At 44.6% G+C, this 144,179-nt stretch overlaps 1 protein-coding gene across 1 annotated transcript; it reads right to left on the reverse strand.

Annotated features, from left to right (window-relative positions):
* Positions 1-1,682: 1,682 nt before the first annotated feature.
* WDFY2 (WD repeat and FYVE domain containing 2) lies at positions 1,683-88,211 on the reverse strand. Its single transcript, XM_073662637.1, has 12 exons — positions 87,923-88,211; positions 63,939-64,006; positions 57,261-57,334; positions 40,597-40,651; positions 38,143-38,293; positions 33,571-33,683; positions 28,888-29,014; positions 22,802-22,907; positions 14,339-14,440; positions 7,661-7,791; positions 5,039-5,147; positions 1,683-2,423 (listed from the first exon to the last, which is right to left on the reverse strand). Exons 1-12 carry the CDS (start codon positions 88,057-88,059, stop codon positions 2,394-2,396), a joined length of 1,203 nt encoding a protein of 400 aa, XP_073518738.1. The 5' UTR covers positions 88,060-88,211; the 3' UTR covers positions 1,683-2,393.
* Positions 88,212-144,179: the final 55,968 nt, after the last annotated feature.

The raw sequence follows: 144,179 nt of genomic DNA on the forward strand, positions 1-144,179 counted from the left end.
TTGGGGGTGGCATATTTTATCATAGGTTAAGGGGCACCTCATGACCAAAATGCAGTGGACATTTCTGTGCAAAGTGCAGGAGAGCACTGTACCAGCCCAGAAAATACGGCCTTTTTACAGCAGGATATTATTCTGAATATTGCTTTTTTTGCTCTTACATGAAGATTTGCATTAAACCTATTGAGCTCTTCATTATAGGATCTTATTCAATGCAAGGCATAAATAACTTTCTTGAAAGAAGTAATTTCACACATTATATGTACTGGTTTACTGGAAATGGTCGCTGATTATGTATCTTTAATGGGCCTAATCTAGACAAAAACAGATTTTCTCAATGTGATCTATTTTTTTTTTTTTGGGGGGCTACAGCATCCCATTAAGAAATGGTTGGATATAAATCTGCAAATAGCAGAAATATAGACAGAATATGTTGGAATACAGATGTTGCTAACATGGTACATATTGCACATGATTACATGTAGAACAGGATTAGAAGATTTTCGTCCATGTTCAGCTGTGATCGGCCTGCCAGAAACACTACACTGGATACGAACCAGAAGCTGAAGAACATTAAAGTAATATGTGAATAAATCGCATTACCCCATACATTATATACGAGGATAACTCTGGTTACTGAATATTTGATAATTATCACAACCTTATTCATAGTCTCCATTATACTGGATGGATTATCTTGGTAAATACATATGCAGAAATCTTTACTCCAGTATTAGAATTACTATGTATCTTACAATAATACTACAGCCGGTCATTCATTCTGCTGGGTATCTCCAGTGCAGGCTTAGGCAGCTCGTAGCCCCGGAAAATCTCAGCAGACCAATTTATGGATACTCTGCCAAAAAAGCGCTGGGACCTCTAGCTTTACTGCGGCTTTCTATCGCTCTACAGCAATTTACCAGTCACTTCAGACCGCTCTCCACTTTATTACAGTAAATGTAATCGAGCATCTGCCCAAGTACCTTGACAAGTCTCCAAATCAGCGATCCTCAATTCCCCACCTGAAATTGGGTCACACGTCCCAATACTATTACGGATTGATTGGAATGATCAGATCAGCTTTTATTTATTTCCTAATTTACAATATGAAATTACTGACATTTCCATCATTCCAGTTTTAGCCAATACAATAAATAATACTGCTATTTAGTAAAATCAAGAAAGGATTGCTAGCTGTACAGCCGGGGTCACATATTGCCTAAAAGGTATCTCTGGCTTGGAAAGTGATCACATATACTGTGCACAGCGGATAGGTGGGGATCTCTACTGCACAGGACTCTTAAAAGAATCTGCAATTTCATGATTGGAGAAGGTCCATTCCTCAAAAAAATCAGCAAGTCGTGGCATAGTACTCGGAATGTACTCACATAATAAACTTCTTAAAATTCATCTTAAAAATTGCAACAAAGTTCACAATCATTTTCAGTTTTAGGTTTGCTATGTATTGAACACACCTACTAAGCCGTAATTGAATTTCAAAGCGTGACACCATCCAAAAAAACGCATGAGGGGCCACCACAGCAGATGGGAAGAGTCCCGACTGCGGTCATCAGGCAAGTAGCAGCTTCCCTAAACAATGAGTTAGTATCCCTCCGCTGATCGCGAACCTGAAATGCCTCCTGGTGAACGGCAGCTTAAACCCTTTTCTCGGTGATAAAAAAAAAAAAAAAAAAAAAAAAAAAAAAAAAGAATGGATGATATCTCCCTTACAAGTGCCATCCCAAGCCTCAGCCTTGTCCACTTTCAATATTCATATAATTACTTTATTACTTTGATTAATATATACATATTCAAATACTAATTTTTTCCTATAAAAAAAAAAGTTGAATTTTGGTTTAGATGGAAAAAAAACATAACTTTAAATGACATTTACTAATATTTGAGCATATTATTGGGTGAAATGTTATTCTTCTTGAAAGTATTCATGGAGACCAGAGAAAGGAGGGACGGCCACACTGCATGTATAGTATTAGATTGTATATGTCGGGTGTTCATCCAGACATGGTCACATCAATACTGCAGCAGGAATGTATAATTCAAAGAAAGCATGATGGAAAGGGTTAATTTAGAAGGGTCCTCATGATAAAATATTATATACAAACGCCAGTAGATAGCACAGATAACCTCTGCATAGTAAACTCCAAACAATACAAACCCAAAAGCAGGTTCATACAAGAAGATGGAGCAGCCATAGACCCAGGCTCAGATTAGTCAATATCGTTTATCATTCCACAAAGCAATTATAAAGAGGATCTCCTCTCCAAGAAAACCTTAACGTCTAGATACTCCGCCTACTGCGCCCCCCGTGGAGTCTGCACCGAATCTTCTACCTCTTCTGTTCCCAGATTCTCAGATCGATTCCTAGAATATTATCATCAAGAGACGACCGGCGTCATATCCCAAAGCTGCGGGAAAAGAAGTACAAAATGACCATCGCTCGGAGTTACAGAAAGGAAGTTTGGAAATATTAGCATTTTCCATTTTTGAGAAACAGAGCCCTTACTAAACGTTCCCTGGGGCCTGAAAATATCAGAAATCTGGTATATAAACATTACAGCTGGAAAGACGACCATACAGTGCCCAGAACGTATAACCTGTGCACACATTTATCAGAGCCTCACAATGACGACAGTGGATGTATCGTTACATGTGGCTACAGACTTTTCCCCATTTTGGTATATTAGGTACAACTAGTATTCTCAAAAACCATGTCTTAATATTAGACAATTATTCCTGTAGTACCCAGTAACAATGCTATGTGTGCCCTCGACCCCTCCCCTCCCACCTCATCCCTAACCTCACCACTGTCCTCATCCCCACCCTAACCCATCTTTTCAACCTATCACTTAAATCCAGCACTTTCCCATCATCCTTCAAGCCTGCCACAATCACACCCATCCTCAAAAAACCCTCCCTTGACCCTGCAATAGTCTCCAACTACCGCCCGATATCTCTCCTCCCTTTTGCCTCAAAATTACTTGAGCAGCACGTTCATGCCGAGCTGTCCTCCCACCTCTCCTCCTCCTCTCTCTTCGACCGCCTTCAATCCGGTTTCCGACCCCACCACTCCACCGAAACAGCCCTAACTAAAGTCACCAACGACCTACTGACCGCCAAGAACAAGCGACACTACTCCGTCCTCCTTCTCGACCTCTCCGCCGCCTTCGACACAGTCGACCACCCCCTCCTACTCCACATCCTAGAATCCCTTGGCATCACTGACCTAGCCTTCTCATGGATCTCCTCCTACCTAACGGACCGGACTTTCAGCGTCACCCACTCCCACACCTCATCCTCACCCCACCCCCTTTCTGTTGGAGTTCCCCAAGGCTCAGTCCTGGGACCACTACTCTTCTCCGCATACACACTCGGCCTGGGGAAACTCATCGAATCCCACGGCCTCCAATACCACCTCTACGCTGACGACACCCAGCTCTACCTGTCTGGCCCCGACATTTCCGCCCTATTATCCAAAATTCCCCAATGCCTATCCGCCATCTCATCCTTCTTCTCCGCCCGATTCCTCAAACTCAACATGGACAAGACTGAGATAATAGTCTTCGCCCCCCAACCGCTCTCCCCAGCTCCACAACTTATCCATCACAATCAACGACTGCACCCTCTCACAAGTCTCCCACGCCAAGTGCCTAGGGGTAATCCTCGACTCCTCCCTCTCCTTCAAGCCCCACATCGAAGCCCTCACCACCGCTTGCCGACTCCAACTGAGGAACATTGCCCGAATCCGCTCGTTAATTGACCAGGACTCGGCAAAAACGCTTATCCACGCCCTCATCATCTCCCGTCTCGACTACTGCAACCCCCTGCTCACTGGCCTCCCCGCTTCCTCCTCAATTCCGCTGCCCGACTCATCCACCTATCTCCCCGTTTCACCCCCGCCTCCCCCCTCTGCCAAGCCCTTCACTGGCTCCCCATTGCCCTGAGATCACGGTTCAAAACCCTAACCCTAACAAGGCGATACGTAACCTGTCCCCTCCCTACATCTCCGACCTGGTTTCCAGATATGTCCCCCCGCGCGATCTTCGCTCATCTTAAGAACTTCTCCTCTTCTCCCCTCTCATTTCCTCCTCCCACAACCACCTACAAGACTTCTCTCGTGCATAGGCCATACTCTGGAACTCTCTCCCCCATCACATCCGACACTCCCCTACCCTGGGAACCTTCAAGAAAAACCTAAAGACCCACCTCTTCCTTCAGGCCTACAGCCCACACTGAGACCCATCCGCTACACCATCTCACCCTCTCCTCTCCCCTTCCTCCTGTCTCCCCACCCACCCCCTATAGACTGAGCCCTCGTGGACAGGAACCCCTGCCCTACTGTACCAGTGCGCCTCGTTTGATGTTTCATGTTCGTGTCCCTGTCTGCCCCTACACTTGTAAAGTGCCATGGAACCTAATGGCGCTATATAAATATTTAATAATAATAACAACAACAACAACAACATATTCCCGCAGCGGCCAATCTTCGTTTTATACTTTTGCATTCCTCCCTTTATACTTTGATCGGAATGTGCGGACGTGGCAATACCAAATACGTTTACTATTTTATTTATTTTTAACTAGGGAAAAAAGGGGAATGATTAAAAAAAAAAAATATTAAATAACTCACACAGTTGGACCTTGCTCAGTATTATCATTTTCTAATACATCTGAATTGCTCCAGCGCCTACAGATGTGATTAGCATTAACAGGTTTCCATCAGATATTCTGATATATTTGATATGAGGAATAGTGCAGTCTGCAGTGCTAATGTTCATGTAAAAAATTCCAGAACCCCCATTCTCCCACTAGAAGTCAATGTGATCAGTTAAGATTCAATTGAAAAAGTAAAAATCGGCAGAGCCATCATAGCTGCAGTATGAACACAAGCCAATGTGCTAGTGTGAACAGACCTTAACGTTGCCTTACGTGCAAAGACTGAACCGGGGCCCAGACAACATGCAGGTATGCTACGTGTGCGAGCCTGTGTAAATAGCAGCCGTAATCCGGCCTCATTACTAACCTTAATGACCTTGTCTGTTCCTGAAGTCAACAACCAGACTCTCGTCGGGTCAAAATGTACATGGACTATATTGTGCTTACTATTGTGGAAAGTCGCAGTCGGTGCACGTCTGAAGAGAAAAAAGAAAGAAAAGCCATCAGCGCATTAAACAAACGGTAAAGCGTGAGCAGAGGTTTCATTTTTCAGGCTTTCTTCAAACAGCAAGACCAACAAATGCCCAAGGAAAAATAAAAGACCTGCTCAAAACATACAGTAGTGTGATATAGAGATATATATATATATATATATATATATATATATATATATATATATATATATATATATATATATATATATATACATATATACATATATACACACAGTGCTGGCCAAAAGTATTGGCACCCCTGCAATTCTGTCAGATAATACTCAGTTTCTTCCTGAAAATGATTGCAATCACAAATTCTTTGGTATCATTCTCTTCATTTAATTTGTCTTCAATGAAAAAAACACAGAAAGAATTGTCCTAAAGCCAAATTGGATATAATTCCACACCAAACCTAAAAAAGGGGGTGGACAAAAGTATTGGCACCCTTTGAAAAATCATGTGATGCTTCTCTAATTTGTGTAATTAACAGCACCTGTAACTTACCTGTGGCACCTAACAGGTGTTGGCAACAACTAAATCACACTTGCAGCCAGTTAACATGGATTAAAGTTGACTCAACCTCTGTCCTGTGTCCTTGTGTGTACCACATTGCGCATGGAGAAAAGAAAGAAGACCAAAGAACTGTCTGAGGACTTGAGAAACCAAATTGTGAGGAAGTATGAGCAATCTCAAGGCTACAAGTCCATCTCCAAAGACCTGAATGTTCCTGTGTCTTCCGTGTGCAGTGTCATCAAGAAGTTTAAAGCCCATGGCACTGTGGCTAACCTCCCTAGATGTGGACGGAAAAGAAAAATTGACGAGAGATTTCAATGCAAGATTGTGCGGATGGTGGATAAAGAACCTCGACTAACATCCAAACAAGTTCAAGCGGCCCTGCAGTCCGAGGGTACAACAGTGTCAACCCGTACTATCCGTCGGCGTCTGAATGAAAAGGGACTGTATGGTAGGATAACCAGGAAGACCCCACTTCTTACCCCGAGACATAAAAAAGTCAGGCTGGAGTTTGCCAAAACTTACCTGAGAAAGCCTAAAACGTTTTGGAAGAATGTTCTCTGGTCAGATGAGACAAAAGTAGAGCTTTTTGGGAAAAAGCATCAACATAGAGTGTACAGGAAAAAAAAAGAGGCATTCAATGAAAAGAACACGGTCCCTACAGTCAAACATGGCGGAGGTTCCCTGATGTTTTGGGGTTACTTTGCTGCCTCTGGCACTGGACTGCTTGACCGTGTGCATGGCATTATGAAGTCTGAAGACTACCAACAAATTTTGCAGCATAATGTAGGGCCCAGTGTGAGAAAGCTGGGTCTCCCTCAGAGGTCATGGGTCTTCCAGCAGGACAATGACCCAAAACACACTTAAAATGGTTTGAGAGAAAGCACAGGAGACTTCTAAGGTGGCCAGCAATGAGTCCAGACCTGAATCCCATAGAACACCTGTGGAGAGATCTCAAAATGGCAGTTTGGAGAAGGCACCCTTCAAATATCAGGGACCTGGAGCAGTTTGCCAAAGAAGAATGGTCTACAATTCCAGCAGAGCATTGCAAGAAACTCATTGATGGTTACCGGAAGCGGTTGTTCGCAGTTATTTTGGATAAAGGTTGTGCAACCTAGGATTAGGCTGAGGGTGCCAATACTTTTGTCCGGCCCTTTTTTGGAGTTTTGTGCGAAATGATCAATGATTTGATTTTTGCTTCATTCTCTTTTGTGTTTTTTCCTTGCAAGCAAATTAAATGAAGAGAATAATACCAAAGAATTTGTGATTGCAATCATTTTCAGGAAGAAACTGAGTATTATCTGACAGAATTGCAGGGGTGCCAATACTTTTGGCCAGCACTGTATATATATATATATATATAAAAATAATCAGTGTAACTAAATTAAGTCATTAGGTATAAACAGTGTAAAGTCATCATGAAAATAGATATTAGTACCTTGCTGTAAATAGCTGCTGCTGTAAATGTAGGTTAGGTCCCGTGTCCCTTCACCCCGACGCGCGTTTCACCTGCTTCCTCAGGGGGGGTGTCGGGGAGGGGGACAGTTGCATGGTTAAATACTGTGGGCCATCCCATCATGTGATGCAGAGATAAGAATGATCGAATAAATGAAATGTGCGCAACGCATGTTCAGCATATGACGCTTCAGGGTCACCGCAGACTGGAAAGTGCGATTTCCAGTTTCAGTCAGTGGAATGCAATCCAGCAATGCCACTTCTAAATGTGAGGTGACTGTGTGCATCATGGTCACGTGGTGCCATAAACTTGGAAGTCAGTGGAGAAAGCAAACAGCGCATGTGCATCACAAGGTGCAGTAGTAAAGGACAAAAAAATAAAGAATATTTCAAGGGCTAGCGTCAATATGCTACAGCATGTGTGTGTATATATATATGTAGCATATACATGCAGTTAAAACTGCAAAGTGATATAGAAATTTCCTTTGCTCCGTAACATTTTATTCCATATTCAGAAATGCACTCACTGTTCATCTGTGATGGACTCGTAACAGCTATCACACACACGTACATCAAACTCAAAGCCCATGAGGGGAATCGTGGACCTCTTGGAGCTGCATTTTCCACAAACGGCTTTTCCACATTTTCTGCAGTGATGCTGAAATAACAAAGAGAGGCGTTTTAAAAGACTCGCATATCAGAAGTCACAGAGGAATAGTGGTCTTCTTGCCCAAACACAAAGAGCCCAAGTTTCATCATCTCAGTACATCTGTATATTCAGGCTACTACTAAATAGAGACATTTTGTTGCGCTACCGCTTGATTTTAATTATCAAGTAACTGCTGCAGCCCAAAAATACATGATGCTGCATGCAGTTTTGTGGACTGCAGTGGTCATTGATTGATTTTTACCAACTGCTGTAGAATTATTGATAATGCAAAAAAGTCTGTGTAACTCCTAAAGAGGGCTATGAGATTTGAAAATTAAAAGACAACACCGCTCTCAGCTTATGGCCACGTTCACACGTTCCGTATTTAACCTCAGTATTTGTAAGCCAAAATCAGGAGTGGGCGAGAAATACAGAAGTGGTGACGTGTTTCTATTACATTTTCCTCTGATTGTTCCTCACTTGGTTTTGGCTTACAAATTCAGTATTTGGTCAGTATTTTACATTTCCTTTTGACCTGTACTCCATTCAAACTCCTTTTCGCTGGGGTTGTAAAACTGGAGGAACAAGGGACTGGGTTGTCTATTCTTAAGCAGCCGGACCCTCACCAATATAAAATTTGTAATGGGCAGACAATAAAATATCTTTGGTTGAAATACTCCTTTATTCATCTTTGCCAACACGCTCAAGATGTCCAAAATAAATAATAATTTAATAACATTATTATTAATTATTTTTATTTATATAGTGCCAACATATTCCGCAGCGCTATACAATTAAGCGGGGACATATACAGACAATAAATTCAATACAAGGCAAGACAGTTTAAACAGTTACATTAGGAGGGAGGTCCCTGCTCGCAAGCTTACAATCTACAAGGAAATGGGGGGACACAATAGGTGAAAAGTGATTGTTATTTCAGGTCTAGCAATTATAATAAATAGGGATTTTCATATAAGGCTGCATGATACGGTCATCAGCCCATATGTTTAAGTGCAATACTCAAGTACCGAGTGCAGTTATCGTGTGCATGGAGGGTGTGGAGACAGATGAATAGTAGGGAACAGATTCTGAATAATATTTAGAAAGAAGGAACAGGGGAAAGTTAATTTACTGAGTAGTTAAGGTGGTAGGCTTGTTTAAAGAGATGGGTTTTTAAAGCTCGCTTGAAGACGTGGTGGCTAGCCATCAGTCGGATCGCCTGGGGTAGAGCATTCCAGAGAACTGGCGCAGTACGAGAGAAGTCTTGGAGACGGATGTGCGAGGTTCGGATTATGAAGGATGTTAGTCTTAGGTCATTTGTAGAACAGACGGCACGTGTAGGACGATAGATTGAGATGAGAGAGGAGATATAAGGCGGTGCAGAACTGTGGAGAGCTTTGTGGGTGAGAGTGATGAGTTTATATTGGACCCTGTAGCGAATGGGTAACTAGTGTAATGACTGACACAAGATGGAGGCATCGGTGAAGCGGCTGGACAGAGAAATATGACCCTGGCTGCCGCATTCAGGAAGGATTGGAGAGGAGAAAGTTTGGTAAGGGAGACCGATCAGAAGAGAGTTGCAGTAGTCCAGACGAGAGTGAATAAGAGCGACAGTAATGGTTTTAGCAGTTTCAAAGCTGAGAAAAGGTCGGATTCTGGAGATGTTTTTAAGATGCAGGTGACAAGAGCGGGTGAGTGATCTGATATAGGGAGTAAAGGAAAGGTTAGTGTTCAATATGACCCCAAGGCAGCGGGCGTGCTGCTTGGGAGTTATGGTTGAACCCTCCAAGGTAATTTCAATGTTAGGTAGAGTTAGGTTAGTAGAGGGGAGAAACACAAGAATTTCAGTTTTGGAGAGATTCAGTTTAAGATAGAGGGAGGACATGATGTTAGAGACAGCAGACAGACAATCCCTGTTATTTTTTTTAAATAAAAGAAAAAGAAGAGAAGAGATAGGAAATCTCCAGCACACCTCAGCAGTTATAAAAAATGTATCCTCCCCTCGACACCTCTTCACTCCCGAACACCAGTTCAAGTGATGGGAGCAGACTATTGCCTGCATCGGCACCTAGGGGTCAGGAGGCACGCAGAAACGAAGAAAGGCGAAAGTCTGTACGTCCGGCCTGAGAAGGCTCTGTAAGTGGGGAGTCCTTTCTGGGATCTGTATAAATCAGAGGGACTGGTCTAGGCTCTGTTTGGATGGGGGTCTGGTATGGGGTCAGTGGCCTGGTGTCTACATCTACTTAGAAAATCTGTATTAATTTTAGAGGTTTGGTATGTGGTTTGCATTCGTCTAGTGGGTCAGGTCTGTGGTCTTATTTATTCAGGGTGTGTGGTTTGTCTTTTTTTCCTAAAAATGTTTTGGTACTGGAGACCCATAGGCAGAAACATGATCAGGAGTTCTGCTCATGTTCATTTCCCTCCTATGTAGAATGCTACATATCCACCAATACAGTGTCATACTTAACTCTCTGGCTCCCTCTATGGAGAGCAGTGGCTATGACATGCATAGGGCAAGAACAAGCTTTGTATATTTAAAGGCTATATATAGTACACCCCTTAACACAAAATTGTTTTACATTGTTTATTTGCTTCCTAAATGCAAAATTAGACAACTTTCTGACTTGCCTTCATTATAAATGCTTCACTATTTAGCTATTGTAAAAGCAGTCATCTAGATAAAGGACTTGGAGTCATTCTGCATCAGAGTGCCTTCCCCTTGTTCTGATGGCTTTCTGCTCAGCTCTCCTATTCTCTTAATGTTAGGCTGTGTGCCCACTATGCGTTTTTTTCAAGCGTTTTTTGCCACGAAATTTCCGCAGCGAAAACGCTTAAAAACGCTTGGTAAAACGTACCCCATGGTCCCCAATGATAATCTGCATGTGCTGTGCACATGCTGCGGAAATTTCCGCTGCGGATTATCATTGCGGAAAAATACGCAGCATGTCCATTAATTTTGCGGACACGCAGCGTAATTGCTGCCATTGACTTGCATTGAATCGCTTAATATCCGCATGGGCACATTTGTACACACGGATACTATGCGTTTCTATGTGTGGATGGTACCTGGGTTTGGAGAAGAGAAGACTCTCCTCCAGACCCAGGTACAATAGAACCTGTTAAAAAAAGAATTTAAAATAAAAAATAAAGATTATACTCGCCTTCTGATGGCCTCCGGTATCCTCAGCAATGCGTCCAGTCTGTTGTATGGGTCGCGGTGGTGTGAGGACCTGCCATGACGTTATTTAGTCATGTGACAGGTCACGCAACCGCTGACGTCAGCAGTCGAGTGACCTGTCACATGACTCAATGAAGTCATTGCAGGTCCTTCACACCACCACAAACCATACAACACACCAGCCAGAGCCGAGAAAATACCGGGGGACATTGGAAGGTAAATATAATCTTTATTTTTTACCATTCTTATTCTTTTTTTTAACTATTACTTGGTCACACTATTTAAATCCGTGCCGGTTGCATAGATTTATATAGTGTGACCAAGTTTTCAAGCACTTTTCCAAGTGATGCTAAAATCGTTTGGAAAAGCGCTTGATAACCCACATACAAAAACGCTTGACAAACACTTCTACCTGGCAGGAAAAACGCATATAAAATCCGCATGCGTTTTTTCCTGCCAGGGAAAAGCGGAAAAAATATGCAGCATTTCTGCATCGTGGGCACATAGCCTTAGAGATAGCTGCAGGGAGGAGAATGTACATATAAGTCTGTGGAGAGGTGAGAATGCATGTACAGTATCATGGAAGGCAAAGGCTATCGAAAAGTAGGAAAGCATGTGAAGAGGAAATACGTTCTGGATGATATATGAGCAGTGAACACAGGATACACACAGATCTCACAACAAGTCTGTTTTAGTGGACACTCCCACAATAGAAAAATCGGAAACTTGGATCAGACTGCAAGCTGCATATGAGTGGGTCTGAATATGAATGCCGTAGCTGTGGAGAGAACACCTACAAATGAGAAGCTACATCTCCATCACTGTCCGATGCTTTTTCTCTACAGAAAATAGCACTTTAGTCATCTGCCAATTAGTCTGAATTCACACATCCATGTGACACACCCTAGTGCTTCTCGGACTGGACACGGCCCATAGAGTTCCATTGAGTCCAAAATGCATCAGTTTTAAAATCGGATTAGTGTCTCTGGTCGGTGTGACTCAGAATGTCCTATTCTCACAAGTTTTGAGGGTCAAACTCGGCCAAGTCTATGGGGATCCGTGTAAAACAGAAGACGCTCTGAAGTACAATGTACGTCTATGTGTCATCATAGTTTCGTCTGTTTTTAATTAATTTATTGTTAGGAGGCAATGGATATAAAAAAAAAAAAAAATAAAAAAAAAAAAATAAAATAATAGACGAAAAAAAAAAAATTATGTAATTAGAAATGGACCTATTATTTTTTTTTCTCAGCAGTCGTCCTATCGGATGGTAACGCACAGATGTGTGACTTCAGCCTCATCAAACATGCCTCTTCCCGGGCTAAAAAAGCACAGGTTATAAGTACGCCTTTATCGTGGCTGGTGGAGTACAAATTGTCCAATTCATACTTAATTTTATACGTATATTCTACATAGCAGTAATGCAGTCAAATGTCATTGTTTCCACACATCTTAGCACTTCGAGTGCTGCTGTATTCTCCTGTCTATAACCTGGACCTATAAAATAACATGCACTCCGCATCAAAGAAAAAAATTATATACTGTACAGTGGAGGGAGACACAAATCTTCCATATTCTGGAGAGCTTGTTCTTTTGTAAGTCTATATGCTTGAGATTGCCAGTCTTGGGTTCAAGTGGTTTTGTCTCCTTTGAGGCACTAGGAGCACCTGTGTGAGCGCTTCACCACATGCACAGAAGTGAATAGCCTGCACTGTGCCGATGGTCAATGGGTTCAGCAATGTTACAAGTTCTAAACCTTGGTTGGATTTTTGTGTACACTGATGTAAAGCAACTGAGACAACCTGTATTAAAGTGTACCTCGGGTCAGTAAAAAAAAAAAAAAAAAAAAAAAAAGATACAACACAAACGTGCACAATAATTTCTTTCTGGTCACACATCAGTTTGAGAATCAGCAATGCAAGTGATTAAGAGAAGAGGTTGTAGAGCACACTTCATATTACACATGGGTGCAAGTTGTGTTGGCTTCAGAGGTAATTGGTGAAATCAATAGATCTAAGCTGTCACACTGGACGTCAGATGCAAAAACAGGCTTCCAAGGCTGGCCACACACATTACATACCTGTCACATGTTTGGCCAAGCCGTCCCCTCCTGATGTCCCATTAAAAGGAGGCCAGGGCAGGACATCAATATCAGATCAGTGGGGGGGCTGACATCCGGCACCCTCACCAACTCCAGCAGTGGCTCGGCGTCAATGTATATGAGTTAATCTGCACTATATGTGAGCGGCCACTAAACAGTGTGACCGAGCCGTGCCGTTCTGCTCAGTACATGGTTTACATCCAGTCACAAGTGGGAACTGAAATCGGCGAAGGAGCAGATTGCCGCACACCCACTGATCTGACATTTTAGGACGTATCAATTTAGTAAAAAACCCTTTCATTACCAAATCCTACTCAGCCAAGTGTGCAAGTGTTTTATATGGAGAGAAGGGTGTAATCTGCTGCCTGTCACCTCTTGTGGAACACAAAAAAATGTTCACGTAGAAACCCAAGTGCCCAATCCTTCCCTTCCTTGACATTCCGAGCCCTTTCCACTTCCTGCCAACTCCAACTCAAAAATATTTCCCGTATCCGCACATTCATTAATCATGAATCTGCAAAAACCCTAGTGCATGCCCTCATCATCTCCAGCTCCGACTACTGCAACCTCCTGCTCTGTGGCCTTGCCCCTAACACCTTTGCACCCCTTCAATTTATCCTAAACTCTGCTGCCCGACTAATCCACCTGACCCCCCGCTATTCCCCGGCCTCTCCTCTCTGCCAATCCCTTCACTGTGTCCCCACTGCCCAGAGATTCCAGTTCAAAATCCTAACTATGGCATCCACAAGAGGTCTCCTCTATACATCTGTGACTTAATTTCTCGGTACTTACCTGCACGCCACCTCCGATCCTCACAAGATCTCCTTCTCTACTCCCCTCTTATCTCCTCCTCCCACAACCGTATACAAGACTTCACCCCTGCATCCCCCCTACTCTGGAACTCTCTACCCCAACATATCAGACTCTCGCCTACCGTGGAAACCTTCAAAAGGAACCTGAACACCCACCTCTTCTAACAAGCCTACAACCTGCAGTAACCCTCGATCCACCAGTCAGCTCTATCTTCACCCACTGTATCCTCACCCATCCCTTGTAGATTGTGAGCCATCGCGGTCAGGGTCCTCTCTCCTCCTGCACCAGTCGGTGACTTGTATTGTTTAAGATGATCATACCTGTTTATTATGTATACCCCTTTTCACATGTAAAACGCCTTGGAATAAATGGCACATTACACATTAGGGAGTGCAGCTCCGGATCTCATACTTGCGGCTGATCTTTAGCGTTACTTAGAAGCAGCCATAAGAAGTTATACACACCTGTCGGAGACCTATCTTTTTGCTGTCCCACATCTGTTTGAAGTTCCAGAAGAAAGGCTGGTCACACTTCTGACAAGAGTCACTGTCCAGCCATTCTGGAGTCTGGAGAAGAGACAAAGCAGGATTGACTTTCATATAAGAGAGGTCTACAATGGAGGTGCGGCTTACGTATCTGTGGACTGAAGAATTCAAATTTAGTCAGAGGATATTCTAAGACTCATGGGGATTCAACAGTTTCTTGTACTCTCTTACTTTTATGCAGATGTGTGTTAGATGGCCAGTTTTATTAATTTCATTAAATCACAAGTAAAAAAGGAGAAGCTAGCTACTTCCTGCCCTGTCACTGAGCTCACAGTTTAGTTACAATTCACATTATACTTTTGTATTGTGTATATTTGTACTGCAATTGTATCTTCCAGACATTCACCCCAGAATTGAGAACTGAGAAGCAAAACAGTTTCCAGTGCAAGTAAGGATTCAGGAGCCCTGGAATGGGGAATTTTTTCAGATGAATTGTTGCCTATTCTAAAAACAACTTACCAAAAAGTACATAAAAATAAAAAAAAAAAACATCACAGAAAAAAAGGCAGCCATATTTGCCAACACCAGGTAACAATACTAATGCATTATAGGATGCAGCAGCCTCCATGATCAAGGCGGTCACCGTACAAGTGCATAATACTGATGAAACGACCACTCACACACACCCCAACTATCCATGGAGGCGGTGGCTTCCCAGTATTATAAATGCACACAGATGAGGCTTGTATAGGGCATCAGTCATACAGATACGTGTAGTGCACAATGTCAGCCTATTGGTCACACCCATACTATCAGATCAGGTGGGGCGCCCAGCACTATGTAAGTGCACCCCAAGTTCCCTCTGTGTAGGGACACGCAAGACAATGAGCACACTTGAGGGAAAAAAAAAAAAATATATACAAAAACATGAAAAGCCTCACCGTGTCTTGTTGCTGCATCAGTAATAAGTACCTCAGTCCATGCTGCCAACCAGCAGTAAGCAATGAGCAAAATGGGGAAAAAGGATCAGTACTTGAATAAAACTTACATTTATTTCATCCGTTAAAAACAGGGATATCCATGATTAAAAAAAAGAAAAAAAAAAGTGTGACTCCTATTAGTTTTTGGCATAATGCTCTTAGTCATAGAATATTCTATCACTACGGGTGTGCCAGAAACACGTAAGAATCACTATTTTTTTAATCATTGATATCTCTTTTTTTAAAGGATGAAATAAATGGAAGTTTTATTCAAGTACCGATCCTTTTTCCCATTTTGCACAATGAGCACACTTGACGTGGATTGCGAGCTTGCATATTTTGGCCTAAACTATAGGTCAATACCTCAGGCATTATTTACCGCTTTCTCTTGCACATTGTTTCATATTTTTTAGGGCGCAGCCAGGCCCTTTTGTATTGGCTACAGAAATTTGGGTTTCCTGTCCCTGTGGGGTGCACTTACATAGTGCTGGGCAGCCCACCCCATCTAATAGTATGGGTGTCACATATAGATGTAGAGCACAGTGTCTGGCTTACAGCCTGTGTGACTGGCACCCTATACAAACCTCATCCGTGTGCATTTATATTACTAGGCAGCCCCCACCACCATGGATGACTGGTGTGAGTGGTTGTTTCATCAGTATTTTGCATCTATGCTGTCTCTGCCAGTAAGGACACTGCTGCATCCTGCAGTGCATTAATATTGTGACTTGGTGTTGGTAATAAGGCTGCATTTTATCTATTCTAAAAACATCATCAGCCATAAACCACCAATCATACCAAGATAAATTAGTTGATAGTTAAGGCTGGCATCTCATGGAGCAGTCGACAGCTATGCCCATGAGCAGCACCGAATGAGTACACAAGTTTACTGTAACACGTAGGCGCCATCTACAAAATTGTTCTCTCGTTTGCTCCAGATAGTGAACATGCCTCGCAACGTGTAAATGGAGCCTTACAATCTCATTTTCTAACGATTGATCATCTATGGTGAACTGAGGATTCCTCTGTAGCTGATCAATGGATATCTCAAGAAGTTGTATGTATCCAAGAGGCCTGATCCTACTAAGCATTGGTTAGAAACAAAGGTTCAAAGAGAACCTGTCGCATTGATCATGCAGCCTGATCTTATAGCAGATTGATAAAAGAGCAGGAGGAGCAGAATTTATAAAATATTTTGTTCATGGACATCTGATTATTCTGGGCTTAGGAGGAGTCCAGTGGGCGGTCCTAATCAGACATGGACAGCCATCAGTTACATAGGAAAGGACATCAATGACTAGTATCTCCCACTTGGCTTCTAAGCCAAGTATTATCAGGGTTTTCAATTGATACAAGTACAAGTCTCCTCTTGCTCTATAACATGCTGCCCTTAGGTTGCACAGCGTCCCAAGCCGACAGGTTAACACTTGAGTTGCATCTACTGGACACAATACACATGAGATACACAAAACGTTACTGAACACTGATTATCGTCACCCGACTTAACCTTTCCTCCATGTTACAACATAACACATGCCTAAAGCAGAACAGCCCTCCCAATCACAATGGCCATGCTGTTATTATAATTACCATTATTGTCAGTATAAATGTACGGTGAAGTAACCTGCACTGTAGGAGGGCAATTGGGAAAAGCAATCACAATCTGCTTTGTCTCATCTTTTTACTGCAGGCTGAAGGACAGGGTTCATTACTTTTTAGTAATACCCCATTATCATTCCTTATTTACATGATTCAGTCGGTAATGAGATGTGCAGCCCATCAGCTCATGGGGGAATCGCCAGACAACAATTAGGGGCTGGCCTTGATAAATTAAGGTTCCAATAAAAACAAAAAAAGCAATTTGGGTGAGCTGTAATATTTTGGGTAATGCGGACAGAGAGGTCGTGCTTAGATCTTAAGTTTAGAAATAGATTTGATGCAAGTACAACACTAGATCTTTTGTCGGAAGCGACATGCAGAATTATTTTTAAAAAGAATTATATTTTTCATTTGTAGTAACATGTCCGCTTATGGCTAATGCTACAGACTGCTGAGATTTTACTGAGGATTCATAGTTTGCAAAACTTCTAGAGTCAAGTCCCCAGAGACAAATGAAATGCCAAACATCTGCACGTATAGCAGCAAATACATAAAGGAAAAGGAATAAATCAGACAGATGAAGTCTGTATTGTGCACAATCTACAACCAAATCTGCAATTGTTCTGTATCTATAAGTCTCAGATTACTGCTATATAGTGTTCTATATCTATTTTACTCACTTATTTAGCACTATTAATTCCACAATGCTTTACATACATTATCATCACTGTCCCCATTGGGGCGCAATCAAAATTCCCTATCAGTAAGTTTTTGGAGTGTGGGAGGAAACTGGAGAAAACCCTGGCAAACAAGGGGAGATCATACAAACTCCTTGCAGATATTGTCCTTGGTGGGATCTGAAACCAGGACCCCAGTGCTGCAACGCTAACCACTGAGCCACTGTGCTGCCCAATATTACTCCTATGTCTGCTATATTAGTCCATGGTGTTCAATATTACCCTTATATTTGATTACATTAGTTCATGGTGTCCTATATTACACCTATATTCTGCAATATTGCTCTATGATGTCTTATCATATCCACCACTATCTGATGTCACATAACGATGAAAACAGTAGAGGAGGAGCCGTTGGCTTATGCAACTGAGCACAGCAGGCGCAATGGCGTCACTAGATCGCACCTGCTGTGGAGCCTCATTCTGCACAGAACATAGACCAGAGCAGACTGCCAAGGGAACATGATGAGGTGAGTAGTGTTTTTTGTTTTATTGTCATTTACATGTGAGGCCATCATTCTGTGTTGGGGTGCTGTGGGAGATCATATTTTCTATTGGGGGGCTGTCGTGGCCAACATACTTTGTTGGGGGTTATTGATCTGTGTTGCAGGCTGCAAAGGATCATACTGGGGGGGGGGGGGGGGGGTCATCATTTTGTGATTGGGTACTGTGAGTAATTATACCGTGGAGGCCATCACACATTGTTGAAGGGCTGTGGGGGATCATACTATGTTGGGGGGGGGGGCTGTAGAGGCCATAACACTGCGTGGGAGGTCATCCTACTGTGTATTGGGGGCTATGGAAGCCATTATACTGTGTGCAGAGCTGTAGGGGTAATCATACTTTATGGAGGCCATCATACTGTGTAGAGGAACCATGGGGCTATCATACTGTGTTGAGAGGCTGTGGGAGCCAGTAGGCATGATCATACAATGTGGGGGACCATCATAAAGTGTATAGGGGCTGAGGGGGTCATCACTCTGAATATAGGGAGCTGTAAAGGATTATGCTGTGTGTGGGTAATCATTCTCTGTGTGGGATCATACTTTTTGGGAAGTTATGGAGGGCCATCATACTGTGTAGGGAGCTGTGGGGTCAATCATATTTTGTGTGGGTCATCATATCGTGTGTAGGATCATAATTTTTGGTGGATTGTGGGTGATCATACTATGTGGGAGGCTTTAAAGGGCCATCATACTGTGTTTGGGGACTTTGGGGCATAATATTGTGTGATACGCTGTGGGGTCCAGAATAATGTGTGGGAAGATGTGGAATCATCTGTGTGGGGACTGTGTGGACATCATACTGTGTGGGGGAAGATGTGAAATCATCTGTGTGGGGGAAGATGTTGATCATGGTACAAGGACTGACTAACAGAAGCAGTAGGATTTATAAAAAAAAAAAAAAAAAAATGTAAATTCTAATTATATGGTTTTGAGATGCTCCATAATAAGCAATAACAGGAATATAAATTAATTTAATACGTTAATATTAACACTGAACTGAATTAATTGCAGCGTTTTGTTCCAGCTCTCCGCAACTGTCACGGTCTCTCATGGGCCTTTTGGGAAAATTAAATGCCCACCACTGGGTCCATGGTGTCTTGTATTAATCCTATACAATGCTATATTAGTCCATGGCATTGTATACTCCGACATTCTGCTACATAGTATTCTACATTACTCCTATGTGGGCTATATTAGTCCACGGTGACAATACTGTCATTAGTTCTTACCATTGCAAGCTCTATATTGACCAAAATAAAAGCACATGTGTGTGAACAGGTCACTGCCTTAGGCTAAGGGTGAGGTTTTTTTAAACACTTCAGTCTATGCAAAAGAGATGAATTTCATAAGAAACAGATCCGCTGTTTGCTTACTGGATACATTTCAAAACAGATGACTACTGGAGATGAGAACTTGGCCTAACACAAGATCAGTGCAATGAAATACAATGTATCTATTAACATGTACGACGTGCCAGACCAATGCAACCGAGTAAAACAACATACAAAAAAAAAATACGGTGGGGAAAATAAGCATTTGATACAATGTGATTTTCGTTTTTTTTCCTTTTTAGGTTCTGTCTCTCACAGGTGAAGTGTACCTATGATAAAAATTACAGCCCGCTCCATTATATGAAGGTGGGAAAACTTGCAAAGTCGGCAATGTATCAAATACTTATTTACCCCATTGTAAATAAGTACAATGGGGTAAATAACACATCACACATCAAGACTTCAACATTTAATTACCTAAAGTACACCTTATCCCTTCCCCCCCTCATTCACAAGTCTCTCCTGAACATAAGGATCATTGGACCGGTTAGCAAACACAGATAAGAAAGAGTTAAAGACAAACTGAATATGATAATTTGATAATGGTCAAATTGACCTTGAAGACAAAACCCTTTTAGCAGAGAAGAAAGGCTGCAAAATATTGACAGTATACACATCAGGTTGTATTTCATCACAGCCCTGCAGTGGAGGAGATGATGGCACCAAGCATGGCAATGCCTCCTTACCCTCCAGCAAGAGAGAAGCAAAAGCCCTTAAAAGGGACCAATCAGCAGGCACTATGTTATAGAGCCGGGGGAGCCGAGAAGATTGATATATAGTTTTGTGAGAAGAGATTCAGTATAACCTGTGATTTAATCATTTAAACCTCTGTTCTTTCTGGGCTTTCCGGTCCAGTGGGCGGTCCTATCAGTGATTGACAGTTAGCTCTGCATGCACACTTGTACAAAGAAAGCAGTCAGTCACTGATAGGACTGTCCACTGGACCCAAAAAATAATAAAAAGGATTAAAGTAATCAAATCCCAGGTTATACCAAATCTTTCCTCACAAATCTATATATCAATCTGCTTTGGTAATTTTTTTATACCATGTTACAAAGTGGGAAAGAAAAAAAAAAGAAAAAAAAGGACAGAATGTGGAAAGAAGTGGATAAAGTGTCTGACCCAAATGGACTCTTTGTTAATAGGTCATATATGATGTTCTATAGAAATAATGGGGAATAACCTCCTCATTTAGCCATGCCACTCCAGGTCTGGAGGACTTCACATGACCTTATATTACATGCTCACCCAGTGATTTGATTAGGGCTACGCAACAATTTTTTTTTTTTTTATCATTTCATACAGCAGCCATTTGCAATGAGTAGAATAGCTAAAACGTTAGCAAGATTGTGGGCCATTGTTTAACCCTTTCACCCCAGGGTGATTTTTATTTTTTCCTCCCTTCAAATAGTCCGGTCAGTACAAGTACGCAGATACCAAAACATGTATAAGTTGTTGTTTTTTATTTAAGTGGTGAAAGAAAATTCAGACATTTGTAAGAAAAAAAAATAATTTTTGCTTTTGTCACCATTTTCAAGACCCGGAACGTTTTAATTTTTTGAGATAGGAGGCTGGGTGACTGCTTATTTTTTGCGTCCTGAGCTGACATTTTTATTGATACCATTTTGGGGTAGATATGATGTTTTAACTTCCCCATATTTCATCTTATTGCAATGTTACGGAGGTAAAAAAAAAACAAAAAAAACCTCAATTCTAGCATTTTTTTCGTTACGATGTTTACATATTGGATTCATTTACTTTATATTTTCATAGATCGGACTTTTCCAAACGCAGTGTTACAAAAATGTGTATTTTTTTGATTTTTTTTTTTAATGGGACAAAAGGGGAAGATTTGCATTTTTTTTTTCATATTTTTAAAAACCTTTTTTTCTTCATTTATTACTGTATTTAATAGTCCCCTTAGGGGACTTGAAGCTGTGATCACCTGATCACTTGTGCTATGTGTAGCTAAAATCACGGGCTAGCTTTCACAGGAGGATCGTAATGACAGGCACAGGGGTAATCCGCAGACAACTGGCTGTCGTGATAACCCATCGGTGCCCCACGATCATGTCATTGGCGCGTGAATCACGACCCCAACTGGCGCGTGTTAAATGCCGATGTCAGACCCACACTTAGTGCAGATGATATGCACTAAGGCCATGGTAGCATGTTCAGGCCATATCGGCTGCTCACAGTAGCAAGAGTAATATGCAATCTAGCATAGTCGTGTTGAAAGATGGCTCCTGGGACATTTTCACGTTCTCTCATGACTGCCTCTTCATTGTGTTGCCTATATGGTTTCTAGATCAATCTCTTGCATCCGAGACAAAAGCAGGACTCCTCACTGAAAAGAAAAGACCTCCATTGCCATGATGGCCTTTGAGAGCGGTCATGTGAGCTCAATGGAACACCTGTAGTCGGACATCTGGCTCGTAGCCCAATGTCATGCAAAAGTCTTCTGATGGGTTGTATAGACATTGATTGATACCTTAGACTTAATATGTGATGGGATATTTCACTTGCAGTACAGAATGGATAACTACACACCATTCTTCAAATCTGATGAGACCATGTGCGCAACGTCATGATCAGGCCTAGAGAGCATGTCAAATCGATCCTATTCTCACGATAATGGTGGGGGGGGGGGGGGGTGCCATAATATACAGTAGCTGAACCCCTCCTTTCTTCATTTTATATACACCAACAGCTCGGTGTTATGTTGATTTGGTGGTAGGACCAATGATACAGCCATTTCTTCTGTGTTTCAGTAGCCATTTTTAAACACAACAGTGCCATGCGGCATGTTGCTTTTTCTACTGTGAATAGCAAAAACAAGCTACCATGGCCTGCAGTGACTCCAGACTTGTCTTCCAGCAAGCACATCTAAGACATCATTGGTCGGCAAACGCAAAGGCAGCTGCCAGCAGCAGATCTTGATGATTTACAAGCCCAAGTGCATTCAATGAGGCAGAACATTCCTCATACAATCAATAATATCCTCATTGATAGCAGCCAAGGCATGTGGATGCGTGTATTTCTGCACGTGGCGCTCATCCTTAATACTGAATAAAGAGACGTTTTGAAAATTTTTATTTTTCAATCATTTGCAAATCATTAACATGTCTATCCATCCTGTGATTTCCATAATTCCAGAATGTTTCCTTCTTGGTGTTACAATTTCATTGTTGATGAGTGCATTTATTGCATCAATTGTCATTTATGGAGACAGTTGCCTCATAAGAATCAGACCACAATTAAGCAAACATATAATATATCTAAAACCAACCTCCTGTCTCTCGACATCCATGTTCCAGACTACAATCCCCCCATCAGCACTGCAGGAAATGAGCTGCCGGGAATGGTGTGCGTAGGCGATGGACTGGATCTTATCACTGGAAGACATAAATAAATATACTGGAATAACACGATTACATATTGCTGAACATAGGGCGCTAATATTTATATAATCACCCTCTATAGCAGAATAGAACTAATCACTAGATCTAAGGATTTAGTGCAGCGAGCCCAGGAAATGACACAAGAAAAATGCTCCGCTCACTTGTGGACGCAGCACAAGGGGGATTAAAACTTGATTTTCCAAGTCATGCAGCTAGCACAACCAGCTCTCTGATAAAAAATAAATAAATAAATAAAAAAATTAAGGGAATACTTAAAGTACACATCATGTCTTGACAAGTAAGAAATTCAAGTTGAAAATATTTAATGATATAAATAGCAATAATGGTCAATGAAAACCCAAATAATTAACCAACCTTTCCCTTCAACCAGAAAAAATGTAAAACCTGTCCATTTATAATGACCACAGACAAGATAAAGATCCTCAACTCACATCAGGACTACAATATCCCAGGTACTTTCAGCTGCATCATATCTAATGTGGTGTACTTAATTATATGTACCAAATGTCCAGCTGGGGGTCTTTATGTAGGGGAGACAGGGCAAAAACTTAGAACAAGGATTAATTCTCATAGCCACACAAGAAAAAAAACACATTTTTGTATCCCTGATCACAGCACTATGGACATGAAATTACTGGTATTAATCATAGAATCATAGAATGGTAGAGTTGGAAGGGACCTCCTGGGTCATCTGGTCCAACCCCCTGCTCAAAGCAGGATTCACTAAATCATCTCAGACAGATGTCTGTCCAGCCTCTGTTTGAAGACGTCCATTGAAGGGGAACTCACCACCTCTCGTGGCAGCCTATTCCACTCATTGATCACCCTGTCAAAAAGTTTTTTCTAATATCTAGTCTGTGTTTCCTCCCATTCAGTTTCATCCCATTGCTTCTAGTCTTTCCTTGTGCAAATGAGAATAAAGATGATCCTTCTACAATGTGACAACCCTTGAGATATTTGTAGACAGCTATTAGGTCTCCTCTCAGTCTTCTTTTTTGCAAGCTAAACATTCCCAAATCCTGTAACCGTTCCTCATAGGACATGGTTTGCAGACTGGTCACCATTCTGGTCGCTCTTCTCTGAACTTGCTCCAGTTTGTCGATGTCTTTTAAAATGTGGTGCCCAAAACTGGATGCAGTATTCCAGATGAGGTCTGACCAAAGAGGAGTAAAGTCCGATAATGACTTCACGTGATCTAGACTGTATGCTTCTGTTAATACATCCCAGAATTGTATTTGCCTTATTTGCTGCTGCATCACACTGTTGACTCATGTTCAGTCTATGATCTATTAGTATACCTAAGTCTTTTTCACATGTACTGTTGCTTGGCTCTATTCCTCCCATTTTGTATATGCTTTTTTCATTTTTATTGCCCAGATGTAGTACTTTGCATTTTTCCCTGTTAAAAACCATTCTGTTAGTTACTGCCCACTGCTCCAGTTTATTTAGGTCTTTTTGAATCCTCTCTCTCTCTTCTCTAGTATAAGCTATCCCTCCTAAAAAGGTAACTTCAAATCTCAGAGAGACAGGAGAGTCTGGGAATACAAACTAATGACAACCTTTGACATACTCAGTGCAGGAATGAATGTGTCGCATGGATTTATGTCCTTCTATATAAAACTAAAGAATGTGATCCTCAGACCTTGTGGGGGCATCACAACCATGGACCAGACTTCAATCACAGGACAATGAAACTTTCACACTCATCTATGAACGGTTTCAATATTTACAGCCACAAATGTTTATCCCTCTCCCATAATGATAGTTCTGTTTTACGTCACTTGTTTCATCTATTGCATTACTTCTGTGTCTTGTTGTGATAAATATGTGACTCTTTAGACTTAGTGTTATTCTATACCTGATAGAGACCTGAGTAGTCTCGAAAGTTTGCAATTTGTTAACTTTTTAATAGCGAACTGAAAAGATGGTATCAACCACTGAGGACTCTCAAATTTAAATATTTTTCTAATCTACTGGCCAACACAGTACAAAGATATCATTTTTCCTGTACCAACTGATGGATGAATTCCAAAAATCAAGAAAAATGTGCAAATTTCATCCCAATATTTTAGAATGTGACTCAGTAATATTTACGGCCCCCACATGACTATATGCACTCCTGACAATGTCTGGCCATTCTCCCTCTCAGACAGAAGGTGCTGTCTTGTGGGACGATCTTCTCCCAGACCTGTGTATCCGTTCGCTCCTTGACAGTCTATGGCACTTTTGGCATTGTTGAATGCACGGACAGATAATATCCCAGAAGTACACAATTGGATTTAGGTTTGGGGAATGTGAGCGCTGGTCAATGGTATCAATGTCTTAATCATCCAGGAACTGCCTACACAATCTGGGCATTATCCTGCAGCAGGAGGAACCCAGGGCTAAATGCACCAGCGCAAGGTCTGTCTAACTCTGAGGGTATCTGACAGCAGTTATTGTCCCGCTGGCTATCCCATGGAGGCTTGTACGACCCACCAAGATTATGCCTCCCTAGAGCATAACTGGCCTAACACCAAAACGGTCATCGTGGATGATGCTGCAAGCAGCATACATGTTCACCACGACATCTCCAGAATCTTCCAGATCCGTGCTCAGCATGAAACTGCCCTTAACTGTGAAGACGACAGGGCACCATTGGCAGAGCTGCCAATTTTGGTGATCACTGGTGAATATTAGTCGAGCTGCATGGTGCTTTGGGGAGTCTTTGGGCCTGATGCATCAAAGCTTTCACGCCAAAATTCTGGCATAAAAGCTTTGAAAGGCCAGAAAATTTAGGCGCAACTCGGAGATGTGCCTAAATTTTGCCACTTTTGGTGTCTTCACACCAGTTTCTCCCAGTTCCGACAAAATAGGTGGAGCTAGTGAGGAACGAATGGCGGTGTTCGCTACGCCACAAATCTTACTCCAAAAGGGTCTGGAGTAGGATTTGTGACGAGGCGCGCACTGTGTCAGACTCCGGCATACCCCCTCATGACCAGTGTGAACAACACCAGTCTTGATGAAACAGGCCCTTGGTCTCTGAACAAACGGTCAGAAACATACACCAGTAGCAACTGCAGGTCAATTTGTAGGGGGCTTGGCAGTGGCCGTCCTGTTCCTCCTCACACAAAGCAGCAGATAGGTGTTCCTGTTGCTCGGTTGATACCGTTATGGTCATGTACCATTATATGCTCCTCAAACTGAACTGGGAAACACGGCAAACCTTCTTGTGATGATACGTATGGATGAGCCACCCTGGAGGAGTTGGACTACCTGTGCACCGTGAATGGGCTGCAGGTACTGCCTAATGCTACCAATCGTGATGGGGACAAAAGCAAAACCACTTTCTTATCCAAAAAATGTGTAGAGGGGAATTGTCTGTGGCCACCACTAGTAAAACTATTCCCTTTTTAAGGCTGGTCTTGGTCTCTACAGCACCAGTTGTCACTTTTATTTGCACCAAAGCAGGTGAAATCGAATCACAATTGCTTCTGCTTCATAACTGGACAGATTGATATCATCGAAGTTCAACTAACTTGGGGTAATATAAAAACGAGTCAACAAGCTGCCTTTAATCATTCCATGGATTCCCAATATTCTGTGCTGGTCAGACCATTTCTTGTTTTCCCCCTTTAAATGCGGTGATTGCTATTCAGCCCCCTCCATGACAGCACCATACTACAAGGGCTGTGAGATACTGCAGCATAAATGCGGCTCCAGCACTCGAGCGGTCGTGTGAAATAAAAGAAGAATTCTCCCAGTATATAAAAAAAAAGAAGTGTCTAAAGTCAAAGATATTAAATCATTCCTCGGCAGAGATTAGTTTCCAGAAGCGGCTGTTATGTCTCATGACCAGTTTCTAGGCGACAGCCATTAGATGGCCTCCCCGGGTGCAACCGAGATCCTCCGTGGGATTGTGAGCAAAGAAAAACAAAAAACTCACTGATCATTGGACACAAAAGAAAAACAGCAGCAACCGTTGTCATGGGTTCAACGGTAAATCGTGACTATTACATGTATGGAAATTTAGATTGTAAGATCTGTGTGATAGCACTGAAAAAAAAAAAAAGATCTACATAGAAAGCTGAAAATGTAAAGCTGCATACTACTACAGATTCCCAGGATGAATGCGCGGAAGAAATTGCTGCAGCTATAGTATCTCTCATGCAATGCAAATTAAGTTTCTTGCATAAAACTTTGTCTAGTTTGGGAGTATGCTATAGGGCTTATTACAAGGGAAAGACATTTACCACCTATCCAAATGGCAGGGATCAAATCTTTATCCTCTAAGGACCCCTATAGATCGTAAGAACAAGGATTCTGACCCCCCCTTTCAAGATCTAATTGGATTGCAGCAGCACAGTCACACACCGTTTCTAAATCATTCCTGGTCCTATAAGAGAAGCAGAGTACAATTTCCATCAGACCTGGATGGAGCAGCAGGAGGACTCTATTCAATACCAACTTTGGTAAGGAACCCCTGTTCCTGTGATCAGTGGGGTCCCCAGCTGCCAAACATTTATCACCGATGCAAATGTCTTGCGAAAAAAGGTGGGAAACTTCTCTCCACAGAAAAAGATACACGAAAAATTTTCACATATTCACAAATACTAATTTTTTTCTTCTTTAGGGGAGAAAAAAAAAAAAAAAAAAAAAAAAAAAAGAGGACATGCAGGCTTAAAAGGGAACCTATCATCAGAAAATGATCTCGTCAGATTTTTGTTATTTTCCTTAACATGGCTCGATCTGTATTTAAAATAAATATCTTGCTGTTTTCACACTGGCCACCGACCTTTTTTAGACTAACTTCCTTTTGTTTCAGGAAATAACACATGTACATTATCTGTAATAGTTAAACCGCAACTTTTGTACTGATGTGTCTAATGAGTGTGTGCTGAGGTCATTGTGAAGGTGAGCAGGGCAACTGTGACATCGCCTATTGTGATTGGTGGAGTTTTATAAAGGCGTTACCTGTTATTGTAATCCTGCCTCTGATAAGAAAACTTCTGTAAACTCTTCCTGAAAGGGTAGGATCTAAAAGAAGCTCAATGGCCAGTGTGAAAATTGCAAAATTACTAATTTTGTATTTTTTTTTAATAAAGCTTGTGATATGAATAAAACATTGCTAAAAGTAAAAAAGAAATAAAAATAATACAAATAATATAAAGAAGAAAAATAGTCAGCTCACCCTAGGAGGATTCCAATGGACGGAGAACCCGCAGAGCCGGCAGCAATAATTAAAGTCTGGACGGTCTGAAACGCGTCTGCCCGGGTTGTCTCCCCACCTGGGGCTGTGACAATTATGCTTATCGTGTACCTTTTTTAATACTTTCTAATAAATGTAGTCATTTTATGGGATTTCCGAAGCCGGATTCTTTTTTTTCCAGATCAAATACATGTAACACAAAAACCCGATTTCGACAAGGAGTCAATTTCTGACAATAGCTTCCCTTTAAGGATATTTGTGTATCTGTGTTGTGTCTTCCATGTGTAAGGGTCCATTTAAATGATTCAAAAATGACACTAAAGAATCGCCAATCCTTAAATATATGCAAAGTCGTTTAAAAGCCGGTTTACACAGGCAGACCATGCTAAATGACACGCACTGAGCGGTCTGTAGTAGATCTGTAATAGATTGCTCAGTGCGCATAAGCTGCCATTGTTCTTTACAGTATGTTGCAAGCTTAAAAATCATTTCACCCGACAAACAAGTGTTTTTCTTATTCATCAGCTGCTTGTTTACACTGCAAGATTGTCGAGAGATGAGCATTGCTAGGAACGTGCTGCGTTAACGCATCCTATCCGATCCCAACGAAGCGATATTCCAGTTTTCAAACCCGACAAGCTAGCCAACAAAGCCTGCAACGCAGATGTTTAGCGAGCCTAAGAGAATCTGTAAGTCTTCAGGAAATAAAATTTTTCAATAGAATGTAAGTAAATGTGCCCTACTGTGTGGTGAACGGTTTCTTACTGATGTCCTTGCAGTTCTAGTGCGGTTCCTTTTCGGCCCCCGATGTCCCATATGATAATGGAATGGTCAGAACTGCCCGAAAATAAATGTCTCTGTACCGGGTCCCAACACAAGGACGTCACACCAGCTGGGAATGAAGAACAGGTTAATAGTGACGGAGGATTACAGGTTACTACAACACATCGTAAGTCACTGGACACTTCTGGGAGCTTATGTGAACAAGTTCTGCTCTAGAAGTAATAATAAAGTGCACTTCAGAAGATGGACGGTCAGAGGAGTGCACGGTATAGGGAATATTAAAGAAAACCCGTCAACAGGAATATCCAAATCAAACTAAAAAAGTATGGGCAGTATGGTGATGTCATACTGAATTAATACATACCTTTAGTGTAAAAATCTGCAGCCTGGTTTTCGTTAAATCATAATGATAAATTTCGGTTTCCTCAGTGCGGGACTGTGGGTAGGGTCTTCGGCTCAGAGGGCTCAGCCACGACCCCTCTGCTGCCTTTGTTGAATTTATTTATATTTTGGGCTGGCGCCATCTTAGCTGTGGGCGGCGAACTCGCTGGTGCAGTCTTCAGAAAAATGGCGCTGGTGGTGGCGCATGCGCAGAATGAGATCTCGGCTCAATGTCAAGCAGAGATCTCATTCTGCGCATGCTCCACCACCAGCACCTGAAGACCACCGGAGGTCGACCTGCACATGTGCCGGTGCCATTTTCAAGAAAACCGCACCAGTGAGTGCTCCGCCCACAGCTAAGACACCGCCAGCCCAAAATTTAAATCAACACAACAGAGGCAGCGGAGGGGCCATGGCTGAGCCCTATGAGCCGAAGACCCTACGCACACAATCCCGCCCCAAAGCACAGAGGAACCCGAAATTTATCATTAAGATTTAACAAAAACCAGGCTGCAGATTTTAACACTAAAGGTATGTATTATATTCAGTATGACAGCACCATACTGCCCATACCTTTAGTTTAACATGGATATTCCTGCTGACAGGTTTCCGTTAAGGAAATGAGAACAGGGCGGTCAACATTCATGAGCACAATTCTGTCAAGTCCTTAACAAATTTATAACAAGCGTGTATAAATACAGAGAGACATGCGGTAGAATAAGAGGTCTGTGTATGTGTAATATATATCATAAAATACATACATATACAACACATCTCAACATTGAAATGTTGGATGGAAAAGTCAAAATTATGGAAATCATGGGGTTGATAGATATGTTAATGATAGGCTACTGATGAAAAAATGGAAACAAAATTTTCAAAACTTATTTATTCAGTATCGAGTATGAGCACCAGGTGCAGAAATCTTTTCACTTGTTCTGTCGCACTGAATCCACATGAGCAAATCATCAAGATCCGCTGCTGGCAGCTCCCTGTACAATGGCAGACCAATGACATCCTCGATGTGCTGAATGACAGACAAGTCCGGAGACGCTGCAGACCATGGTAGCAGATTTTGGCCACACAGGCTGCTCACAGTAGTAAGAGCAACATGTGGTGTGAAGTCTTGTTGAATAACAGTTTCTGGGACACTTTCATGCCACATTGTGAAGGCCTCTTCAGGCACTGTCCACATTATCAGCAGACCAGTTTATAAGCTTTACGAGGAAACCTCACATCAGTACTACTACCGGGAATATGGTGTAGGGTTACATTAATTTGGTCATGGAAACAGAGCTGCAGACATTTCTCCAAAGTGTCCCAGGAACAGTTTTTCAAAGAACAACGTGAGCATGTTACTCATGCTACTGTGCGCAGACTGTGTGGCCTAAACGTCCTACCATGGCCTGCAGCATCTCTGGACTGGTCTGCCATCGAGTACATCATTGGTCGACAATTGAAAAGGGAGCTGCCAGCAGCGGATCTTGAGGATTTCCATGCCCAAATGCATTCAGCATGGCAGAACCTCTCTCAGACAACTATAAACCTCACTGATAGCAGCCAAGACATGCAAGTGCAGGGATTTGTGCATGTGGTTCTCATACCAGACACTGAATAAATTTAGATGTTTTGACAATTTTGTTTCTATTTTTTCCAACAGCTGACTATCACTAACACGTCTATCCATCCTATGAATTCCATAGCTTTTCCTTCCAACATTTCAATGTTGAGGAGTGTAGGCATCTATACACACACACACACAATCTATGCTGATAAAACCCCGATTTTATAGAAACAGCTACAAGTAGCCTAGTATGTGACACATCACTGGAATCAGGGTCTGACTCTGTATCATGCTGTTCTCAGATTACATAGCAAAAACCTGCTAACAGATTCCCTTTAAGAGGTAAACTGCAAAGTTACTTGCTTTTACAAGCACTTTGTCTCCTCTTATTAATTGGATAAAATTGCATCCACTTTAAGGCTGTGTGCCCACGTAGCATTTTTCAAGCGTATATGCTGCGGAATTTCCGCAGCGTAAACGCTTGAAAAACGCATGGTAATCCGCACCCCATGGTCCCCAATGGGATTCCGCAACTTCTATGCACATGCTGCGGATTTTTCCGCAGCGTTTATGCCGCGTTCAAAAATCCGCAGCATGTCATTTAATTTTGCGTTTCCGCAAGCGGAATTGCCTTAGTCCAATGCATAAAAAACGCAAGGCAATTCCGCATGTGGAAAACGCGTGATAAACGCGCGAAAAATGCGTGCGGAATTCCGCATGCGTTTTTCCGGGAGAGGACTTGCATTTATGCAGCAGAAATTTTCTGCTTCATAAATGCAACGTGGGCACATAGCCTAAAGCTCAGACTCAGATTTTAAAACAAGCCACAATCTGTCATACGAGAGCACACATCACTGTAACTTGCCATCCACTTTTTAGTGGGTGCTTCCACTTGATCAGTATTTTACCAGTCCTATATTTGCTGGAACTTCCCTCACTTCCCAGCATGCACTGTTCTTGCCCGTTTCCAATGTATTTCCTGCCCCAAACAGAAAGTTTGCCTCTCTGTAAAGACAGGACGAACTTTAAACAAAAAAAAAAAAAAAAGATAGCAGTAGCAAAGACAAATGCCGCCCCCATTTCACATCAGTCTCTTCTGCTGGGGATGGATTATTCTTGACAACAGGCAGTAGACAGTGAGCTAAACAGAAAAGAGACACTTAGCGGCCGGCACTTTGTAGTGATTTTTCAGGAATAAAAAATGTTAATACAGTGATTTGCAGTAACTTTGGATGCATATATATCATCTAAGTTCCTACCATATGTGAGGGCTAATATAAATGTTATTAATAGAATGGAGCCGTTAAATAGGGTCTATACAGACAGGTAGTAATAGTGCATGTATCAATCAGCACGGAGGGTAAAATGCAGGGGAGGCTATGATCTGGCCACCCAGGTATTTGGATCTCTTGGACATATATTCGGCCTCTCTGACCTCAGTATGTGGCAGGATCGGCCGGTGTATAGCCGGCACTGGTGCTGACAAGTGACAACACAGTTGCACAGATTAAAAGCAAAGTCAAAAACACAATACAAAAGGCAGTAGAAGCCAGCTCCGTCACACCAGTCATGGAAAAAGCCCACAGCTAAAAACACCGGGGGATTAAAGAGAAAGTCTGTACTTGTAAATTGCTGTAATTAGAGGTTGATGCTAATTCCTAGATGATTAGCGCAATCTAAACCCAATGATGAACGCGATGTGGAAAAAACAAAACGCACATTCTAGAATAATGTAGTGTGAGCCAATACTGCCAAAATTGGAACTATAGGCATCTCTCTACGTGATGTCTATATAGGATTCATTCATCAAAGAAAATGATAACGAAAGACACAACATGGCTATTCTCCCCGTGGGAAGAGTCCTATAGTAAAGCCAATAGTCTGCATTAGGGCGCCAACATAAATGCAGACTTCATAGACATTCATCTTTATCGTTAGTGCAGGGTAATCAATATTACAGTCACTGTAATGATGTATCTAAATCCTCTACTAGATATCAGATGTCACAGGGACATGAACCACAATTTATATTTAAGCCCATGTTATAACATTAGTTATGCATAACAAATCATTAGAAATTTGGTTTCAGATTTTGGATCAGTGGTGACTAGGAACAACAGATTTTTTTCTTATAATGAGGGCAGAATACCGATATAACAAGCTGATCAGAGCTTGTTTAAGAGGTCCTTTTTCATACTCTATGTGGGAGGAGGGAAACAATCGCTAATCTAGTCAATCATTTAGTCCCCATTTGGTTTGCAAATTGTCACCAGCAGATCCCCTACTTACATGGGAAGAAGTCACATAAAAAAGTTAGATCAACCTATGTGATGAAACAAATGAACGTTTGATTGCGGCGATGGTGATATAGTTCAATGACCAGGTATGGGCAGCCATTCCGACAAATATTGGACAATTGTCGGACAAATAATTAAAACATATGGAGTCCCCCCCCCCCTCACAACTATCTGTAAAGGGAAAAGGAGGATTGGGCATGTTACATTTTATAATACCAGATAATTTACTCCTGCAGGAAATAAGCCACTAACAGAGGGGTCTGGCAGCAGCTTATTTTCCTCTCCCCATTAAAATATGCAGGAACACTCAGTCAAGACAACATGGATGAAGCTAGCATTGCAAATCGATAATTGGTCCTCTGAAGTTGGTAAATTGTTCCATCACCAAAACAGAGCAATACCTAGTAACTGATAATCACTCACCTGTATGTCCCTTAAAAGAAGTAATGAGGCTACAGTTGTCTTGTTCAACTTTTAGAATAGTGACCTGCCCTGAATGGTCGCCTACAAACACATGCCTCGTCTCCACATCAAATCTGGTACATCACAGTCAAGGAACAGACACACAAAGAAAAAGTTCTTTAAAGGAGAGCTAGCTAGTGTAAAATAGAATTGTATACAGTGCACATAAATAATGTAGAAGAACAGTGTTCATCAAAGCATGAAACAGGCCTGTAGCCCACTGAGTATTCGCTTTTGTGGCCCTCTGAGAACAATTTCTGTTTCGAGTCATCATGGAACATTGCACTGCTCCCCCCACCCCAAAAAAAACCCCCAGAAAATGTGTGTATGTGTGGATATTGATATAGATAGTATTATGATCAGTAGGACCAAATCACCAAGTAAAGCCAGCCATACACATTAGACAGCTGTCAGCCCAGCCGAACGATGCGGAGACCAGTTGTACGGCCAACGTATATCTCAGCTGTCTCCCATACAAAAGAGCTGAGCGCTCCTGTGTCCTCTATAAGAAAGTCACTGACCGACATCTTATCTCCAGAAGAACAAAGTGATTGGCAGTCCAAAATTGGTCATGCCCGATCAACATCTTCCTTGATGATAACTGGTAGTGCTGCGGATTTTTCCGCAATGATAAATCGGCAGTGGAAATTTCTGCAGCATGTGCACAGCATGCGGATTATCATTGGGGAACATAGCAGACCTTCTACCAAGCGTTTTTTAAGCGTTTCTGCAGCGGAATTGCCGCTGCGGAAACGCTTAAAAAACGCATAGTGGGTACACAGCCATTGACACACTGGGATTCTGGACAGCAGAGATGAGACATCTGGGCCAGAGAGGTAGATCTGGGTGTCATCAGTGTACAGATGGTACTGGAAGCCATGGGATTTTATGAGCTGTCCCAGGCCAAGGGTATAGATTGAGAAGAGTAGGGGTCCTAGGACAGAGCCTTGGTCATAAGTAAAAAGGAAATGCTGCATGCTTTGGGACTATAAATCGGTATTAGGAACTATAGCAGTATACCCTGGAGGAGGTTTCTGAGATATGAGAGAGAGAGCTTTGAGGAGAAAAGGAAAAAAGAAAAGGTATTTTGTAGAGCATGCATGTAGGGATGGGGGGAGGAGAACACCCACTGAGGTCTGAACCTGCAGCTCCACAAGCAAATGTTGCAGAAAGTGCCGCTCTTAAAAACAAAATTAGTTGACAACCTGCTATGACTAGAATCTCTCCAAGTACCCAAAAACACATCTACTAAGTTCCCATACAAAAAAAGTAAACATTCCCTTTAAGCATTATATTTCTTTATACCTCAAGAGCTTCTAGACTTTATTGTGTAACCGGAAGATGAAATGAAGGCAGTAAAGCCATCTTATTTACAGAGCACTGAATAGTTAATAATGCATTGTTCATCATCTTGGCAGAACACAAGACTCTGCTCAATTATAGCTGCTGTAATTGGAGTCACTGAGCTGTAGGCAATAGGAAGTGGTTCCCGTGGTAAGCAGGTAACTCGCACCGCCACAGCTGCTGCTCAGAATACAGTGGGTGAAATAAGTATTGGACACATCATCAATTTTCTAAGTAAATATATTTCTAAAGGTGCTATTGACATGAAATTCTCACCGGATGTTGGTAACAACTCATCCAATCCACACAGCCAAAGAACTCAAACCATAGAAGTCCATAAATTATTTATTGGTGACGTGTTCAATACTTTTTTCACCTGCTGTATGCATCTCAGCATATAATGTGCAAGTCCCTCTACTAGGAACGCTCTATAAATCCTCTCTAAGAGGTCAAATAAATGGCAAATCAGACTACAAGGCTTCATAACCTGATGCCCTATTACATGGGACGCTGTGAACCCCTCTGTTCCGGATATCAGCTGTTGTACCCAAGTCACCCTTCACCATATTTCTATATTCAATTGGTACTCCAAAACAGATACTCATATATGGCAACAGCCAATAATCTGCCTAACAAGCATTAGTAAGACACCTGCTTATGTATGGCAGCGACCAGCTGCTGATCACATTGTTTTTGTGGGTCTAAAAATCATCACTGCACATGTCCTTGTGTAAAGAGACGACGTGCTGCCGACAAACAAGCTGTATGGCAAGTGAACAACTGTATTAACTATTATTTATCCCCATACTGTCTGCATCACCATCTGTAAAAATAGATATTTTAAAAAAAAAAAAAAACTTCTATACCCAGACTTACTTATTAATTGGTGGGGGTCCGAGAAGATCGCATAAAAATGTACTCAGTGCAACAATGAGAAGCACTGAGCTCCTGTGTGGGCAGAGTATACGCTCAGTAGAAACTATGAGCCGCTCTGAGCTCCTGCACCAGCTGACATTTTCAGCCTACTGAACAGAGTGCTACAAAGCATGTTTTTAAACAAATCGGTGGGGTCTCAGGGTCCGGACCTCCACTGAACTGAAGGACATGTAAATTAGGGTGCAGCTGTTATAACATAATATAATAATTGACTTGCTATACTGTTGGATCGGTGCTCGTTTGGCAGTTGTAAATCACCTCTTATATCATCCCACTGGTGAACTAAACCCCAACTCCTTGCTTTTCCCACTCTGCTCTGTTTTGCTTTGTCCTTTCTTTCTCTATAGTTTACTTTTTCCTGTTGTTGATTAGTTACTGTTATAAAAGCAAGATGGTCTATTTCGGGCACAATTATCCATGCTAACCAAGATGGTGTACAGTGGGGTAAATAAGTATTTGATACACTGACGATTTTGCAGGTTTTCCCACCTACAGAGGATGAAGGGGTCTGTAATTTTTTATTATAGGTACACTTCACCTGTAAGAGACAGAATCTAAAAAAAAAAAAAAATCCAGAAAAGTCACACTGCATGATTTTTACATCATTTGCATTTTATTGCATGAAACAAGTATTTGATACAATAGAAAAACAGACCTAAATATTTGGTACAGAAAACTTTGTTTGCAATTACAGAGGTCAGACATTTCTCTGCAGCAGGGATTTTGGCCCACTCCTCGATACAGATCTTCTCCAGATCTTTCAGGTTTCGGGGCTGTCGCTGGGCAACATTGAGTTTCAGCCCCCTCCAAAGAATTTCTATTAGATTCAGGTCTGGAGACTGGCTAGGACCCTGAAATGCTTCTTAGGGAGCCATTCCTTAGTTGCCCTGGCTGTGTGTTTAGGGGCATTGTCTTGTTGGAAGACCCAGCTAAGACCCATCTTCAATGCGCTTACCGAGGGAAGGAGGTTGTTGACCAAAATCTCACCATACATGACCTCATCCATCCTTCCTTCAATACGGTGCAGTCTTCCTCTCCCCTTTGTAGAAAAGCGCCCCCAAAGTATGATGTTTCCTCCACAATGCTTCACGGTTGGGATGGTATTCTTGGGGTTGTACTCATCCTTCTTCCTCCAAACATGGCGAGTGGAGTTGATACCAAAAGGCTCTATTTAGGTCTCATCTGACCACATGACCTTCTCCCATGCCTCCTCTGGATCATCCAGATGGTCATTGGCGAACTTCAAAACAGGCCTGCACATTTGCTGGCGTTAGCAGGGGCACCTTGCGTGCCCTGCAAGATTTTAATCCATGATGGCGTAGTGTGTTACTAACGGTAATGTTTGGGGCTGTGGTCCCCAGCTCTCTTCAGATCATTGACCAGGTCCCTCCAGATTCCGGACCCTTCTCAGAATCATCCTTACCCCATAAGTTGAGATGTTGCTTGGAGCCCCAGACCAAGGAAGATTGACAGTCATCTTGTGTTTGTTCCAATTTTTAATAATTGTGACAACAGTTGATGCTTTCTCATCAAGCTGCTTGCCTATTGTATTGTAGCCCATCCCAGCCTTGTGCAGGTCTACATTTTTTGTCCCTGGTGTCCTTAGACAGCTCTTTGGTCTTCGCCATGGTGGAGAGGATGGCGTGTGAGGACAGGTGTCTTTTATACAGGAAAAAAGTTCAAACAGGTGCAATTAATACAGGTAATGAGTGCAGAGTAGGCTTCTTAAACAAAAACTAACAGGTCTGTGACAGCCAGAATTCTTGCTGCTGGCTGATAGGTGATCAAGTACTTATTTCATGCGATAAAATGAAATTTAATTATGTAAAAATCATACAATGTTATTTTCTGTTTTTTCTTTAGATTCTGTCTCTCACAGGTGAAATGTACCTATGATAAAAATTACAGACCTCTCCATTCTTTGTAGGTAGGAAAACTTGCAAAATCGTCAGTGTATCAAATACTTATTTACCCCACTGTATGTCCCTTGCCTTCTACAACATGCTTATTTTTGGATCTAATATGTAAGTGGAGATTAGTGTTGTTGGAACAGTTTAGATTTTTTTTTTTTTTACTTTTTATTACTATTTTACATGTGTGACCGGTTCAGTTGACCAAAATCCACTGTGTCAGACACGAAAGATGAAACTTCTCGTGATGGAGTTAGAATGTAGAAGAATCAAGAATGATAAGAGATTGTGCACTTACCACAATGAAGTCCCACTTTTATGGACTTGGACTCTAAAAGGATACTGTAGACATGACGCACAGGCTGCTGTGCGGTAGTTTCCTAGGCGTTCCCCAGTCTCTGAGCAATGCCAGGTAAAGAGCTTGTCCTGACCAGTGCTCAGCATCCACTCCATCTCCAGAATGAAGAGGACCCTGGTTACTCTGCTCTGGTGCGCTGTATGGCAATAATAAGACGTAGTCACTGTCAGTACTGTACTGCGCTCCACAGACACAATAACATTAAAATCAGTATTGCCATACAAGGAGTATCACATTTGAGGGAAAATGGCAGTGAGGACTTTTCATATCTGAAGAATGACAATTTCATGTTTTCTCTGGAGAACTGGGCGTTCCGAAAACTTCAACGTGACCCCAAACCAAAATTTGTAATACCTCCTCAGTCTTTTTTTCAGGACTAGAATTTAATCTGAATTGTGATAATTTTGGCAATTTTTCTTTTTAAAAAGCACAGATATTTTAGTGTCTTCAATACAGACCCTTACAGGGGTTTTCCCAAGAACAAAAGTTGATTTTAAATGAATAGGTCTTGGAATAATAATTTCCACAATTGAATGTATTTAAATAAAATGTTCCTGTGCTGAGAAAATCTTATAAATGTGCCCCTGCTGTGTACTGTGTAATGGCTGTGTCTGACCGTACAGGAACATGGTCTGATCATACCACAGCTCCTGGGCAGGGGAGGAAGCAAAAGAGACTATACAGACATTACAGCAGGGGATCACAGCTGATTCTTTCTCTGAAGTAAAACATTGTATAAAATCTGGCAGGGAAATGTTTTACCTCACAGAAAGCAGCAGCTGTGATCCTTGTAATGTCTGTATACTCTTTTGCTTCCTCCCCTGCCCAGGAGATGTGGTATGATCAGACCATGTTCCTGTACGGTCAGACACAGCCATTACACAGTACACAGCAGGGGAACATTTATAAGATTATCTCAGCACAGGAACATTATATTTAAACACATCCAACTGTGGAAATTATTATTTCAAGATCTATTGATTAAAATTAACTTTCATTTGTGGGAATATCCTTTAAGATTTCTGTAAACAAACCAACCAGCAGTAATAAAACTACCACCGATCAGGCGGCTCTTAATGATGCATAGGCTGGCAATAGTCTCACCAGAGCAAATCCTGTTTATAGAGGACAATGTGCTGCCAAGAACTATGATCTTATCTGAAGCAGAAAAGATCATTTCTCCCGACAAACGAGCATTTTGCTGGGTGACCGGCAGCCTGATTACACTGCAAAAGAATCGTAAAACAAGTGTTCGTATGAGCGCTCGTTCACGATAATCTTGCAGTGTAAATGACAACCCTGATTAAAAGAAAAAAAAAAAAAAAAAAAAAAAAAAAAAAAAAAGCTAATTTTTCCAATAAAGCCTCGTCTGTGGCCAGATGTCTCCTCTGCAGCGGACATCGGTAAATTTAATATAACATGGTGGTCATTCAAATAAATGACTAATTAAGTAAGTAATACATGGACGCCTGGAGTTCACTGAAGTGATAACTGGTCTCAAGTGTATACCATATAAAGAGAGGCAGCCTACATGAGAGAACCCCTTTAAGTAACTAAGTAACTTAGCTGTTGGGCTCAAAGCTGGAATAGCTTTAAGCCATACATGTCAAACTCTGGCCAGTGGGTAAAATCTGGCCCCGCAGGGTGATATTTGCCCCACAACACCAGAACCGCCACCCCAATGTCAGGCCCATTATTCTGTATGGAGGCCTACGCGGGGCCCATTATTCTGTATGGAGGCCTACGCGGGGCCCATTATTCTGTATGGAGGCCTACGCGGGGCCCATTATCCTGTATACTGGTTGGCCTGCGACTTTGTCCAAGTTTTTCATTTCGGCCCTCTGTGTTCGAGTTTGACATCCCTGCTTTAAGCTGATGGCAAATGAACAGGCTAAGTAGTTTACAATGCATGCCATTACTTTAGAAAAACACTTGAAGGGTAACTGCACTCACTCAGAATAGTATGTATACATCCAAACAATACATATCCACTGCAGAAAAATCAACGGAGGCAAAATCAATACCAAATGACACTTTTTTGCTACAAATTTTAAGGAGATTTTGTGCTCTACATTGCAGGACGTAAAATCTTTGGTGAACAAAAAATAAATTCAAGAAGAATTGACAGGCTGTACTTTAAATTGTACAGCGCCACTCATTTTATGCTACATACGGAGGAGACACTGTAAAATTTTCCGCTGCAAATACGTCCCATGTAAACATGTCCTGTTTGTGCTGTAGAAAATGCTTTTGCAGCACCACGGATAGAATGATAAAAAAAAAGTGAAACTAAATGTGTCTTATTTGCTGAGGTCTTACTGAAATTACTGTTCTAAAATCGGGAAATTGGTCCTAGAATTATTTCTATGAAAAACATATCGGGTACTACAATCGAAAAAGTAATAAAAGTTTTGGCGATTATTATACTGACGCTCTTACCAGAGTACGTTCTTGTGGAGTTCATTTTGTTGTAATCTTCAGCTAAAATAAATTCCTGAAAAAAAAGAAATAACTTACATAAATCTACATGGAAAACACAAACTTTGTACAGAGTTAATTAAAACTTAACTGCATCAGTTGTTTTCATCACTTATGCGATGTTCCTATCCCACTTCTGTACTATGGGTTATAATTGTATACACAGGCAGAAAAAAAAATCTTAAGTCACGATGCTCATATGAACCAGGTATTAAAAGTAATACACGACAGTGAAATATTTTTTTACATATTGGAGATACCAGTGACCGTCTTTCTACTGTCTCCAACAAGATCTCCTCTTTTTGAAACGGAATCTTTCCAAATCTGAACTTCTTGTGTTTCCTCCCTCTACTAACCTACCTATACCAGATATTGCCATTTCCATGGATGATTCTACCTCAACTCCCAAGCAGTACGCTCGCTGTCTCAGGGTTATATTTGACTCACATCTTTCCTTTGGTCCCTATATCCAATCACTCATTTACCTCAAAACATCTGTAAAATCTAACCTTTCCATACCTTTGGCTGTGCAAAAAAAAGCTTACTGTCACGCTTATTCATGCTCATCTGAACTAATGCAACTCTCTTCTTATCGGTCTCCCTCATACTAAACTCTCCCTGCTCCATACTATCCTGAAAGCAAGTAGCCAGGATCATATTTCTGTCCAGCCATTACACAGATACCTCCACCCTGTGACAGTCATTGCACTCGTTGCCCTTCCGCTAAAGAGTACAATATAACTCATCACTCTTACACACAAAGCTCTCCACGGTTCTTCACCAAGCTACATCTCCTCTCTCATCTCTGTGTACAAACCTACCCATACTCTCCATTCCACTAATGACCCAAGAATAACATCTGTTATAATCCAAACCTCACACTCCCGTCTCCAAGACTTCTCTTGTGTTGCGCCAGTTTTCTGGAATGCTCCATCCCAGAAAATGAATTTCTTCTTTACAGTTTTAAGCATTTAAAAACAATTTTTTTTTTTAGGACTGTCCCATCACCTTAATATAACTGTTCCTTGTTCTCCCTTCCTAAGTTTTCCTCAGAATCTAGTCTTCTCCATCCCCTCCGTAACACTCTGTGTGGCGCCCCTGAGGGTTCAGTCGCCACAGGGGTACTGCACCTCAGAACGAGTTGTGGCATCTCCTCTCCAAGGTAAGGATGGAGTACCACACAGGACACTCAACACTACACCACTCCAGTTCTGAAGGGGGCCAAAAGCACCATAGTGCTGCCCAGGGCCTGAATGGAGGAGTTGGGGGGAACCAAAGTTAGGGGGAACCATGTAGTGAGTGAGGGTGGAGGAAGCACTTTACCTTAGCACTTAATAGAATCATATATAGCTGGAGGCCATTTTATGAACCGGGTCTTTGGTCGTGGGTCTTTGGGACGGCAAGTCAGCACAAAGCTGCAGCCGGCTGAGGGGTCCACGGTTCCCGGTCTCAGGCCTCGAGACGGGGGATTGGGGCAGAGTATAACCGGCTCTGTCCCCGGTCTTAGTCCAACCAAGAAGGCCCAGGAGGGGAGCAGAGGAGATAGGCTCCACAGGCGAAAGGATCTCAGGGGGTGCGGACGGAGTGGAGTTGCTACCTGCATACCTTATTCTGGCCCAGCTAGAGAGACACTGCCACAAGAGGGGGACAGGTCCCCGATTATCTGACACTGCACTTCACGTCTCTGTCGGAAAAGTCCGGAGGCTTATGTGGATCCCAGGGGGATACGGACGGAGTGGAGTCGCCACCTGTATACCCTATTCTGAGTTTATCCAGAGGGACCCGGCCTAACGCCACGTTCTCACCACCAGTCACCAATAAGGGCACCCAGTCTGTCCGGGAACTACACGTTACCCATAAAGGACATCGCAGTACCCGTACGGGACTCAGTGGGGGACACAAGGCGGGAGAAGTTCAACTAGAGAGGAACACACTAGAGCGGGGGTCCTGTCAAGTGCTCCTGAACTACCTGGAGTGTGCTGAACCCCACCCTGCCGGCCGCAGCTCACCGTGTGACAGCAGAGAGAAGCTCTGAGCTGAGAAAACACTACCGTGAGTAAAAGTCTTGGATAACTTCAACTACTGCCTCTGTTCTTTCCTCCGCGGCTCTGCACCCGCCACCGCTCTACTCTGCATCCCTCTCTACACTGCCCTGAGACCCCGCTCCACCTGTGGGGAGCAGCATCAACTAAGCTGCCTGAACACCGGCCTCAGAGAACTGTAGCAACGCTGGTGATCCTCACCAGACACCACGGGTGGTGTCACGAACATTCCCCTTTCCCATACACCTTTCCCCCCATTCCCTTGCTTTTAAAAGTGACCCCAGGGTACGGGCCCGGGAGCCGGCCACCGCGACATTCCCCAAGGACAACAACAAGGCCCGGGCTCCGAGTCGTTCCCCCCCATCATCCCCTGGGCGCGTCATTTGTGCATGTGCGTTTTTTTTGCTGCGGATTTTCCGCACCTAATGCAAGTCAATGGGTAAAATGCACACAGAAAACTCAGAGTACCCGCAAGAGAAATGGACATCCTGCGGATTTGAAAAATGCACCGCAGGTCAGTTTACGCAGTGTTAAAAAGAAAAGAACAGTGAGCATGATATTTATAGAAATCCCATCCACTTTGCTAGAACTGTAAGACGCTGCATTTTTGACGCAGGGAAAACACACAGCGTCAAAAACGTGATAAAAGCTCATTGTGGGAACGTAGCCTTAAATTAAGCATTCATCACGATTGTATGTTAAAAGGTTTGTTTGGTAAAAAAAAAACGAGTTTTATATATTGAAATCTGTATGAAAAATAAAAAAATAGAAATCTTGCAATTTTCACAGTGGCCACAGGTTTTTCTGTTTGTATTTTTTTTTTTTTACACTAACTTCCTATTTCAGAAAACACCACATGCACAATAGCCACAATGAACAGATCCAGACCCCAATTTTTTCAATTGGAAGATCTTATGAGCGTGTGGAAAGATCACAATGAAGGGAGGGGGTGCAGAGGAGCTGTGCCAGCACTTATTGTAATTGGTGGATTCTGGGTCATCAGCTGAGTATAGAGGGGTTACCAGCCATTGTAATCTTGCCTCTGATAACGAGCCTGATGAAAACTGTTCCTGAGGGGACAGAAAGTAAAAAGCTCCAGTGGCCAATTGTAATATTCGGAGAAAAAAAAAAGAAACCCACACAAAAACATTGGCAAATTTTTTAATTGATTTAACTTCACAAATGGGAGTTTAAATAAAAGGTCAAATCTAAACTTATAGATTTGCTGCAGCTGTCAAGTGACAAGAGCCGAAGAGGAGTCTGGCAACCATATGTAAATTTAAAGAAAAGGGCAGAGATCCCTTTAAGAAGGACTGCATCATTAATGGCTACAATTTTCAATGTGTATTTTATATTTTGACCATTATAACAATGCTAAACTGAACTGACAGGAGCCCGGCATGCTGGAAACCGGTCTTTCCTTCTGCTCAGGTCAGCTATAATTGTCTTAAGCCAATGAGGACAAGAGTACGGGAGAAAGCCGAAAATGGCTAAAGAAAGGCACAAATCAGAGCGAGGTATTTTGAGGACACAGATCTGATATTCAGGGCAGGTTAGGAATAGGACTGACAGACACATAAGCGGTGAAATGTGAGGCGGGTTAAAAATACCATCTGTGCAGCACCAAGTATAGTATATAGGTAACCTCCAGGCCAATGCTGGCGAGCCTGTGCAGCCCATACTAGGAATGCATGGAGCATGGGAAGGCTGTAAATGTGAGAGCTGGACACGCACCAGCTGTAAGGGAAGATTATGGTCTGCACCACCGTTATCACTACCACCAAGTCTTGATTATTCACCACCTTCCTTATAGCTGCCGCCTACAGCTTGTGAATTGCAAGGCAGAAGATCAGGTGCTGGTTTGAATATTTTAATAGTTTCATTCCTTCCAGCAAAATCATCCACAATCTATATGCTTTTACAAGACATGAGGTTTGTTCACATAGAAGATTAAGCCATGCACGTGTAAGTACACACGGACGGTACAGTGAAACTGCGAATGGCTCATTAAATCATACAACAATGCAGATTATCCAGCGGAAAAAACTGTACATATTACATTGATTGGGCATATTAATTTATGCTACAGATGTGGCTGTAAATACTCAGCAATTTCACTATCACCCCCACAATGAAAATGTCCTGTCTCATTAATGGAAATTGGACAGCTATCCTATCTGAGAACACCATGATGTAAGGACAGAGACCCTGATTCCAATGAGGTGTCATTTACTGGGCTGTATTTTTGCTTCAATAAAATCAGTATTTTATCAGTAGGATATTATCACTAAAAGACTAGGTGTCTTGTGCCTACTGGTCCAACTCTGCCCCACCACTGATTAGCAGCTGTCAAAAAAACCCTATACACTGCCAAATCAGTGATATAGACAGGATTACATGGGGCTCAACATTGTGAGCTCTGCTAGATCTGCAGCAGAGGAAACGGATTCTAATCAATACTGCTGCACCCAGTAAACTAAGTGATACTTCGCTAGAATCTTGTCTCTGCTCCTACCTACAGCATCCTCCTGTCAGATTACATAGCAAAAACCTGCTGACGGATTCACTTAAAGGGAGTGTCTCTTCGGGACCCCCTCTATGAACCAGAGCAGAACACTGATAGAACTGCTCTTATAATAACGAGCCTAAAGTTACAGGAGTCTTTTTTGCTGCTAGAAAGGGCGATGTCGGGGGTAGAGGCATCTTCCTGCTAATAGCCGATTGCGATGAGTTAGAGAAGTTGTGCCCATGGAGATCAGCTGATTGCCAATTCGGGTTCCATTTAAAAACGGTCTAGCCTCATAAAAAAAACCTCAGTCTATGGGAGGGGGGAGCGGGACTTGCTTTTACGCTATAGAATATGACGGTTCAAGGGAGCCTGTTCGGTGCACCCTTGGTGTGGCCGAATAATTCACTGCACCTTCCCACATCTATCTCTGCCCTCATGGGCCTCTAGTAAGGCCAGATTTGTCAATGAAGGAGACTACAGATGGGAAACAAGTATGTGGGAAGGAAGGTGCACGGAACGGTTTGGCCAAGGGTGCACCGAGCGCCTGTGCTTGGTTTGAACAGTTATTTAGTGCTGACAGACACCATGCCTTGAAGACACTGATGACCCACACATGGAGAGCAATCTGAGGAACACAATGGATGAAAGCAAGTATCTGACACATATCTACAATTGGAATGGCCGCCATTATGAGTGGGGACAATCCTATAAAAAGCTCTAAGTTCTGCCACTGTTCCCTGCCAAAGAGAAATGACCGTATGCTTCCTAAGCAAGGTTATAGTGATAGATCAGTATGAGGGATGGCACTTTATCTACTGTACAGAAAATCATGTACGGGAGGTGAAATCTTGTAAAACAATAAATGGTGACTGTCTCTTTATCGAGTCCATACCCTTCTCCACCGAAACATTGCTCATAATGTCAGGAATACAAGCCCGAGCGGGAACAAATGCAGCATTGTGGAGCTGAAGTCTGTGGTACAAGGGCATCTAGTTACACTGTGTAATGAGAGAGTTGTTTCTAGGTCAAGTGGAAGCTGACACATTGCAGTGAAATGTAATAGATGAGACTTTGCCCTTTATCGTTATGCAACAGTAAATTGTCACGGAGCAAATGTGGCCAATCCAGCACGTCGCTGATCCCCGGCCTTATTATTTCTAACATTGTGACATATGAAGACAAAAACTGATCAGCCTTAAAAAAAAAAAAAAAAAAAAAAGGGACTGACCCTCTTTTGCGGGTAATTTTTTCTTAGTTAAATGCATATATTTTTGGCTAAAAATAATTTTTGTAATTGGATTTCATGAACAATTTGGCACAGTTTGTTTTCAATAGCAATTGAATTGCACAGTTTATTACTGGCTGCAGAAGGAGTAAACTGAGAATCCGTTAGGGAGCTCAGTTTGTCAAAAGTGGCTATAGCATGTAAAGCACATCGGCGTGGTAGAAGTTTTAATTTGTGGAGGTTCTCGTGTTTAGGCTCCTGCTTATCACTAAAAGGCAGTGCTAGAAGCGCTCACGTCAGCACTGCTCCTTACAAAGGCTGAAAACAAACTCAATAGAAAAATGATAATTACTTACCGGTAATTTGATTTTCCTGAAACCCATGACAGCACCATACAAGAGAGTAGGATCCGCCCCTATTACCAGACAGGAAACCCTGAGCACAAACTAAAAAGACAACTCTCACTTCCTCCTTCAATGTGGTTTCCAGGAGTCAAGCAAGTTACCCAATTCATCATCATTCTTATTTATACATTCACTCAAGCCCATTCTTCATTGTGAGATGAGAAGACTAAAAACCATCATCAACCAAAAGCCAGAGGGAGGGAAAATTAGGGTGGTGTTATGGTTTCAGGAAAATCAAATTACAAGCAATTAATTATTTTTCCCCTCACCCATGACAGCACCATATGAGAGACGATAACAACGGAATCCTTCAATAGGGAGGGAGCACCCTTACAGGATCTTATACCTGAAGAAAGATCCCAGGAATATCCTCCTTCAACGGATAGTGCTTCAAGAAGCAAGATTGTGAAAGTTTTAGACATTTTGTTGATTGAATGATATCTATCGATTTGGAGCTTTAACCTAAAGTGCCAACAAGAGTAAAAAGGATTTTTACAAACACGGTTTCCCCTTTAAATATAGACCCTTCTCTGGGATATAGAGACTTCACTTATATGCAAGGTTGAAGGCCACACTTAACGCCAAGATCTGGGCCGTAAGAAACCTTTCTAGGGCCAATGATCACAATTGTTCAAAACTACCCAACTCTATGCTATCAATATTAGATAGAGCATCCCAGATTGACAAAATGGGGATTCCAAAACCAGCAAAAATATTTAGTACTTTATATCTCTTAGGATGTAATGTTAAGTCCCCCCAAGAAATGTATTTAAGAAGAATGTACACTTATAGTTCGAGATTTCCATCCTGGGGAGTTTCTAGCTACCACAATCTAGCCAAGTTCCAAGAGCTAATACAACTAGAAAGAGCAAAACACAGATATGAGCTACTCCAAAAGAAAAGTCACATCCACCGTTCATGCAAGGATGATCGTATTTACGCTATCCCCCTATAATAGCATCAATTCTGCAATTTAAATGGATGTTAATATAATCCAACCACGGAGATTGTTAGATGAAAATAGTTCAAATGCAAAATAGATTAGTTTTCAAGCAAAGAAACTAAGTAAATCGAGTGATAACCATCACCTCTGATACACTTTTTTTCCCCGAAGAAACTCATTCAGAAAGATATAGATCTCTTATGGTATTGGTCAAATCTCAGATTGTCTTAAGCTAAGGCATTAGCATCCCGTCCCGTTAAACATGTACCTCAAGTACGTATCATCCTGTGCTTGAGTAATTATCAGAACGGTCTTACCTCAGTGTGAAGGCATTTGTCTTAACTAGCAAAGATGTTTCTCCTTCGACACAGGAGTCTCATGGGTACATTTTAACTCATCCACTGATTCCTCCTTTTATAGGTTTATTGCAGAGTTGCCATCTTATCACTCCAAGAGCGCACTGACTGGACATTTAACCAACTCGCCACTTAGTTGGAGTCTACCAGTTTATGACTTCAATCCCAAGAATATACATATTGTGTAATATGGCTCCATTGACTTAATTTCCAATTAGTCCATCTGCCCCACTTCTAACTGGGAGGATACACTGGTCTTGAAATAATTTTACCAAATCATGTCTGTCGGGCAACTCCATTAGGAGGATGGACTGGGATATTTACTGGTTCGTCAGTCCCATACCGGCGAGTTCAACTCGTACCTCCCTTAGGAGAGCAGACAGGTAGTGCTGCCTGACTCATTACAATCAAGTTTATCTTACCATTCCGAATCAGGAAGGTAAATTGAGGCAATTCGTGGTTTATCAACCATCTATACCGGCAAGTCCAGCTCACTCTTCCCTTTGGAAGGGCGATCGGTAGTGCTGCCTTACTTGGCACAATGAAGTTTATCTTACCATTCCATACCAGGAGGGTAGATTGAGAACACAAATTGCCCCAGCCCCCCAACCGGTAAGTACAACTCACAGCTCCTCTTACCATTACCTTTCAGGGTGATATGGGGTAGAGAGAGTTTAAATCACTTAACGTCCAAAAGGTCATTTGAAGACTCCAGGTAGGAGTTTTAACTGGACTTACACTGGTTTCTTTAAGCTTTTAGCGCAGTCATGTCCCTCTTGCACCTTCAACCAGGAAAGGGAGGGGGGGGGGGGCTGAGCTGTAGCCGTTTATCAGCCAGTTCATCTAAAAGGATGGAGGCCTTATATGATGAGAGGTTGAAAAAGTTGAGCTTGTTTAGCTTAGAAAAACAGCGCCTCAGAGGAGATCTCATTTACATGTATAAATATGTATGTGGTCAGTACAAAGGACTAGCACATGACATATTCCCTCCAAAAGACCATACTAAAGGACCAGGGGGCACTCCTTACAGATGGAAGAAAGGCGATTCCGGCACCTAAATAGGAAAGGGTTCTCTACAGTCAGACTGTGGAATTCTTTACAAGAGGTAGTAATGGCAGACACTAACAGCTTTCACAAAAAAAAAAAATAAAGGGCTGGATGATTTCCTCGATACACATAACATTGTGGGTTAAATTAGACAAAATGTTACACCTATGGTAATACATTTGATCCAGGGTTCTGGTACTGATCGCCTTTTCTCGGGGTCAAGAGGGAATTTTTTTTTTTTTTTCCTTGATGCAAACTGGCTGAAATGGGTCCTGGATTTTGCCTTCTTCTGCATCAACAGTTTTTAAGTGTAGGGATTTTAGTAATACAGTTATTAGAAATACCAAAAAAAATAAAACTAATTAAAAAATTATAAACTGGTTCATTATAATTATAATAGTGCAGTTATAATAAAAATGGTAAGAATTGTGAGGCCTAGTCCCAGTAAGTTAGTACCGGAGTACAATTTGGGGGAGAAAGGTTGAACTTGATGGACCTAGGTCTTTATTCAACCTGTGTTACGTTACTAATGATCCTAGATTGTGAAGATCAACTGGACTTAAATTGGCATTATTATTTTTAGCGCCCCCATTCACACCTTTACCAAGAAGATCACTGGGACATAGAAGTTAAATGCAGACTAGTTCAATATGCTATCCAAGTATAAGGGATTGACTGGACCTGTTACTCAGCAGCTATCCTTTGGACTGTATCTAACAGAATCACCCCAGACCGAGGGCATTGTCCAGAAAACCTCCTTACCAATATAAGTAATATTGCTAGTAAAGGGTAGTGAAGCTTTGAGACCTTAGTGAAAACAGAACTACAAGCCCCAAGTTGCCTGGCTAACCGGGCGACTCACCGTGAGGCAGACAGCGGAGGAAAATCCTAGACCTAACGTGGCAGGGTTTTCCGCAACTATGAAGCAGTCTGAAAAAACCTTCAGACAGGTCAACATGAGACATAAGCCCAGACCTGAATTGGCATAAGGCCCAGCCATGCGGCTCAATGCGCTAGCCATGAGGCCCAGCCATGCGGCTCAATGCGCTAGCCATGAGGCCCAGCCATGCGGCTCAATGCGCTAGCCATGAGGCCCAGCCATGCGGCTCAATACGCTAGCCATGCGGCTCAATGCGCGGGCCATGAGGCCCAGCCATGAGGCCTAGGCCAAACAAACGCAGGTAGGTACGAATCATTAAATGTAGATTCTTCCAGACTGATGTTAGCATTTCAGAGCCCAACTGGGCCCCTGCTCACTGCCATTTACAAGCGGTTGCTATAGAACACAGCATGGTGTTCCATGACTCACTGGTGTTCCATGACTCACTGGTGTTCCATGACTCACTGGTGTTCCAGGCTTCTACATCTTTGAGGACAGGAAACCACATTGAAGGAGGAAGTAAGAGTTGCCTTTTTATTTTTTGCTCAGGGTTTCCTGTCCAGTAATAGGGGCGGATCCTACTCGCTTGTATGGTGCTGTCATGGGTGAGGGGAAAATTTGGGATTGAGTCTTCATTCTCAGAGATCAACTATATACATATGCCACCTCCTTTTACCGATTGGAGAGTTGTGTCACACCCGGACTGATGTAAAAATGCAGTTACACTTTAAGCGTCAGGACGGCCCATTGACTTTAAATGTCCGACCGGTCCCACGCCTACTCTTCAGTGATGTTTTTTGGAGTTGTGGAAGCACAGATCAGCCGTCAGAGACAGCCGAAGTTCCCATAGAGAAGTCAGAACACGTTAATTACTGCCTGTGCTTTTTCTGGATACACAGCGCTAAAGAAGCACTGTATATGCAGTAATTGTCAGTGCTTCCTCAGTGCCTCCTCCTCCATACTCCGTGATCATGTGAAACCCAGACAGCTCTGCTATTTCCGTTGTAATTGGGGCTAATATACCAGCCATAGTTACAGGGGAAATAAGATGAAAATAAAAATATTTAAAAATTTAAAAAGTGTCCCCTAAAAAGGTCTTTTATGATCTGAGGGTGGGGGGCATAATGTGTAAAATAAGTGAAACATAAAAACAGGTAAAAAAAAATGCCACCAATCAATCTCAATGACTGTTATTATATATATATTTTATATTATAATAAAGAGATATATATATATATATATATATATATATATATATAAGTCCAATATACAGAAATATTTGTTACAGAATGGGGAACAAATTTTTAAAGTGTATCTTAGTCATTTTTTATGGTCATAAAAAATGGGGAAAAAAAAAATACTCGTTATTTTTCCACTGATATGGCCCAATAACAGCGAGAAAAAAATTACTTGAATTTTTGTGTTAAATATCTTGTAAAAATTCCTGAGCCCCCTGATTCTGCAGCTCATTTTTGAGCTGTGGCGCTACACTGCAGGGATATTCACATCTGTTGCTTTTGGAGCGCAGTATGTGAAATCTGTGCTTGTAGTGCAATTGGGCGTTTCTGCAGTGGCTTCTCCATGAGCTTTCAACTCCCCCCCCCCCCCCCCCCCCCCGACACCAACGAGCTGTGATTGGAAGCGTCTGGGAGCAACGTAGCGCAAAATGGAAAAGAAATCAGGGGAGCCGAGGGACTTTTACAAGGTATTTAACTAATTTTTATGAGCAAATGACAGATCCTCTTTAAAGCCTAGTGGAAGCTTGAAGGCCTCTTAGCTCTATAGGCAGATATCAGTTCCATACATGGCGTATCATAGTTAGGAGCTCTGTTGCAGTTCTTCTTTAAAACCCAGGAGCTTTCCCTCTGTATTCTATATGGTCTAATATACCTGAGTGGCCGGGTCTGTATACGGACCGCAATGCACGGACTGAATAAGTGGCTCAGAAAACAAAATTTACAGCCCAATATATGCGTTCGTGGATGTAAGTTTGACTCACATGACCAGTGTTCAGTTCACACATTGTGGTCTGTATACAGACAGTGAAATACAGCTGTTTGAACCCAAACTGTGACCGATTACCTCAATACCCCCTTCCAGAAATGGCAATATGCATTTTTTTTGAGCTTTTGTTTTTCTCTCTTCCCCCGACTTGCGCTCAGTGTCTGCGCTGTTATGACGATACCAAATATATATTGTTTTATTACTTTTATACAATAAACTTTGAAAAAAAAAATGTTTATACTGCCAAACTCGGGAGCGCCGTAGGTTAAACATTTTTCTGTCAACTGAGCTGTGCGAGAGCTTATTTTTGTGAGACAAGCTGTGGTTTTTACTGGTCATATGACTATCTTTTATCACTTTTTATTGCATTTTTTTGGGTAGGAGAGATGAACAAAAAAAAAAAAAAAACACAAAAGCATAACCAGCATTGTTTTTGTATTGCCTTTGTTTTTTTGGATTCACCATGTGGCATAAATCAGTATTGCAATATGTGTTGACACGATAAGGCCAGGGTCACATGAGCGTATTAAATTTAAAAAAAGTGGTCCGATTTTTATCTCACTTGTCATCCACATGCAATCAGTTGTTGTTTTTTTTAACTCAGGGGTTATAAATCATATCTGAGACCATTTACAGTTTATGTTACAGATTTGTAATGTATCTGTAAAAAATTGGATGCAACTCTAATGGACCGTATGGCATCCGATAAATTTCTAATGCCAAATACAGCAGAGATAAAGGAAAATCTGCATTCCCTCATTGAATAACATTGGTCCGAGTGCAATCCCTTTTTTTTTTAATCGGATTGTGTTATGAATGTGATAAGTCGTTTAATGCAAAGCAAACTTATTTGGAAAATTATTTTTTTTTTCCCCACTTTTTTTTTTTTTTTTAACATTTAAAACATTTTATTTTCTAACAATATTTATTAGTCCCACAAGGGGACTTGAACACATGACCCTTTGATTACATAGAGAATACATACACTGCACTACTTGTGAAGCACAGTTCATTATCCAGCTCATCAGTGCCATACTGACCGGCAGCCTGATAGACCGTACTTCAGTTATGAACAGTAGGAAACCAGCGACCATTGTTCCAATTGCATCTGAAACAATTAAACGCGCTGTGGGGAGTCCATGGAGTGACAGAGGGAGGGATCACAATCCTGGAGTGAAGCTTGACTGTCTCTGCATGTCCTAATTGAAAGTGGCATGTCCATTAGTATGTTAAGAAGCAGTGCTGTGATGGGCTGCGATTACTAAATATGCTTTACAAAATTACTTACAGCACTCTTCCAACAGTCTTTTTTTTTTTTTTTTTTTTTTTTTTAATGCTGTCCGTACAGAAATATATTATATTATATTGTATACATACACACACACACACACACACACACACACACACACACACACACACACACACACGTAAAACCTGACCAGCACCTCCTAGTGTGCACTGGTGCCAGCTGCTGTAACTATAAAATATATAAAGAAATAATGCAGCAGTACTCCATATGGCCAAGAAGTGTCTTAATGAAAATATTAGATCTGAACAGTTTTTTTTGCCTATTTTTGATCAGCAACAAGTACTTACAAAAAACGAAGGTTTATAGCGTATAAATTGGCCAATTCATGTGTGCCCATCAACCGCAGCAAGGTAACCTCCCTCTGATGGATAACTACTCTGCCTTCCATGCCACTTTTGGGCTACAAGCCTACAACTAAATGGACAAACAGGTCTTCTTCTGGGCTAAAAACACCTACAGAGTAGTTACCCATCAGAAGTCTGGTGGATACACAGCTGATAGTCCTACTGAATAGACTGTTAGCTGCTTTTTTCTTGCCATAATACAAATTCTAAGTAAAGAAAATTGAGTGCCCATCATTACTTTAAGAAATGAAGGTCAGTCAGTCTGAAAAATTGGGCAAACTTTGAAAGTGTCCCCAAGTGCAGTTGCAAAAAACCATCAAGCGCTACAAAGAAACTGGCTCACATGAGGACCGCCCCAGGAAAGGAAGACCAAGAGTCACCTCTGCTTCAGAGGATAAGTTTATCAGAGTCACCAGCCTCAGAAATCGCAGGTTAACAGCAGCTCAGATTAGAGACCAGGTCAATGCCACACAGAGTTCTAGCAGCAGACACATCTCTTCAACAACTGTTAAGAGGAGACTTTGTGCAGCAGGCCTTCATGGTAAAATAGCTGCTAGGAAACCACTGCTAAGGACAGGCAACAAGCAGAAGAGACTTGTTTGGGCTAAAGAACGCAAGGAATGGACATTAGACCAGTGGAAATCTGTGCTTTGGTCTGATGAGTCCAAATTTGAGATCTTTGGTTCCAACCACCGTGTCTTTGTGCGACACAGAAAAGGTGAACGGATGGACTCTACATGCCTGGTTCCCACCGTGAAGCATGGAGGAGGAGGTGTGATGGTGTGGGGGTGCTTTGCTGGTGACACTGTTGGGGATTTATTCAAAATTGAAGGCATACTGAACCAGCATGGCTACCACAGCATCTTTCAGCGGCATGCTATTCCATCCGGTTTGCGTTTAGTTGGACCATCATTTATTTTTCAACAGGACAATGACCCCAAACACATCTCCAGGCTGTGTAAGGGCTATTTGACCAAGAAGGAGAGTGATGGGGTGCTACGCCAGATGACCTGGCCTCCACAGTCACCAGACCTGAACCCAATCGAGATGGTTTGGGGTGAGCTGGACCGCAGAGTGAAGGCAAAAGGGCCAACAAGTGCTAAGCATCTCTGGGAACTCCTTCAAGATTGTTGGAAGACCATTTCTGGTGACTACCTCTTGAAGCTCATCAAGAGAATGCCAAGAGTGTGCAAAGCAGTCATCAAAGCAAAAGGTGGCTACTTTGAAGAACCTGGAATATAAGACACTCTCAGTTGTTTCACACTTTTTTGTTAAGTATATAATTCCACATGGGTTTATTCATAGTTTTGATGCCTTCAGTGTGAATGTACAATTTTCATAGTCATGAAAATACAGAAAAATCTTTAAATGAGAAGGTGTGTCCAAACTTTTGGTCTGTAATAAATATATATATATATATATATATATTTGCATAAACCTGAATGTTGACTTCTATTGGGCTGTGTAACAATGAATGTTTGCGAATTATGTTGATTAACCATGTGGGCCCTGTGGCTTGTTGACTCACAAAACAGGAGGACAAACTATGCAAATTCATTAAATGCTCAAACAATGAGACCTAACCTCTTACCTGTGAATGTGTACTTGAAAGGACAACTAACTATTTTAAAGGGATATGTGCCTCTGTAGCAGAGAGATTTGAGACAGATTGAAAAGAGACTTTACAAGGAGAAACAAAAAGAGGAGACTCTCTCAGACCATCAGCTTGGAAGCATGGCTTTAACCGAAGAGACACAGATTTGGATTCTACATGATTCCGGCCTAACGGTACGAGGTCCTGACTGGAAAGATAAGGATCTGCTCCACTGACATCATAGAGCCCATGGATACATTTAGGGAGACCAGGTTGGGACGATTAAGTCACCTGGCCCCATAGATATGTTGTTTGGGGTTGCCAGGTGGAACCCTCCGGTCACCTTGAACCCATGGAGACATTCGGAGAAGCCAGATTGGGACCCGCCGGTCATCTGGCCCCATCGAAACTCTCGGAGAGGCCAGGGTCTCCTGGCCTTATACCTCGATGGACTGTTAGCTTCCTAAGCTTGCCGCTAGTTTCTCTCTATGGGGGCCCGCCAGAAGAGGGGGGGGGGGGGGGGCACTGGTTGAGGTAGTTGGCCCTGGAAATCCCAAAGTCGCAGCTGTTCTATCCCAGGCGGGCCAGCGGAAGGGTGAGGACTCTGTAATGTTGACCCATCTTGGGTATTTGCTGGGATTGTTCTGTGTGTTTATTGTCCGCTTTGTGGTTCAATAAAGTATTGCCACACTGTTTTACCCTCACCCTGTGTTTTGGTAGTATTAAGCCCATGGAAGACCCCCGTGTCTTCACATATCTTTAACGGTGTTTTTTTTTTTTTTTTTTACAGTTTTTATTGATTCCCCTAGACAATTCTGAACCAACAGCATCTATGGAGTAAATAGTTTAATGAGAGCTCTGATCATAGAAATTAAACTTGGATGCTGGTTACATAACACAGTGATCACAGACAGTAGTCTTAACAGTGTAAATAGTTAACTAATTGTTCACCGAATATACACTATGCAAAAAGTTTTTTTTAAAGATTAAAAATCACTTTTATGATTATATTTCTTATTTAAAGTCAGAAGTAAATAAAATCAAGGTATGTCTGTCATACAACCTAGATATGCCTGAACAGCAACTATAGAGACACAAAAGTGTAAAAATGACAGTCTATCATGTACTTTACTGCAGAGGTTCGCAGCCTAAGAGTGCAAATGGTGCCCCCCTTCCACCGTAGGCTCGCCCCAATTGACCCCAATTTCAGATATGTGTCACTTACTGGGCTACTTGCTGTAATTGTGATAATCTCCTGCTGATAAAACAGTGATTGTATCACTAGAGGATTAGTTGTCGTGTGCCTTGTAGTCCTCCATATTCATGACCTCTATATAACCTCGTCCCACCACTGATTGTCAGCTTACATGCAATTTTTTTTTTTGCACAGGAATTAAGATAAACCCTCTCATAAGTGACTTGCAAAGTTTCAGAACGCTGGAAAAAAAAACATAAGCAATAAAGTTGAGTTACTCTTTAAATAACTAATACAGGTGAAAGCCATTGTGACTTTCATGAAGAGCCCGCATCTTGACCACCTGCCAAAACAGCTGTGTGGGGGACCTTCTAGTTCTCTTCCTCTCTGAAGAGACAATTTGCATATTTCCCAGAGGAGCATTGCAGCTTAAAAAAAAAAAAAAAAAAAAAAAAAAAAAAGTCTCCTCACCTTGACATGCTTAACAGGTCACTCTCCGCAAGGAGAAACGTTACCCCATGGACCCTTTCCCAAAACACTTGCGCTTGTATAAGCAGCCTATTACCAGTACAAGTTTCCAGCTTGTTGAAGTAAATATGAGTGTTTTCCATTCACTTGCAGCAAAAAGAGAACTTGGGAATGGTTATGACACAACATTTAAATGAGCTGGATACATTTATAATATAATACAGATTTAGATTTCAATGAACAAAAAAACCTCTTTAAACTAAGCCTGCACTTTATATGGAGGGGATAATTTACAGCATACTTACTGAGATTGTACCATTGTCTAGCCCCACAGACAGCCTCCGGGTTTCCGGGTTAAAAGACATGCATGAACATGGAGCTGTAAGATATGAACATGTGGTGATGTTAGCAATAATCCTATACCCGGAGCCAGAATCTAAACTTTTAAAGGTCATCCATCACCGAAACATAAAGATCTGCCTCCTTTACTGTAGAAGGCCAACAATTTAATGCATGAGCAGGCAAGCCCCCACAGCGGGAGGCCAGGCTACCTTCTATGGTTAACGTTTATGGGGGCTCCCGATTTAGTCCATCGTTTTTTGAGCCTCCCAGACACATTAAATGGTCAGGTTTGGCAAGTTGAATTATTAACGCCTAATCCTGGTTTTGCACGAGCAACCAGAGCTGTCAAAACAGAAGTGTGATGATACAGCCTAAAATCATAATTAGCCAGACAATTAGATTTGTTAATCCAAGAGAAATACATTATTGTGTTTTATTACAGATTGCTGGCTGTGTTTTACTAATATTCTGCTTGCTCATCACTTTATGTACACAAATTTAACTTGTATAGTGTCCAGCATTCCACTAATCTCATTAGTATCGCAGGAGACACTAACCATTGTTCAAAAATCGTCTAGGCCCATTGTGTAACTGTTGAAAGAAGATCCGGTGGAGCCTTCACCACAGGGAGTCTCACATGTAGACCCATGTGATGTGGTCGACCTGAGAAAGATACCTCCACTAATGCACACTTAGTTTTTTTTTTTGGGGGGGGGGGGGGTGAGAGCAGTTCTGCCATTGAGGGGGCTGAGCCCAGAGAAGCAGAAGGGACATGTGTTGTTGTAGCAGTCAGACTTGAGAGCAGAATCAAGGAGCATCAGAGAGACTTTACAAGGAGAATGAGAAACATCCTTCAGGACAACAGATGGATTGCATGGCATCCAAGAAGACACAGATTTGTATTCTATATGATTCTAGTCTTCGGGTATCGGCCCTGACTGGAGAGATTCGGATCTACTCCATTGACCATCAGAGAGACATGGATACATGTTGGGGAAACCAGGTTGGGACGGAGAAGTCACCTGGCCCCATGGATATGGTTTTTTGGGGCTGTCAGGCGGGACCCAACGGTCGCCTGCAACCCACGGAGACATTTGGAGAAGCCAGATTGGGACCCGCCGGTCATCTGGCTCTATGGAAATTCTTGGAGAGGCCAGGTTGGGACCTTCGGATCTCCTGGCCTTGTACCTCGATGGACTGCTAGCTTCCTAAGCTTGCCGCTACCTCCTCTCTGTGGGGGCCCTCCAGAAGCGGTGGGCTACTAGTTGAGTTAGTCGGCCAAAGAAGTCTCCAAAGTCGCAGCTGTTCTATTCCAGGCGGGCGGAGAAGGAAGGGTGAGACTGTGTAATGTTGTACCATCTTGGGCATTTGCTGGGACTGTTCTGTGTGTTTATTGTCCGCTTTGTGGTTCAATAAAGTATTACCACACTGTTTTACCCTCACCCTGTGTTGTCTGAGTAGCATTACGCCCACGGAAGAGTGCGGGTCTTCACAAGCGGCTTATTCCTTATTCAATTTTGAAAAATGGCAAAGCCAACTGTGGATGTTATGGGGTAGACCGGAGAGAAAACTGATAGGCAAAGAAGCCCTTGGTCCTGCGCCATTTTAGGACTATGGGTATCTCAAGATATCACTGTATATACAGTAATGGTTTTCTGGAAGGCCGCGGGTGACTTTTAGCTTGTTAAATTTCCAAGAACTTTGCTATGACGTTGGCATCCCAGTACTTCTGCTGGCACTCATCTTTACTGTGTATACTGGAATATTTCTATAGTGGTTGGATTTCAGACTCTTATGCAGTCTCCACATTACAGCTTTCTGCAGAGCTCTAGTGCAAAAACTCCACTAGGTTAGTTCTAGTACAAGGTACTCAACCGTTTTTATTAAATATCCACTTACCTGGGTCTACCGTCACTAACAGTAAAGAATACCAGTTAACATTTTGAAAATACCTGGTTGATTTTTCCTGGTAGCACAGTGAACTAGCAAGCCGGATCATCAATGTTTTACAAGATGCAATCAATGAAACAATTGACGCCTGTATCACACAATTTTAGTGGATAATTTTGTTCAGAACTTTTGTACATGGTTTCATAATGTAGTGTAAAACAGACTTTAGCATGGCCTATGTTACGATGCATATTAAAGGGAATCTGTCAGCAAGTTTCTGTGATTTAATCTGAAGACGGCATGAGGTAGGGGTTAAACACAGATTCCAGGGATTCCTTTCTTATCAAGCTCTGGGAGGTTTCGTTTGCTTACAATGATTGTTTTAGTACCAAGAGCTTATCATTGCTGTGACTAGCTGGTCACTGAGCCCTGGTTCGACACGCCCCCTCCTGTGATAGTGAGTTGCCTATCTATGGGCTTTGTGCACAGAGAGCCTTGTGGGGGCGGGGTTAGCTTCCTCAGCTCTGCTTCATGCTAAATCTTAAAGCTCTGATTGTGTCAGAATAGCTGCATCCAGTAATCTAAGTGATACATCGTTGGATTCAGCTTCTCTTTGCCTACATCAGTCTGCTCTCAGATGAGGTAGCAAAAACCTGCTGACAGATTCCCTTTAAGCACAAGGTGAGCGACATTTATGAGAAAAAACAATATTTGTTTATCCATTCACCATACAAAAAAAAAAATTAATACACTTACCTGTTTACAAGGATGGATTAACAGTTGGGTAGCTATGAGGGCAAATCAATGCTTGGCCCAACTGGGCAATAATAGAGCTGCAGCCCAGCAAACTGCAGTGAGGGTGGCCTCCTACAAACCTACATGATGGGAGCAGACCAGCGGGGTATGGCTGTTGCTAAATCTTCACCTCATTGCCTGAGCATTTTTGCCGATGATGTTCAATCTATAAGCCTTGGCCCTACTTGATGCTGCTTCTACCTCTCCAAACCCTACTCTTACTCTCTGCCTCCTCTGCTTCTTTTTACCATACTAGACTGTCTCTTCCTGCTTTTTCCCCTGCTCTGCCTACTGAGGGTTGCAAACTTGACTTTATATTTTTTTCTGGACAGGTGATCAAAAAAAAAAAAAAAAAAACCCACACACAATCCATTTAAAAATAGATGCTTTGATTGCTGTTTAGCATCAGTTTTTAACAGATCCATTTTTTACCATTTTACTAGTGAGGTCTTTGAATACTTCTAGTATTCTGGGCTTGTGCATTGCTAAAAAACAAATCCAACGATAGCGATTTCTTAGTTGGAGAAAAATTTGTGCAGACTACACTTGAGCAAGGTGTAAAAAAAAAAAAAAAAAAAAAAGGGAAACGGATTTCAGCTGGAAAGGAGGGAAACATAACATTTCATGACACTTTCATTCCCATTCAAACAAATGGATCCGGCACTGGAAAACTTTATTTTGGTTTTTATGATCTCAAAATGGATCCAACAATGGAAATACACAATTGCACATGTATACAGAGGCAGAAGGTTTGCATACAAAGAACTTTCATGACAATACAGTGGGTTAGGTTCAAAACTGTATACAACTAGATTTATAGATGGATATGGTAGATTCTAAAATGGGATCTGTTCTTTCAACACACTCTGCATAAATCAATAGTACAGCTGTCATAGATACAACTGTAAAATCTATAAAGCCATCTCTTAAGAAGGGACGCGTCACCCTCATTGAACACATTGGATTAACTATAACTTGGGAAGTGAAGAAGAGCTCGCACTTCATTCCAATCCCTATTGAACTATGCCCTCTTGCCGTGAACAGGTAATTAAAGTAGGATATCTGCTGGAGGTCAGACATCAAGTCTTGGATCCATATATTCAAGGGGCTGAGAAGTGAAAAATCTATCACCTCCAGAAGTAACGCTTCCTCTCTTCAAAGCAACATTGGACAATTACAGCCAGACACCCTGGCTCCAATGTCCTGTTATGAATATTGTTTTTTTTTGTGACAGGCATAGGTCCTATAGTTATGGGAGATATACTTTCGGCATCATGATGAAGTGGAGAACTTAAGGCATCTACTTACATCACTTTATGACCTGCCTATAAGTTTAAAATCAATATCGGACAGAGACTTAACATTATATATGCCATGTTTCCTACCTAAGGAAAGCTACAATAATGATAGGAAATATGGCATTAATATCTCCCATCTGGGACCTCCAGGGACAAAAATATCCTTAAAGTTGGGGATCCCATAATATTCTAAAGACCTAGCCACATCCCATGACCAGCCCCCATACGAGCTCACCAAGGAGGTGTGTGGACGTAACTTTTATCTAATAAAATAAGAGTTTGAGCTTTTGGTATTGTTCATCACTGGAAGACAGTTCTCTGAGAGTGTTCTATTTTGCTAATCGGAGCGCTTCCCTCCATAAAGAGCAGCCATTCCTGTCACAACAGGTTTAGTACATTTCTTTTGTTATCTTTTATTTTATGCAATTGTATATGCTGCATTGTTTTGATCCCATTTTGTAACATCTTTTATATATTTTTATAAACACTGCCTACTTTGGGATTAAATATATAAAATTTAATAGCTTCATTCCTCTTGCTCTATAAACTGCAACCCTGAAGCCATACGCTACCTGTAATGGGTGTCTAATCACCCTTTTTAAATGATTGGTGGTGGCAACTAGTTTTTCGTTGGTTATTGCGGAGCTTGGCGGTGACCGTAATGGAGTGTAATAAATATATATATTCCATGTGTTGGAATAAGATGTGCATACACTATACCCTGACTGAGTTCCCCAATATCCAGCCTAGTAGTGAAAGAAGTTGTGGCCTCATCCATCCAAGGCTGTGGGGTCGGTAAGCCAAACCTCAGACTTAGACTCCTCAATTTCCCTGTCTCCGACTCCACAGCCCGGCCTCACTACTGAGTATGTACATAAAGTGCAGCACAGAATCAATTAAAAGCAGAGATCCTTAGATCAGGAGCAGAACAGACATTTATAGGACATTTCATAACTTTCCCAAATTCTTATGAAAACATTAACAGCACATCCTGCATTGTACTTCTGTACCCAATTTATTATATATTTTTAGGAGTTGGAATCAGTCCAATTTATACCGATTCCACGACACCACAGCCTGCATCCATCAATCGGCAGCCAACTGCATAATTGTTTTGACGATTGGAGGCAGCAGAGCATTGGTTCGTGACAACGTGGAAACAGCTGGGGGTGTGTGGGGGGGGGGGGGGGGGGAATCTACAGGATCCCCTGCCTGTTCTTCCTTGATACAGGCTAATTGAAAAAACAAAAAAAAACAAAAACAACTTTATAATAAATCAAATCAGAGAATTCTTTTTCCACCTACGAGCCACTTTTTTTTCCCCATCCTCCCTGACCATCCACTCTGAAAAAAAACAGCTCAATTAAGTCAAGATAAGATAGACTGAGTGTACAGCGAGATGTCAGATTACACCTCCTGTTATACTCTATGGGGAAGTAAGGGGGAAAAAAGAGGAATTAGGAGCAAAGTTAAAAAAAAGGGCAGGAAGAAAAAGGGAAAGTGTTGCTGAGCTTTCTGACAAGTCTTTTACCTTACTCCAGAGCTGAATTCACATCTACCCTGCTCAGTATTGCTTATGGTTTCCTCTATGCTGCTGCGGTGTTCTAAATTAAGGATGAAGAGCAGGAATCCTTCTCTGTGTGCTGCAATATGAATAGGAGACATCATACCACGTAGTCACCAGCTCAGAGTCAATTGAAAATTAAGAGAGAGCTTGCATAGGAAAAAAAAAAAAATTGCAGGATACAAGTCATACTGGCCAGAAATAATATTTTTCTGCATGCACTCACACCGGACAGTTTAGTCTCAAAAGTTAATTATAAATAGTTTTAAGAGGTTAACTAATTTTAATACTGAAAATGAAAGTTATCAACTTCTGGAATTGTATTGCCCAATAAAGGAACAGAGTCACGAGAAGTGACAGCTACAACGTAATGAAGTTTTAAGGCAAGAAACTTTTACTTCTGCTCTCTTTAGTTATGCTGCCAACATTCCTCACCGTGTTGCTGGATCTGTTATTGTAACCATCTGTAATCTAGTAAGTATTGAAATATTATTTAGTCATAGAATCATTGAGTTTTTCTAGGGATACATAGCCAGTGATCACTTCTCCCCCAGTCATCCGCAGTTTTTCTATAGAGCTACCCATTTTAGTTTGACACCAAATTAAAATGAATCTGAATCAACAGATCCATGAAAGCCTGGGGTTACGAAAGGTCGAACAAGAAATGTTATGAAATGGAGGAACTGGTAAGAAAAAGAAACTTATCAGATTACATTTCATAATTGAACTGATGATGAACTTTAAAAAGACATCCCCATATAGGATATATACGGCATTTACTGCATGTTCGTGGAAAGAGCCAAGCAGTGCTTAACGCCATCTATGTCTGGGGGGCAAAACCTGCATCTATCCTGCGGACATGATGTAAATGTTACCATCTAATAATAATAATTTTTATTTATATAGCGCCAACATATTCCACAGCACTTTCCAGTTAAGTAGGGACATGTACAGACAATATAAACAATACAATGTATCATATTTCAACAGTTACAGGAGGATTGAGCACCCTGCTCACAAGCTTACAATCTATATGGAAATGGGGGGACACAATAGGAAGAGACCATAACCCTTGAAGAGTAATTGTGACTTACCCGGCATAGAATGATAAATACTGGGCCAGAACTGACCGCTGTCTCTCTTCATCCACACACGAACGGTCCTAAAACAGTTGAATAAAAAGGTTTATACATATTTATTACTACAGCATCATTACATAGCCAAACACCTAACTAGATTCTCGATTATCGGGATAATGGCCAATCACTCCCATTTATTGCACAGAACTAACTTGCCCGATTTGTGGGACTCTGGCAGATCCTACAGATACTAGACTGGACTTATATCCTTTAAAAGTGGATGTGATCTGGAAGGAGAACAGTTTGGTCTCTGGCCAGTTTCCTTTTCTAAGGCTATAAAGAAACCGAGTCACCACTGCCAATATGGGTTTAGTAACTACTTGCTCTTGTCATGTAATAAATCTTTTCTTATAAGTCCGCATTGTGCGGTTCCTGTAATCCATCTGAAAAATATGAATAAATTGACAAATGGGTGTTACTATTCTTTGTGAACAGGGTGTGTCCCTACACAGTCAGCACCCATGAGGATTTATAAGAAGAGGCCACAGAATTCTTAGATCATCAGTACGGATAGGTCAGGAGAGGTCACGGGTTTTCTTTATACCATACTCTAAATTACTTCAGAGGAGAAAAACTAACTCTGAGCATTACTAACCCTTCCCGGGTTTAGCATCAGCGCTTTACTGCTGCTCCGGTCTATGTTTGGCTGCAGCAGTGACGACACAATCAGAACTGCTGCCAATGACTGAGGTCAGAAGATCCGCCCAAGTAGTCGACATAAGCAGCTGAGCTCAGTGATTGACTGCAGTGCTTTCGAAGTGACGTCACTGCTACGTCCAAAACACTATGACCGGAGCAGCGGTAGAGAGCAGATGCTGGACATAAGGTAACATTCAGTTTATATGGCATAAAGCTTTTTGAAAGAGAATCACCCCTTTAAAAGCACCACTCCAGAGCTTGTTTTATTTTATTACAGTGCTGGAGTGGTGCTACTAATCCAAGTGCCCCGACTCTAGTATTATATTTACCACCTGCCGTCTTCAGCTCTTCCCGGTTCTGCGCTGCCACCTTGTGACCCCAACATCCAACTGACCGGAAGTCAGAGGTAAGGCTAAGTGCCCATGTTGCGGAACTGAAGCATATTTTTTACGCTTCTCCCTGGCGGGAAAAATCGCATGCGGATTTTACATGCGGTTTTCCCGCCAGGTAGAAGCGTTTGTGAGGAGTCTTTGCATGCATTTCCGCATGCGGGTTATCAAGCACTTCTCCAAGCATCACTTGGAAAAGTGCTTGACAACTTGTTCACACTATATAAATCCATGCAACCAGCATGGATTTATATAGTGTGACCAAGTAATAGTTTTAAAAAAAGAATCAGAATGGTAAAAAATAAAAAAATAAAGTTTATACTCACTTTCCGATGCATTCTCTGCCCCGTCCGGAGTCTTGAGCGGCTCACGCTGTTGAGTGCAGGACCTGCGGTGACGTCATTGAGTCATGTGATGGGTCACATGACTCAATGACGTGGCAGGTCCTTCACACAACAGCGCGACGGCAGGAAAACACCGGGAAGACATCAGAAGTATAAACTTTATTTTTCCTTTTTTTTTTTTTTAACAGGTTCTTTGGTACCCAGGTCTGGATGAGAGTCTCCTCTCATCCAGACTTGGGTACCATCCGCACATTGATTCCGCTGCGCTTCCGCAAAATTAATGAACATGCTGCGGATTTTTGACCGCAGCATATACGCTGCGGAAAAATCCGCAGCATGGGCATTGACATTGCGGAATGCCATTGGGGACCATGGGGTGCAGATATACATGCGTTTTGCATAATATAATATAATATAATATAATTTAATTTTTCTGTATTTTCTTGACTATATATATACACACACACACACTTCTGATGACAGTTAGCCGCCCCTTACGACAGCCCCTCTGCTCTCGTATGTAAATAGCAACTGTACTCTGCTAATAGTACAAGGTACAATTAGATTTCCCTTGGCTGCACTTTCATATTATGCTCATCACTCCCACTGGTAAAGGAGGCAATCGGACTCAGAAGTATCATGGGGTTAATTCCCTAATATACAAGATCTCACCTCTATCACCTTCTTGATAAGCGCCTTGGATACGCAGCTTACACAGAGTTCTGAAATGGCCTCCCGCTTTCCACATTTTATTATGACTGCCACTAGACATCCAGGGAAGCCCCCCTCTCCTGCTAGGTTTCCCAGAAACGATCAGTGAATTTACATTTATATTGTGGTTTAAATAAAAACCATCATTTTATCAGCAAGAGATCAGTAGAAGACTTGTAAACCTTCTGCCATGTAGTCCTCCATATTCATGACTTCTGTATAACCCTGCGCCCACCACCGATGGGCAACTTTCTGTCTACACACAGTGTACACAAAGCTGATAGTGGTATGTGTGTTCAGATTTATACAGTGATTTTTATCAAAACTGCGGCAAGCAGCCGGTAAGTGATACATCGCTGTAATCAGGGTCTCTGCCCATATAGTCTACTGCTCTCAAACAGCTAAAAAGATGAATAGATTTCTTTTTCTGTTGTGGTATTTGTTGCCGTTTTTCGCGCCAAATTATTCAAAACTGTGCACGTGTTGATGAGTTGTCGGCAAAAAATTGTGACAACTTATTTTTGTCTTTTTTGAACCTTTTAACAACTAAAAGGTGCACGATCCTTTAAAATGTTGGGCGATAAGTCTTAACCTGTTCAGGAAAATAAAACAGATTGTGCAAAAGTTGCGTAACATTTTGAGAACTTATAAAATGATGAATTAGGCTTCGGCTAGGGTCACACCAGAGTATGCTCTCTAATTCAAGAGAAATCGGGCCAATTACGGTGATCAGATTTTCTCAGATGAGAAGATGGAGGAAGAAAAAATAAAAAATTCTCCAGCTTCTCCATTCTGTCAGTCCGTGGAAACTGCACTGCACTCAGATGACATCTGAGTGCAGTCCGATGTTTTCCACAGACACAATGACTTGCATGTCTAAGTGTAATCCGATAATCGGATTCAACTCAGACTAAGCTTGGTCTGAGCAGAAGGGAAAAAAAAAAAAAAAAAAAAAAAAAAAAAAAAAAAAAAAAAGGCCAACATGCACAGATCTATATAATAATATTGATCTGAGTGCGATTTGATGTTTTGAGTGGCTAAAAAATGCAGAAGTGGTGACATGTTTCTATTATACTTTTCTTCTGACTGTTCCACTCCTGGTTTTGGCTTACAAATACTGACTGTGTGAACGTGGCCTAACACATCCAGATTAACAAAACCACGCCCAAGATGCAGAACAAAGAAAAAAAAATAAACTGAAAAAAAAAAAAAAAGTCACAAACTAAATAAAGAATAAAGCACAAACATGCAAGCCACTATTAGGCTGTGTGCCCACTATGCGTTTAAGCGTTTCTGCAGCGGCAATTCCGCCGCAGAAACGCTTAAAAAACTCTTGGTAGAAGGCCTGCCATGTCCCCAATGATAATCCGCATGTGCTGTGCACATGCTGCGGAAATTTCCGCTGCGGATTAGCATTGCGGAAAAATCCGTAGAATTACCAATTATTTTGCAGAAGTGCTGCGTTTTCGCCACCACTGGCTTGCACTGAATCGCTTAATATCCGCATGACTACATGTACATCTACACGGATATTAAGTGATTCAATGTGCGGATGGTACCCGAGTCTGGAGAAGAGGGGACTCTCCTCCAGAGCCGGGTATCATAGTACCTGTAAAAAGAAAAAAAAAAAAAAAAAAAAAAGAATTTAAAATAAAAAAAATACATTATACTCACCTTCTGATGGCCCCCGGTCTCCATAGCGATGCGTCCTGGCTCCCCGGCAGCTCACGATGGTCTAAAAGGACCTTCCATGACGTCATTTAGTCATGTGACCGGTCACGAGACCGCTGACGTCGGCGGTCGCGTGACCTGTCACATGACTAAATGACGTCATGGAGGGTCCTTTTAGACCACCGCGAGCCACCCAACAAACCGGACGCACCGGAGGAGACCGGGGGCCATCGGAAGGGGAGTATAATATTTATTTTTTACCATTCTTTTACTATAACTTGGTCACACTATATAAAGCCATGCTGTTTGCATGGATTTATATAGTGTGACCAAGTTGTCAAGCACTTTCCAAGTGATGCTAAAATCGCTTAAGAACCCGCATGCGGAAATGCATGTGAAGAACGCTTCACTTCCGCATGTCCCTGGCAGGAAAACGCATGTACAATCCGCATGTACAATCCGCATGTGTTTTTTCTGCCAGGGAGATGCAGAAACGCTCAGGAAAAATCCGGAGCATTTCTGCATCGTGGGCACATAGCCTAAGAACCAGTTTTACTCCAGAAAACAAGTGAAAAGACAATGATGAAAGTGTTGTAATGTTGTCCCATGAGATTCCAGGCATGCAGGCACAGCAGAATCTCTGCAGCACATTGTGGTCTGCTCTCTTTATTACGGAAGTAAAGATTACAACGAGTGGAGCCCCCTCTATCATCTATAACCACAAGAGGAACAGCACAATCTGTCACAGATGAAAAGCAAAGCACTGCCATATCAGAAAGAGAGAAAGGAAATATATATGCTGTATAATTGGAAATGATCTTGCGGGGGGATATTTATATATATATATATATATATATATATATTTTTATTATACACCGCGTGCAGAATTATTAGGCAAATGCGTATTTTGATCACTGATACTTTAAAGGCCGAGTTCACACGATGCGTTTTTAATGCGTTTCCGCGGCGTTTTTGCAGTTGCGGAAACACATTAAAAACGCATGGTAGAAGGGCAGCAATGTTCCCCAATTGAAATCCGCATGCGCTGTGCCCACGATGCGGATTTTTCTGCAGCGTAAACGCTGCGCTCAAAAATCCGCAGCATGTCAGTTAATTTTGCGTAAACGCGGCATTTTCGCCGCCATTGACTTGCATTAGAACGCGCCAATTCCGCAAGACTGCATCTGTACTTGCGCTATTGGCGCGTTCTAATGTGCGGATGGTACCCGGGTGTGGAGGAGAGGAGAGTCTCATCCACACCCAGGTACCATAAAAAAAAAAAAAAGAATAAAATAAAAAATAAATGTATATTTACCTTCTGTCGGCCCACGCAGCGTTCCTGCTTGGTTACCGCCACTTTGCAGTGAGTTGAAGGACCTGCGCTGACGTCAGAGTCATGTGACGGGTCACGTGACGCTGACGTCAGCAGGTCTTTCAATTCGAAGTTGCCGGCGAGGGAGAACGGATTGAGCAGGACAGTGCGGGCCATCAGAGGGTAAAGTATACATTTATTTTTTACCATTCTCTCGGGTCACACTATATAAATCCATGCCGGTTGCATGGATTTATATAGTGTGACCTAGTTGTCAAGCACTTTCCAAGTGATGCTATTGCCTGGAAAGCGCTTGTCAATCTGCATGCGGAAACGCATGTGAATCCGCATGTATTCTGCAGGAAAAACGCATGCACAATCTGCATGCGTTTTTTCTGCCAGGGAGATGCAGAAATTTTCTGCATCGTGTGCACATACCCTTATACATGTTATCCTACTCCAAGCTGCATAGACTTGAGAGCCAACTACCAATTCAGTAAATCTGGTGATATGCATCTCTGTAATGAGGAGGGGTGTTGTCTAATGACATTAACACCCTATATAAGGTGTGCTTAATTATTAGGCAACTTCCTTTCCTTTGGCAAAATGGGTCAGAAGAGAGATTTGACGGGCTCTGAAAAGTCCAAAATTGTGAGATGTCTTGCAGAGGGATGCAGCAGTCTTGAAATTTCCAAACTTTTGAAGCGTGATCACCGAACAATCAAGCGTTTCATGGCAAATAGCGAACAGGGTCGCAAGAAGCGTGTTAGCCAAAAAAGGCGCAAAATAACTGCCCATGAATTGAGGAAAATCAAGCGTGAAGCTGCCAAGATGTCATTCGCCACCAGTTTTGCCATATTTCAGAGCTGCAACGTTACTGGAGTATCAAAAAGCACAAGGTGTGCAATACTCAGGGACATGGCCAAGGTAAGGAAGGCTGAAAAACGACCACCTTTGAACAAGAAACATAAGATAAAACATCAAGAATGGGCCAAGAAATATCTTAAGACTGATTTTTCAAAGGTTTTATGGACTGATGAAATGAGAGTGACTCTTGATGGGCCAGAGCCTGGATCAGTAAAGGGCAGAGAGCTCCACTCCGACGCCAGCAAGGTGGAGGTGGGGTACTGGTATGGGCTGGTATCATCAAAGATGAACTTGTGGGACCTTTTCGGGTTAAGGATAGAGTGAAGCTCAACTCCCAGACCTACTGCCAGTTTCTGGAAGACAACTTCTTCAAGCAGTGGTACAGGAAGAAGTCGGTATCGTGCAAGAAAAACATGATTTTCATGCAGGACAATGCTCCATCACATGCATCCAACTACTCCACAGCGTGGCTGGCCAGTAAAGGTCTAAAAGAAGAAAAAATAATGACATGGCCCCCTTGTTCACCTGATCTGAACCCCATAGAGAACCTGTGGTCCATCATAAAATGTGAGATCTACAGGGAGAGAAAACAGTACACCTCTCGGAACAGTGTCTGTGAGGCTGTGGTGGCTGCTGCACGCAATGTTGATCGAAAACAGATCAAGCAACTGACAGAATCTATGGCTGGAAGGCTGTTGAGTGTCATCATAAAGAAAGGTGGCTATATTGATCACTAATTTTTTTTGTTTTTGCATGTCAGAAATGTTTATTTCTAAGTTTTGTGCACTGATATTGGTTTACCTGGTGAAAATATACAAGTGAGATGGGATTATATTTGGTTTTTATTAAGTTGCCTAATAATTCTGCACAGTAATAGTTACCTGCACAAACAGATATCCTCCTAAGATAGCCAAATCGAAAAAAAAAAAACACTCCAACTTCCAAAAATATTAAGCTTTGATATTTGAGTCTTTTCGGTTGATTGAGAACATAGTTGTTGATCAATAATAAAAATAATCCTCTAAAATACAACTTGCCTAATAATTTTGCACACACATACACACTAATATATATATATATATATATATATATATATATATATATATATATATATATATATATATATATATATATATATATATATATATATATATATATATATATATATATATATATATATATATATATATATACACACACATAAAAAAAAAATTTTTTTTTTTGTCTCAACACCCAAAATTGGACCCACACATTCATTTTACATGGCCTGCTTCAGAGGTAAGCAAAGTAGTTATGAAGTTTCGCCAAATGCAACATTTTAGGGATTTAATTCGCAGCTGGCAGCCACACCGTCTTCTTTTTAAAGGGCAGGGAAAGGGTTAACAAATACATTATATTTACCCGTCCTCATGGCTCCTCTGCAGCTGCTCCCTGGTCCTCTGGGTCAGTCCTCTGTTTTTTTTCAGCACTGAGGCCAGTAATTGGCCTTACACAGTCATGTGGAAGGTGTTGCACTCACTGATGTGTGTCGCCCTCTTACGTGACCACGTGCAGCCAATCTTTTGCCCCAGTGTTGGAAGAACAGAAGACCAGTGCAGGACGACTCTGGAGTTGTGGCAGCGGTGGCATAAGAACAGGTAAGTATAGTCTATTTTATCACTTTTTAACTCCTCTCCTATTTTTATGCTTTGGGTGACTGGAGAGCATAAGTCTTCTTTTCCCGGCAATCAAAGCACTTGTGGACCAATTTTATTTGGACCAAACCAAAATTGCCCGATGAACTGCGTGAATCTGGCTTAGACAGATGTGTTGTAACTAGATGTGTAGAATAATCAATAGTATATGTACCATCGCCTTAACATTCACAGGAATGTGTAGGACCTTTACTAATTTCTTTGACATTAATGTCAAATCTCAATTATGAAAGTCATGTTCTTATCAAGATTATTAATCCCTAAAGTATGGTGCCCAAATTTACCACCAACAAGGGGCAGATGGGAAAAATCTACTTATCAGGTTGATGTAATATGAAACAAAAGAATACAAAAAAGTAAAATGATAAGCCCCGGGCAACCAGGGAGCTGGGAGGCATAGAAGCAATGTGCTCCTAGAGATTAGTCCTGAGCAAAACCTTTTCATTTTCTGTTTATGCAATTTCAGAAGATTTTAGATTAGGTAGAAAAAACACCAACAGGCGCTATAGAGTGATGTCCCATATATGAAGCACCCTGGCACACTGCCATCTAAATTTAAGACTGATTCTTAAAAGGCATCAGTCGCCAGTTTTTTGCTACACAGCAATTAGTCACTTACTGGGACTCTTGCTGTAGTTTTGATAATATCAGTTCTTATCGGCTGCAGATCTAGAACTTCTCTGAATGCCGAGCTCTGTATAACCCCACCCACACATCTGATTGGTGGCTTTCTGCCTATGCACAGTGTACACCTAAAGTTGCCAATCAGTGGTGAGGGTGGGGTTATACAGAGCTCATGAATACAGAGGACTGTAAAGACAGCAGGTTTACTAGTGATAAACGCTGTTATCAGCAGGAGATTATCAAAACAAGAAAACAGCCCAGGAAGTGACATCACTGGACTCAGGGTCTCCATCTCTACATTGTGCAGCTCTCAAATTAGCTGGCAAAATCCTGATGACATATGTTTTTAACATTTAGTACCTGTGCAAACCTCCCAACTGAGAGCTGCAAAACGGTATTGTGGCCATATTTTCTTGCTCATCTTATGGACACAATCTGGGCCTGACTACAGGTCTCATGGCCGCAGTGACAGTATTATACATGTCTATGATGTGGTTAGTTTATGTAATTGGTAAAACAAATCATTTTTCTCCAATGTATTTATTATGGGTAAGCAATGGCGCATCTGAGCCTGAAATCAGAGGCTTCCTGAAATAGCAATTTTCATCTTCTACCCGGCATTGCAGGATGACAAGGAAAGTTGTGACCTTGCAGCTGTAACTTGCAGTCTCTGCTAAGCGGAGACTAACGTGTTTCTATGCAATAAAGAAAAGCAAGGAACGCTTCTATTCTTCATCCACTTTCATGTAGTAATTACCATTTCTAGAACATCTGAGAAGGTAAGAACTGTAAAAGCGAAGATGTGTGGGAAGAACACTTGTCACAGCGAGAAACATTATCCTCACCACAAAGAAGCCTATAATGTTATATCTGCTAAGGCACTAGAAGTCCCATCATGCCATGCCAGCCCAATGTATTATTCATTCAGAACTTTTTAATCTCAGGGCCACAGTGCCAACTGGCATTAGGTCTCATTCAGATGGTAATTTTTGTTGTACGGGTGCTAGTCACACCTATGATAGTCTACACTGGGATCTGAAAGACGAGGAAACAAGAATTTGCACATTCAGCAGGTGCATGGCTAACAGCCTGTAAGCCCATTCTAGTCTCAGCCATCCTCCATCACCAACATCACTGGAGATGGGGTGAGAAACTCTCTGGATATGGTGCAATATCAACCTTTTGTGCTGTAGGTATTAATGGGAGTCTGTCACCCAAAACCATAGTGCCATGTAGGGGGCACAGCCTAGATATATTTAAAAAAATAAATAAATAAAAAAAAAAAAAAAAAAAAAACACAACACACACTTTTCTTTTTAAAATTGCCCCTTTGTCCTGACAGTAAAATCACCTTTGACCAGATATGCCAAGTAGGGGGCTCGGTCCTACCTCTGTAATTTGCATAAGGCCGCAATCTCAGTTTGTCCTGATATATATACACAGTGCCTACAAGTAGTATTCAACCCCCTGCAGATTTAGCTGGTTTGATAAGATGCAAATAAGTTAGAGCCTTCAAACTGCAAACGAGAGTAGGTTTTATGAACAGAAGCATAAATCTTACAAACCAAAAAGTTATGTTGCTCAGTTGAATTTTATTAAATTTTAAACATAAAAGTGTGGGTCAATTATTATACAACCCCTATGTTTAATATTTTGTGGAATAACCCTTGTTTGCAATTACAGCTAATAATCGTCTTTTATAAGACCTGATCAGGCCGGCACAGATCTGTGGAGTTATCTTGGCCCACTCCTCCATGCAGATCTTCTCCAAGTTATCTAGGTTCTTTGGGTGTCTCATGTGGACTTTATTCTTGAGCTCCTTCCACAAGTTTTCAATTGGGTTAAGGTCAGGAGACTGACTAGGCCACTCCAACACCTTGACTTTTTCCCTCTTGAACCAGGCCTTGGTTTTCTTGGCTGTGTGCTTTGGGTCGTTGTCTTGTTGGAAGATGAAATTACGACCCATCTTAAGATCCTTGATGGAGGAGCGGAGGTTCTTGGCCAAAATCTCCAGGTAGGCCGTGCTATCCATCTTCCCATGGATGCGGACCAGATGGCCAGGCCCCTTGGCTGAGAAACAGCCCCACAGCATGATGCTGCCACCACCATGCTTGACTGTAGGGATGGTATTCTTGGGGTCGTATGCAGTGCCATCCAGTCTCCAAACGTCACGTGTGTGGTTGGCACCAAAGATCTCGATCTTGGTCTCATCAGACCATAGAACCTTGAACCAGTCTGTCTCAGAGTCCTCCAAGTGATCATGAGCAAACTGTAGACTAGCCTTGACATGACGCTTTGAAAGTAAAGGTACCATACAGGCTCGTCTGGAACGGAGACCATTGCGGTGGAGTACGTTACTTATGGTATTGACTGAAACCAATGTCCCCACTGCCATGAGATCTTCCCGGAGCTCCTTCCTTGTTGTCCTTGGGTTAGCCTTGACTCTTCGGACAAGCCTGGCCTCGCACGGGAGGACACTTTCAAAGGCTGTCCAGGCCGTGGAAGGCTAACAGTAGTTCCATAAGCCTTCCACTTACGGATGATGCTCCCAACAGTGGAGACAGGTAGGCCCTTGGAAAGGGTTTTGTACCCCTTGCCAGCCTTGTGACCCTCCACGATCTTGTCTCTGATGGCCTTGGAATGCTCCTTTGTCTTTCCCATGTTGACCATGTCTGAGTGCTGTTCACAAGTTTGGGGAGGGTCTTAAATAGTCAGAAAAGGCTGGCAAAAGAGATCTTTAATCCACACATGTGAAGCTCATTATTCTTGGTGCCTGAACTACTTCTTAATACTTTAGGGGGACCAAACAGAATTCTTGTGGTTTGAGGGGTTGAATAATAAATGACACTCTGAATTAACTTTTAACGTTTTAAAAAAAAAAAAATAAATAATAATTTACTGCAGTGCATTTCCCACTTCCAGGCTGATCTACAGTACAAATGTCACAATGCCAAGTTAATTCCGCAGGGGGTTAGCAAGCGCTGTCAATCAAGAGAGATGGCGGTGGCTCAGCATCCAGAAGAAGTTGGAGGAAAGATGCACCGAACAGTTCAGCCATGCCACAGCGCACCAAACACACCGATTAGCATATCTACTATAAGCAGAAGTGATTTCTGGCAGAAAGAAGGAGGAGACTTAAAAAGAACATTGTAATTTTATAGGGGCTATATTGCCTAAATGGCAATATGCATAGTTTATGTTGTCGATTTGGGGTGACAAACTACCATAAAATATATTTTCCCAAATTCAAAACATATGGTTTGTTCACAGGACAGGTTGTGTTTCTGACCTGTGGGGTTCGTACCGCTAGGACACATGCCAATAACAATTCCACTGAGTAAAAGAATATGTATGTGACAGCATGACTCCATTCACTTCTATGAGCTCAGCTAAGAGAGCACTGTACCCTGTTATCTTCGGCAGTTCCTTGGACTATGATTAGAGCGTGTGTGCTACTTAGCTATTCACTTAGGGGACCTGGGTGCATCTAATCTCAAGATTGGTGGAAGTCTCAGAGGTTACACCCCCACCAGACATTTATTATCTATTTTGTTAAAACGTAATATGCTTTGATTATGGGGAAATCCCCTTCAATCCCTTCTTTGCACTGACCCTTGACACCCCACCATTCAGCGGTATGCAGCTCTGGCGGCAGCCAAGAGTAAACAGTGAAACAAGCTGGAACACCACAGCGCCATTCATTGGGTAGTGGCCATTCTCTGGTACTGCATATCAGTTAATATTCATTTCAACAAGACAGGGATTGTACTAATTAGTAAGATTGACCCCTTTAAATACTAAACCCCACGATGGTAATGTTCTTCTTTTCTTTTTAAGCCTCATTCTCAGCAGGAATGATGAGCTGCGGCAGCTTTCAACAGGGTTTTACCTTGCAGGCGAGTGTGACCCAGATTGTAATTCAGTTTGTGCAGTTAACCATTTCACATATGTAAGTAATGGATGATAATAAGAAATAAAACTTCTAGTAAAAAAGGCACATGTACATTCTAAGAGCTGACAGTTCTAGTAGAAAAACAAGCCCATTACACACATCAGTGATAATGTTCATGTGCAGGATTTATATGGGGGATATGGACGTCACGGATAGACCCTCCTGTACAGGACACTGAAGAGGGATGCTAACTGTAGCTGTTCTCGCTCTGTTGGACATTCGCTGCCTCTGCATTAATGGCCATCATAATACACTATATCTTCCTTAGACCAAGTTCACACAACTGTATTTTCGATCTGAAAGTTGGCCATGAAAAAACTGACAGCACACAGACTAGAGTTATTCAATGGGTCAGTGCAAATGAGCATTTTTTCTCTCTTTTTTTAAAGAAAAAAAAATAATTCCATGTAGAGCCAACATACATCAACCGATTTTTGCAGATACAGTTTCATATGTTAAAGAATTACAATGTATTTGGTCTTGTAAAATTTTAATAACTGCTGATGCTAAAAACAGATTGTATACAGGTGATAAATGAGAAGAAAAGAAAAAAAAAAAAAAATCTATCTCTAGCTCCGATTAAGTTCAAAGTTTACGATCAAAACAAGTCGCATTCTCTTTTGGTATTTTTTGGCTTTGAATTTTTAAAGCATGGCTGGAGTGGTGCTTTAATTGTAATTCCCCTGCCCCCTGTCTGATACTCACCGGCCGCCACCTTCATCCGTTTCCAGCGTCGCTTCCGTCAGTCTTCGGCAAAAAGTGACCTGCCGGCAGCTCCAGTGTTTCATGGAGCACGCCGGAGGTGACATTTCAATCCATTTTTATTTATTTATTTTTTTTAATACACCCGGTCTTAGGCTGGTTTCACACGTCCGCATATCTCCGGTACCGGAAAAAAAAGTACTGGAGATATCCGTGTCCTGTGTGTCCGAGTGGGTCACCCGTGTGGCAACCATGTGACGCATCAGGATCACACGGACGGAGCCTGGGAATCAGCACTACAGTTTGCGCTGTTCCCAGGTTTGCGTGGGTGCAGAACGCTGATCTCATACCAGCAGGGACAATGATGAGGGTAGTGGTAGTCTTCTCCTGCAGTGTCCCCACCCGTAAAAATAATAAAATAAAATCCATGTACTCACCTCTCCTAGGTGTCCCCGCTGTAATCCTCTGACCGCTGCTGCAGAGGAGTCAGGGAGAATGAGCCGCAGCTCAGGAGCAGTGTGCTGTCACTCACTGAGCGGCTCATTCTCCCAGGTCCCTGCTGGTGCTGATGGCAGCGCCGGCAGGGAACCATGATGAGGGCAGCATTCAGCAACCGGTGCTTGGGAACAGCGCTACCTGTAGCGCAGATTCCCAGGCGCTGGTACGTGTCACACGGATGGAGGGCTATGTGGGGCCCGTGGGTTTGTCCAAGATTTTCATTTTGGCCCTCTAAGTGTTTGAGTTTGACATCCCGGCCTTATACAAATCCCCATAGACTAAGGCTACGTTCCCACAATGAGATTTTGATGTAAAATTTTCTGCACTTATTTCAATTTGGTTACTTGTAGTTTTTTATTGGGTTTGTGTGCATTTTTTTTTTTTTTTTTAACATGTGTTTTTGATGCTGCAGTTTGTCTCTTTGGTATGTCATGCTTTAAATAAAGCGGCTTTGTTTTTGATACTTTCTGGTATTTGGCTTTGACAAAGCTTTATTAAACACAGTTATGTGCGGATTAAATGTGTTTTTTACCTGCGGATTTTCCACATCTAATGCAAGTCTATGGGGAAAATCTGCACATAAACCTCAGAATACCCACAAGAGAGATTGACCTACTATTTTTCTTCCTCCCCTGCCCAGGAGCTGTAGTATGATCAGACCATGTTCCTGCATGGAGCCATTACACAGTACACAGCAGGGGCACATGTATAAGATTATCTCAGAACAGGAACATTTCTTTTCTTTTTTAAACATCCAATTGTGGAAGATATAATTTTTCCAAGATCTATTGATTAATGTCTACTTTGCTCAAGGGAAAACCCTTAAGTCTGAAAGTCATCTCGCCATATGCAGCGACTGCAAATCTAGGAATGTGGAACTTAAGTTATGTTCAGACTGAGTTTGTAGCAAATTTTCAGTGATTTTATGCAGTGATTTTATGCACTGAAAAGCTGCAATAAAATAAAGTACGATTAAGGGTATGTGCCCACGATCAGGAAATGCTGCAGGTTTGACTCTCCGTGTATACACAGCGTCAAACCCGCAGCGGCCAGATGTTACAGCATAGTGGATGTTATTTCTAGAAATCCCAAGTCCACTATGCACCTCTGTACACCCGCGGAAACTGACATGTGGCGCGTCTTTCAGACTCGCAGCCTGTCAATTTCTCTTGCGGGTCCGCATGTGGACTTTACCTATAGATTAACATCAATGAGGAAAGTCCGCATGTGAAAAAAAAAAAATTTAAAAAAAATCGTGGCCGCTTATCTGCATAATGAGGGCGGAAGCCGCGCGGCTGTTCTACAGCGTCGGTACCGCAGCGGCCCGGATCGTGGGCACATACCCTAAGTGCTAGAGGTTTCAGAAAAGAAAAAAAAAAAAAAAAAGCATTCACACACCGCAAGAAATATTTGCACAAGTGTAAAATGCTGGATCATGATGTATGTGCTCCTCGTTGCGGAGCACCCATGGATCTGTAATGCGATGGATCAAATCTGCATCAAGGCCACACAACAGTCGGCCCGGCCGAGTAAACTCCAAAAGGGACTTTCAACTATTAAAATACTTGTATGGAGCTACTTACTCTCTGCACAAAGACAACCAATACACACTATCATTATACATATAACCCTGTGAGACAAGTAAAAAAAAAAATTATTTTTCAGTCGACCCAGTGGAATGAGAGCTAGTTTTTTGCCAAAGTGTAAACACCATTCATTATACCATGAAATGTGCTGAAGACCACAAAAATGAAAGGGTAAAAAAAAAAAAAAAAAATTTCCATCTTCATTTTTTAGGTTTAGTTTTGAGTGATAAGTTGACTTTCTAACATGATTCTTCAGGTCATTACAATTATGACGAGACCAAACGTGTACTATTTTTTTATTAATTCAGTAGATAAAAAAAAAAAAAATTTCAGAAATTGTTAAAAAATAGTTTGTCACCATTTTTTTTTTTAAAGATCCACAACTTACTTTCCCCTTTGATGGAACACATGCAGGGTTATTTTTTCTTTTTTGCATGGAAAGCTGATGTTTTATGGATACCATTTTGGGGTGCAAGCAGTGTTTTTACAGCTTGTTTTTTTGGGGCGACTGCTGTTTTGATTTTTCTTAACAATTTTTACTGTAGATTAAATATTTTTTTTATGTTTTAATAGATCTGACTTTGTTTACAGATACCTATACGAATGATTATTTTTTAAAAAATGTCTAATTTGAGGGTAGCAGATTTTAGTTTTTATGTATTATGGATTTTTTTTTTAATATTTCTATATTTTCTAAAGCTTTTTTTTTTTAAGTTTCCTTAGGCGACTTGAACCTGTGAAACTCTGATCGCTTGTACTACATACGATCATAATACTACAGTATTGCATATCCAGTTAAAATAAAGGTCTTCTATGAAGCCTAGCTTGTCGCTGGGCTTCTCAGGGGTGCCAAGATGGCAGCCATTGGTAGGTCCCTTCAGCAGACGCCTAGCTGCTATGGCAACCCATTAGCATCCAGCTGTCACATTGACGGCAGAGATGGGGATGCGATGGGGACCTGGAACAGGCACACCACTGGGACGGCAAACCTTAAAGAGGTTGTCCACTTATTTTTCATTGATGACCTTTCCTTAGGATAGGTCATTAATGTCTGATTGGTGGGGGTCCGACACCAGACACCCCGTCGATCAGCTGTTCTTGGTGTCAGCTGCTGGAACTGCTCGATTGTGGAGCTGCTCCGTCTTCTGATAGTGGCCACAGCTGGGTACTACACATTCGCTTCCTATTGATTTGAATAGGAGGTGGATGTGCAGTACCCTGCCGCAACCACTATCAGAAGATGGAGCTTGCAGACCTCCTCCAGTCGGCGGCTGCTGACTCCATGAACAACTGATCGGCAGGAGTGCCAGGTGTCTGACCCCGGCTGATCAGACATTAATGACCTATCCTAAGGAAAGGTCATCAATGAAAAAGTAGTGGACAACCTCTTTAAAATTAAGCGTTAACAGCAGCAAACCGAGCTTAGCTACAATCGCTGCTATTACAGGCAGATGCCGGCTGTATAACACAGTGGGCATCTGCCATCATTGGTGCAGACTTATTTATGGTGGATGTGGGGTCTATTTTAGCAAATCGTATTTCTCATAATATACCAATTCTGTAGACTCTTTTCTTGCTACTCTTTGCGGTTCCTCTGTCATCCCTGCTAGAATTTATGACTAAATTAACAGTCAAGTGCTGACAGTATAAACTGAAGGGATATGCATTTTTGACGACTGCTAAGGCCCAACTAATCCCAAGAAAGGGGTCCTGTGGTTCTATGAATGGAGCAATAGTGCGTCATCACCGCTCCATTCACTTCTTTGGGTCTGTGGAAGTGGTAGAGCGCAGAACTGAGCGCCACTTCCATACACAGTGAATTTTCACACATGTGCACTAATGCCCCATTCACACAAGAGACCCCCATTCTCAGCATCAGTGGGGGTCCCAGCAGTCACCTGACACTTAAGGAAAATAAATTTAGTCAGACAACTCTGTTAATCAGTCACAAATGATAAAATGTCTGGATCGGAATATTCATATCTGAATTTAGGAATAGTGTAATTACGCCAAGACGATCCTAGTAATGAACGTCTGTGATGCTCCCCATGGACCCAACTGGTACCCAATTCTCAATGTCAGCATCAGGTAAAGAAAGCCGGTGAGCAGACATGTGCAAAAATATTAAAGGTACGGAACACTGTAGGAATATGTCATTGCTTTATGACTGGTGGTGGTGGGTCCTATAAGTGGAAATATCACCGATCCACAAAATAAAGGGCCTATAAATCTGATTTTGCACCGTCCTGCACAGAAGGCAATTCTGCCCATTTGGCTTTGCAGCGGGCAACAGCCGCTCCCATTCACTTCATTCTCACTGGGGTCTCAAAGGTCAGGAAGTGATTACTAATCCTGGAACTGCGCCAGGAGCTGGATGATCGCCGGCAGCTTCTTCCTGAGAAGGAGCTGTCACAATGAGATCACAGCTCTATGTCAGGGCTACGCACAGCATGAAAGCAGAAGTGTCAGAATAGGACATCACATCAACCTCTGTCACTGCGGGCAGGCTGCAAAGAGTACAAAACTGCTGGATATTTATTTGCTAGTCGCACACGACTTTCCCAGCATAAAACTTTACGACAAGTAACACGTGACAGCATCCTGCGTGCGACCCCTCATTTTTATTTATTTTTATTTATTTTTTTTTTACAGAAAAAGGTGTTAGAATAGATGCTGTGAGAAAATGCAACATTTTACACCTGTAATGGCGGATAATGTAAGAGGAGGGAGGTCTCCAGACCAGAGCGCACATCGGTCAGGGCAAAAGTCTCCTGCCCAAGACAACGGCTCTAATGATTGGTAATAACCCATACATGCTGCGATCCGGAAATGTCAACAGAAACTCCCCGTGCCCATAAATGCCAATATTCCCCCCCCCCCACACACTCATAAATGCCAATACTCCCCCCCACACACACTCATAAATGCCAATACCCCCCCCCACACACACACACACACACACACACACTCATAAATGCCAATACCCCCCCCCACACACACACTCATAAATGCCAATACCCCCCCCCACACACACACTCATAAATGCCAATACCCCACCCCACACACACACACACTCATAAATGCCAATACCCCACCCCACACACACACACACTCATAAATGCCAATACCCCACCCCACACACACACACACTCATAAATGCCAATACCCCCCCCCACACACACTCATAAATGCCAATACCCCCCCCCCCACACACTCATAAATGCCAATACCCCCCCCCACACACACAAATGCCAATACCCCACCCCCACACACACACACAAATGCCAATACCCCCCCCACACACACACACAAATGCCAATACCCCCCCCCCACACACACACACAAATGCCAATACCCCCCCCCCCCACACACACACAAATGCCAATACCCCCCCCCCCCACACACACACACAAATGCCAATACCCCCCCCCCCACACACACTCATAAATGCCAATACCCCCCCCCCCACACACTCATAAATGCCAATACCCCCCCCCCCACACACACTCATAAATGCCAATACCCCCCCCACACACACTCATAAATGCCAATACCCCCCCCCACACACTCATAAATGCCAATACCCCCCCCCCACACACACACTCATAAATGCCAATACCCCCCCACACACACACACACACTCATAAATGCCAATACCCCCCCACACACACACACACACTCATAAATGCCAATACCCCCCACACACACACACACACTCATAAATGCCAATACCCCCCCCCCCACACACTCATAAATGCCAATACCCCCCCCCCCCCCACACACTCATAAATGCCAATACCCCCCCCCCACACACTCATAAATGCCAATACCCCCCCCCCCACACACACACTCATAAATGCCAATACCCCCCCCCACACACACACACACTCATAAATGCCAATACCCCCCCACACACACACACACTCATAAATGCCAATACCCCCCCCCACACACTCATAAATGCCAATACCCCCCCCCACACACTCATAAATGCCAATACCCCCCCCCACACACACACACACTCATAAATGCCAATACCCCCCCCCACACACTCATAAATGCCAATACCCCCCCCCCACACACTCATAAATGCCAATACCCCCCCCCACACACTCATAAATGCCAATACCCCCCCCACACACTCATAAATGCCAATACCCCCCCCCACACACTCATAAATGCCAATACCCCCCCCCACACACTCATAAATGCCAATACCCCCCCCCACACACTCATAAATGCCAATACCCCCCCCCCCACACACTCATAAATGCCAATACCCCCCCCCCACACACTCATAAATGCCAATACCCCCCCACACACACTCATAAATGCCAATACCCCCCCCACACACACACACACATAAATGCCAATACCCCCCCCACACACACACACACTCAAATGCCAATACCCCCCCCACACACACACTCATAAATGCCAATACCCCCCCCACACACACTCATAAATGCCAATACCCCCACACACACACACACACACACACTCATAAATGCCAATACCCCCCCCCCACACACTCATAAATGCCAATACCCCCCCCCCACACACTCATAAATGCCAATACCCCCCCCCCACACACTCATAAATGCCAATACCCCCCACACACACTCATAAATGCCAATACCCCCCCCACACACTCATAAATGCCAATACCCCCCCCACACACTCATAAATGCCAATACCCCCCCCCACACACTCATAAATGCCAATACCCCCCCCCCCCACACACTCATAAATGCCAATACCCCCCCCCCACACACTCATAAATGCCAATACCCCCCCACACACACTCATAAATGCCAATACCCCCCCCACACACACTCATAAATGCCAATACCCCCCCCACACACTCATAAATGCCAATACCCCCCCCACACACACACACACACACACATAAATCTGTACCAATACCCCCCCCACACACACACTCATAAATGCCAATACCCCCCCCACACACACTCATAAATGCCAATACCCCCACACACACACACACACACACACACACACACTCATAAATGCCAATACCCCCCCCCCACACACTCATAAATGCCAATACCCCCCCCCACACACTCATAAATGCCAATACCCCCCCCCACACACTCATAAATGCCAATACCCCCCCCCCACACACTCATAAATGCCAATACCCCCCCCCCACACACTCATAAATGCCAATACCCCCCCCCACACACTCATAAATGCCAATACCCCCCCACACACACTCATAAATGCCAATACCCCCCCCACACACACACACACACACACACACATAAATGCCAATACCCCCCCCACACACACACACTCAAATGCCAATACCCCCCACACACACACACACTCATAAATGCCAATACCCCCCCCACACACACTCATAAATGCCAATACCCACACACACACACACACACACACACACTCATAAATGCCAATACCCCCCCCCCACACACTCATAAATGCCAATACCCCCCCCCACACACTCATAAATGCCAATACCCCCCCCACACACTCATAAATGCCAATACCCCCCCCCACACACTCATAAATGCCAATACCCCCCCCCACACACTCATAAATGCCAATACCCCCCCCCCACACACTCATAAATGCCAATACCCCCCCCCACACACTCATAAATGCCAATACCCCCCCCCCACACACTCATAAATGCCAATACCCCCCCCCACACACTCATAAATGCCAATACCCCCCCACACACACTCATAAATGCCAATACCCCCCCCACACACACTCATAAATGCCAATACCCCCCCACACACACACACACACACATAAATGCCAATACCCCCCACACACACACACTCATAAATGCCAATACCCCCCCACACACACTCATAAATGCCAATACCCCCCCCCACACACTCATAAATGCCAATACCCCCCCACACACACACACACACACATAAATGCCAATACCCCCCCACACACACACACACTCAAATGCCAATACCCCCCCCACACACACACACTCATAAATGCCAATACCCCCCCCACACACACTCATAAATGCCAATACCCCCCCCACACACACTCATAAATGCCAATACCCCCCCACACACACTCATAAATGCCAATACCCCCCCACACACACACACACACACACACACACACACACACACTCATAAATGCCAATACCCCCCCCCACACACTCATAAATGCCAATACCCCCCCCCCACACACTCATAAATGCCAATACCCCCCCCCCACACACTCATAAATGCCAATACCCCCCCCCACACACTCATAAATGCCAATACCCCCCCCCACACACTCATAAATGCCAATACCCCCCCCCCCACACACTCATAAATGCCAATACCCCCCCCCCCACACACTCATAAATGCCAATACCCCCCCACACACACATAAATGCCAATACCCCCCCACACACACTCATAAATGCCAATACCCCCCCCACACACACACACTCATAAATGCCAATACCCCCCCCACACACACACACATAAATGCCAATACCCCCCCCACACACACACACTCAAATGCCAATACCCCCCCCACACACACACTCAAATGCCAATACCCCCCCACACACACTCATAAATGCCAATACCCCCCCCCACACACACACACACACACACTCATAAATGCCAATACCCCCCCCCCACACACTCATAAATGCCAATACCCCCCCCACACACTCATAAATGCCAATACCCCCCCCCACACACTCATAAATGCCAATACCCCCCCCACACACTCATAAATGCCAATACCCCCCCCCACACACTCATAAATGCCAATACCCCCCCCCACACACTCATAAATGCCAATACCCCCCCCCACACACTCATAAATGCCAATACCCCCCCCCACACACTCATAAATGCCAATACCCCCCCCCACACACTCATAAATGCCAATACCCCCCACACACTCATAAATGCCAATACCCCCCACACACACACACACACACACATAAATGCCAATACCCCCACACACACACACACTCAAATGCCAATACCCCCCCCACACACACACTCATAAATGCCAATACCCCCCCACACACACTCATAAATGCCAATACCCCCCCACACACACTCATAAATGCCAATACCCCCACACACACACACACTCATAAATGCCAATACCCCCCCCCCACACACTCATAAATGCCAATACCCCCACACACACACACACTCATAAATGCCAATACCCCCCCCCCACACTCATAAATGCCAATACCCCCCCCCACACACTCATAAATGCCAATACCCCCCCCCCACACACTCATAAATGCCAATACCCCCCCCCACACACTCATAAATGCCAATACCCCCCCACACACACTCATAAATGCCAATACCCCCCCCCCCACACACACACACACACACACACACACACACACATAAATGCCAATACCCCCCCCACACACACACACACTCAAATGCCAATACCCCCCCCACACACACACTCATAAATGCCAATACCCCCCCCACACACACACTCATAAATGCCAATACCCCCCCCACACACACTCATAAATGCCAATACCCCCACACACACACACACACACACACACACACACACACACACTCATAAATGCCAATACCCCCCCCACACACTCATAAATGCCAATACCCCCCCCACACACTCATAAATGCCAATACCCCCCACACACACACACACACACACACACACACTCATAAATGCCAATACCCCCCCCACACACTCATAAATGCCAATACCCCCCCCCACACACTCATAAATGCCAATACCCCCCCCACACACTCATAAATGCCAATACCCCCCCCCACACACTCATAAATGCCAATACCCCCCCCCCACACACTCATAAATGCCAATACCCCCCCCCCACACACTCATAAATGCCAATACCCCCCCCCCCACACACTCATAAATGCCAATACCCCCCCCCCCACACACTCATAAATGCCAATACCCCCCCCCCCACACACTCATAAATGCCAATACCCCCCCCCCCACACACTCATAAATGCCAATACCCCCACACACACACACACACACACACACACACACACACACTCATAAATGCCAATACCCCCCCCACACACTCATAAATGCCAATACCCCCCCCCACACACTCATAAATGCCAATACCCCCCCCACACACACTCATAAATGCCAATACCCCCACACACACACACACACACACACACACACACTCATAAATGCCAATACCCCCCCCACACACTCATAAATGCCAATACCCCCCCCCACACACTCATAAATGCCAATACCCCCCCCACACACTCATAAATGCCAATACCCCCCCCCCACACACTCATAAATGCCAATACCCCCCCCCCACACACTCATAAATGCCAATACCCCCCCCCCCACACACTCATAAATGCCAATACCCCCCCCCCACACACTCATAAATGCCAATACCCCCCCCCCCACACACTCATAAATGCCAATACCCCCCCCCCCACACACTCATAAATGCCAATACCCCCCCCCCCACACACTCATAAATGCCAATACCCCCCCCCCCACACACTCATAAATGCCAATACCCCCCCACACACACTCATAAATGCCAATACCCCCCCCACACACACACACACACACACATAAATGCCAATACCCCCCCACACACACACACACTCAAATGCCAATACCCCCCCCACACACACACACTCATAAATGCCAATACCCCCCCCACACACACTCATAAATGCCAATACCCCCCCCCCCCACACACACACACACACACACACTCATAAATGCCAATCCCCCCCCCACACACACACACACACACACTCATAAATGCCAATCCCCGCTTCCCCGTGCCCCTCACTTCTGCACAGCACTGGGCAGGCTTGTTGTGTGTAACCCGAGCTCCGCGCTCATTAGCTGATGGAGATGCAGGGATAAATAATGAAGCAGCAGCAGCACATGGGGGTCCTGCGGGTACCTGTCCTCCGACACGCTGATCACCCCGTCCTCCTTGGGCACAATCACTGCCATGTTCACCACGTCTTGAGACCCCTCCACCTTGCTCAGTAATAGAGGCTTGCGGGTGAGGGCTGTGGGGTTGATCTCCGCCGCCATCCTCTTCTACCTGGTGCCGAGGTGAGCGGTGCCCGGAGCTCTCAGCTGCGGCAGCCGGGCACAGACTGGCAGCGCTCCACTCACTCAAGCATCCAGCCTCAGCGCCGAGCTTCTGTCAGCTGACTGACACGTCACCGCTCAGTACACGCCCCTCACTTATTTATTTATTTTTTTATTTCACTCATCTTTATTGATGTGTTTTGTTCGTGGCTTTGTGCTCGCCACGTGACCCGTGTTGCTGTCCCAGGTGTGAGGGCTGCAGGTCACGTGACTTATAGTCCTGGTATAGAATGCTGGAGAAAGGACAGGACCTCAGTAATTCCTCCTGTCACAAGACTGCAGAGCTGCTGCACCATTATTACAGAGGTGTGTGCATGCTTTAGTGTAAGGCTATGTGCCCACGATGCAGAAATGCTCAGGATTTTTTCCTGAGCGTTTCTGCATCTCCCTGGCAGAAAAAAACGCATGCGGATTGTACATGTGTTTTTCCTGCCAGGGACATGCGGATGTGAAGCGTTCTTCACATACATTTCTGCATGCGGGTTGACAAGCGCTTTCCAAGCGATTTTAGCATTACTTGGAAAGTGCTTGAAAACTCGGTCACACTATATAAATCCATGCAACCGGTATGGATTTACACTGTGTTCCAAATTATTATGCAAATAATATTTTCTCAGATTTTCCCAAATTACCTATATGAATTGCAGTCATTGTAATTTTCCAGTCAAATAACTATTAGAGTACAATTGAAAGGTTTTTGTACAAACTGCCTATGATAACAGGATATTTTTTAAAAAATAAAAAACTCAAAATGCATGTTCCAAATTATTATGCACAGCAGAGTTTTCAACCTTTTCATTTTAATAAAGAACAAAAAAATAGTCATTTTTGAAATTCTAAGCATTAGCAGGTTATTACACACTGAAATCAAACAGTTTTCAACTCAAACCTTTATTCTAGGTGATGTAACATTTTCACATAGGACCCCTTGTTCGAAAGGAGCTTCTGAACTCTCTCGTCCATTGAATTTGTCAGGTTTTGGATGGTTTCTGCTTCAATTGTTTTGCATGAGGACAGAATACCCTCCCAGAGCTGTTGCTTAGATGTGAACTGCTTCCTGCCATCATAGACGCTCCTTTTGATGATGCTCCAGAGGTTCTCAATGGGGTTGAAGTCAGGGGAGCATGGGTGCCACACCATAAGTTTGTCCCCTTTTATGCCCATAGCAGCCATAGATGCCGATGTGTTATGTGCAACATGAGACGGGGCATTATCATGCATGAAAATGATCGTGCTGCGGAATGCACGGTTCTTCTTCTTGAACCATGGAAGGAAGTGCTGTTTGAGAAACTCAACATACATTATGGAGTTCATCTTTACCCCTTCAGGGATCCTAAAAGGGCCGACAATCTCTCTCCCCATGATTCCAGCCCAAAACATTACTCCACCTCCATCTTGTTAGCGCCGTAGCTGTGTTTGCATGGGGTGTCCATCAACCAGCCATCCTCCACTCCATCCATCTGGACCATCGAGATCATTTTCATGCTGTGACCGGTTTCTGACCTGGAGTAGCACCTGGTCCCCCTGCTCGGTTCCTCCCTGGTTCACGGAGTCGACTGAGCCCCGTGCGACCTTTGTCGGATCGGGTTGATACTTAGTTATGCCCCTCTAGGCATTCCTCGGTTCATGGTACAGTGGGATCACTAATCACGCTCACGCCAGTTTGCCCGGGCATGTGCGTAACAGAGGTTGGGGCGAAATTGCTCCCCTCTCAGGAAAGAGACCGGAGGTTCGCCGAGGGATTGTGTCTTTAGTGTGGTAAAGCTGACCATTTGATTAAGTATTGTGAGCTTCGTTTAAGTAAAGAAAAAAAAAAGGTCAGTTACGCCCGTATAGCTTGTTTACGCTCTGCAGGAGTATTTCTTTCTGGGAGTACTACTTTGCAGGAAAATTTGATTGAATTTCAGGTATTTGTGGATTGTGATTCAACACTTAATGTGATTGATAAAGGGTTTTTGGAAAATCTTAAATTGAAATCCAAACCTTTGTCATCACCTATTTCTGTGATTGCAATTGATAACACTCCCATGAAATGTATTACTCACAAGGTTGCTGCATTTTCCCTCACTGTCAATGGAGTTCACCAAGAAATTTTGGACTTGGTTGCATTAGATAATTTACCCTCTCCGGTCGTTCTAGGATTGCCTTGGTTAAAACTGCACAATCCTTTGCTGGACTGGTCTACTAATGTGATTAAGTCTTGGAGTCCGAAGTGCTATGATAAATGTTGTAATGGTCGCATTGCGGCTGTGGAAAAAGGGGAATTACCTGTACCTATTCAAGATTTTTGGAGGGTTTTTTCAGAGGAGGAGTCGCAAGTTTTACCTCCTCATAAGGACTATGATTGCGTCATTGAGTTTCTTCCTGGAGCTACTCTTCCCATCTCCCACCATGCAAGGCCGCAATCTTACCTATCAGGCCAGGCTGCACACTTTGCTCCAGTACCTGCTGTTTGTATGTCTCTTGTCTGCTGGCTTAGGGCGTCGGCGCTGTTGCTTCCTGATTCTTAAAGCTACAGTGTGCGCAGTCCTAATGCGTCCCCAGCCTATTGCTGTGAGTCACTGGATACTTAAACCCCCTCCACCCAGTAGGAGGTGCCTGAGCAACACTTTCTTACAGTGTGTTCTGTGCAACTGTGAGTTGCCAGGTCCTGTCCTGACTCTAGTCTGTTTCCGCCACCCTGGGGGCTGAGTACCCAGGGCCGCTACCTGTACCTGTGACTTCTAGTCAGTTTCTGCCACCCTGGAGGTTGTGTTCCCAGGCTCGTTCCTGTATCTTGTTCCTGGTTCTGATCCTGTCTGAACAGTGTCCTAGTCCGTTACTTGTTTGTCTCGATGTCTGTATCTTCCCTTTTTCCTGCAGTATCTGAACCTGCACATAACTCCAACTCGTTGTCTCTGTATTTCTGTTTGTGAGTTTTGTGTCCACTCGCTACTTCATTGTAAGTACCTTGTGTGTATCTGGTTCTGCTCTTTCTGTTTCCCTGCCTCTGTATCTTACTTCTGTGTTCCAGCTATCTTCTTGTGTTTTCCAGTCTGTTCCATGTGAACAGAGCCCTGTCCTGTCCCTGGTCCCTATCCTGCCTACGTTCCTACCTGCCAGTACCAGCCTGTCTGCATGTCAGCCGTGCCTGCCTGTGCCCACCTGTCTGCATGCCAGCCGTGCCTGCCAGTGCCCACCTGTCTGCATACCAGCTGTGCCTGTCAATATCCACCTGTCTGCATACCAGCCGTGCCTGCTAGTACCCACCTGTCAATATGCCAGCCTAACCTGCCTGTTCCTGCATTCCCCGGTGTGGGTCAACAGCTGTAACCGGGGTCTGACCTGAAGTAGCACCTGGTCCCTCTGCTCGGTTCCTCCTTTGTTCACGGAGTCGACTGAGCCGCCGTGCGACCTTGGTCGGATCGGGTTGATACTTAGTTACGCTCCTCCAGGCACTCCTCGGTTCATGGTACAGTGGGATCACTAATCATGCTCACGCCAGTCAGTCTGGGCACGAGCGTAACAGTTTGCTCAGGCCATGTTTCCCGTTGAGCCCCACGGCCCTTCGCTCTCAGAGACATTTGAATCCTTGTCTGGCGAATACGTGCACCAAGGAAAAAATTTTTTCGCAAGCTGAGGTCCAGGCGATTTACGCACCAGTCCAAATGGATCTATCAGCACTCGTTCCTGCGGATCCACCACAGTACTATGGGGATCCAAAACAAAGCCGTGCATTTGTGGAGCAATGCATGCTGCATTTCAAATTCTATGCTCATTATTTTCCTACCGATCGGGTTAAAGTAGCATTTCTGATGTCCTACCTAGCAGGTGATGCCTTGAAATGGATCACCCCCCTATGGGAAGCATGGGATCCTATCGTCTCTGACCTGCAGGCCTTCCTGGTAGCCTTTCTAATGGTCTTCAATGACCCTAATCCTGAAGCTTCTGCTAAAGCTTCCTTTCCCATATCCTGGAGCAGCCCCGATGGGTGATGTGTGTAGGTAGCCTATCAGTTCTCCAGCCTGAAGAGACTGCTGCCCACACAGAATCTACACAGGATGACAATGCTCCACAGAATACTTCCCTTCCCAACCTCAAGAGGCAGTCCAGACGTGCAAGGTGTAGAGGTAAACCGTCACGCCAGGTTCTGTCCTCCCAAAGACCTCCTGTTCCCCCGCCTGTAGAGGCAGCTATCCGCACAGAATCCATGAAGGATGACTATGTTCGTCAGGCAAAGCAGAGGCCAGAACTCAGTCACAAAATCGGATTGCGGTCCCGCTGCGGTTGTTTGGGACCCCCTGACGGTCTTTGTCCAGCGAAGGTTAGAGAATCCCAAGACATTAGGCCTGTAGGAGAGGCTGCCCTTGGCGTTAGTGTTTCCTCTCCACAGATGACCATGACTGTCTCCGTGGCAAGTGAAGGCCTCGGATTAACCGGAAGTTTCGGGCTTAAAGCCTTGAAGAGTCGGTGTCTGATTCCCGTCCGACAACCCCAGAAGCCGGTTTGGGCGTTGTCAGCGGAAGGACGAGCCCTACTCAGAAACAGTCAAAATATGTCTGTACAAATTAAGCTCCAGATTGGAGCATTACACATGAAGAAGTTCACATTCCAGGTGCTGTCTGGTTTACCCACAGGTCGTCCAGAGCCGAGAAATCTACTGCCCGCTCAGGTCTGAAGATCCTGCATGGTGTTTCCTGGGGGACTGCTGAGGTGTAAGGGGTGTCCAGTCCCCATATCTTCAGGACAGTCAGCAGTTTCTTCTTCTTCTTCACCAGATCTGCTAGTCGCTGACTCGCTGTGCGCTGAAGTCTCCGAAGGAAGGGAAGCGGAGGCATTGTCCCCACACAGTCTCGACGATTGTACCAATGATCTGGCTTTAGGCACCGCCCCGCTTCGCAGACGTGTCATCTCAGAAACCAGACTGAAGTTGGTCCCTAAGCAAGGATCCTCCATCTCTAACAAATCTGGCAATAAGTCCATCAAGGCGGTGGCTATCTCCAAGTCTCTGCACCCCTCCAACCAGGCGGGGGACCTCCAATAGCCTCCTGAATCCTCCAGGGTGCTATCTGATAACAAATGGAGAGACTTTTCTGCACCCTGTAACTGGTACACCGCCCACTTCATCCAGTAAGCTTGGCAAAGTGTACGTCAAGGCGGTGGTTACCCCCGAGTCTCTACACCCCTCCAACCAGGCGGAGGACTTCCAGTTGTCTCCTGAATTCCCCGGGGTGCTTCCTGATAACAAATGGAGAGAGACTTTTCTGCACCCTGTACCTGGTACTTCGCCCACTTCATCCAGTAAGCTTGGCAAAGTGAACGTCAAAGCGGTGGTTAACCCCGAGTCTCTGTACCTCTCCAACCTGGTGGAGGACCTCCAGTTGTCCCGTGAATCCTTTAGGGTACTACCCGATATTAACAAGTGGAGAGAGACTTTCCTGTGTCCTGTTCTTGGTACTTCACCCACTTCCTCTGTTGCTGAGGATGGATCGATGGGAGGAAGCATCCTAGTCACCAAGATGGTGAGACCAGTTTTGTTCCCTCTAGTGGACAGAAGAGGTAATCTTCTTGAAGAGAAGGATCGGCCTCCAAATTCTCTGCAGGAAATACTTACTGGCTTGAAGAAGAGGGGACGTAAAGGGGGGTGGTACTGTAACATCCCTGGCGGCGTGCTTGCATGGCTTATCATCTCCCATCATGCAAGACCGCAATCTTACCTATCAGGCCAGGCTGCACACTTTGCTCCAGTACCTGCTGTTTGTATGTCTCTGGTCTGCTGGCTTAGGGCGTCGGCGCTGTTGCTTCCTGATTCTTAAAACTACAGTGTGCGCAGTCCTAATGCGTCCCCAGCCTATTGCTGTGAGTCACTGGATACTTAAACCCCCTCCACCCAGTAGGAGGTGCCTAAACAACACTTTCTTACAGTGTGTTCTGTGCAACTATGAGTTGCCAGGTCCTGTCCTGACTCTAGTCTGTTTCCGCCAACCTGGGGGCTGAGTACCCAGGGCCGCTACCTGTACCTGTGACTTCTAGTCAGTTTCTGCCACCCTGGAGGTTGTGTTCCCAGGCTCGTTCCTGTATCTTGTTCCTGGTTCTGATCCTGTCTGAACAGTGTCCTAGTCCGTTACTTGTTTGTCTCGATGTCTGTATCTTCCCTTTTTCCTGCAGTATCTGAACCTGCACATAACTCCAACTCGTTGTCTCTGTACTTCTATTTGTGAGTTTTGTGTCCACTCTCTACTTCATTGTAAGTACCTTGTGTGTATCTGGTTCTGCTCTTTCTGTTTCCCTGCCTCTGTATCTTACTCCTGTTTTCCAGCTATCTTCTTGTGTTTTCCAGTCTGTTCCATGTGAACAGAGCCCTGTCCTGTCCCTGGTCCCTATCCTGCCTACGTTCCTACCTGCCAATACCCGCCTGTCTGCATGTCAGCCGTGCCTGCCTGTGCCCACCTGTCTGCATGCCAACCATGCCTGCCAGTGCCCACCTGTCTGCATACCAGCTGTGCCTGTCAATATCCACCTGTCTGCATACCAGCCGTGCCTGCTAGTACCCACCTGTCAATATGCCAGTCTAACCTGCCTGTTCCTGCATTCCCCGGTGTGGGTCAACAGCTGTAACCGGGGTCTGACCTGAAGTAGCACCTGGTCCCTCTGCTCTCGTTCCGCCCCTTGTTCACGGAGTCGACTGAGCCGCCGTGCGACCTTGGTCGGATCGGGTTGATACTTAGTTACGCTCCTCCAGGCACTCCTCGGTTCATGGTACAGTGGGATCACTAATCATGCTCACACCAGTCAGTCTGGGCACGAGCGTAACAGTTTGCTCAGGCCATGTTTCCCGTTGAGCCCCACGGCCCTTCGCTCTCAGAGACATTTGAATCCTTGTCTGGCGAATACGTGCACCAAGGAAAAAATTTTTTCGCAAGCTGAGGTCCAGGCGATTTACGCACCAGTCCAAATGGATCTATCAGCACTCGTTCCTGCGGATCCACCACGGTACTATGGGGATCCAAAACAAAGCCGTGCATTTGTGGAGCAATGCATGCTGCATTTCAAATTCTATGCTCATTATTTTCCTACCGATCGGGTTAAAGTAGCATTTCTGATGTCCTACCAAGCAGGTGATGCCTTGAAATGGATCACCCCCCTATGGGAAGCATGGGATCCTATTGTCTCTGACCTGCAGGCCTTCCTGGTGGCCTTTCTAATGGTCTTCAATGACCCTAATCCTGAAGCTTCTGCTAAAGCTTCCTTTCCCATATCCTGGAGCAGCCCCGATGGGTGATGTGTGTAGGTAGCCTATCAGTTCTCCAGCCTGAAGAGACTGCTGCCCACACAGAATCCACACAGGATGACAATGCTCCACAGAATACTTCCCTTCCCAACCTCAAGAGGCAGTCCAGACGTGCAATGCGTAGAGGTAAACCGTCACGCCAGGTTCTGTCCTCCCAAAGACCTCCTGTTCCCCGGCCTGTAGAGGCAGCTATCCGCACAGAATCCATGAAGGATGACTATGTTCGTCAGGCAAAGCAGAGGCCAGAACTCAGTCACAAAATCGGATTGCGGTCCCGCTGCGGTTGTTTGGGACCCCCTGACGGTCTTTGTCCAGCGAAGGTTAGAGAATCCCAAGACATTAGGCCTGTAGGAGAGGCTGCCCTTGGCGTTAGTGTTTCCTCTCCACAGATGACCATGACTGTCTCCGTGGCAAGTGAAGGCCTCGGATTAACCGGAAGTTTCGGGCTTAAAGCCTTGAAGAGTCGGTGTCTGATTCCCGTCCGACAACCCCAGAAGCCGGTTTGGGCGTTGTCAGCGGAAGGACGAGCCCTACTCAGAAACAGTCAAAATATGTCTGTACAAATTAAGCTCCAGATTGGAGCATTACACATGAAGAAGTTCACATTCCAGGTGCTGTCTGGTTTACCCACAGGTCGTCCAGAGCCGAGAAATCTACTGCCCGCTCAGGTCTGAAGATCCTGCATGGTGTTTCCTGGGGGACTGCTGAGGTGTAAGGGGTGTCCAGTCCCCATATCTTCAGGACAGTCAGCAGTTTCTTCTTCTTCTTCACCAGATCTGCTAGTCGCTGACTCGCTGTGCGCTGAAGTCTCCGAAGGAAGGGAAGCAGAGGCATTGTCCCCACACAGTCTCGACGATTGTACCAATGATCTGGCTTTAGGCACCGCCCCGCTTCGCAGACGTGTCATCTCAGAAACCAGACTGAAGTTGGTCCCTAAGCAAGGATCCTCCATCTCTAACAAATCTGGCAATAAGTCCATCAAGGCGGTGGCTATCTCCAAGTCTCTGCACCCCTCCAACCAGGCGGGGGACCTCCAATAGCCTCCTGAATCCTCCAGGGTGCTATCTGATAACAAATGGAGAGACTTTTCTGCACCCTGTAACTGGTACACCGCCCACTTCATCCAGTAAGCTTGGCAAAGTGTACGTCAAGGCGGTGGTTACCCCCGAGTCTCTACACCCCTCCAACCAGGCGGAGGACTTCCAGTTGTCTCCTGAATTCCCCGGGGTGCTTCCTGATAACAAATGGAGAGAGACTTTTCTGCACCCTGTACCTGGTACTTCGCCCACTTCATCCAGTAAGCTTGGCAAAGTGAACGTCAAAGCGGTGGTTAACCCCGAGTCTCTGTACCTCTCCAACCTGGTGGAGGACCTCCAGTTGTCCCGTGAATCCTTTGGGGTACTACCCGATATTAACAAGTGGAGAGAGACTTTCCTGTGTCCTGTTCTTGGTACTTCACCCACTTCCTCTGTTGCTGAGGATGTATCGATGGGAGGAAGCATCCTAGTCACCAAGATGGTGAGACCAGTTTTGTTCCCTCTAGTGGACAGAAGAGGTAATCTTCTTGAAGAGAAGGATCGGCCTCCAAATTCTCTGCAGGAAATACTTACTGGCTTGAAGAAGAGGGGACGTAAAGGGGGGTGGTACTGTAACATCCCTGGCGGCGTGCTTGCATGGCTTACCATCTCCCACCATGCAAGACCGCAATCTTACCTATCAGGCCAGGCTGCACACTTTGCTCCAGTACCTGCTGTTTGTATGTCTCTGGTCTGCTGGCTTAGGGCGTCGGCGCTGTTGCTTCCTGATTCTTAAAACTACAGTGTGCGCAGTCCTAATGCGTCCCCAGCCTATTGCTGTGAGTCACTGGATACTTAAACCCCCTCCACCCAGTAGGAGGTGCCTAAACAACACTTTCTTACAGTGTGTTCTGTGCAACTATGAGTTGCCAGGTCCTGTCCTGACTCTAGTCTGTTTCCGCCACCCTGGGGGCTGAGTACCCAGGGCCGCTACCTGTATCTCTGACTTCTAGTCTGTTTCCGCCACCCTGGGGGCTGAGTACCCAGGGCCGCTAACTGTACCTGTGACTTCTAGTCAGTTTCTGCCACCCTGGGGGCTGTGTTCCCAGGCTCGTTCCTGTATCTTGTTCCTGGTTCTGATCCTGTCTGAACAGTGTCCTAGTCCTTTACTTGTTTGTTCCGATGTCTGTATCTTCCCTTTTTCCTGCAGTATCTGAACCTGTACCTAACTCCAACTCGTTGTCTCTGTACTTCTGTTTGTGAGTTTTGTGTCCACTCGCTACTTCATTGTAAGTACCTTGTGTGTATCTGGTTCTGCTCTTTCTGTTTCCCTGCCTCTGTATCTTACTCCTGTGTTCCAGCTATCTTCTTGTGTTTTCCAGTCTGTTCCATGTGAACAGAGTCCTGTCCTGTCCCTGGTCCCTATCCTGCCTACGTTCCTACCTGCCACTACCTGCCTGTCTGCATGTCATCCGTGCCTGCCTATGCCCACCTGTCTGCATGCCAGCCGTGCCTGCCAGTGCCCACCTGTCTGCATACCAGCTGTGCCTGTCAATATCCACCTGTCTGCATACCAGCCGTGCCTGCTAGTACCCACAAGCTTTGCTCTGCTTGTTCACCGCACCTGCGGTTTTGCTCTGCTTAGCTTGTTCACCGCATCTGCGGGTTTTGCTCTGCTTCGCGTGTTTACCTCATCTGCGGTTTTCCTCTGCTTTGCTTGTTCACCGCATCTGCGGTTTTTCTCTGCTTTGCTTGTTCACCGCATCTGCGGGTTTTGCTCTGATTGGCTTGTTTACCGCATCTGCGGTTTTTCTCTGCTTTGCTTGTTCACCGCATCTGCGGGTTTTGCTCTGATTGGCTTGTTTACCGCATCTGCGGTTTTGCTCTGCTTTGCTTGTTCACCGCATCTGCGGGTTTTGCTCTGCTTTGCTTGTTCACCGCATCTGCGGTTTTGCTCTGCTTTGCTTGTTCACCACATCTGTGGGTTTTGCTCTGATTTGCTTGTTCACCGCATCTGCGGTTTTGCTCTGCTTTGCTTGTTCACCGCATCTGCGGGTTTTGCTCTGCTTTGCTTGTTCACCACATCTGCAGTTTTGCTCTGCTTTGCTTGTTCACCGCATCTGCAGGCTTTGCTCTGCTCTGCTTATTTACCGCACCTGCGGTTTTGCTGTGCTCCGCTTGTTCACCGCATCTGCGGGTTTTGCTTTGCTCTGATTATCTACCGCACCTGTGGGTTTTGCTCCGCTCTGCTTGTTTACCGCACCTGCGGCTCTGTTCCTGTATCCCAGTCTGTACTGGTCCCTAACCTGCCTACGTTCCTACCTGCCAGTACCCGCCTATCTGCATGTCAGCCGTGCCTGCCTGTGCCCACCTGTCTACATGCCAGCCGTGCCTGCCAGTGCCCACCTGTCTGCATACCAGTTGTGCCTGTCAATATCCACCTGTCTGCATACCAGCCGTGCCTGCTAGTACCCACCTGTCAATATGCCAGTCTAACCTGCCTGTTCCTGCATTCCCCGGTGTGGGTCAACAGCTGTGACCGGGGTCTGACCTGGAGTAGCACCTGGTCCCTCTGCTCGGTTCTTCCCTGGTTCACGGAGTCGACTGAGCCGCCGTGCGACCTTGGTCGGATCGGGTGGATACTGAGTTATGCACCACCAGGCATTCCTCGGTTCATGGTACAGTGGGATCACTAATCACGCTCACGCCAGTCTGCCCGGGCGTGTACGTAACAGAGGTTGGGGTGAAATTGCTCCCCTCTCAGGAAAGAGACCGGAGGTTCGCCGAGGGATTGTGTCTTTAGTGTGGTAAAGCTGACCATTTGATTAAGTATTGTGAGCTTCGTTTAAGTAAAGAAAAAAAAAAGGTCAGCTACGCCCGTATAGCTTGTTTACGCTCTGCAGGAGTATTTCTTTCTGGGAGTACTACTTTGCAGGAAAATTTGATTGAATTTCAAGTATTTGTGGATTGTGATTCAACACTTAATGTGATTGATAAAGGGTTTTTGAAAAATCTTAAATTGAAATCCAAACCTTTGTCATCACCTATTTCTGTGATTGCAATTGATAACACTCCCATGAAATGTATTACTCACAAGGTTGCTGCATTTCCCCTCACTGTCAATGGAGTTCACCAAGAAATTTTGGACTTGGTTGCATTAGATAATTTACCATCTCCGGTCGTTCTAGGATTGCCTTGGTTAAAACTGCACAATCCTTTGCTGGACTGGTCTACTAATGTGATTAAGTCTTGGAGTCCGAAGTGCTATGATAAATGTTGTAATGGTCGCATTGCGGCTGTGGAAAAAGGGGAATTACCTGTACCTATTCAAGATTTTTGGATGTTTTTTTCAGAGGAGGAGTCGCAAGTTTTACCTCCTCATGAGGACTATGATTGCGCCATTGAGTTTATTCCTGGAGCTACTCTTCCCAAGCGTCGCTTGTTTAACCCCTTTACCCCCGAGGGTGGTTTGCACGTTAATGACCAGGCCAATTTTTACAATTCTGACCACTGTCACTTTATGAGGTAATTACTCTGGAACGCTTCAACGGATCCGCCTGATTCTGAGTTTGTTTTTTCTTGACATATTGTACTTCATGATTGTGGTAAAATTTCTGCGATATCACTTGCGTTTATTTGTGAAAAAAGCAGAAATTTGGCGAAAATTTTGAAAATTTTGCAATTTTCAAAATTTGAATTTTTATGCTCTTAAATCAGAGAGATATGTCACACAAAATAGTTAATACATAACATTTCCCACATGTCTACTTTACATCAGCACAATTTTGGAACCAAAATTTTTTTTGTTAGGGAGCTATAAGGGTTAAAAGTTGACCAGCGATTTCTCATTTTTCCAACAAAATTTACAAAACCACTTTTTTAGGGACCACATCACATTTGAAGTCACTTTGAGAGGTCTTTATGACAGAAAATACCCAAAAGTGACACCATTCTAAAAACTGCACCCCTCAAGGTGCTCAAAACCACATTCATGAACTTTATTAACCCTTCAGGTGCTTCACAGGAATTTTTGGAATGTGGAAGAAAAAAATTAACATTTAACTTTTTTCACAAAAATGTTACTTTAGACCCAATTTTTTTTATTTTCGCAGGGGTAACAAGAAAAAATGGACCCCAAAATTTGAAAAAGTGGAAAAAAAAACACTTTTTCATTTTTACGAATCAATTTGTGAAGCACTTGGGGGTTCCAAGTGCTCACTATGCATCTAGATAGGTGCCTTGGGTGGTTTAGTTTCCAAAATGGGGTCACTTGTGGGGGAGCTCCAATGTTTAGGCACACAGGGGCTCTCCAAACGTGACATGGTTCCAATTTGTTAGCGGACACCATGTCGCGTTTGGAGAGCCCCTGTGTGCCTAAACATTGGAGCTCTCCCACAAGTGACCCCATTTTGGAAACTAGACCACCCAAGGCACCTATCTAGATGCATAGTGAGCACTTGGAACCCCCAGGTGCTTCACAAATTGATTTGTAAAAATGAAAAAGTTTTTTTTTTGCACTTTTTCATTTTTACGAATCAATTTGTGAAGCACCTGGGGGTTCCAAGTGCTCACTATGCATCTAGATAGGTGTCTTGGGGGATCTAGTTTCCAAAATGGGGTCACTTGTGGGGGAACTCGAATGTTTAGGCACACAGGTGCTCTCCAAACACACCATGGTGTCCGCTAACCATTTGAGCCGATTTTCCATTCAATTTGTTATCGGACACCATGTTGCTTTTGGAGAGCACCTGGTGGTCTAGTTTCCAAAATGGGGTCACTTGTGGGAGAGCTCCAATGTTTAGGCACACAGGGGCTCTCCAAACGCGACATGGTGTCCGCTAACAAATTGGAACCATGTCGCGTTTGGAGAGCCCCTGTGTGCCTAAACATTGGAGCTCCCCCACAAGTGACCCCATTTTGGAAACTAGACCACCCAAGGCACCTATCTAGATGCATAGTGAGCACTTGGAACCCTCAGGTGCTTCACAAATTGATTCGTAAAAATGAAAAAGTGGAAAAAAAATATTTTTTCATTTTTCCGAATCAATTTGTGAAGCACCTAGGGGTTCCAAGTGCTCACTATGCATCTAGATAGGTGCCTTTGGGGGTCTAGTTTCCAAAATGGGGTCACTTGTGGGGGGTTTCCACTGTTTAGGCACATCAGGGGCTCTCCAAACACAACATGGCGTCAGCTAATTATTCAAGCAAATTTTACAATCAAAAAGTCAAATGGCGCTCCTTCCCTTCCGAGCCCTGCCATGCGCCCAAACAGTGTTTTTTCCCCACATATGGGATATCTGCGTTTCCAGGGGAAATTGCACAACAAATTTTGGGGTCCATTTTTTCTTGTTACCCCTGCGAAAATAAAAAAAAATTGGGTCTAAAGTAACATTTTTGTGAAAAAAGTTAAATGTTTATTTTTTTCTTCCACATTCCAAAAATTCCTGTGAAGCACCTGAAGGGTCAATAAAGTTCTTGAATGTGGTTTTGAGCACTTGAGGGGTGCAGTTTTTAGAATGGTGTCACTTTTGCGTATTTTCTGTCATAAAGACCTCTCAAAGTGACTTCAAATGTGATGTGGTCCCTAAAAAAATGGTTTTGTAAATTTTGTTGGAAAAATGAGAAATCGCTGGTCAACTTTTAACCCTTATAGCTCCCTAACAAAAAAAAATTTTGGTTCCAAAATTGTGCTGATGTAAAGTAAACATGTGGAAAATGTTATGTATTAAGTATTTTGTGTGACATATCTCTCTGATTTAAGGGCATAAAAATTCAAATTTTGAAAATTGCTAAATTTTCAAAATTTTCGCCAAATTTCCATTTTTTTCACAAATAAACGCAAATGATATCGCAGAAATTTTACCACAATCATGAAGTACAATATGTCACGAAAAAACAGTCTCAGAATCAGGGGGATCCGTTGAAGCGTTCCAGAGTAATTACCTCATAAAGTGACAGTGGTCAGAATTGTAAAAATTGGCCTGGTCATTAACGTGCAAACCACCATCGGGGGTAAAGGGGCTAAAGTGCTTCAGGTTGTTAACCCGTTTGCTGTTAGGTTGTATGTCCCTACTTCCTGGAAGATTAATCCTGTGTTTCATGTTTCTTTGTTGAAAAAGGCTGATGTATCAGATAAGGATGCCACTGTCTCAGTTTCTCCTGTGGTGGAAGACGGCGAATATGAAATTTCTCATATCTTGAATTCTAGATGGCATAGAGGGAGATTACAGTATCTAGTCTCCTGGAAAGGTTTCGGTCACGAAGACAACTCCTGGGTAAGGACGGATGATGTCTCTGTTCCTAGTCTTGTTAAAGCTTTCCACAAGAGGTTTCCGGATAGGCCTGGGCCTGGAGGATCCTCATAAAAGAGGAGGTACTGTTAGAACCCTCCTGTTTGTTTTTTCCATCTTGTATTTTGCGGTCACGTGACCATCTGCCTTTATATTCCAGCTCCGCCCTTTTGGCTGTGCTGGACTTCAGTGTTTGACTGTTTCTCTAGCCAGGTGCTTCTGTGCCTTACTATGTCAGTTCGTTTTGTCCTTCTGGGACCTCTAGTACTTGTTTGTCTGTTTGTCTTTTTGTGTTCTGCAACAACTTCTCTGTTTAGGAGGTGTCCCATTTTTGTCCCAGCCTTTAGTCCTTTTAGGGACCCCTCCCCTTATGCTATAGGTCTTCGTTCAGACTAGCCGAGGACTAAGGTGGGTCTGTTCGCTAGGAACAGGCAGCCCGCTACATTGTAGGGATTCAGCTTAGTTTTACTTTAGGGACAGTTTCCCCTTATCATTCCTTAGTACATGTTGCAGATCATAACAAAAACATCACCAGAACCATCAAAAGTGCATGAATACAGCACCGGAACAACGATCACTACATGAGTATGTCCCCAGAATCGGAATATGTCACCAGAACCACCATCAGTACATGTATACATTATCAGAACCACCATCAGTTTTGTGCAAGCTGTATATGTTGCATGTCGGATGCAAAAACTATCAAATGTATCCCTTTATCTATAAATGGGTCTGTTTATTTTCCATTAGATTATCTGCCAAATGCTGGACACCTTAATTGAAACGAAACAGCCCCATTATAGTTAAGCTATATTAGTTTCCATTACTATTATTGGGTTTTACATTAAAAAATTGTAACAGGTCTGGGAGGCGGAACCTCTGAGCAACTATACAAGGGGGCGGTCCTTGTAAGGAAGCGGGTGGCTCCCAGGGAAGACGGGCAGGTAGTCACGGCAAGTGACAGGGACAGTCTCTGGGTAGAAGGGCAGGTAGTCACGGCAAGTGACAGGGACAGTCTCTGGGTAGAAGGGCAGGTAGTCACGGCAAGTGACAGGGACAGTCTCTGAGTAGAAGGACGGGTACTCACGGCAAGTGACAGGGACAGTCTCTGGGTAGAAGGACAGCAGGCAGGTGGCTGGTGAGCGCTCCCAGGTGAGCGGGCGAGAGTCTTTGGACAGGCAGGTGGTCACGGCAAGTGACGGCAGAGCCTCCAGGTAGGCTAGCAGACAGGTAGTAGGTGAGCGCTCCCAGGTGAGCAGGCAAGAGTCTCTGGACAGGCAGGTGGTCACGGCAAGTGACGGCAGAGCCTCCAGGTAGGCTAGCAGACAGGTAGCAGGTGAGCGCTCCCAGGTGAGCAGGCATGAGTCTCTGGACAGGCAGGTGGTCACGGCAAGTGACGGCGGAGCCTCCAGGTAGGCTAGCAGGCAGGTAGCAGATGAGCGCTCCCAGGTGAGCGGGCAGGCTGGTCCATAGACAGACTGACAGGTGTCGGAAGGCAGACCGTCGGACCGCAGGCTTGCAAGCAGGTAAACGGATATCAGGCAGGTATCAAGCAGGAATCTGGCAGGTGACTGGCAGGTAACAAGCAGGAATCTGTGAAGGCTTTGCAACAACATTGCTCGGGCACCTCCATTTTGGAGGAGGTGCCTTATATATGGTGAAGTCCTCAGGCCATTGGCCGGGGACTCCTTAGGACGGCGCACGCGGCCCCTTTAAGAGAAGGGGAGCGCGCGCGCCCTAAGCACCGTGGCCGGGAAGCAGCGCGCGCTGCCAGCAGGGCGGGAGGAAGACGCCGGGCACGGAGCGGAGAGGTGAGGGGAACAGCGTCCCTGCCTAGCAGGAGGCAGGGACGCTGACGCTACAGTACCTCCCCCTTTAGGCCCCCCCTTTTTTAGGCCAGAGAGAAATTTATCAAGGATGAGTGGGGCATGGATGTTCTCCCGAGGCTCCCACGTTCTCTCCTCAGGACCAAACCCCTTCCAATCTACCAGAAAAAAGGTTTTTCCTCTTACCCTTTTGGTGGCCAGAATGTTCTCTACCTCAAACTCGTTCTCAGCGGAAACCGGAGCAGGAGGCGTACCTGTAGACTTGGAAAAAGAGTTAAGTACCACGGGTTTGAGGAGAGATACATGGAAGGAGTTAGGGATCCGTAGGTTGGCCGGGAGTTTCAATTTATAGGCCACCGGATTGATCTGTTTGATAACTTCCAGTGGGCCGATGAACCGAGGCCCTAACTTGTAGGAAGGAACCTTGAGCCGGACATACTTGGACGAGAGCCAGACTTTATCTCCAGGACGGAATTGTGGAGGATCCAGGCGTTTTTTGTCAGCGTGTTTTTTCATCCGCTCGGACGACTGAAGGAGTGCGGATCGGGTACTCTCCCAAATGGAGGAGAATTCGCTAACGAGAGATTCCGCAGCCGGATTGTCCACCGAGGTGGAGACGGGAAACGGGATCCGAGGATGCTGACCGAAGACTACAAAAAACGGGGATTTGGAGGAAGATTCGCTCTCGTGATTATTGTAAGAGAACTCGGCCCATGGTAGGAGATCCACCCAGTCCGAATGGTGGGCGTTAACGAAGTGCCGGAGGTAACTGGTCAGGTTCTGATTGATCCGCTCCACTTGACCATTGGACTGTGGATGGTAAGCGGAGGAGAAGTCCAGAGTGACGTCAAGCAACTTACATGTGGCTCTCCAGAAGCGTGAGGTGAACTGAACACCCACAATCTGACACAATGTGGAGGGGCAGGCCATGGAGACGGAAGATGTGGCGGATAAAGTCTTTAGCGAGTTCGGGTGCAGACAGGAGGCCCGGCAGGGGAATGAAGTGCGCCATCTTGGAAAAGCGATCAGCGACCACCCAAATGACCGTACAACCGGCAGAGACAGGGAGATCCGTTATAAAGTCCATAGCTATATGCTGCCACGGGACAGCAGGTACTGGAAGAGGAAGGAAGCGACCGGCTGGCAGGTGTCTCGGAACTTTGTTGCGGGCGCAAGACACACAGGCAGAAACAAAGTCTATTACATCCTTGTGCAGGGTAGGCCACCAGTAATGCCGGGTAATGAGCTGGAGGGTCTTTTTCTGACCGGCGTGACCAGCTAGCTTAGACGAGTGACCCCAGTGTAGGACCCTCCTCCGATCAGGTACAGTTACGAACGTCTTACCGGGAGGGAGACGATTTAGATTCACGGGGGCCACTTGCATTACTCTGGCGGGATCAATGATGTGCTTAATGTCCTCCTCTAGATCAGATACCAGGAAGGATCGGGACAAGGCGTCAGCTTTGATGTTTTTGTCTGCCGGGCGAAAATGAAGAACAAAATCAAAGCGAGCAAAAAACAAGGACCACCGGGCTTGGTGCGGGTTAAGTCTCTGGGCGCTCTGAAGGTAAGCCAAGTTCTTGTGGTCCGTGTAAATTATTACCGGGTGAAGAGCCCCCTCGAGCAGGTAACGCCACTCCTCCAGTGCCAGCTTAATGGCTAACAATTCTCGGTCTCCAATAGAATAATTGCGCTCAGAAGAGGAGAAGAGTTTGGAGAAAAAAACGCAGGTTACCATTCTTCCGGAAGATGACTTTTGGGTAAGTACCGCCCCGGCTCCTGAGGAGGAAGCGTCAACTTCTAGGAAGAATTGTTTGTTGCCGTCCGGACGATGCAGCACCGGGGCGGAGGAGAAAGCCTGTTTTAAGGAAAGAAAGGCCTCCGCAGCTTTGGGCGGCCATCTTCTGGGATTAGTGCCCTTACGGGTGAGCGCAGAGATAGGGGCAGTCCGGGAAGAGAAGTGCGGTATGAAGAGGCGGTAATAGTTGGCGAAGCCCAGGAACCGCTGAATAGCCTTCAACCCCTCTGGTCGGGGCAACTTCTGGATGGCAGACAGTTTCTCAGGATCCTTTTGTAGGCCGGTCTGAGAGATTATGTAGCCCAGAAATGGAAGAGAGGTCTGTTCAAAGATGCACTTCTCATATTTAGCGTAGAGGTGATTCTGCCTGAGCCTGAGCAGGACCTGACGAACATCCCTCCGGTGAGTAGGAAGGTCCGGAGAGAAGACCAAGATGTCGTCCAGGTACACCACCACGCAGGAGTAGAGAAGGTCACGGAAGATGTCATTGACCAACTCTTGAAAGACGGCAGGAGCGTTACAGAGACCGAAGGGCATTACAAGGTACTCATAGTGGCCGTCCCAGGTGTTGAATGCCGTCTTCCACTCATCCCCCTGACAGATACGGACCAGGTTATACGCCCCACGGAGATCTAGTTTGGTGATGATTCTAGCCCCCCTCAGACGGTCAAATAATTCAGGAATGAGCGGGAGGGGGTATTTATTCTTCACTGTAATCTGGTTAAGGCCTCTATAATCTATACATAGACGGAGTGAGCCGTCCTTCTTTTTGACGAAGAAGAAGCCTGCTCCCGCCGGGGAGGTAGACTTCCGGATAAATCCCCGGGCCAGATTCTCCTCAATATATTCTGACATGGACCGGGTCTCTGCAGCGGACAAAGGGTAGATACGCCCACGGGGAGGAGTAGAGCCGGGTATCAGGTCGATTGGGCAGTCGTATGGTCTATGAGGGGGTAATGTCTCTGCTTCTTTTTTATTGAAGACATCCGCATAAGACCAATAGGGAACGGTAGACCGGGTAGATTGACTGGGGTAGGAGAAGGACGAGCAGGATGAACGGGAACTAGACAAGTCTTATGGCAGTCCTGTCCCCAGCGAAGGACTTCTCCGGTCTGCCAGTCAAGCACGGGTGCATGTTTCTGGAGCCAAGGTAGGCCTAGCAAGAGTGCGTGAGAGAGTCCAGGCAGAACATGAAAGGAGATGCTCTCAGAATGCAGCATTCCCACCTGTAGAGTTAGAGATTCGGTGATGAGTTGGATGGGATGTGGTAAGAGGCCCCCATCCACGGCGGCGACAGATAAAGGTACGGCCAGAGGTTTGGTGGGAATACGGTATTTCTCTACCAGGGATTGAGAGATGAGATTTCCAGCAGCTCCAGAGTCAAGTTGAGCCAGTTCAAAATAGCGGTTCTCTCCGCAGATGATAGAGACTGACAGCATCAGGGATGGAGAGGGTTTACTTTTGTCTAGGGCGACCTCTCTGAGCGATCCTAGACACAGGCGTTTCCCGACCTCTCTGGGCAGGAACGGATCTGGTGCTCCTTACTGCCACAGTAGAAGCAGCTCCCCTCGGCACGGCGTAAGTCTTGACGGGTTTTGACCATCTTGGTCTGGTCGACCTGCATAGGCTCAGGTGAGTGTGCCTGGGGAGTAACGGAGGGAGTGACGGGTTTCTGGAAGGTAGGAGCTAGACGTGGAAACCTCCTCTCACGGGTGACCTCTTTGGCGCGCTCCTGGAACCGGATGTCAATCCGGGTGGCAAGTGTTATTAAGTCGTCGAGAGTGGTAGGAATGTCCCGACCGGCGAGTTCATCTTTAATACGGCCGGACAGACCCTCCCGGAAGACAGACACCAGGGCGTCGTTATCCCAGGCCTGCTCCGAAGCAAGTGTACGGAACCGTATGGCATATTGGCCTACGGTGAGATTTCCTTGATGGAGGCGTAGCAGAGACGATGCGGATGAGGTCTTCCGTCCGGGTTCGTCGAAGACTTTCCGGAAAGCCGTGAGAAAGGCTGGCAGGTCGGACACCAGGGGGTCTCCTCTCTCCCATAGAGGATTTAGCCAAGCCAGAGCCTCCCCCGTGAGGTGGGACATGATAAAGGCTACTTTGGACCGGTCAGAGATAAACTGGTGGGACAAAAGTTCAAAGTGCAGGGTGCACTGGTTTATGAAGCCCCGAGCTTGAGCGGAGTCACCTCCGAAGCGAGGAGGTGCAGAAAGCCGGGGTCCGGGGCAGGATACCATGGTATTGGTGGGCAGCGGCGCTGCCGGGTTGCGAGTCATGACACTAGCGGTGGTAGCTGGTGGAGCAGTCAGAGTGTCCAGGCGAGAGTTGACATTCCGCAGGTGACTCAGGATGGACTCCTGTTGGGACCTCTGACGGGACAGTTCATGACATAAATCCGAGAGCGAGGGAGCTTGGGTGCCACCGGGTTCCATTGCCCGAGCAAACTGTAACGGGTCTGGGAGGCGGAACCTCTGAGCAACTATACAAGGGGGCGGTCCTTGTAAGGAAGCGGGTGGCTCCCAGGGAAGACGGGCAGGTAGTCACGGCAAGTGACAGGGACAGTCTCTGGGCAGAAGGGCAGGTAGTCACGGCAAGTGACAGGGACAGTCTCTGGGTAGAAGGGCAGGTAGTCACGGCAAGTGACAGGGACAGTCTCTGAGTAGAAGGACGGGTACTCACGACAAGTGACAGGGACAGTCTCTGGGTAGAAGGACAGCAGGCAACATTGCTCGGGCACCTCCATTTTGGAGGAGGTGCCTTATATATGGTGAAGTCCTCCGGCCATTGGCCGGGGACTCCTTAGGACGGCGCACGCGGCCCCTTTAAGAGAAGGGGAGCGCGCGCGCCCTAAGCACCGTGGCCGGGAAGCAGCGCGCGCTGCCAGCAGGGCGGGAGGAAGACGACGGACACGGAGCGGAGAGGTGAGGGGAACAGCGTCCCTGCCTAGCAGGAGGCAGGGACGCTGACGCTACAGTACCCCCCCCCTTTAGGCCCCCCCTTTTTTAGGCCAGAGAGAAATTTATCAAGGATGAGAGGGGCATGGATGTTCTCCCGAGGCTCCCACGTTCTCTCCTCAGGACCAAACCCCTTCCAATCTACCAGAAAAAAGATTTTTCCTCTTACCCTTTTGGTGGCCAGAATGTTCTCTACCTCAAACTCGTTCTCAGCGGAAACCGGAGCAGGAGGCGTACCTGTAGACTTGGAAAAAGAGTTAAGTACTACGGGTTTGAGGAGAGATACATGGAAGGAGTTAGGGATCCGTAGGTTGGCCGGGAGTTTCAATTTATAGGCCACCGGATTGATCTGTTTGATAACTCCCAGTGGGCCGATGAACCGAGGCCCTAACTTGTAGGAAGGAACCTTGAGCCGGACATACTTGGACGAGAGCCAGACTTTATCTTCAGGACGGAATTGTGGAGGATCCAGGCGTTTTTTGTCAGCGTGTTTTTTCATCCGCTCGGACGACTGAAGGAGTGCGGATCGAGTACTCTCCCAAATGGAGGAGAATTCGCTAACGAGAGATTCCGCATCCGGATTGTCCACCGAGGTGGAGACGGGAAACGGGATCCGAGGATGCTGACCGAAGACTACAAAAAACGGGGATTTGGAGGAAGATTCGCTCTCGTGATTATTGTAAGAGAACTCGGCCCATGGTAGGAGATCCACCCAGTCCGAATGGTGGGCGTTAACGAAGTGCCGGAGGTAACTGGTCAGGTTCTGATTGATCCGCTCCACTTGACCATTGGACTGTGGATGGTAAGCGGAGGAGAAGTCCAGAGTGACGTCAAGCAACTTACATGTGCCTCTCCAGAAGCGTGAGGTGAACTGAACTCCACGATCTGACACAATGTGGAGGGGCAGGCCATGGAGACGGAAGATGTGGCGGATAAAGTCTTTAGCCAGTTCGGGTGCAGACAGGAGGCCCGGCAGGGGAATGAAGTGCGCCATCTTGGAAAAGCGATCAGCGACCACCCAAATGACCGTACAACCGGCAGAGACAGGGAGATCCGTTATAAAGTCCATAGCTATATGCTGCCACGGGGCAGCAGGTACTGGAAGAGGAAGGAGGCGACCGGCTGGCAGGTGTCTCGGAACTTTGTTGCGGGCGCAAGACACACAGGCAGAAACAAAGTCTATTACATCCTTGTGCAGGGTAGGCCACCAGTAATGCCGGGTAATGAGCTGGAGGGTCTTTTTCTGACCGGCGTGGCCAGCTAGCTTAGACGAGTGACCCCAGTGTAGGACCCTCCTCCGATCAGGTACAGTTACGAACGTCTTACCGGGAGGGAGACGATTTAGATTCACGGGGGCCACTTGCATTACTCTGGCGGGATCAATGATGTGCTTAATGTCCTCCTCTAGATCAGATACCAGGAAGGATCGGGACAAGGCGTCAGCTTTGATGTTTTTGTCTGCCGGGCGAAAATGAAGAACAAAATCAAAGCGAGCAAAAAACAAGGACCACCGGGCTTGGTGCGGGTTAAGTCTCTGGGCGTTCTGAAGGTAAGCCAAGTTCTTGTGGTCCGTGTAAATTATTACCGGGTGAAGAGCCCCCTCGAGCAGGTAACGCCACTCCTCCAGTGCCAGCTTAATGGCTAACAATTCTCGGTCTCCAATAGAATAATTGCGCTCAGAAGAGGAGAAGAGTTTGGAGAAAAAAACGCAGGTTACCATTCTTCCGGAAGATGACTTTTGGGTAAGTACCGCCCCGGCTCCGGAGGAGGAAGCGTCAACTTCTAGGAAGAATTGTTTGTTGCCGTCCGGACGATGCAGCACCGGGGCGGAGGAGAAAGCCTGTTTTAAGGAAAGAAAGGCCTCCTCAGCTTCGGGCGGCCATCTTCTGGGATTAGTGCCCTTACGGGTGAGCGCAGAGATAGGGGCAGTCCGGGAAGAGAAGTGCGGTATGAAGAGGCGGTAATAGTTGGCGAAGCCCAGGAACCGCTGAATAGCCTTCAACCCCTCTGGTCGGGGCAACTTCTGGATGGCAGACAGTTTCTCAGGATCCTTTTGTAGGCCGGTCTGAGAGATTATGTAGCCCAGAAATGGAAGAGAGGTCTGTTCAAAGATGCACTTCTCATATTTAGCGTAGAGGTGATTCTGCCTGAGCCTGAGCAGGACCTGACGAACATCCCTCCGGTGAGTAGGAAGGTCCGGAGAGAAGACCAAGATGTCGTCCAGGTACACCACCACGCAGGAGTAGAGAAGGTCACGGAAGATGTCATTGACCAACTCTTGAAAGATGGCAGGAGCGTTACAGAGACCGAAGGGCATTACAAGGTACTCATAGTGGCCGTCCCGGGTGTTGAATGCCGTCTTCCACTCATCCCCCTGACGGATACGGACCAGGTTATACGCCCCACGGAGATCTAGTTTGGTGATGATTCTAGCCCCCCTCAGACGGTCAAATAATTCAGGAATGAGCGGGAGGGGGTATTTATTCTTCACTGTAATCTGGTTAAGGCCTCTATAATCTATACATAGACGGAGTGAGCCGTCCTTCTTTTTGACGAAGAAGAAGCCTGCTCCCGCCGGGGAGGTAGACTTCCGGATAAATCCCCGGGCCAGATTCTCCTCAATATATTCTGACATGGACCGGGTCTCTGCAGCGGACAAAGGGTAGATACGCCCACAGGGAGGAGTAGAGCCGGGTATCAGGTCGATTGGGCAGTCGTATGGTCTATGAGGGGGTAATGTCTCTGCTTCTTTTTTATTGAAGACATCCGCATAAGACCAATAGGGAACGGTAGACCGGGTAGATTGACTGGGGTAGGAGAAGGACGAGCAGGATGAACGGGAACTAGACAAGTCTTATGGCAGTCCTGTCCCCAGCGAAGGACTTCTCCGGTCTGCCAGTCAAGCACGGGTGCATGTTTCTGGAGCCAAGGTAGGCCTAGCAAGAGTGCGTGAGAGAGTCCAGGCAGAACATGAAAGGAGATGCTCTCAGAATGCAGCATTCCCACCTGTAGAGTTAGAGATTCGGTGATGAGTTGGATGGGATGTGGTAAGAGGCCCCCATCCACGGCGGCGACAGATAAAGGTACGGCCAGAGGTTTGGTGGGAATACGGTATTTCTCTACCAGGGATTGAGAGATGAGATTTCCAGCAGCTCCAGAGTCAAGTTGAGCCAGTTCAAAATAGCGGTTCTCTCCGCAGATGATAGAGACTGACAGCATCAGGGATGGAGAGGGTTTACTTTTGTCTAGGGCGACCTCTCTGAGCGATCCTAGACACAGGCGTTTCCCGACCTCTCTGGGCAGGAACGGATCTGGTGCTCCTTACTGCCACAGTAGAAGCAGCTCCCCTCGGCACGGCGTAAGTCTTGACGGGTTTTGACCATCTTGGTCTGGTCGACCTGCATAGGCTCAGGTGAGTGTGCCTGGGGAGTAACGGAGGGAGTGACGGGTTTCTGGAAGGTAGGAGCTAGACATGGAAACCTCCTCTCACGGGTGACCTCTTTGGCGCGCTCCTGGAACCGGATGTCAATCCGGGTGGCAAGTGTTATTAAGTCGTCGAGAGTGGTAGGAATGTCCCGACCGGCGAGTTCATCTTTAATACGGCCGGACAGACCCTATACAAGGGGGCGGTCCTTGTAAGGAAGCGGGTGGCTCTCAGGGAAGACGGGCAGGTAGTCACGGCAAGTGACAGGGACAGTCTCTGGGCAGAAGGGCAGGTAGTCACGGCAAGTGACAGGGACAGTCTCTGGGTAGAAGGGCAGGTAGTCACGGCAAGTGACAGGGACAGTCTCTGAGTAGAAGGACGGGTACTCACGACAAGTGACAGGGACAGTCTCTGGGTAGAAGGACAGCAGGCAGGTGGCTGGTGAGCGCTCCCAGATGAGCGGGCGAGAGTCTTTGGACAGGCAGGTGGTCACGGCAAGTGACGGCAGAGCCTCCAGGTAGGCTAGCAGGCATGTAGCAGGTGAGCGCTCCCAGGTGAGCAGGCAAGAGTCTCTGGACAGGCAGGTGGTCACGGCAAGTGACGGCAGAGCCTCCAGGTAGGCTAGCAGACAGGTAGCAGGTGAGCACTCCCAGGTGAGCAGGCAAGAGTCTCTGGACAGGCAGGTGGTCACGGCAAGTGACGGCGGAGCCTCCAGGTAGGCTAGCAGGCAGGTAGCAGATGAGCGCTCCCAGGTGAGCGGGCAGACTGGTCCATAGACAGACTGACAGGTGTCGGAAGGCAGACCGTCGGACCGCAGGCTTGCAAGCAGGTAAACGGATATCAGGCAGGTATCAAGCAGGAATCTGGCAGGTGACTGGCAGGTAACAGGCAACGGGACCTGAGGGCTGAAGCAGAGTGAAGGCTTTGCAACAACATTGCTCGGGCACCTCCATTTTGGAGGAGGTGCCTTATATATGGTGAAGTCCTCCGGCCATTGGCCGGGGACTCCTTAGGACGGCGCGCGTGGCCCCTTTAAGAGAGGGGGAGCGCGCGCGCGCCCTAAGCACCGTGGCCGGGAAGCAGCGCGCGCTGCCAGCCGGGCGGGAGGAAGACGCCGGGCATGGAGCGGAGAGGTGAGGGGAACAGCGTCCCTGCCTAGCAGGAGGCAGGGACGCCGACGCTACAAAAATATAGGACATTGGGGATGAACATCGCTATTTTTCCCCCGTATTGTGTAAATCGTCTGCAAAAAATATTGATTTTGTATCTAACTTTGAAATTGCACTCCCTGTTAAGACACATCCCTAAAGTACACCACTTTTTTACTTTTGCTGGCATTTTTTAGTGAAAAAGGTAACAATTCTAGTAGAAATGGTCATCAGATCTTGTTACCTAACTCATCGGTGGGGGACTGGGGGGGGGGTGCATGAGGGGTCCTGTTACCTTAGTCTCTGACCCATTCCTTTGGTTTGGGTGGGGGGGCGCCTTTGGCTTCATCTGCCTAGGGCACCAAAATACATTGTCCCGGCCCTGCAATGACTTTTGCATAGGCCTATTAGATGTGTTAATACAAAAAATAAGGTCTGAGTCAGTCTATTGCTGCTAATGTTCATGTAAATGTAGCACCCCGAGGACTCGGCTGCTACAGGGGTATTGCACCTCGAACCAGAGGTGTGATATTCCACTCCCGGGTAAGGATGGAGTGTGGACCGGGGCTCAGTAGGCTGCATGCACCACACACACCCCATTTCCGAGGAACAGACCAACGGTGCTCCCACTAGACAGAGTGCAGGCACGACAGCTTCTGTTCCTGGCTGGAATGGGGAGGGGGAGGAAAACCCAGTGGTGTAGGAGCAGATAGGGGTGGGTTTCTGGGCATAGGTAGGAGCCCATTGGTTGCTAGTCACCTGGGCTCGGGTGTCAGAAGGAGGTATAAAAGGTGGGCACCATCTTAGGACAGGGTTCAGTTCAGGCAGGAGGAGAAGAGGAGAGGAGCTCAGCCAGAGAGGGCTGACAGGGAGCTGTGGCTCAGTCTGGGCCCAGCTCCAGAGCCAGGCCTGGAGTAGAGGCCTGAGACAGCAGAGAGGGAGAGAAGAGAAGGAACAGCAAGGAGAGTAAGAAAGGAACTGAAACAGAGGAGAAAGGAGGCGAGGAACACAGAGAAAGGCCCAGAGACACGAAGGCAGAAGGAACCCCATATTCCCAGAGGAGATACTGGGTGAAGGGTTGGCAGAATAGGGTACCGGAACCCAAATTGGTGGAGGCGACTAATCCTCAGCCAAAACCGGAGGTTATGACCACATCTTGGTGCGACCCCTCACTACATCCACCAGAAAGGCATACCGCATAGGGTCAGGGAAACCGGGAGAGGTTTCGCCAACAGAAGGCCCGAGGAAGCTGGACAAAGGTGGGTCACTGGTGGGGACGGCCAGTAGAAAGGAAGAGAGGGGAGCTCTGAACCACGCTCTGGAATTGCCTGGGAGTTGACCGAGTCCCTCACCTGGTGGACGCAGCACGGCTCGGGCGGTCACTGCTGGCCGAAGTGATCTGAACAACAACAGTGAGTAAAGCTTTGGAAACTGCACCACACGTCTCTGTGATTCCTTGCCGCTCCAGCACCACTAGCACTGGGACCCTCACACCATCACTACCACCATCATCCACATTAGCTGCCCTGAGGCAATACTTCTCCCGTGGGGAGTCATCCCATACTCAGCTGCGCAAACAACATCAGCCTCAGCGGTCTGCAGCGCAGCGGCGGTCCCCACTGACCGCAATCCACGGGTGGCGTAGTCGGACACTTATTACCATACAAATAGACTGCCACTGGTTTGACCACCCTGGGCACGGACCGGGTCACCGCCACGGAGAACTACAACTCCCAGCGATCCGGCTCCGGGTATTCCCCCTGCACAGCAGCAGCAGCGCACAGGCCCAGGGGGCGCGTCATAAACATCCTGTAAGAGCAGGAAGTCTAGAATAACCCCAGCCGTCAGTGAGAAAATCGCAAGATTTTTTTTTTTAATACAGCTGTCATATCAAAAAGTATATATATTGCAAAAAATGTAAAAAGAAATACAGTTAACTTAAACTGATCTCGTCATTTCATTTTCTGATGACACATTCCCTTTAAAGGGTAAAATGAGGTAATGAAAAAAAGAGTAATGCAAACTGTAAACATGGGAATAAAATAAGGATCCATAACCACAAATTACTCAGACGTAAAAAATATATATACAGTACAGACCAAAAGTTTGGACACACCTTCTCATTTAAAGATTTTTCTGTATTTTCATGACTTTGAAAATTGTACATTCACACTGAAGGCATCAAAACTATGAATTAACACATGTGGAATTATATACTTAACAAAAAAGTGTGAAACAACTGAAAAGATGTCTTATATTCTAGGTTCTTCAAAGTAGCCACCTTTTGCTTTGATGACTGCTTTGCACACTCTTGGCATTCTCTTGATGAGCTTCAAGAGGTAGTCACCGGAAATGGTTTTCACTTCACAGGTGTGCCCTGTCAGGTTTAATAAGTGGGATTTATTGCCTTATAAATGGGTTTGGGACCATCAGTTGTGTTGTGCAGAATTCAGGTGGATACTCAGCTGATAGTCCTACTGAATAGACTGTTAGAATTTGTATTATGGCAAGAAAAAAGCAGCTAAGTAAAGAAAAACGAGTGGCCATCATTACTTTAACCCTTTCGCAACCTTGAGTTTTGTCGTTTTTGCTTTTTCGTTTTTTGCTCCCCTTGTTCCCAGAGCCATAGCGTTTTTATTGTTTGGTCAATATGGCCATGTGAGGGCTTATTTTTTGCGGGACGAGTTGTACTTTTCAACGCCATTACTAGTTTTACCATATGATGTACGGGAAAACGGGAAAAAAATTCCAAGTGCGGTAAAATTGCAAAAAAGTGCAATACCATAGTTGTTTTTTATTTATTTTTTTTACCACGTTCACTGAATGCTAAAACTGACCTGCCATTCTTATTCTACAGGTCATTACGAGTTCATAGACACCAAACATGTATAGGTTCTTTTATATTTAAGTGGTGAAAAAAAATTCCAAAATTTGGTAAAAAAGATAGCGCCATTTTCCGAGACCTGTAGTGTCTCCATTTTTCGTGATCTGGGGCTGGGTGAGGGCTTATTTTTTGCGCGCCGGGCTGACGTTTTTATTGATAACATTTTGGTGTAGATCCGATGTTTTGATCGCCCTTTATTGCTTTTTATTGAAATTTTGTGGCGACCAAAAAACGTAATTCTGGCGTTTAGAATTTTTTTCTCGTTACGCCGTTTACCGATTGGATTAATTCTTTTTTTATATTGATAGATCGGGCGATTCTGAACGCGGCGATACAAAATATGTGTATGTGGGGTTTATTTTTTATTATTTTATTTTGAATGGGGCGAAAGGGGGGTGATTTAAACTTTTATATTTTTTTAATTTTTTTTATTTTTTTTAAAAAAATTTTTTTTCACTTACTGCATGCTTCAATAGTCTCCATAGGAGACTAGAAGCAGCAGTTGTCTGTTCGGCTCTGCTACATACAGGGGACCAGCAGATCCCCTGCATATAGCAGAATTGGTCCTGTGCTATGAGCGCCGACCACTAGGTGGCGCTCATAGCGACCAGATCATGACAACCACAGGCGTCTGCTGCAGACCCTGGGTTGTCATGCACGCCCATCGGCGACCCGCGATCACGTGACGGGGTCGCCGGAGGGCGGGGTGTAGGACGCGCTTCCAGGAAGCGCGCGTTAAATGCCGCTGTCGGAGATTGACAGCGGCATTTAACAGGTTAACAGCCGCGGGTGGATCACGATTCCACCCGCGGCTGTTGCGGGCACATGTCAGCTGTAAGAATCAGCTGACATGTGCTCCGTTCAGTGAGGGCTCAGCGCAGCAGCCCTCACTGAACGGGCAGTACGCAAATGTGCGTACTAATACGGCATGGGCTCTAAAGAGGTTAAGAAATGAAGGTCAGTCAGTCCGAAAAAGTGGGCAAACTTTGAATGTATCCCCAAGTGCAGTTGCAAAAACCATCAAGCGCTACAAAGAAACTGGCTCACATGAGGACCGCCCCAGGAAAGGAAGACCAAGAGTCACCTCTGCTTCTGAGGATAAGTTTATCCAAGTCACCAGCCTCATATATCGCAGGTTAACAGCAGCTCAGATTAGAGACCAGGTCAATGCCACACAGATTTCTAGCAGCAGACACATCTCTACAACAACTGTTAAGAGGAGACTTTGTGCAGCAGGCCTTCATGGTAAAATAGCTGCTAGGAAACCACTGCTAAGGACAGGCAACAAGCAGAAGAGACTTGTTTGGGCTAAAGAACGCAAGGAATGGACATTAGACCAGTGGAAATCTGTGCTTTGGTCGGATGAGTCCAAATTTGAGATGTTTGGTTGCAACCACCGTGTCTTTGTGCGATGCAGAAAAGGTGAATGGATGGACTCTACATGCCTGGTTCCCACCGTGAAGCATGGAGGAGGAGGTGTGATAGTGTGGGGGTCCTTTGCTGGTGACACTGTTGGGGATTTATTCAAAATTGAAAGCATACTGAACCAGCATAGCTACCACAGCATCTTGCAGCGGCATGCTATTCCATCCAGTTTGCCTTTAGTTGGACCATCATTTATTTTTCAACAGGACAATGATCCCAAACACACCTCCAGGCTGTGTAAGGGCTATTTGACCAAGAAGGAGAGTGATGGGGTGCTACGCCAGATGACCTGGCCTCCACAGTCACCAGACCTGAACCCAATCGAGATGGTTTGGGGTGAGCTGGACCGCAGAGTGAAGGCAAAAGGGCCATCAAGTGCTAAGCATCTCTGGGGACTCCTTCAAGATTGTTGGAAGACCATTTCCGGTGACTACCCAGGGCCGGCCCGAACGTATAGGCGAACTAGGCGGCCGCCTAGGGTGCCGACCCTAAGGGGGCGCCAGAGAAAAAATAGAAAAAATTATAAAAAATCTTTTCAAAAGGCAAAAAGTTTTAGGGATGGAAAGAAAAGTGTACATAAATTTTTTTACCATAAATTTAAAAGAAAAACCGTTGAGCTTCAATTTACGCACGGAAAGGAGGCGCTAAACTACGGACGTGAGTCGTTTGCATCGTCTGCTGACAGGTGTTTGATCCCGCGCATTTATTTTGCTCCTAAGTTTTCAAATGTTGGCAAAGCAAACAACCAAAAATGCACACACTACACTAAGGGGGCGCCCGAGAGAAAAAAATACGTATACTTAAAAGGTAGGTGTACCATATGGCCTATTTATACGTAGTTTGGACTTTAGGTACTAGGTACTAGGTACTAGTTGGCGATTATATTGATAGATGTCATCAGCAGTCGATGCGGCTAGTGGGAGGAGTCTGTTTTGACGCATTGGCGTAGACTGCCTGGACTGCCAGTCAGGCCAGCTAAGGCAAGGGAGATAGTATCTACGTTTTTTGCATATCGGCGAGCGCGATTATAATATTTTCGAGGTATGTCTCTACTGTTTGCATGCTTTATCATGTGAGCCATTGCTGTTATTTTGTATATTCATTAGATTCATTGTTCCATGAGGTTTCATGAATGCAAATAGAAAATAGGAGGTTTTTAGTAAATTTTAGGCCTAGGTTCTAAAGTGTTAGGCGCTGCGAGGTAGGTATATTGTTTTGATTTTCAAAAATATTGGAAACATTGGAAATTGTTAAAGAAATTTGTGGTTTTTGTCTTAAAAGTAAAATCATATTATATAATGTTCAGATAACAATTTTAATCGGCGCGTTAACTTTTAGGTAAATGCTGTGTGTTGTAACGAGTCATGGCTGATAAGAAGAAAAAACTTTCGGGGTTTCAGAACCGTAAAAGAAAAGCTGAGGAGGAAAAATCACTTTAAAAAATCAAAGGGTCATTTTTAAAATATCTAAGCAATAGAAATGAAGACGCGGAATTCCAAACGTTGGAACAACAGGCTTCTGTTGCCTCGGAAATATCGAATGTGGAAATAGAATTTGTTTCTCATGCTGAAAATAGTGAACTACAACCATCAATATCTGGTGGTAGATCTGATCAAAGTACCAGTACTGACATGGAGGCTGGTACATCTATAGAAATACTACGCAAAGACTATTCGGACGATCCCGTTACGTGGACCGTAATCAATGATGACTTACGCCTAGATGTAGTAAAACTCGGCCCCACACAAGTTAAAGATTTCGATTTTCCTTTGGACACTAATCGTAGAAAATTTTCTTGTGTTCACTATAAACGTCGTCTTGTCAATGGTGAAAGTCTTGAACGCAATTGGCTAACGTATTCTATTCAGAAAAATTCAGTTTTTTGTTTTTGCTGCACGTTGTTTCCAGACTCATCACTTCAACTAGGAATCATCAAACGCTCAGCCTTAGGTACTGATGGTGTAAATGACTGGAAAAACATATCTGCTATTTTAGCCAGCCACGAAAAAAGCAAAGATCACATGATTAGCTTTCAAAAATGGAAGGAACTCGAAAATAGACTTAAGATGAACAAGACCATTGACGAAGAACACTTACGCAAAATTGAAGAGCAAGAAAAATACTGGCATCAAATTTTAGAAAGGTTGATAGCTCTAGTGAGGGTACTAGGTACGCAAAACTTAGCATTCCGTGGATCAAATGATGCATTGTTTGCATCTAATAATGGGAACTTTTTGAAATTTGTGGAGTATTTGGCTATGTTCGATCCCGTCATGTGTGAGCACATTCGGAAAATCCGGGACAAAGAGATTCATGCACATTATTTGGGAAAAACAATACAGAATGAGATGATTCAACTGCTAAGTAATGGTATTCAGGAAAAGATTCTTGACGATGTCAAAACTGCAAAATACTTTTCTGTAGTGCTGGATTGTACTTCTGACGTGTCTCATGTTGAACAAATGACTATCATTGTTCAGTTTGTTTCCACATCAGAAGACAAAAAGTTTGAAATTAAAGAGCACTTCTTGGGATTCATTCCTGTTTCTGATACAACTGGAGGTGGTTTGACAGCCGCTGTCTTGAACAAATTTGAAGAACTGTCGCTCTCTGTGGACAACTTACGAGGGCAATGCTACGACAATGGGAGCAACATGAAGGGAAAAAACATTGGACTACAAAGACGAATTTTGGACATAAACCCACGTGCATTCTTTGTGCCTTGCAGCTCCCATTCTCTAAACTTAGTCGTCAACGATGCCGCTAAATGTTGTTTTGGAGCGACAACTTTTTTCCTGTTAGTTCAAAATCTCTACGTATTTTTCTCTTCGTCAACTCAGCGTTGGGAAGTACTCGTGCGTCATTTGCCATCTCTGACACTAAAACCTCTAAGCGAAACAAGGTGGGAAAGTAGAATTGATGCTCTGGCCCCCCTCCGTTACCAATTGAGCGAAGTCCATGATGCCCTAATGGACATAGCAGAAAATATTAGTCTCACAGGAAGCTCTGGAAATGTCTCCCGGCTAGAAGCTCAAGGTCTTTCTAAACAAGTTGGAACCTTTTGTTTTGTTACATCTGTTCTAGTATGGTTCAACATTTTGTACGAAATCAATTTGACAAGTAAGTTACTTCAGTCACAAGAATTCGATTTAGCTGCTGCTTCTCAACACCTTGACAAAACAAAGAAATGTCTGCAATCATTAAGAAGCGATGAAGAGTTTGAGAAGCTGTTAGTTGATGCGAGGAAATCGCAGAAGAGCTTGGCATACCAGCTAATTTTGAGTCAAGTTCTGCGCCAAAACGTTTAAAGAAAAAAAACAGAGTTCTCTTATGAAGGGAAAGATGAACCCATAAGAGATGAGAAACAGAGTTTCAAAATTAACTTTTACTTTGCGATCTTAGATACTGCTATAAATTCAGTTGAAAAAATGGAATTGAAATTTTGATTTTTGTACCACATCTGTTCACTTGAGGGAAAACCAAGCAAATTTGTTCTAGATAAGTGTAAAGCTCTGGAAAAGTGTCTTACACACAACAAAGTAAAAGACATCGATGCCATAGAGCTATGTGGTGAACTGCAGGCAAAGTCAAGACGTGTTCCAGAAGATTCATCACCAAAAGACGTTCTTGAACTTTTGCTTAAATCTGACTTGAAAGAAAGTGTCCCCAACCTGGTGGTGACTCTAAGAATTCTTTTAACTCTGCCTGTGTCCGTGGCCTCAGGAGAGAGAAGCTTCTCAAAACTAAAGCTAATTAAAACATATTTAAGGGCAAATATGACGCAAGAGAGGTTGGTTGGGTTGGCAACAATTTCGATAGAATCTGAAGTTGCTAAACAAATTAATCTCGGTGACTTAGTGTTATCCTTTTCAAAAAAAAGGCAAGGAAACAAAAATTTTAATTACCTATGGTCGTTTTTGTTTTGTGTTATTGATTACTTTGTATATATTTGTCCTATACAACTTCTCAGAAGATTAAAGAGTTAGGAGAGAGTTAAGTAATCATTGTTGTTGTGGTTTATTTTGCTCCTAAATTTATATCCCAAGTTTTCATCTACTGCCAAGAATAGTAGGGGCGCAACAAAATAGTTTCGCCTAGGGCGCCGTAATCTCTCAGGCCGGCCCTGTGACTACCTCTTGAAGCTCATCAAGAGAATGCCAAGAGTGTGCAAAGCAGTCATCAAAGCAAAAGGTGGCTACTTTGAAGAACCTAGAATATAAGACATATTTTCAGTTGTTTCACACTTTTTTGTTAAGTATATAATTCCACATGTGTTAATTCATAGTTTTGATGCCTTCAGTGTGAATGTACAATTTTCAAAGTCATGAAAATACAGAAAAATCTTTAAATGAGAAGGTGTGTCCAAACTTTTGGTCTGTACTGTATATATATATATATATATATATATATATATATATATATATATATATATATATTTTTTTTTTAGTTTTAGCAATATGTAGGAAAAGATCAAAAAAAGTGATACCGCGCACTTTAAAATTGAATGGACGGTTTTTTTTCTCGTTGATGTAAAGCCTTGAACACTGTGCTCATATACAAGAGTTAAATGCATCTGCCTATTAGATGCCAAACTCCCTGCTGCTGTCTGGATATAAATCAACAATAAAAATCAGTACAACTAAGTCCTGGGAAGCTTTTAAGTGACAGTCTCGGAATAATCATGGGTTGAATTTAATCTGCTGACATTTACAGTTGATAAACGGAAAAAATAAAATAAAACAGGATATGGCTGCCTATGTGCTGATGGAAAGATTTGTACGTGTTTATAATAAAAATGTATGGTAGATAAGGTCACTGGATGAAGGCAGGGCTGGCACTGTATTCCAGGCTTACCAGTCAAACTTGAAAGTTTAGAGATGAAACGGGTGAGGCTGTAGACAAAGTGAGCATTGTGGTATAAAATAATTTCTATGGTGCCTAGTAAGACCACACCTTTAAGGCTACGTTCCCATGGTAAGTATTTGGTGAGTTTTTGATGTTGCAGATTTTCTGCATCTATTACTTAAATTATGTTAATTGTGGTTTTTTTCACATGTATCTTTATCAGTTTTTTGTAGTTTTTTTCTCTTTTTGGTATGTCATTCATAAATAAAGGTGCATTTCTTATATTGCCTGGTATTTGCTTTGACAAAACTTTGATACGGTCATTTGCAGATTACATGCGTTTTCACCTGCAGATTTTCCACATGTAATGCAATTCTAGGAGGAAAATCTGCGCAGCCACGTTCACACATTCAGTATTTGGTCAGTATTTTTTATCAGTATTTGTAAGCCAAAACCAGGAATGGGTGAAAAATGCAGAAGTGGTGACGTGTTTATATTATACTTTTCCTCTGATTTTTCCACTCCTGGTTTTGGCTTACAAAATTATTGAAAAACAAATACTGACGTAAAATACTGACCAAATACTGAACGTGTGAATGTGGCCAACTCAGCATACACACAAGAGAAATTAATATGCTGCATAAAATAAAAGCACAGTGAACATGAGATTTCTATAAATCTCATACCTTATGCTGGAACTGTAAGTGTGTGTGCACACGTTGCGGTTTTGTTGGGGGGGTTTTGCGCAGATTTGTCACAAAATCTGTAGCATTTCCTAGCACAAGCAAAGTGAATGAGATTCCTGAAGTGTTATACACACGTTGATAATTTTTTTTCCTTGCATATTTGCAGGAAATTTAAATCTGTAGCATGTCAATTATTTCAGCTTTTTTGCTGCAGATTTCACGCATACCAATAAATGGGAATAACTCATTAGGGCATCTTTCACACATAAGTGTTTCAAGTACGTGTGGTGTCCGTTTCCACACGTACTTGAGACACTGACACACGTAGACCCATGCAAATGAATGGGTCTGTGCACATCTCAGTGTGTTTCAACGGACCGTGTGTCTGTGTGCTCCACATGGAGACAAGTCCATTTTTTTGCTGATAAACGGTCCGCAAAACATCCCACACTAATGAGATCCGCGTGACACGTACCGGCGCCTGGGAATCAGCGGTACAGTTAGCGCTGTTCCCAAGCCCCGGGTGCTGAACACTACCCTCATCATTGTTCCCAGCTTGCGCTGCGATCAGCACGAGCCAGGGACAATGATGAGAGTAGTATTCTGCTCGCGCTGTGTCCTGGTGTAAAAATAAAATTAAAAAATCCTTATACTTAGCTGTCCTAAGTGTCTCCCGCTGTAATCCATGCGACCGCTCACGCCAAAGAGCCGGATAGAATGCAGCGAGCAGGGCCTTGTCACTCACTGAGCGCAGCTCCGGGGCCTGCTTGCTGCAGTGCATCATTCTCCCCGGCTCCTTGGTGTGAGCGGTTGCATGAATTACAGCTTTGATGAGCTTTTGGTGAGTTATTGATGTTGCAGATTTTCTGCACCATTTCTGCACCCATTAAGTAAAATAGCTTATTTGCATTTTTTTTTTCCGAAAATACGCAGCTTAAAAAAGATCACCAAAAACTCACTGTGGAAATTTAGCCTAAGGACACGTGCACACATTGAGTATTTGGTGAGTTTTTTACCTCAATATTTGTAAGCCAAAATCAGAACTGAAATAAATCAGAGGAAAAATATAATAGAAATACGATACCACTTCTGAACTCTCCGGACGACTAGACGAAGGGGACACATGACTGAAGAAATGGGGGACCCTCAAACCCTGGAGTTTTTATTATCTATATTTATATTGATTGTATTAGGCTGGGTGTTTCCCCTTTTAGAAACAGGAGTCCATTTGTGTGCCATTGCTATTAAGGGGTTCTCTAAGAAATATATTTGTACAAAAATGCAGGTAATCTGGTTGGAAGAGACACAGAAAGGTATGGTATAGGTCTGAGGCCCCCTTGCCCTATTCTTTGCTTTTAGTACAATAGCAAATCTGCATTGATTAATAATCTGACTAGTTGATATGGACATGTTGATTGAAGACACAGGTTGCTAGGCAGTGTTTCTCTAACAACCTAAGACTATATTCACACATCCGTGTGAGTGTTACTAGGGATGAGCGAGTAGTGAAATAATCGGACTCGCTATACTCGTAACGAGCAGGTCCCAATACTCGGGTACTCGTTACAAGTAGCGAGTCCAATGTAAGTCAATGGGAAAAGCAAGTAAGCCGAATAATTGTCTGCTGGAGCCTATAAAGCCGTCTGGGGGCTGAGGAAAAGGCTGAAATGGGTGCACGATTGTTTAAAAGCTGGCGGTAAAAAGCCGCCGGCTGTTAAACAATCACTCAGCCCCATACTCACTTCCCCGCAGCCTCCCATCCTGATCCTCCGCTCCCCCGTCGCTTCCCATCCCGATCCTAAGTTAGGACCGGGCGGGGAGCGCAGCACCAGGGAGCAGGGAACGAAGGACCCGGGCGGGGAAGCCGGCAGTGAAAAGACTTCACCGCCAGCTTTCCCGTTCGGTGTTGCGCTCCGACTGCATGAACCCCAGACCGCTTTATAGGCTTCAGCAGACACTTACTCGGCTTACTTGCATTGTACTCGTTACTCCTAGCGAGTAATCACAAGGAAACTCGGGGAGTAACGAGTAGCCCAAGTACCGTACTATTCGGCGAGTACCAAATAATGAGTATACTCGCTCATCCCTAAGTGTTACCATCAGAGAGAAACAAACCACTTTTTTTTTTCTCAGGTGTCCTCATGGTTGCCTCCATTTTTTTCTCATCCATTGAAGTAGGTAGACCTTGTAGACTGGAATTCTGAAAGAGGTTGTCCACTACGTTATCATTGATGTCCTTTCCTTAGGATAGGTCATCAGATCAATGTCTGATCAGTTGGGGTCCGACCCCGAGCGATCAGACATTGATGACCTATCTTAAGGAAAGACCAACTATGATAAAGTAGTGGACAGCCTCTTTCAGAATTAAATTAAAAGTCTGTCTTTTTAGTATTATACGCATCTCACGTGTCCCCACAGGCTTTAATGGCCAAGTCTGAGCCACAGAACGGATGACAATAGAACATGCTCTGAGTCTCAAGGACCGGAGACATGGACCCAGGCCCGGCGTCAGCACCAGGTCAAGTCCTGGACCCTGAGCAGGCGGGCGGGCCCATTCGCCATCGGGCATCCCGGCGCGCTATGGAGCCCGTGAGCAGAGGAGTACGATGCCAGCGCCCGCGAGTGGGCCTCCCCGCTTGCTCAGGGCCCCAGCCTGCACAATACTTACTGTAAAGATCTGAGGTTGTGGGTTGTAAGTAATCACCGAGGCAGGTTAACGATGCAACAATATTTTATTGATCACAGCCATGGTAATAAAGCAATTCCAGGTAAATGGCCAAAATACAGTTCTCTCAGTCCTCAAGTTCCCAATCTGGGTTCAGTAGTTCTACTGGCTTTGTATCAGGCCATACTCACTGTCTCCCAACTTTTGGTTGGCCCATAGATTTCGTATCTCCAGCCAGTATAGTCTATAGCCACAGTCCATGATCCTCTAGACGGCAGATAAAACGATGAAAGCACAGGTATCCAGTAGCATCTGTCCTTTTAAGAAAGTTTAAATCCAAACGACATAATCCATAATGGTAACATGTTTATCATCCATCCTTCCAAGTCCACGGTCTCCATCCTCTTCCTTCAATCCTTCCACACAACTCTCCTAAAACATGACTCTCCTTTCTTTCACTGGGATCAGTCCCCTCCCAGGTCAGAAGTGATCACCCTCTCCCTTAAGCATTTACTGTTAGCTAAAAACAATGACGAATATTCTAGAAGCCTTCATCTGAGACTGCATGTAAGACTCCCTGTGGTGACGGCTCCACTGTGTCTACAATCTACACACACATAATGAGATTATTGGCTATTGGAACAATGGTTAGATACTCCTGAGATACAGATATTCTGAGATACAGATTAGTGGAATGCTGGACATTTTAAAAGTGAATCTAGTGCACATACTGACAAGTTAGCAGAACTATACAAAACACAACAAGTAAATCACCAATAAAACAAAACAATAATATTGACAAAAATGGTGGTCCGTTACTGACAAAGTATCATAGTCTTTAGTAAGTGGGCAGCTCCTCACACTTACCTCTCCCAGAGTGTCACGGGTGTGTCAGAAGTGACAGTCACCCTGCAGTTGGTTGCAGGAGATCTCTTCGTTTGGCATTACAGACAACTTCTTAGAAGCTGTATGTAACATACCTGGCGGCGTCCTTGCATAGTGGTCCATCTCCCACTGTGCAAGAGCGCGCACTTGATCTCCAGTCCAGTCTGCTAGCCTGGCTTCCCTCCATGCTGTCTGCTTGCCTCTGTGTCTGCTGCTTAAGGGCGGCGCCAGATCACTTCCTGGTTCTTGTACCTGCTGCGGGCACACCCCTTGTGCATCCTCAGCCTATTGCTGTCTGTCACCTGGTATTTAATCCAGCTGCTCCAATGAATCCCTGCCTGAGCATTGTGTTTCATTCAGTGTGCTCTTTCACTCTGAATGTGCCAGGTCCCTTTCTGTGTTTGCTTGCCTGCCTTTCCTGGAGGCTGTATTTCCAGGCCTGTCTGAACACGCTCCTAGCCTGTTCGTTCCACCTTCTAGGGGCCGCATGCCTAGACCCGCTCCTGTATCTTGTCTGTCCTGTCTGAACACGCTCCTAGCCTGTTCCTCCCGCCTTCTAGGGGCTGCATACCTAGACCCGCTCCTGTATCTTGCTACTGTGTCTGTTCTTGTCTGTATACTCTTCTAGCCTGTTTCCTGTGTTTCTCTATGTCCGTACCTTTCCTTTTTCTGCAGAGTCTGAACTCGTACCTAACTCCTGCTCGTTGTCACTGTACTTCCGTTTGTGAGTTTGTGGTCCACTCGCTACTTCACTGCAAGTACCCTGTGGGTATCTGGTTCTGCCTTTCCCTTCCTGCCTGTTCCATGTGTACAAAGCCCTGTCCCCCCTGCTCTGCCTTGCTCACCGCTCCGGCGGTTCTAGCCTGTTCTGCCTTGCTCACCGGTCCGGCGGTTCTAGCCTGCTCTGCCTTCCTCACCGCTCCGGCGGTTCTAGCCTGCTCTGCCTTGCTCACCGCTCCGGCGGTTCTAGCCTGCTCTGCCTTGCTCACCGCTCTGGCGGTTCTAGCCTGCTCTGCCTTGCTCACCGCTCCGGCGGTTCTAGCCTGCTCTGCCTTGCTCACCGCTCCGGCGGTTCTAGCCTGCTCTGCCTTGCTCACCGCTCCGGCGGTTCTAGCCTGCTCTGCCTTGCTCACCTCTCCGGCGGTTCTAGCCTGCTCTGCCTTTGCTCACCGCTCCGGCGGTTCTGGCCTGCTCTGACCCTTTGCTCACTGCTCTGGCAGTCTTGCTCCGCTCTGACCCTTTGCTCACTGCTCCGGCAGTCTCGCTCCGCTCTGACCCTTTGCTCACTGCTCCGGCAGTCTCGCTCTGCTCTGACCCTTTGCTCACTGCTCCGGCAGTCTCGCTCTGCTCTGACTCCTTTGCTCACTGCCCCGGCAGTCTCGCTCTGCTCTGACTCCTTGCTCACTGCTCCGGCAGTCTCGCTCAGCTCTGACCCTTTGCTCACCGCTCCAGGCGGCCTTGTCCTGCTCTACTCTTGCTCACCGCTCCAGGCGGCCTTGTCCCGCTATACTCTTGCTCACCGCTCCAGGCGGCCTCGTCCTGCTCTACTCTTGCTCACTGCTCCAGGCGGCCTCGAACTGCTCTACTCTTGCTCACCGCTCCAGACGGCCTCGTCCTGCTCTACTCTCGCTCACCGCTCTAGGCGGTCTCGTCTTGCCCTGCTCTCGCTCACCTCTCTGGGCGGTCTCACTCTGCTGTGTTTGTCCACCACATCTGTGGTTCTGTTCCTGAGTCCCAGTGTGTACTGGGTCCTATCCCGCCTGTGTTCCAACCTGCTAGTGCCTCCCTGTCTGCACTCTAGCCGTGCTTGCCTGTACCCCCCTGCCTGCATACCCGCCTGCCTGCATACCAGTCGTGCCTGCCTATACCCACCAGTCTGTGTGCCAGCCTAACCTGTCTGTTCCTGTATTCCCCTGTGTGCGTCAACAGCCGTGTCCGGGTTCTGTCCTGGAGTAGCACCTGGTCCCTCTGCTCGGTTCCTCCTTGGTGCACTGGCGTCGTATGCCGTCGTGCGACCCTGGTCGGATCGGGTGAATACCTAGTTACGCCCCTCCAGGCATTCACTCTCCGGCACGGTCCAGTGGAATCACACGCACACGCCGCTCAGCCCGGGCGTGTGCATTACACTGTATCTCTAGGACCCAGCGGCTACCTTCCTCTGGCTAATTAACACCCTGGCCTGGGTGTATAAATACCTGCTGTGTGCCAGAGGGAGGTGCCGGCGATATTCATTACTCCTTGTGAAGGCTTGAGCAAGAGCAGTACTTCTTCCTCTCTGGTGCTAGAGGATGTGTGGCATTTGTCTGGAGTTAACTAAAGCTAAGCAAGTTTCCCTTGTTTGTCCCCCCTTGCTGTCTTTAGTGTTCAGTGGGGATAGACTAGTGCTCATCCCTGTTACGGGTCCGGGTGGTGGTACCTCTGTGCTTCGGTGCAAAGAGGGACCAGAGGGGCATGACTAAGTGCCTACTCGGACCGACCCAGGTCACACGGCAGCTTAGTCGACTCCGTGAACCAGGGAGGGATCGGTAGGTGAACCAGGTGCCACTCCGGGACCGACCTTGTGTGAGAGCAGGTGACCCCCAAGGGTAAGATGACAGGAGCTGACCGGTACAGCGGATGAGCATGGCCGGAAGGCTGGTGGGTGGTCCGGGTAGATAAGCAAGCAGGTACGGCTGATAGCCAGACAGGTGCTCCGGGTATGCAAGCTGGTGGGCACGGCAGGTTACTTGGCAGGTGCTCCGGGTTGGCAGGCTGGTGGGCACAGCAGGTAACTGGCAGGTGCTCTGGGTAGGCAGGCTGGCGGACACGGCTGGTTACTTGGCAGGTGCTCTGGGTAGGCAGGCTGGCGGGCACAGCGGGTAACTGGCAGGTGTTCCAGGTAGGCAAACTGACGGACACGGCAGGTAACTGGCAGGTGCTCCAGGTAAGCAGGCTGGCGGACACGACTGTTAGACAGACTGGCGGGCAGAACTGTTAGACAGACTGGTGGGCTGGACTGACAGACAGGCTGGAGGGAAGGACTGACAGGCAGCGGGACCTGAGGGCTGAGGAAAGTGTTAGCACACAAACTACAACCTTGCACAGGCACCTCCATTTTGGTGGAGGTGCCTTATATAGGAGAAGTCCTCCGGCCATTGGCCAGGGACTCTTTACGACAGCGCGTGTGGCTCCTTTAAGAGGGAGGGAGCGCGCGCGCCCTAAGCACAGTGCCCGTGAAGCTGCGCGCGTTGCGCACCACAGCAGCAGAGGGGGAGCAGGAAGACGCCGAACAGGGACCCCGGCAGTGAGGGGAATGGCGTCTCTGCCCGGCAGGAGGCAGAGACGCCGATGCTACAATCCCCTCCCTTCCCTAGCCTGAGCCTAACACCAGGGAAAGACAGGGCGAGGTACGCGTGCGGCGATTGGTGAAGAAGCAATATAGGGACGTTAGTGGAGGCAAGGTGACACTAGATCAGCCTGGGAGGTCTCCACTTCCCCCTTTCCCTAGCGTCTGGGCTCCCTTTCCCTCTTCCTTTTGTGTTGCACTTAGTCTTTCCCACACCTTACGTGACACCATGCCTCCACAGGTCCTTTGTCTTCCACGTCTCCTGACTGTAACATGCCAGGTCAGAGGGTGCAATGACATCTTTCCACCGCTCCCTCTGCTGAGCAGTCACAGTGCAGCAGAAAGCGGGAAGACGGTGACGCTGAGGAGTCCCGAGCAGAGCAGCGGCAGCAGGTGAGGTGAGTATTTGATTTTTTTATTTTTTTTTATGTATGGAGGTATGCATTATATGGGGCCCAGGAGGCATGGGGCATTATATAAGGCCCAGGAGGCATGAGGCATTATATGGGGCCCAGCCTGCATGGTGCATTATATGGTGCCCAGCCTGCATGGGGCATTATATGGGGCCCAGCCTGCATGGGGCATTATATGGGGCCCAGCTTGCATAGAGCCAGTATTCTGTATGGAGCATTATATGGGGCCAGTATTCTGTATGGAGCATTTTATGTGGGCCAGTATTCTGTATGGAGCATTTTATGGGGGCCAGTATCCTTGTAATTGTGAAAACAACGCAATTCTGACACTGTTTTTGGGGGAATTGTTTTTACGATGTACATTTTGTGGTAAAAATTACCTTGCAATATAATTCTGCTTGTCAATAGAATTACAGCAATACCCAATATGTCCGTTTTTTTTATTGTTTTAGTGTTGAAAAATAAACAGAAGTTTTAAAAAAAAAATTTTGAGTTGTGTTTTCGGAGACCCATAACATTTTCATTTTTCATCCGATGGAGCAGTGTGATGTTTCTAATTTTTGTGGGGCGAGACAACATTTTTATTAATACCATTTTGAGATAGATGTGACTTTTTGATTTCTTGTTACAGCATTTTTTGTAGAATTGTGATGACCAAAAACGTAATTTTGGCGTTCTTGAAGTATGGTGCGAGCTTTCTACATACACCCGCTTACAACTTGCGCCGTACATATAGGGCAGATGTCGTCAAGGGTTTAAGCCCTCTTTTACAGCATACTAGACTGTTGTATGTATGTATCCAATCCCCTCTGCAGATCCCAAAAAAGACCTTTTACTATACTCAGACTGCTCCGTCCGGTCCGTTGGTCATTTCTGGTCTTGATCCAGTGCCGCCTCTTTTCGTACGTTAGTCATTCTCCTTTCGTGTGGATGATGCGTCCTACGTCAGGCACACACTGTCCCCCATTGTGCTTCTGCACGGGCGCTCTTCTCTATGCCCTGAGGGCAGAGCAAAGTACTGTAGTGTGCATGCGCCGGCTTTACATCCGGATTATCAGCGCTCTTTTGCCTTTCCCTTGCACATTATAGTACTGTGCTCTGCCCTTGGCAGGGCATAGAGAAGAGCGCCTGCGCAGGAGCGCAATGGGGGACACTGTGTGGATGATGTGGGATACACCATCCTCATGAAGCAGGGAAGGATGTCGGTGACTGAAGGAAGAGAGGAGGCACTGGATCAAGACAAGCAACACCCATCGGACTGGACCGCTCCATCTGTGAGTAAATTTTTTTTCTTTTTTTGAATCTGCAGAGGGGACTTTTTTAAAGCACTTGTAAGAGGGTGTGCTGTGAAAGATGAAATTCCTCAGAGCTTTGCGGCATTTGTGATCATAAACTGCCACCTACTGTCCAACAAGGACCCTACGGAACCAATAACAAGGGGGAGTGTTTCAAGAAAGACGAGTCTAGATGAAGCACCAGGTCAGGTGACATTCATGACACAGTTCTCCGATATAAAAGACCAGAGTGACAAGGCGGGAAGAGACTTGGCGCCAAAACAAGAGAGCAGCAGGACGTGTGCTCAGAGGGACGCCGAGACACCGGGACACACTCGAGAGATCAGACCAGCGGGCTGCTGTGCACCTGTGAGTGAGATACAGACTGCGCTAGACAAGGTCCGTGGTCCAGACCACGCCGGTCAAGACCTGAGGCCCAGCCATGTGCCAGTCAAGATCCAAAGACCAGACTACATCATGCAAGACCCCAGGTCCAGCCCTCATCCGTCTGGACTCTACAAATGCCTGTAGCAGGTCAAGCCCCGTAGATCTGTCGAGGACCCTGATCTGGAAGTGAACGTCTGCGGCAATGACCAGGAGGTGCGAGTGAACCTGACATTGATGTACGGTACATTTAACAGTCTGGGGTGGTGCAGCACCCCAGACCTACCAGGACCTACCAAAGTTTTGCGGCCTTAGCAGGAAGTATCGGAGACCCCCACTAGATAAAAGATAAAGGGGATGATTATAGCGACACCCTTGGTACTGTGAACAGTGTTCTCATTAGAAACTAGATATATATAACGTAGTGAAGTCTTGCTGCAAGAGTTATAGTGCGTTGGTAACAACCTTACTATTATTGTATATTGAATATTGTACTCTGTAAATACCGTTACTCACAAATTACTCTTTGTTCCAAACACCTCCTTCCCGTATTCATACCGGGAGAATAAATAGTTAAGTTGGTTACTTCCACCTTTTCCTTGTCTGCGTGTTGCATCCTGTGACCTGCTTACACATTCTAGTATGCTATAAAAGAGGTATTAATGGTGGTGACCATTCTTTATATGGGGAAAACCTGGTGACAAGTTCCATTTAAAACTAATGCGTGTATGGCTCTATGAAACTCTATGAGTCAGTGTACTGTCAGAAATCAAAAACGACCAGCACATGGACATGTCACATAGATGCAATGGCATGTAAGAGTTTGGGGTAAACAGTAAAAATTACTGTTATTGTGAAAAGTTAAGCAAGTTGAAAATGAAATGATCTCTAAAAGGCCTAAACTTAAAGATGACACATTTCCTTTGTATTTTAGGCAAACAATATTTATATATTTTCATCTTTTACATTTTAAAAATTACAAAAAGGAAAATGGGCTGATGCAAATGTTTGGGCACCCTGCATGGTTAGTACCTAGTAGCATCCCCTTTTGCAAGTATCACAGCTTGTAAACCCTTTTTGTAGCCAGAAAAGTGACTTTCAATTCTTGTTTGAAGGATTTTCATCCGTTCTTCCTTGTAAAATTCTTAGAAAATAAAACCACTGAAAAACTATACAAGTGTGGAAACGTATTGAGATCCAGTCTCCGGCATGCAATCCAAATTATGGAAGTCAGCACAAGGACCATAGAATGGCAGACCATTCGGTAACAGTACATGGAAAAGGAGAACAACCGAATACACGGTCCCTAGGCCAGTAGAAAACAGCAGAGTATAGTAAATAAATAGTAAAATACCTTTATTAAATAGAAAAAATGGTACACCATACAAAGAGGAGAGAAATACGTGCGCAGCGCGTGACGTATAATACATCGTAAATAATGCATGATTAGCAATTTACTTACCAGGAAAGCAGACAAATGTATATATATATATAGCAATCTGTCCTTTCATAAACATGCCTCATTGTCCATCCGCTCCTCCTTAATATAAGTAGGTATATAAAAATACATATAAATATTATGCTTTAAATGAGTCCGGACTCATATCGCCAGACACAGAGAGAAAAGGGGACAGATCGATGCACAACACATTGGTAGGAAATTCAATGTAGTCTCATGGAAAAATATCTAACTCCGTAATCCAATGTATATATCACAAAATGCCTCACAAGTGTGTGCACAACCATATATCCCCAAATCTATCAGCGCTGGAAAAACAGCATGCCCAAGGAGCATGGAGGAGTAGGAGGAAAGGCTAATCTCAAATATTGTCTCTGGACGTACCATGACATACCTGTATGTTAGTAGCCGACTGCACTGCGTATACCCCGACGCGCGTTTCGGACCGCCGTCCTTCGTCAGGGGGTAGTGTCCATAGAGTGCACATGGTTTAAAAAGGAATGGTGTATTGCACAGGTAAGGGGAGGATCATGATGCAATATCCGGGTCACGCTTTGCGGTTCAATTACCGGAAACCTGCATTCCAGCAGAGAGGAAGGAGGTGTGTACATGATGACAGCGTGAGTGTATAGTAGCTATTGGGAGTGATGCGTGCGCATGCGTCCAACATTATGGATGTCTAAGTGATGTCCCTGGAACGGCAATTAAGTGGCGCATGTCAGGAGGGACCGGAGGCAGCAACCCCTGCGTCAAACTTTGAAAATTGTACATTCACACTGAAGGCATCAAAACTATGAATTAACACATGTGGAATTATATACTTAACAAAAAGGTGTGAAACAACTGAAAATATGTCTTATATTCTAGGTTCTTCAAAGTAGCCACCTTTTGCTTTGATGACTGCTTTGCACACTCTTGGCATTCTCTTGATGAGCTTCAAGAGGTAGTCACCAGAAATGGTCATCCAACAATCTTGAAGGAGTTCCCAGAGATGCTTAGCACTTGTTGGCCCTTTTGCCTTCACTCTGTGGTCCAGCTCACCCCAAACCATCTCGATTGGGTTCAGGTCTGGTGACTATGGAGGCCACTCTCCTTCTTGGTCAAATAGCCCTTACACAGCCTGGGGGTGTGTTTGAGGTCATTGTCCTGTTGAAAAATAAATGATGGTCCAACTAAACGCATACCTGGATGGAATAGCATGCCGCTGCAAGATGCTGTGGTAGCCATGCTGGTTCAGTATGCCTTCAATTTTGAATAAATCCCCAACAGTGTCACCAGCAAAGCACCCCCACACCATCACACCTCCTCCTCCATGCTTCACGGTGGGAACCAGGCATGTAGAGTCCATCCGTTCACCTTTTCTGCGTCGCACAAAGACACGGTGGTTGGAACCAAAGATCTCAAACTTGGACTCATCAGACCAAAGCACAGATTTCCACTGGCCTAATGTCCATTCCTTGTGTTCTTTAGCCCAAACAAGTCTCTTCTGCTTGTTGCCTGTCCTTAGCAGTGGTTTCCTAGCAGCTTTTTACCATGAAGGCCTGCTGCACAAAGTCTCCTCTTAACAGTTGTTGAAGAGATGTGTCTGCTGCTAGAACTCTGTGTGGCATTGACCTGGTCTCTTATCTGAGCTGCTGTTAACCTGCGATTTCTGAGGCTGGTGACTCGGATAAACTTATCCTCAGAAGCAGAGGTGACTCTTGGTCTTCCTTTCCTGGGGCGGTCCTCATGTGAGCCAGTTTCTTTGTAGCTGACTGACCTTCATTTCTTAAAGTAATGATGGCCACTCGTTTTTCTTTACTTAGCTGCTTTTTTTCTTGCAATAATACAAATTCTAACAGTCTATTCAGTAGGACTATCAGCTGTGTATCCACCAGACTTCTGCACAACACAACTGATGGTCCCAACCCCATTTATAAGGCAAGAAATTCCACTTATTAAACCTGACAGGGCACACCTGTGAAGTGAAAACCATTTCCGGTGACTACCACTTGAAGCTCATCAAGAGAATGCCCAAGAGTGTGCAAAGCAGTCATCAAAGCAAAAGGTGGCTACTTTGAAGAACCTAGAATATAAGACATATTTTCAGTTGTTTCACACTTTTTTGTTAAGTATATAATTCCACATGTCTTAATTCATAGTTTTGATGCCTTCAGTGTGAATGTACAATTTTCATAGTCATGAAAATACAGAAAAATCTTTAAATGAGAAGGTGTGCCCAAACTTTTGGTCTGTACTGTATAATAAAAAAAAGTGCTGATGTTCAAAAAGGCTGTATATCTCAATGTATAACAGCCATACAATCATGTATATAGAAAAAGTGTTACTGTGAAAAGAATAATATGCCACAATGTATCACTGTCATAATTAAACATGTGATTAGCCACAAATAGAACCATATATAGAAAAATCATGGCTAAATATTGAACATATATGTATCAATATCATGACTAATAGTGATAATAATTATTAAATCTTCCTCCAGATCTTGGATCCAAGTCCTTGCCGACAATCCGGAGAACGACTGCATCCACACCACCAGGGAAAAACCGGAAGAAAACCCGGCCCCCAGACCAACCACCAAGACCAACCAGTAAGTACTAAAAGGAACAAACAAACCATAAATTAAAAACAACTCTAAAAACATAATCATACAAAGGTATCATATTATGCATCTTATGACAATCTTACGAGACAAGAAAGGCAGTCCATGCAGAGACTGCGGGACTTATCTGATATGGTATTCAAACCAGCAGATAAGGGGGGAACGTGGTTGTTTGGCTTAAAGCTATGCACGAGGCGGATGCGTTTCGCCAATTGGATGTTGATAAGTGCTATAAAAAACTGACCTTTAACCCCGTTACCAAATTTCAGACAGCACTATCAGTGATTCTTCAAAATGCGAGAGATGTAGGTACTATTACTAAGGAGGTATATTTAGCCCTACAGATCAGTGAGCCATCTATTCCTACTTTGTATCTTTTGCCCAAGATTCATAAAAATTGTCATGTACCACCGGGAAGACCTATTATTTCTGGCTGTGGCAGCTATTTAGAAAATGTCAATCGTTTCATTGACCACAATTTACAAAATATTGTGGAATCCATCCCCTCATACACTAGGGATACTAGTGACTTTTTGAAAAAGGTAGATGGATTACATATCGATGAAAATACTTTGTTGGTAACTTGTGACATTGAGTCGCTGTACACTAATATCCGACACACGGACGGGATACAGGCCACAAAATTCTTTCTTGAAACTTCATCAAGGATAACACCAATGATGGCCAAATTAATTGTCCAATTACTTCACTTTTCTCTATCACACAATTTTTTTCTGTTTAAGGGGTCCTTCTACCAGCAGCTCCAGGGGACAGCCATGGGGGCGTCATTTGCACCAGCTTATGCCAATCTGTTCCTGGTGCTGTGGGAGAGGGACCTCTTCTTGGCGGATCGATATGCATCAATGGACCGCGTCCTCTTTTGGACGCGGTACATTGATGACATATTTTTGATCTGGCAGGAGTCTGAGGAAGAACTCTGCAAATTCATAGATTCCCTAAACCAGAATAACTTCAACATCCACATCACTTTTCAGTATGATAGAAACACCATAGATTTCCTAGATGTGAGATTAAAAAGGGATGAACAAAATTGTTTACAGACATGCCTACCTACCTCAGTTAATTCCCTTCTATTGGCTACTTCGGCCCATCCAACTGCAGTAATCAAGTCGATACCTACTGGCCAACTTCTAAGATTAAGATGGATTTGTTCTGAGGATACTGAGTTTACAAGGCAAGCCGAGGAATTGAAGGAGAGACTACTCAATAGAGGGTACAGTAAACGCTCAGTCAAAAGAGCTTTTAATAGGGCTAGACATACTACAAGGCACAATGCACTGTACTCGACTAGGACAAGGACTCCTCAAAAGTATGTTCGCCTCATTACTCAGTATCCTGGAAATGTAGGTTTAATGCGTCATGTCTTGGAAAAGTCATGGCCTATCCTATTATCAGGCCCCATTTTGGCTCAATATTTGGACACTAAACCCAGTATTACTTTTTGGAGATCTCCGAATCTGGGTGATGCATTAGTTAAGAGCCACTACATCAATGAGTCGGTGAATTTTCTATCCAATCACAAACCCCTAGGGGATGTAAACCCTGCAGCAAGTGTGTTGCATGCCCTAATATTGGACGAGCAGACTCATTTGTTGCCTCCGATGGTGAAAAGACATTCATGATTAAACATACCATTAATTGCAATACCAAAGCAGTGATCTATTATGCCATGTGTCCGTGTGCACTTATTTATATCGGGCTAACGATACGCCAACTGAAAGTGCGCGTACGGGAGCACGTATTGGGGATTCTTGCGGCGAGAGAAAGTACGGAAGTATCACTTTTAAAAACTATACCCCGTCACTTTAAGTTACATCATAATTGTGATGCTTCGCTTTTAAATGTGATAGGGATAGACAGGATTGTACCACACATTAGGGGTGGCAAAGTTAGTACACCTCTAGCAAAACTGGAGGCTAGATGGATTTGGACTCTGAAGACAGTCTCCCCCTTGTGTTTTTTTGTAAATAAACTGAATCTATGTATGATTATGTTTTTAGAGTTGTTTTTAATTTATGGTTTGTTTGTTCCTTTTAGTACTTACCGGTTGGTCTTGGTGGTCGGTCTGGGGGCCGGGTTTTCTTCCATTTTTTCCCTGGCGGTGTGGATGCGGTCGTTCTCCGGATTGTTATACATTGAGATATACAGCCTTTTCGCACATCAGCACTTTTTTTATTATATATATTTGCTATATGTTTGTGTCACACAGAGATGCACCTTCATCTTTACATTTTTATTGTGGCCTTTTTTGGTTGTGATATATTGTTGTATATCACCCATATACACACTATCACTTTTTTTATTTTTGTGAGAATATTATTTTATAGCACATTTGCACTTTACAATACATATTTCTTACACTTGTTAGATCGACATATACTTATACCTTCATCACAATTCTTACACTAATTTCTCATCTGTATACACAGAATATCTTTTTAAAAAAAAATTTTGCGTCTCTTTCTGCACTGTCACTTTTTGTGACTATATGGTACCGCATCCTTTATATCTTTTAATATGTCCCCTAATAATCTAATTTAACAGGGGGGTGCTTTTGATTGATTTTGGTTGATATCCATACTTGATGGACTGGACCGGGTAGTGCGCATGCCCCGTCTGTGGTCCGGTTGGCTGCTGCCCGTGTATCTCATGACGACCGGTCACTCGGATGGATATCCGATGTCATCGATCGTTTGACGCAGGGGTTGCTGCCTCCGGTCCCTCCTGATGGCGCATGCGCCACTTAATTCCCGTTCCAGGGACATCACTTAGACATCCATAATGTTGGACGCATGCGCACGCATCAGCCCCAATAGCTATACACTCGCGCTGTCATCATGGACACACCTCCTTCCTCTCTGCTGGAATGCAGGTTTCCGGTAATTGAACCGCAAAGCGTGACCCGGATATTGCATCATGACCCTCCCCTTACCCGTGCAATACACCATTCCTTTTTAAACCGTGTGCACTCTATGGACACTACCCCCCGACGAAGGACGGTGGTCTGAAACACGCGTCAGGGTATACGCAGCGCAGTCGGCTACTAACATACAGGTATGTCATGGTACGTCCAGAGACAATATTTGAGATTAGCCTTTCCTCCTACTCCTCCATGCTCTTTGGGCATGCTGTTTTTCCAGCGCTGATAGATTTGGGGATATATGGTAGTGCACACACTTGTGAGGCACTTTGTGATATATACATTGGATTACGAAGTTAGATGTTTTTCCATGAGACTACATTGAATTTCCTACCAATGTGTTGTGCATCGATCTGTCCCCTTTTCTCTCTCTGTCTGGTGATATGAGTCCGGACTCATTTAAAGCATAATATTTATATGTATTTTTATATACCTACTGATATTAAGGAGGAGCGGATGGACAACGAGGCATGTTTATGATAGGACAGATTGCTATATATATACATTTGTCTGCTTTCCTGTTAAGTAAATTGCTAATCATGCATTATTTATGAATGTATTATACGTCACGTGCTGCACACGTATTTCTCTCCTCTTTGTATGGTGTACCATTTTTTCTATTTAATAAAGGTATTTTACTATTTATTTACTATACTCTGCTGTTTTCTACTGGCCTAGGGACCGTGTATTTGGTTGTTCTCCCTTTCCTTGGAAAATTCTTCCAGTTCTGTGAGATTCCTGGGTCGTCTTGCATGCACTGCTATTTTGAGGTCTAGCCACGGACTTTCAATGATGTTCAGATCAGGGGACTGTGAGGGCCATTGTAAAACCTCCAGCTTACACCTTTTGAGGTAGTGTCATAGAAAATATTAAGAATTTCTCTCCCCCCCCAAACCCCTCATCCCACCTCCCCTATACTATTTGTCAAAGGAACAAGAGCTGACGCTCTGGCCAGCTGCTTCTATGCAAATTAGCAGTGTGGAGGAGAGGTGGCAAGCTCAATTGCCCATTCGAATTAACATACGAATGTAGTTCCTAGTAGCACAGGCCTGTGATAAATATATACCTGGGTGAGGAGGATGCAGCTCCTAAGCTTCAAATAAGTCCTACCTGGCACCAAGACATCTCCATTTGCATATGTGTTCAATCTGCAGGCTTGCAGGCAGTGACAAGAAATATGGAATATCGGAAGTTCTATACTTCCGATAATAATGGGACACATATTTTTAGCGGCAGGGTCAGCTAAGGAACAATGCACATATTTTTCCGGATCTGTGAGCCTTTCTATGCAATGTGTAGTCTCTAAAGAAAGGTAAATTCGTAATAAAAAATATAGTATCACTTGCGAACTTGTGCGATCAACCAGCGAGAATTTATCGCAGAAGTTAGATATTTTAATAAAACCATGAAGGGTGGAGCCCACTTTCCACATGAGGTCATCGCAGGGGAGTGTGTGGGCAGGTCCCCCCTTCGGCATAAAAGATCCAGTCGCAGATGGATCTATACTCACGCCGGAAATTACATATTTTGTAGCACGGTTCCCGTTCGATAACGGTCCATTGGAGCGCCTTCCCTCCAACTAAACTGAATCATCTCTGCAATTGGTATAGTAAGCTCTTCTTTAATTCCATTTTATTTTGTGTAACTGCCTATGTATTGTATTGTCCCCTTTGTAAAATATTTGCATATTTTTCATAAACACTGCCTCCCTTTTGGATTAAATCTAAAATGTAATAATCCTGCTTATTTTGTTCTGTAATAGTGCCTTTCCCAAAGCCATACGCTACCAGAAAGCAGGCGTCCGATCAGGCCTATATTATATTTTAAAACTGATCAGTGGTGGCAGTAATTGGGCTATCGTGAAGCCGACAGTGATTGTACGGGGGCGTATACACATATTCCATGCGTTGGAATCCGGAGGTGTGTACGCCATACGCTCATTGCTCGCTTGCAGATAGCTACATAGTGAGAAATCAGGATCAAGTGTGCGCGAATCCCTGAAAATCCTGACAAATTGGTGGCAGTGGTGGGATATTACTGAGCATCAGGGGCTGGATTGACCAATCATTCCTCTCACTGAAAACTTGCATGGTTCCTGCGAGAATTCTGTGCAAAGTTTTAAGGAACCTGACTCAGTGTTTTAATATTTTTTATCTGGGACATTATTGTATGTGTAGCAGTTGCCTCCCCCCCTTTTCTTGTTTTTCTGTCCTATCTTTTGTTTGGCAATGATGGCTACGCGTGGAGAGCCATGGTATCACCAGCAGTCGAAGGCCACTCTCACTACCCTCTGTGAGCTGGAACAGATTGACCCCACAGGGAAAACCAAGGTCCAAATGATTGCTGAACTGCTGCAAGGTGCCGCAGAGCCAGTCTGACAGCAGAGCCCTAATGATGTGTAGGCCAGCCAAGGCCCGAATGGCGCTGCCGCAAGGGTCCCACCTGTGATCGCAGACAATCATGACAGACGATTGCAGCTGATCCTGAAATTCCAGGAGCGATCAGAGCGACAGGCCCAGGCTGAGAGAGCTGAGCAACAGGCCCAGGCTGAGAGAGCCAAGCAACAGGCCCAGGCTGAGAGAGCCAAGTAACAGGCCCAAGACGAGCGTCTGTGCCAGTTGGGGTTAGCCCGAATCCAGCTGCAGACCTCCACCCCACAGATCCGTGAGTCCAACAGTGCCAACTGCTTTAAACCCAGCCCTGAGTATTTTCCTGTAATGGAAAAGGATGACGACTTTGACATATTTCTGCAGGGTTTTTATATATCAAGCAAGGGTATGTCAATTAGCAGCAGAAGGTGGAGATCACTGCTGGGTCCTAGTTAGAGAAGAATACCGCTACGTTACAGAGATGAAAGGATCAAGAAGGTATCTGCAAAGCCTAGTGCAACTGTTATGATCTGCAACATGTACTAAGGAAAGATAGGGGAAAGCTGTCCCTACAGTAAGACTAAGTTGTATCCCTACGATGTAGCGGGCTGCCTGTTCCTAGCGAACAGACCCGCCTTAGTCCTCGGCTAGTCTGAACGAAGACCTATAGCATAAGGGGAGGGGTCCCTAAAAGAACTAAGGACTGAGACAAAAATGGGACAATTCCTAAACAGAGAAGTTGTTGCAGAACACAAAAAGGCAAACTGACAAAAAGGTACCAGAGGTCCCAGAAGGACCAAGCGAACTGACAGAGAAAGGCACCGAAGCACCTGGCTAGAGAGACAGTCAAACACTGAAGTCCAGCACAGCCAAAAGGGCGGAGCTGGAATATAAAGGCAAATCATCACGTGACAGCAAAACACAAGATGGAAAAACAAACAAACAGGAGGGTTCTAATAGTACCCCCTCTTTTATGAGGATCCTCCAGATCCTCCAGGCCCAGGCCTATCCGGAAACCTCTTGTGGAAAGCTTTAACAAGCCTAGGAGCAGAGACATCATCCGTCCTTACCCAGGAGTTGTCTTCGGGACCGAAACCCTTCCAGGAGACAAGATACTGTAATCTCCCTCTTTGCCATCTAGAAATTTGCGAGAAATTTCATATTCGCCGTCTTCCACCACAGGAGAAACTGTGACAGTGGCATCGCTGTCTGACACATCAGCCTTTTTCAACAAGGAAACATGAAACACAGGATTAATCTTCCAGGAAGTAGGGAGATCCAACCTAACAGCAGACGGGTTAACAACCTGAAGCACCTTAAATGGACCCACAAACTTAGGACCCAGTTTTTTAGAGGGAATCCTCAACCGCAGGTTCTTTGAGGACAACTAAACCATGTCACCCACAGTAAACAAAACCTCCTTACGTTTCCTGTCAAAATACTTCTTGGACTTCTTGTTAGCCTCTTGAAGGTTGCAACGTACATTAGTCCAAACTCTCCAAATCACCGGAAAAATTTTCCTCCTCCGGCACCGCCGACCCCAATTTGGAGAACGAACCAAAAGACGGATGTCTCCCAGTACAACAAAAAAAAGGAGAACACCCAGCAGAGGAGGACGTATGATTGTTAAGAGCAAATTCTGTGAGAGGCAGAAACTCAGACCACACATCTTGATTGTCTGCCACAAAACAACGCAAAAACTGTTCTACATCCTGGTTCTTTCTTTCAGTCTGTCCATTAGACTCAGGATGATACCCAGACGAAAATGACAAATGGACTCCCAACCTGTCACAAAAAGCACGGAAAAAAGCGAGCCACAAACTGAGGTCCTCTATCAGAAACAATATCATATCCGTGGGAACGCCATGAAGCTTGACAATCTCCTTAACAAACGCCTTAGCGAGTGTCTTGGCGCAGGGCAACTTAATGAATGGAACCAAATGACACATCTTACTAAAACGGTCCACGACCACCCAGATGACAGTAAAACCCTCGGACACAGGAAGATCAGTAATAAAATTCATTGTGAGATGTGTCCAAGGCGCATTAGGAACCTCCAGAGGGCAAAGCAACCCCGCAGCAGGAGTATGTGAAGCCTTTGACCTAGCACACACAGTACATTGACGCACCCACTTGATGACTTCTTTCTGCCATCCAGGCCACCAA

Source organism: Phyllobates terribilis, unplaced genomic scaffold (genome assembly GCF_046119375.1).
Source record: "Phyllobates terribilis strain yellow unplaced genomic scaffold, ASM4611937v1 Scaffold_2__4_contigs__length_985480577, whole genome shotgun sequence".
Taxonomy (NCBI): domain Eukaryota; kingdom Metazoa; phylum Chordata; class Amphibia; order Anura; family Dendrobatidae; genus Phyllobates; species Phyllobates terribilis.

Bases quoted from the DNA above. Each gene is read 5' to 3' on its own strand.
- WDFY2 (XM_073662637.1), bottom strand. From the start codon at position 88,059: ATGGCGGCGGAGATCAACCCCACAGCCCTCACCCGCAAGCCTCTATTA. The intron at 33,684-38,142 runs GTATCCTTTTAG...GTGATGTACCAG, and splicing joins GCCTGTGCGTCATGTCTACA to ATTTGATGTGGAGACGAGGC. The intron at 2,424-5,038 runs GTTAGTAATGAG...CTTTTCCCGCAG, and splicing joins GAACAGACAAGGTCATTAAG to CTTTGGGATATGACGCCGGT.